Source organism: Elephas maximus, chromosome 21 (genome assembly GCF_024166365.1).
Source record: "Elephas maximus indicus isolate mEleMax1 chromosome 21, mEleMax1 primary haplotype, whole genome shotgun sequence".
Lineage (NCBI taxonomy): Eukaryota > Metazoa > Chordata > Mammalia > Proboscidea > Elephantidae > Elephas > Elephas maximus.
In genome coordinates, this window is record NC_064839.1 from 82,429,808 (window position 1) to 82,573,986 (window position 144,179).

The 144,179-nt window shown below is 41.3% G+C and overlaps 2 protein-coding genes across 57 annotated transcripts; both read left to right on the forward strand.

Annotated features, from left to right (window-relative positions):
- Positions 1-3,341: 3,341 nt before the first annotated feature.
- On the forward strand, positions 3,342-17,282 carry LOC126064888 (loricrin-like). Of its 50 annotated transcripts, none has more exons than XM_049864349.1 (5): positions 3,342-15,559; positions 15,602-16,021; positions 16,148-16,189; positions 16,274-16,357; positions 16,400-17,282. In XM_049864349.1, exons 1-5 carry the CDS (start codon positions 15,294-15,296, stop codon positions 16,671-16,673), a joined length of 1,086 nt encoding a protein of 361 aa, XP_049720306.1. In that variant the 5' UTR covers positions 3,342-15,293; the 3' UTR covers positions 16,674-17,282. The 50 variants fall into 50 exon arrangements, 49 of the variants coding, with proteins under 49 accessions (XP_049720306.1, XP_049720301.1, XP_049720317.1 ...); XM_049864344.1 differs by having other exon boundaries at positions 15,602-15,937; positions 15,980-16,021; positions 16,148-16,357; XM_049864360.1 differs by lacking the exon at positions 16,148-16,189 and having other exon boundaries at positions 15,602-15,937; positions 15,980-16,021.
- An 854-nt stretch (positions 17,283-18,136) lies between these two features.
- Positions 18,137-100,652, forward strand: STOX2 (storkhead box 2). Of its 7 annotated transcripts, none has more exons than XM_049864314.1 (5): positions 18,137-22,160; positions 40,771-40,890; positions 55,077-55,229; positions 84,847-87,097; positions 94,256-100,652. In XM_049864314.1, the coding sequence occupies exons 2-5, from the start codon at positions 40,866-40,868 to the stop codon at positions 94,449-94,451; spliced, it is 2,625 nt and encodes an 874-aa protein (XP_049720271.1). In that variant the 5' UTR covers positions 18,137-22,160; positions 40,771-40,865; the 3' UTR covers positions 94,452-100,652. The 7 variants fall into 7 exon arrangements, with proteins under 7 accessions (XP_049720271.1, XP_049720270.1, XP_049720272.1 ...); XM_049864313.1 differs by lacking the exon at positions 18,137-22,160 and adding an exon at positions 32,516-40,494; XM_049864315.1 differs by lacking the exons at positions 18,137-22,160; positions 40,771-40,890 and adding an exon at positions 43,607-50,600.
- The last annotated feature ends 43,527 nt before the right edge of the window (positions 100,653-144,179 follow it).

The window sequence follows — 144,179 nt, forward strand, 5'->3', positions numbered from 1 at the left end:
GCTCCTTACAAAGTTTCTCAAACAGTGGTCTTGTTTTTAGCTCCATCCTATTCCTTTCAACAATACTTCTGGAGACTTGCCAGAATTTTCTCTCCCCTCCCTATTTTTATTTAATTTTTGTAACAGAAAAGTTAATAATGAATGGAAATATTACAAAATGAATGAAAAGAACACCAGTATACTCTCCATTTAGATCCGCTAATTGTTAACCTTTTGCTATATTTGTTCTAGTTCTATCTATCCATCCATCTTCTACCTATGTATCTATGGTCTATCTTCAGTACCATGTGAGAGTATTTGCAGACATCAGGACACTTCACCCCTAAATGCTTTGGGGTACATTTTCCAAGAACAAGGACGTTTTCTTGAATAACTATAATGACCACAGGCTTGGCATCAGTGGATTCCACCAACCAACGTTCGAAAATATTTCTTGTCATTATTCCCTAAACAATACAGTATAACAACTATTTACATAGCATTTACAGTGTATTAGGTATTATAAGTAATCTAAAGATTTACTGTATACAGGAGGATGTGTGTAGGTTATAAGCAAATACTACGCCATTTTATGTACTGGACTTGAGCATCACAGATTTGGTGTCTGTGGGAGGATCGTGCAACCAGTGCCCCTCAGATACCGAGAGACAACTGTACAGAAGAATGAATATTGGTACAATACTGTTACCTAGCATATAGTTCATATTTATGTCCTTGGTAGCTTTTTTTTTTTTTTTTTTAATATATTTTAATCCCAAGCTCTAATCATTTCATTACATGTCTTCAATCTCCTTTAACTAGAACATTTTCTACTCCCTTTTTTTTTCTTTTGGGGCCCTGCTGGCACAGTGGTTAAACGTTTGGCTGCTAACCAAAAGGTTGACACTTCGAGTCCACCAGCTGCTCCCTGGAAACCCTAAAGGGCAGTTCTGCCCTGTCCTGTAGGATCGCTGGGAGTCCAAATTGACTTGACTGCAACAGGTTTTTTTTTTTTCCTTTGACAACATTGACTGTTTTGAACTTACAGGCCATTTGTTTTGCAGGATGTTCTTCCGTTTGGCTTTGCCTAATTATTTCCTCATGATTAGATTCAGGCTGAACCTTTTTTTGTAAGAATTTTGAGTCTGTTGTGTCGTGTCTTTTTCCGTGTGTGACATCAGGAAGCACGCGGTGGCCGTTTGTCTCTTGGGGATGCGTTGGATCGTTTGGTTTCGGTGCCGTCTGCCCGATTCGTCATCGTCTTTTTCCTTTTAGTTAAAGGTAATCTGTTTAGTGATACTTTGAGGCTGTGGGATTGCTTGTTCTCCAAGCTTCCTTCCACCCAGTGGTTTTAGCTTTCATTGCTGATGCGTGTTTGAATTGGTATCACAACGGTGGTTGCAAAATGTGATTTCTGTTCTTTCATTCTTTCCAAAGTTATGAATTGGTGTTCTTTTATAATTAAAAAAAGAAAAAACTTCTGTTGCGTTCTGTATAATTTTTATTTGCTTTAGAATTACAGTGGACCCATGGATTCTTTCTTACGCTTTTTTTATGCCCAGCTTGTTCCAGATTTGACCAGGAATCCTGTTCGAGCTTGTCCCTGTGCCCTTTTGAAATAGACCTTTCAGCTTTCGAGCCGTCTCTTGCTTTCTGTCACGAAAGATTATCAGGGTTCACTTATGCTTTCCCTGGCTCAGACCCGGAACCCTGGCTGGATCCTGAGTGCTGGATATGCTCCTTGTTATTGGGGCATCATTGCTTCCAGAGATTTCTAGGGCTCTTCCCTTCCTTCCCACAATCTGTAACTTTGTCTTCTTCTCACACAATGTATTTACTAATTTTCTCAATCTCATCATACACACAAAATTGTTTAAGAATTACTACACCCACACCAGTATCTGCGGTTGGCCTTCCTTTTTGTATGTATATTTAAACTTCCTTTGCTGTGTTAATTCAGCTACTGCTTCCATCTGCTTTTCCAGCTCCCAAAATTGTTTGATGTTTCATCTGCTTTTATCCTCCCTCTCGTTCTCTTTTTCCTTTTTTATTCCTCTTACTGTCATTTTAGTGGGAGTTAGCAGGTACTCTTTTCAGCCTACCATGTTTACTAAGAATGTCCTTACAGACATTTCGTCTGTGGTTACTGGAGGTGAGAAGAAAGGGAGGAAGTAAATAATATTTACCTTTAAACCCCAAGTAGCCCTGTCAGTCATCTCTCTACCACATTAGGCCGCCTTCTTCTCCTGTCCCTCATAGACTGATTAGAATTCTATACAGCTCCCTTGACGTTTCTATTTATACTACCTCAGGGGGAGGGACTTCTTTTTAGTGGTACTTGGCCACGTACCTGAAAACTCAGAGACCTGGGCAGTGCTGGGGAGAAGGTGGCCTGCCTGGCCGACTATAGATTGTGTATCATACTTGGAGACTGAATGCTACCATGCAAAACAGACTAGATGACTGCAGAGAGACCAGCCTGGAGGAAGCAGAAGCCAAGTCACCTCTCCAAGCCTGTTTTGATACCTTGCTTTTCCCATTTAATTGAAATCAGTACAGACTTTTTCCGTAAGTTGCACCACTTGGACTTTCTAAACCACTGTGATGTCCATTATCTGCTGATTTCCAATGAACATAGTTTCAGATTTTAATTTTCTTTTTAGTCTGTTCAATATGTTAAGTGGAAAGCTGAAATAGCAAGAGGAATTTCTCCTGTAGAATCCTAAGAATGCCGTGGGTACCAACTGCAGTTAGTGTTCCTGAGCGTCTAAGGAGAGTTTTCAAAAAGGCAGTATACGTGTGGCAGCCATTACCACTGAACAGTCTGGAGGTGGCTTTGGTAAACAAAAGCTGGACTCTTCTTCCTGTGGCTTCCGCCTGCCAGGCTGCTGTGCCAGCAGTGGTACATTTTGGTGGTCGAACCTAGAACATCTGGCAGGTTCACAGGTATGCTTTTTGCTGGGAACCTCTTTCAGACTTGCCACATTGGCAGTTTATACAGGATCTTCTCTCTGTGCTTTATTTATTTATTTGCTCTGCTTGCATTGTGGAATTATGGGTAGAGCTGCTTTAAATCAGAATTATGTTAAATAAGAATATTCGGAGAACATTTTGACCGGAAATAATGTGAACATTTCAGCATAAATAATCTAAGCTGAGTTGGCTCCTATATTTTGAAGTAGGAAGAACATCTTAGAGCGGTGCTCATGGTTCGGTTTGCTTTGCTGCAGATTAGGGTTAGTGACAGATTCCATCTGGCTGGAGCTGCATGCAGTCTCTCTATTGATTGGTTATATTGGGACTTCATGGGAGTGTCCTTCAAATCGCTTTTCCCAGCATTTTTTAAAGCTCCATGAGGGGGGGATTGAAAAAGAAAGAGGAAAAAGAGCCCTGCATTGCTTTAATTTTCGTTCAACATACAAAACATAGTTCTAAATTTTTAATTAGCTAAGTGAGTGGTAAAAAGGAAAAGTCATGTAACAAGCCTCGGTGAGCAGCTGGGACGTGTTGCCATGACGACAAGTTCAGGAGGCTGCCAGCGAGCGTGTCAATGGGTAACGTTGGGAGAGGCTTTGAAACAGCGCCTGCTAGCCACCGTGTGATTGGTCACGCCTCTGCCGTCTTTGTGTGAACCGGTGGATGCTGGGTAAGACCCAGAGCGAACACTCAGCTTGTCTCAAGGCTGCAATGAGGTAATGCTTCTAAATCTTCGGGGATTATGAGCTCCTGCCTCCAAAGACTGCAGTCTAGAGTGTTTTCATTCCTGTTTCAGTTAATTACTGACTATAACATGTTGAGAAATTTTACAGCCGCCTTTATTCATCCTTTTATGTGTGTATGTGTATATTATCGATAACTCACCACATTGCATATAGAATCTCAGGCGTGTTCTAAAAAAAGAGATAACCCTGCATATTAGTCATTCTGTGTAGAATCAACATTTTATTTGCTGACATTTGTGCCAGTATCTATTGGTGGATAACGATGTGATTGATTAAGGTGCATTTATGTTGGGTAAGCAATTTGTTCATTTCTAGAGACTATTTTGGCATTGATTACTTTTTAAAGTCTTTTATCTATGATAGGTCTATAGTAGGCATAGAGGGGGTTGTAAATGGTGTGGGATTTGCTTTGTCAGCATGTTCAGTTCATTACAGACACCTTGAAATTGGACCATTTATATCCTAATATTGATCTCATGTAGTCTTTCATTAATTGAAAATAATGTGGCTGCTCCAAAATTATCTGCTGAGTGATGGTTTGAGAGTTTAAACATAAAGCTTTAAAGGGAAACTGTACTTACAGGTGCAAAGATGCAGCAGTGTTTATGGGTGGTTCGTGAGGATCCATGACCTAACCCTAACCCCAGTTCTGCACGGCACAATGACTTGGATTCTCTCCGGGGAGTGTCAGCAGCTGGAGAACGGTTTATCTCACTAGTGGACAGTAACCTAGTGTCCCGGAAGGGTTAGGACGACATTTGTAATGGCTGTAACCAGGGCAGAAAGCTATGAGTTGGGATAGATGGCTTATGGTGTCACAGATAAAGAGCAGGTAAGCTAGCCTTTGGACTGGGCCAGCCAAGCTATCCTATTGCCACCATGTTGTATTTACCTTGCAAACAGTTCATAAAAATTTATAAGCCTTTACATTTATAAACAAAGAATAAAAGCACCTTCAGCAACAAGTAATGGTTTCTGCTGCTCTCCACAGTACAGTGAACCCTGCCAGCTGCCATGTGTTATTTGAGGTCAGCCACCAGCATGTGCTTGAACCTGGGTGGTTATCCAGCCCAGCCACTGCAGTTCATGAAATACAGGGCCACGTAGCAAGAGTCAGTCTTCAGCCTTGCTGCACACCACGCTTTATTCTCTCAAAGAATCAAAGTCTGGTTTAATTTTACTCATGGATATGGTTTTTGTTTGTAAGCTGGAAGGAAAAACGTTACCTAAATCACCTGAATATGGTCATATATCTAGGTTTTAAAAAAGTGGCTCAAAATACTTGTCGCAAAACAGACTCTTGGATTGTACCTTTCGCCAACATGTTGATTCTGCCTTGTGGCCCCAGTGCCAGAGCCAGCCGGCCTGTGCTTAGTTGGTGAATGGAGAGGCCCCTGAAGTAGGCTGGAGGCCTTTGTCTAAAACAAAGAGGGGTGCAGTGTCCCCATGAAGGATGCAGGAAAAATCCACCTGTTCATAAGACAGGCACTTTTTCTCTATGAAAATTTTTATTTTGTTACCTTCGTTTCTCTCGGAATAGGTTAATTGCATAGTTTCAAATCTCAAGCATGTTTTGCTAATTTAAGCAATTTTTAGGTTCATTAATGATTCAGAGTTTACATAAGATTAGATTTTAGAAAACAGTCCAATTGTTATTGGTAGAATTTGTTACCTTTGTTGTCTTGCAGACTGGAAAATTTCCTTAAAATTTAGAAATTATCATTCTTAATCTCTAGAGAGAGACATCTTTATTTTGTGAGTCAGAATCAACTTGATGGCAACGGGTACATGCTAACTTGTTTTCTTAATTCATTCGCAACATTCTAATCTTTTCTATTTAGGTGGTTAGGCATGTCTCTGTGGATCAGACTATGATATCGTGAAATCTCAATTATTAAGACATTTTTGAGCATTTAACACACGTACACTTAACAAGGTGAAGATTAAGTAAATAAAAAATAAGGAAATTCTCTGTTTAATTTACTATGTTTTACCAACTTTTGACTAATTGGAAAGCCCTCTTGAAGAGGACCAATTGCAAGTTCCAAGTAGCATGAGTCATTACATCTTGTGACAGTTTCCACAATAAAGCCTGAGTGATGCGAGGTCAGGTGCTCTTGGAGATTCATGGAGGACACAGTGTTACAGTCTTTCACGTTCATCACTGATATTATCAAATGAAACTAGTAGTTTAGCAAAAGGACTTTGCTCAAGAATAATGAACAATTGAAATTGATAACAGTGTTGATCTGTAAAGCTTTCAAAGATACGACCCTTTAGGAAAATCTAGAGAAAAAAATACTTTTAGATAATATGAGGGGTTCAAGAAATTAAAAAATACTTTTCTTTACAAATTTACCCTTTAGCAATTGTTGCAGAATGTAATTAATGTAATTTATATCACGTGTCTGTCAGTTTGTCATACTGTGGGGGCTTGTTTGTTGCTGTGATCCTGGAAGCTATGCCACTGGTATTCAGATACCAGCAGGGTCACCCATGGAGGACAGGTTTCAGCTGAGCTTCCAGACTAAGACAGACTAGGAAGAAGGACCCAGCAGTCTACTTCTGAAAAGCATTAGCCAGTGAAAACCTTATGAATAGCAGCGGAACATTGTCTGATATAGTGCTGGAAGATGAGCCCCCCAGGTTGGAAGATGACTGGGGAAGAGCTGCCTCCTCAAAGTAGAGTCAACCTTAATGACATGGAGGGCGTAAAGCTTTTGGGACCTTCATTTGCTGATGTGGCACAATTCAAACAAAATGAGAAGAAACAGCTGCAAACACCCATTAATACTTGGAACCTGGAATGTATGAAGTAGGAATCTAGGAAAATTGGAAATCATCAAAAATGAAATGGAATGCATAAGCATCAATATCCTAGGCATTAGTGAGCTGAAATGGACTGGTATTGGCCATTTTGAATTGGACAGTCATATAGTCTACTATGCTGGGGGAGGAATGGTGTTGCATTCATCGTCAAAAAGAACATTTCAAGATCTATCCTGAAGTACAACACTGTCAGTGATAGGATAATATCCATATGCCTTCAAGGAAGACCAGTTAATACGGCTGTTATTCAAATTTACGCACCAACTACTAGGGCCAAAGATGAAAAAATAAAAGATTTTTATCAGCTGCTACAGTCTGAAATTGATTGAACATGCAACCAAGATGCATTGATAATTACTGATGATTGGAATGCAAAAATTGGAAACAAAGAAGAAGGATCGGTAGTTGGAAAATATGGCCTTGGTGATAGAAACAATGCTGGAGATCGAATGATAGAATTTTGCAGGACTAATGAGTTCTCTGTTGCAAATGCCTTCTTTCACCAATATAAACAGTGACTATACACATGGACCTCGCCAGATGGAACGCACAGAAATCAAATTGGCCACATCTGTGGAGACGATGGAAAAGCTCAATATCATCAGTCTGTGCCAAGAAATATGGAAGACAGCTTCCTGGCCAATTGACTGGAAGAGATCCATATTTATGCCTATTCCCAAGAAAGGTGATCCAACCGAATGTGGAAGTTATAGAACAATATCCTTAATATCACATGCAAGCAAAATTTTGCTGAAGATTATTCAAAAATGGCTGCAGCAGTATATCGACAGGGAACTGCCTGAAATTCAGGCCGGTTTCAGAAGAGGACGTGGAACCAGGAATATCATTGCTGATGTCAGATGGATCCTGGCTGAAAGCAAAGAATACCAGAAGGATGTTTACCTGTGTTTTATTGACTATGCAAAGGCATTCAACTGTGTGGAACCTAACAAACTATGGATGACACTGAGAAGAATGGGAATTCCAGAACACTTAATTGTGCCCATGAGGAACCTTTACATAGATCAAGAGGCAGTTGTCTGGACAGAACAATGGGATACTGATTGGCTTAAAGTCAGAAAAGGTGTGCGTCAGGGTTGTACTCTTTCACCATACCTATTCAATCTGTATGCTGAGCAAATAATCTGAGAAGGTGGACTATATGAAGAAGAACGGGGCATCAGGATTGGAGGAAAACTCATTAACAACTTGCATTATGCAGATAACACAACCTTGCTTGCTAAAAGTGAAAAGGACTTGAAGCGCTTACTAATGAAGATCAAAGACCACAGCCTTCAGTATGGATTACACCTCAACATAAAGAAAACAAAAATCCTCACAACTGGACCATGAACAACATCATGATAAATGGAGAAAAGATGGACGTTTTCAAGGATTTCATTTTACTTGTATCGACAATCAACAGCCATGGAAGCAGCAGTCAAGAAATCAAAAGACACATTGCATTGGGTAAATCTGCTACAAAGGACCTTTTTAAAGTGTCGAAGAGCAAAGATGTCACCTTGAAGATTAAGGTGCGCCTGACTCAAGCCATGGTATTTTCAGTCGCATCATATGCATATGAAAGCTGGACAGTGAATAAGGATGACTGATGAAGCATTGACACCTTTGAATCATGTTGTCGGAGAAGAATATTGAATATACCATGGATTGCCAAAAGAACGAACAAATCTGTCTTGGAAGAAGTGCGGCCAGAATGCTCCTTAGAGGCAAGGATGGTGAGACTGCGTCTTACATACTTTGGACATGTTGTCAGGAGGGATCAGTCCCTGGAGAAGGACATCATGCTTGGCAGAGTACAGGGTCAGTGGAAAAGAGGGAGACCCTCAACGAGGTGGATTGACACAGTGGCTGCAACAATGAGCTCAAGCATAATGATTGTAAGGATGGCGCAGGACCAGGCAGTGTTTCGTTCCGTTGTGTATAGGGTCACTATGAGTTGGAACTGACTTGGTGGGACCTAACAACAGCAACATATCATTAAATTGTATACCTGAAAAATACTGAAATGGCAAGTGTTGTGTTATATATATATTTACAACTGTTTTTCAAAGTTCGGCCTTTACAAACAAATCACCAGCCTCCCATGTTTATAAAACGGGCTTCCAGTGAGCAGTTAGTTAGGTGCCATGGAGTCGGTTCAGCAGTAGAAACAAACATTTTTGTGGGGAAAGCAAAAGTTTAAAAGGAAGAGAATAAAATCAGGGACTGTGGAAGGCAGAATACTAAGAGTATTAGGCTTTGTAGTTGGACAAAATCCTAACTTTTCTTCATTCCCTCTGTGTAGCTTTTGGTCGCTTACTTTCTCTAAGCTGATTCTTTGCCTGTATTCACCAATCAGAAAGGCAGTGCCTTCTCCCAGGGGCCTCAGGGGAGAGGAGGGAGACCATCTGAGAGACCAGGACCTTTAAAGAAGTTCCTCCACACAGAGACAGGAGGAGCAGGGAGGACTTGTACCACCAACTAAGAAAAACATGGCCTCTGTTCTCATGGGCTAGTCTCATGGACTTCATTATGACATCAAAAAAATTGCATTTGTGTGATACACAGTAAATAAAATGCCGTTAAAATAAATGACACAGCTTATTGTAATAAGGAACATAAGTTAAATGCTGATTTCATCCATTTAAAAATGTTGTATCATTTCTAATATGATTAAAATAAAACCTCATGATTTCACAGTACGATAATTCAGAATTTTAAGCATTGAAATGGGGACTAGTCTGAAATGTACTTTTGTTCCATTTATGAAGAAAGAGTTTCTGGTTGAATTAACAGCACTGGAAAGTACGCATAGGCGAGCATCTGCATTAGAGAATAAACTTTGCAAGTCACGTTCGTCAGTCATTTGGTTGGGTTACTAAGGAATACTCAGATGTTAATTTACAAAAGGACTGATTTTCAGGTCTTTACGACATAGAATCACATTTATTATGGTGTAATTTATACATTTGTGTCACTTAACAGGTCAAATCCTTTTGTCTTTAGGAGCTAATTTTTAGATTGAATATATGGTGAGGTTGTGCATAATGCTGTAATGCTGGAATAACTAATACTGTCTTTATGAATGATTATGTTTGTCTTGGAAACCCTGGTGGCGTAGTGGTTAAGTGCTATGGCTGCTGACCAAGAAGTCGGCAGTTTGAATCCGCCAGGCACTCCTTGGAAACTCCATCGGCAGTTCTACCCTATCCTAGAGGGTTGCTATGAGTTGGAATTGACTTGACGACAGTGTGTTTGGTTTGGTTTGGTTATGTTTGTCTTGGCACCCTTGAGTTGGTAGCATGTTATTTGTAGGTAGAGGGAACCATGTCTTAGTCTTTCTTTTGTCTTTGTAGTACCTAACCCAGTGTTATGTATAAAATAGGTACTGATACATATAGTATTTATCTGTTAAAAATTAGAAGGATTTTTATTTGGAAAAGTTACCCCTAACCACAGAAGTAGGAAATGGAAGGTTTCTGTGAGGTCTGATATGTTACATATTGAATTTTCTTATCACCACATAGTGTTTCTCGTCTTTACCCATTTCCTCTTTTAATCAACATAAAAATCTTATATTCATCCCAAGATTTGAAATTGCAATAAAAAGAAATATCGTGGTTTATTTAAGTCAAAGCAATTATGTGGTATGTACGTGCCTCTTATCCACTTTTAACCCACATATTTCTGTATGTTCCTGGTGTGCACAGGGGTGATGAGGAATGGTGACAGTGCATGGGTTGGGGACACTGTACAGAGCCACATTTGAATTCTGGATGTACCATGTACTCGCTGGATGATGTAGAACAAATTTTGTAGCTGTGGCTCTTTAAATGAGGATTATGCCTATATCCCATGGTTGTACTGAACTAGCTAACATACATAAAATGGGGGCATTGGTGGTTCAGTGGTAGAATTCTCATCTTGCATGCAGGAAACGTGGATTCAGTCCCTACCCAGCACACCTCATGCGCAGACACCACCCATCCTCTGTCAGTGGAGGCTTGTGTGTTGCCATGATGCTGAACAGGTTTCAGCAGAGCTTCCAGACTAAGACAGCCTAAAAAGAAGGGCTTGGTGAATGACTTCTGAAAATCTGTCAGTAAAAACTCCATGGATTGTAACGGTCCGACCCCCAACCAATCATCAGGAGCAGGACTGGACAGATTTTGTTTCAGTGTGCGTGGGGTTGCCTTGAGTTGGCCAACTTGACGTTACCTAACAACAACATATGTAAAGTGCCTGACATACACCAAAAAACCAAACCAAACCCATTGTCAGAGAGTTGATTCCAACTCATGACGACCCTATAGGACAGAGTAGAGCTGCCCCATAGAGCTTCCAAGGAGTGACTGGTGTGTTCGAACTGCCGACCTTTTGGTTCACATCTGTACTCTTAACCGCTGTGTTAGTACTCTTTATCTCCTTTTTGCATTTAATTGCTAAAATGACCAAAGTCTTTTAGATCTAATGGAATACCTTTCCTGCTGCAATAGAAGAAAAACGATTGTTTTCTTCAATTCTGACTAATAAATTATTCTAGAAGAATATGTTTCTGATATGATAAAAAATACATTGCTTGTACTTTTCATGGTTTTATCAGTTCAGAAATAGGAATGCAATTAATATCAACATATTGGAATATTAGGGTTCATTACTGGGAAGTCACAGGGGAGAAAAGGAACATCACACAGAAAGTGCTTATTCTGGCAGTCACGGTTAGGGTGGATTGAAGAAACCAGCAGAAGGCTTTCTCAGTAGTCCAGGTGAAAGCCAAAGAGGCTGTGACCTAGCCGGTAGCAACAAAGACAAGGGGCAGATTTAGATACATTCAGAGGTGAATAGACTGGCTTTATTGACTGTTTAGATTATGGGGGAGGGGGCCATCAGTGAATTTTAGCTCAGGTGACCCTCTCAATGGTTGTGGTACAAGCCAAGCTAAGGGATAGAAGAGATAGCAGGATTTATGGGAAAGATGACTATCTTAGTCATGTAGTGCTACTGTAACAGAAATACCACAAGTGGATGGCTCTAACAAACAGAAATTTATTCTCGCACAGTTTAGGAGGCTGCAAGTCTGAATGTAGGGCGCCAGCTCCAGGAGAAGGCTTTTTCTCTCTGTCAGTTCTGGGGGAAGGTCCTTGTCATCAATCTTACCCTGGTCTAGGAGGTTCTCAGTGCAGGATATGCTCTGCTCCTGGCTGCTCTTGCTTGGTGGTAATGAGGTCCTTCTCCTCTCTGCTTGCTTCTCTCTTTTGTACCTCAAAAGGGATTGACTTAAGATATAACATAATCCTGTAGGTTATGTCCTGCCTCATTAATACCATAGAAAACCAAAATCAAACCCAGTGCCGTTGAGTCGATTCCAACTCATAGCGACCCTATACCATAAAACTCAGTAGAGGTTAGGATTTACAACACACAGGAAAATTATATCAATCAAAAAATGAAGGACAGTCACACAATACTGGGAATCCTGGCCTAGCCAAGTTGACACACATTTTGAGGGGGGGGGCACGATTCAATCATAACAATAACAAATTCAGTTTTGGACATGTTGAGTTTGAGTATTAGGGGTTCATTGTTGGAACGCTCGCTAGGTGAAGTTGTCTGGTGAGGAAAAAAAGACAGATGTGGGTTCGGAAGTCAGGGGAGAGCTTTAGGACCCGAGAGGGCACTTTGGTCACCATCAACTACAGGCAGTGATGGTTGCATCCGGGCAGTAGTGGGAATACCTCCATGGGGGATGGAGCTGGAGAAGAGAGGAGGCTGAGGCTGGAGCCCCTTGTGAGTGTTACTTTCTAGGGCAAGCAGAGGAAACATTTAGGGAATGGACGCTAGATATGAATTTAGAATCCATATATATATATATATATATTTTTTTTTTTTTTAACAATTTACACATGACTGGTTTTTCCAGCGGAAGTGATAAGGCAACTGTTTGGAACTGAAAAGCCAAAGCTGGAAAGAACCACAGTCATCTAATGAGTTCCTCTTCATTTGATTGATAAACTCATGGGTCTCCTGAGTCAGTCGGAGGCCCTTCCACTTCATCGTCACACGCCCTTCCAGCGATGCAAAATCTGTGCAGAAGCTGTTCTAGATGGTGGCTACATGCTCAGGCCAAACCTCACAATTCACTTTAGCCTTAATGAAATCAAAGTACTGCAGATGGCTGTGGAAAACAGAAGGCACTAAACACCAAAGCAGAACCATAGAATTAAAAACGGTTTTTATTCAGCTTGGATATGAGTACGTAAACAAGCTTATAATTAAAAGGAATAACCTAAGACTCATGTGGACTTCCTGACCTAATCTTCTAGGTACTTTTGAAAGCTATTAACAGATTGTTTTTAATATTGTCAAACTTAGCTTCAAAATTTTTCTCTTTTCCATAATATAACTCTATCAATTTCACAGCTATTATGATTGCTTATCGTTAAAACCATGGCATCAGGATTGGAGGAGGACTCATTAACAACCTGCGTTATGCAGATGACACAACCTTGCTTGCTGAAAGTGAAGAGGACTTGACACACTTACTAATGAAGATCAAAGACCACAACCTTCAGTATGGATTACACCTCAACATAAAGAAAACAAAAATCCTCACAACTGGACCAATGAGCAACATCATGATAAACAGAGAAAAGATTGAAGTTATCAAGGATTTTATTTTACTTGGATCCACAATCAACAGCCATGGAAGCAGCAGTCAAGAAATCAAAAGACGCATTGCATTGGGCAAATCTGCTGCAAAGGACCTCTTCAAAGTGTTGAAGAGCAAAGATGTCACCCTGAAGACGAAGGTGCGCCTGACCCAAGCCATGGTATTTTCAATCACATCATATGCATGTGAAAGCTGGACAATGAATAAGGAAGACTGAAGAAGAGTTGAGGCCTTTGAATTGTGGTGTTGGCGAAAAATATTGAATATACCATGGACTGGCAAAAGAACGAACAAATCTGTCTTGGAAGAAGTGCGGCCAGAATGCTCCTTAGAGGCAAGGATGGTGAGACTGCGTCTTACATACTTTGGACATGTTGTCAGGAGGGATCAGTCCCTGGAGAAGGACATCATGCTTGGCAGAGTAAAGGGTCAGCGGAAAATTGGAAGACCCTCAACGAGGTGGATTGACGCAGTGACTGCAACAATGAGCTCAAACATAACAATGATTTTAAGGATGGCGCAGGACTGGGCAGTGTTTTGTTCTGTTGTGCATAGGGTTGCTATGAGTCGGAACCGACTTGACGGCACCTAACAACAAGAACAACATCATTAAAACCATTTATTAACTACATGACCTTGGGCAAGTTCTCTGAACCTTCTGGATTTCATCCATAAAATGGGGATAATAGTATGTTTCAGAAATTCTGTGAGAAATAAATGGAATGTCATGTGTAAAGCCCTTTTGATAATGCTTGGCACATATAGGTACTCAGTGAAATGTGGTTACTATTTTTGTTTTGGGGATTCTTAATTGGAGGAAGGAAAGGAGAAAGTACTCTGAGGTACTGGGCAGGCATTAGAAGTGAAAGGAAGTGGTGAAAGCTGCCAGGGGTGTGTGCAAACGAGGGAAAGGGCTTACAGTGGGATTATTGGAAGAGTGAATGGTACGAGAGGAGGAAAGGGGAGCATGGTAGTATTTGGTTCCCTTGAGGATGAGTGAAGCACAGGCAGAAAAGACAGTGAACGTACATGGCCACCCGGGGTGCTGTTCATGCCTGACAGTTGAGTGCTTGGGACTGAAGGATTGCCAGCATTAGGGAATTGGTTGAGTGCCTTATGCTCTAATTGTTGTGTTTTGTTTTGTTTTTTCTTCTTCTGAAATCAGACATAGGTGGATTGTAGGATATGGTGAAAATGGTGATACTAAGGAGAGCAGTTAGAACCCTACATTAGATTAAAAGGATCATCAGCTTCTGCTTATGAAAAATATAGTGGTTAAAATGTATGGAAATGTTAAAACTTATAAACATAAATCAGCAGCTTAGTAATGGTGATCTTGAAAAGTGAAATATGAAAACTCATGTTTTTTAAAGCAAAAGAAGACAAAATGAGAAAGACAAAGATTAAGGAATAACAGAAAAGAAAATGAGGCAACCTGGTTAGAAGTTAGAAAGCACATCTATAAATCAATTGATACACACTAAGGAAATAGCTGAAAGCCAGCATGGTAGTTGAAAAGTAAATGGTTAAAACCTTATATTAATAAAAAAGTTATTGGGGTCAGTATGGGCTGGGGGACAGCTTCAGGATGTGTGTAGGTCTGCAAATACCTGCGCCCCACCCCCTCCTGCCTGTCTGAAACGGAACCCAGTCATTCTCAGACATTTGGACTTCACAGACCAAGAACATTTTGATAAAAATTGTGCGGACCAGCAGAAGAGGGCCTGTTCTTAGTTCACTCAGGTAAGGACATTTTATTATTTTTAACTGCCACCTATTATCGCCATCACTGTGTTAAAACAGAGGACGTTTCACATGCACACGTGTGTGCACACACACGGGAAGGGGCAGTGGTGGTTCAGTGGCAGAATTCTCCTTCCACACAGGAGTCCCAGGTTCGATTCCTGGCTGATGCACCTCATAAGCAGCACCGCTCATCTGTGAGTGCAGGCTTGTGTGGTGCTATCACAGCGACCAGGTCTGTCGGTGGAGGCTCGTGTGGTGTTATCACGGTGACCAGGTCTGCCGGTGGAGGCTCGTGTGGTGTTATCACAGCGACCAGGTCTGTTGGTGGAGGCTCGTGTGGTGTTATGACGGTGACCAGGTCTGTCGGTGGAGGCTCGTGTGGTGTTATGACGGTGACCAGGTCTGTTGGTGGAGGCTCGTGTGATGTTATCACGGTGACCAGGTCTGTGAGTGGAGGCTCGTGTGGTGGTATGACGGTGACCAGGTCTGTCGGTGGAGGCTCGTGTGGTGTTATGACGGTGACCAGGTCTGTCGGTGGAGGCTCGTGTGATGTTATGATGGTGACCAGGTCTGTGAGTGGAGGCTCGTGTGGTGTTGTGACGGTGACCAGGTATGCCGGTGGAGGCTCGTGTGGTGTTATGACGGTGACCAGGTCTGTGAGTGGAGGCTTGTGTGGTGTTATGACGGTGACCAGGTCTGTCGGTGGAGGCTCATCTGGTGGTATGATGGTGACCAGGTCTGCCAGTGGAGGCTCGTGTGGTGTTATGACGGTGACCAGGTCTGCGGGTGGAGGCTCATGTGGTGTTATGACGGTGACCAGGTCTGTCGGTGGAGGCTCGTGTGATGTTATGATGGTGACCAGGTCTGTGAGTGGAGGCTCGTGTGGTGTTATGACGGTGACCAGGTCTGTCGGTGGAGGCTCATGTGGTGGTATGACGGTGACCAGGTCTGTCGGTGGAGGCTCGTGTGGTGTTATGACGGTGACCAGGTCTGTCGGTGGAGGCTCATGTGGTGGTATGACGGTGACCAGGTCTGTTGGTGGAGGTTCATGTGATGTTATGACGGTGACCAGGTCTGTCAGTGGAGGCTCATGTGATGTTATGACGGTGACCAGGTCTGTCAGTGGAGGCTTGCATGAAGTTATGACGGTGACCAGGTCTGTGAGTGGAGGCTCGTGTGATGTTATGACGGTGACCAGGTCTGTCGGTGGAGGCTCATGTGATGTTATGATGGTGACCAGGTCTGTCAGTGGAGGCTTGCGTGAAGTTATGACGGTGACCAGGTCTGTGAGTGGAGGCTCGTGTGATGTTATGACGGTGACCAGGTCTGTCGGTGGAGGCTCATGTGATGTTATGATGGTGACCAGGTCTGTGAGTGGAGGCTCGTGTGGTGTTATGACGGTGACCAGGTCTGTCAGTGGAGGCTCATGTGGTGGTATGACGGTGACCAGGTCTGTCGGTGGAGGCTCATGTGGTGGTATGACGGTGACCAGGTCTGTCGGTGGAGGCTCATGTGGTGGTATGACGGTGACCAGGTCTGTCGGTGGAGGCTCATGTGATGTTATGATGGTGACCAGGTCTGTCAGTGGAGGCTTGCATGAAGTTATGACGGTGACCGGGTCTGTGAGTGGAGGCTCGTGTGATGTTATGACGGTGACCAGGTCTGTCGGTGGAGGCTCTTGTGATGTGATGACAGTGACCAGGTTTCAGTGGAGGCTCTTGTGATGTTATGATGGTGAACAGGTTTCAGTGGAGCTTGCAGACTATGAGAGACTAAGAAGAAAGGCCTGGCAATATATATTTGAAAACCAGCCAGTGAAACCTCTATAGATCACAGTAGTCCAATCTGCAACTGATGATGAGAATGGTGCAGGACTAGGCAAGGCTTTGTTTCATTGTGTATAGGGTTACTGCTAGTTGGGACCGACTTGACAACAGCTAAGAACAATAACATTCTTATGAAAAAAAAGTCTGTATTGTCCTGATTGGTCCTTTTTTTTAAGCACACTAGTGAAGTAGTGTCTCACACAGGCACAGGTCTGTATACCGGAGCGTGGAAAGTGCTGGCCAGCTGGTGTTTTCCCTGCCTGTGGGTGACTGTCCAGGACAGCTTGGGGGACAGAGATCCTACCACTTCCACTGCTGCAAACACAGTGCTGAAGAGGCTGTATCTTTCCAGACCCTTGGGGGTCCCCACCTCAAACTAGTTATCAAAAGGATCTTTGTTACTTGGAGATTCAGGTCTTCTTTTGTTTGAATCTAGGTTGGGTTGGGAGGGGGTGAGGATAGAGGGGATAAAAAATACATGGTAAAACAAAGAAGGTGAAATTTTAAACACAAGTGCATATGACTTGAAGCTATACAGGCAAAAATATTTTAGATTTGCGTAAAGCAATAGTATGTAACATCACAAGGGGAATAATGTTTTTCTTTATCCGTCATTTGTTCTTAAAACAAGCCTTTTATGGGCTGTGGAACCTGAAAGAGGCTAGTTTTGTTATTCCTATGAGAATTGACTCCATTGTAACAAAATATGAATGAGATAGACATGCTGATTTTTAAAAGTTAGAAAAATTTACTAATTTGAACGGATCAGTAGAGTATAATCTCCATCAGCGTATATCTACTTTAAAAAGACAGTAGCAAAAAAAAAGATAATGAAGTTTTAAAACTTAGTATGGCAGTGGTTTATCAGTGAGGAAAGGGGTAAGAAGATAAAGCCTGAGTAAACAAATGTACCATGATTCTTTTATTATAAAGATAACATTATTATTGTTATCGATACCTTTTGTTGAAAACTTTTGCAAATTTAGAATTATTTCTATTAGCAGCTTAATATTTACTTTTTAAAATTAGTCAGATTGTACTTGATCCTGGTATATGAACTCTGGTCTTATAATTGGTAGACTTTGTAGCTTTTAAATGTTAAATTTGCGTATCTGGTTTTCGGGAACTACTGATGTAGGACCACAGATCTGAACAAACCAAAGCAGAGAGGTACTTTTCAGTCTCTGTCGCTCAGTGAGGGGACCCAGGCCACACCACTTTCCCCACCTTCAAGTGTCATGGGGGAATCAAGCAGAACGGAGGTCACCACATGTGCTCAAGGAAGATATTTGGGTGACTCCCTGCTAACAGCAGGGTGCCATCTACATGAAGCAGTTTGAGCTGAGTAGCCTTCTTCTCTCCCTCCAGAGTACTTCTGCCAGGAGCCAGAAATTTATACCCTCATTTGGGTTGATAGAAAAGTTTATCCGTTACACATAAAACTTTTACAGCAAGTCTACTCATGCTGCATGTATGACTTTCAGTTTTCACTCTGTAATGGGGTAGAAAATACATATACCTTACCCATTCATCATGACATCCACTAACGATTCCCATTCAGCAAGAACTTTGCTATCCCATTATGATTAAACTGTGCTAGTTTTGTTTTTTTAGCTCCTGCAAACCAAATGATATAGCTGACATGAGCATTGCCTTCATGGAGCACATCCCTCAGCGAGGAGGCCATTAGAATTCTTGGATCAAGTGTTTATGGATTGGAGCATAATTGTTGAGATGTAATATTTGAGGGTTTTGTTATTGGTGGAATTTTTTGAGCTGAGGGGTAGGGTGCAGAAGCCTGTCCTGGTCACATGACATTTGAGTAACATTTCTCTGGGGACCACAAAGTACCAACAGGTTGAAGTAAAAGTTGAAGGACTGAACACACTTGAGTAAAGGTCTCAGGCAGAGTTGTTCCTCCTTTCAGTAGCAGTGGTCTCAACTACTCAGTACTTGATTTTTCCAGTGCAAAGCTGAGGGAGCCTTTGGAAGCACCCGTTACCCCACTGTGTGTGGTATAGATAAAAGAGAGAGGGTCCAACAGGGAAGCAGTGAACTCGATAATTACACTTGATGCTAACAATCTGGTACGTGGGCGGTGTGGGTGCCTCATTTCCCCTGGCCCGTCTAGAACTGATGACAAAGCTCATTAGGACTTGTGCCAGAGGGTGGACTAGGGGAATGAGAGAATGACACTCATGTTAATCAGTTTAGCTTCTCATTAGTAACTAAAGAAAATATTGTGCCGAAGAGGCCATAACTACAAAAAAAGAAGGCAAGTTCTAGTTAACCATGTCAATCCACCATTATTACAAAGGTGTGAAAAGGGGAAGTGTTTGGTGTGCGGAAAATGGATGAACCAAAATGATATCTTTTTGAGGCTGAATTAAAACTTAAGGGGAAAAAAAAAAAAACTCTCAAATAAGACCTAAAACAAAATTAATTCTTTATCAAAGAAAAACAAAGACCAAAGTTAACATATTTGCTTCTCCTATTATTGACTGTGGAGCCCTGGTGGCACAGTGGTTAAGAGCTGCAGCTGCTAACCAAAAGGTCAGCAGTTCAAATCCACCAGCCACTCCTTGGAAACTCTATGGGGCAGTTCTACTCTGTCTTACAGGGTCACTGTGAGTCGGAATCAACATGATAGCAGTGGGCTTGGTTTTTTAGTTTAAACAATAAAAAATGACTACAAAATCTGCTTCTGAGCAAGATGGGATAAGCATACTTTACCCTGTCTCTCCTTTTGAATGTAGCTATAAACACTGAACACTCTGTGGACTCTGAAAAGTAAATGAGAGCAGACAGATTGGGGCAGGAGACTGGAATTCAAAGTACTACCAAATGGGTGATGCACTTCCTCCCCCCCACCATCCCCAAAACCTGGCATAGACTGAAAGGCAGCCTGAAACTCAGTAGTGCACAGTGATGTGGACAGAAAGATCTTCAAGAGAATTTGTCACTTTCTGGACTGAGGAGCAAAGAAAAATTCTTAAGATTCGGAGAGAGGGAGGATGTTTGTTTCTTCCCCCTTATTTTTTTTCCATTTTTACCCACTCCCAAGCCCCTGTCAGTCCTGTGGAGACACAGTAGCAGTGGAGGATGGACAGTTATCCAGACCTTCGAGGGAAAAGGAGGCCTTCTTTCTGATGAGAGGAGCTGTGGTCCCATAAAAAAAAAAAATTAAGCACGGGCAAATTCCCACTGCTTCTCTCTCTCTCTCTCTGACTTGCCACCACTTGGCACGAGACAGAGACACAGTTGCTGGAAGTATGCAGCTGAGCAGGTAGACAAAAAGCCCACCCTTCTGCCAGAAAGACCGTGAAAAAGGACCCCAGAGAACTGGAAAGTGTTGGAGAGATCACAGAGAGGAGGGAGCTCAAGAGAACTATCCCGTAAAATACTGCGTGGACTTCTTGGTTCACTTCTGAACTGTGCATGTGTGGATCTGACCTTATGTGGCATCCCAAAGGCTCTGAGAACTGAAATACTAACTAGACCACTTCACAGGTCGCAGATTGACCACTGTGTGGTGAACACATGAGACACATCCAAATGATATTGCAAAGGCTCTGAGCACTGAACTGACATTCAATTCATCGTTGACAGAAGGTACTTTGGAAATTGCAGACTTAACTAAGTTAAAAAAAATCAGCATTTTCCTTAGGGCTTAAACAAGACTCAGAGTTCTCATAACATAATAATTAACATTACTCAGCATATGAAGAACCAGGAGATAATCTCAACTCTCATGGGAAAAGACAGTCAACAGTTGCCAGTCCTGAAGTTCACAGATGTTGGAATTATCACATTAAGACTTTAAATCAGCTGTTATAACCATATTCAAAAAAATGTGGCTGAACACTCTTCAAAAGAATGGAAAAAAATAGAGGATATAATATAGAACTAAGTGGGAATTTTAGAACTGAAATATAAACTAACAAAAATTAAAAATGTATGAGTGTGCTCAGTAACAGAATGGAGATAATAGAAGAAAGAGTGAATAGGCTTGAAGAAAGACTAATAGAAATGATTTAGTCTCAACAATAGAGAAAAAATATATAAATAAGGCCCCAGGGATGTGTGAGACCATATAAAAAATGTCTAATATTTGTGTCACCAAAGTTCCAGGAAAAGTGTGGTTTAAAAAGATACTTGAAGAAATAATGGTTGAAAACTTGCCAAATTTGGGAAGAGGCATAAACTTTCAGAAATTAATAAGCTTAACAAACCCTAAACAAGATAAACTGAAAGAAATCTACATGCAGACACATCATAAACTGCTGAAAACTGAAGCAAAGAAAAATCTTGAAAGCAGCTAGAGAGAAATAATGCGTAACGTATAGTAGAACACTGATTTGAATGAATGTGTTTTTTTTTAAATTAGAACTATGAAGGCCAGAAGGAAGCAGAATGCTATTTTAGAAGTATTCAGTGATGCCCTTCAGATATGAAGGTGAAATAATGACATTCTTAGATAAAAGGAAACTAAAAGAATTCACTGCTGGAAAACTTGCTCCAAAAGAAACGGACAGAAAATAATGCCAAAGCAAAACTTAGAACATCAGGAATGAAGGAAGAGCAATACATATTTAGGTCAATATGATAATTCTCTTTTAAGTTCCTTAAAATGTATATGATGGAAAGTAAATATACCATTGATGGAGTTTTCATTGTATGTAGAAGTAGTGTACATGACAACTATAACATAAAGGAAGGTAAAGGGACCTATATGGTGGTAAGGTTTACCACTTGCAGTAGTAAAACATTCATCTAATGATAACATTCTAATTCTAAAACTTAAGTAAAAAAACCAAACCCGTTGCTGTCGAGTCGATTCCAACTTCATAGGGCCCCAATAGAACAAAGTAGAACTGGCCCATTGAGTTTCCAAGGAGCACCTGGTGGATTCGAACTGGCAACCTTTTGGTTAGCAGGTACAGCTCTTAACCACTATGCCACGAGGGTTTCCAAAGTTAAGTATGTATATTGAAATGCCTAGAGCAACAACTATATAAAGAAATATAGGCAGTCCCCAGGTTATGAATGTCTGACTCAAGTACAACCAGTAGTTACAAACCAACCCCCATAAAGCCTAACAAGAAAAAACTGGGCGTGTGGGCGTCTGGGCACCCACATCATGGCTGCATTTCTCCCACAGGCACAGGTGCTCCAGCAGGTCCATGGGTAGCCACTGGCAGCAGGCAGGACCCTGTGACATGGGGCACCCAGCTGCAGCCTGCAGCAGCAAATGGAGAGCCCACCCGCATCCACCCCTCTCAGAGCTTGGAAAGGGCCGGCCCCCTCGTCCATGTGCCCCAAGCACAGCCACTCCGTTCTACATGGCAGGCCTGCAGGTAGTGATGGCCAGTGGCTGAGATGCAGGTGGGTGCCACGCTCTGGGTGTTCTCCAAATACAACTGGTCAGTGCGCCATGCTGGGCACACAGCTATTCCTCCTTCGTGCCCCCTTACCTAGCTCTGCCCTACCCCAACCTGCTGGGCCTTGCGTGCTGTGCAGCTCCAGGCCATTGCAGCACCTCTGAGCTTCTGTTCCCCCTACCTTTCACATGTGGGATTTCACTATTTCAGCATTTCTTGGTCTTTTGGTGGCTGGGGGCGGGGGGGGTGGGTAGACTTAGATTCCTACCTCTATATGTCCATATAGTTTCTGGGAGATCCACAGAGAACTTTGGACTCGGGTTTCCCTAAGCATCCTCTTTCCAACTCTTGGGCCCCTGGCTCGCTCCTAGTGCATCCTGAGCGGCACTTTATCGCTTGCACCCCGAGGCAGGGGCTGCATTGTTGGTGCCTGGTTTTGACAGGTCTGGTTAGGATGTGATGGGGAATGATCCATCTGGCCCCAGTACTGTCCTACCCCCGCCCCTAACCCTCTCTTACCCTGTGGAGGACGTTTGAAGACCCAACAGAAATATGGCCTGGTGGGACCTCACAGATTTTTTAGTTCAGAGCCTACAGTATCTAACTGGTCTCAGATTTTACAGAACAGAATCTGAGTATTTTGGGTAACCTCTGCCCTGTAGGTATCTCTTCAACCATGGAAAAGATACAAAGGTTCATGATAACAAATGGGTGCTACTTTGTAACACTTCAAAACATTATTATTATGTATTAAAGATATTTTAGTGTATCCGAAAGTGTTTCTTTAATGATTTTTATGCATAGAAAAGTACACTATATACTAAGACAAACATTTGACTGACATTAGGTATGAACCGTTCTGACTTACATACAAATTTGACTTAAAGATAGATTTAGGAATGGAATTCGTTCATAATCTGGGGACTGCCTGTATAGTAAAAAACTCAATAGGTTAAAATAGAATGTGGAATTTTTCTAAATAATACAAAAGGAAGACAGAGTAACAAACAACAGTGAGAAAAAATAGAAAACAAATGATAAAATAGTAGACCTGAATTTCAACGTATTAATAATTCCATTAAGTATGAATGCTCTAAACATACTAAATAACAGAGATTGTCAGAATGGATTAAGTGAAAAAAAAAAAAAAAGACCCAAGGATATGTTGTCTACACGTAAATACAATTTAGATATAATGATATCGGTAGGTTAAAGTTAAAAGGCTGGAAAAAAAGATATACCATTCAAACACTAATCAAAAGAAAGCTGGAGTGACCATGTTAATATCGGATAAAGTAGACTTCGGAGCAAGGAAAATTTCCAGGGATGAAGAGAGGCATTATGTAAAGATAAACAAGTAAGTTCACCAAGATGATGTAAGAAACATAAAAGTGTACATACCAAACAACAAAGCTTCAAAGTACATGAAACAAAACTGATAGAACTAAAAGAAGAAATGGAAAAATCTATGATTATAATTGGGGACTTCAACATAGCTCTCTTAGTAATTGACAGAACGAGTAGATAGAAAAACAGCAAGGATATTAAAAACTGAATAATACTATCTTAGTTATCTAGTAGTATAACAGAAGTACCACAGGTGGGTGCCAGGAATTTATTTTCTCAGTTTAGGAGGCTGTTGTTGTTGTTGTTAGGTGCTTTCGAGTCAGTTCTAACTCATTAACGACCCTATGTACAACAGAATGAAACACTGCCTGTTCTTCCACCATCCTCACAGTCATTATGCTTGAGCCCACTGTTGCAGCCAGTGTCAGTCCATCTCATTGAAGGTCTTCCTCTTTTTCCCTGACCTTCTATTTTACCAAGCATGATGTCCTTCTCCTGATAACATGTTCAAAATATGTGAGACGTAGTCTTGCCATCCTTGCTTCTAAAGAGCATTCTGCTGGTACTTCTTCCAAGACAGATTTATTCTTTCTTTTGGCAGTCCATAAAAATATTCAATATTCTTTGCCAACACCACAATTCAAAGGTGTCAGTTCATCTTCGGTCTTCCTCATTCTTCGTCCAGCTTTTGCATGCATATGAGGAGATTGAAAACACTATGGCTTGAGTCAGGCACACTTTAGTCGTCAGGGTGACATCTTTGCTTTTCAACACTTTAAAGAGGTCATTTGCAGATTTGCCCAATGCAGTGTGTCTCTTGATTTCTTGACTGCTGCTTCCATGGGTTGTGGATCCAAGTAAAATGAAATCCTTGACAACTTCAGTCTTTTCTCCCTTTATCGTGATGTCGCTTATTGGTTCAGTCATGAGGATTTTTGGTTTCTTTATTGGAGGTGTAATCCATACTGAAGGCTGTGGTCTTTGATCTTCATCAGTAAGTGCTTCAAGTCCTCTTCACTTTCAGCAAGCAAGATTGTGTCATCTGCATAACACAGGTTGTTAATGAGTCTTCCTCTAATCCTGTTGCCCCATTCTTCATATAGTCCAGTTTCTCAGATTATTTGCTTAGCATACAGATCGAATAGGTATGGTGAAAGGATACAATCCTGACACACATCTTTCCTGACTTTAAACCATGCAGTATCCCCTTGTTCTGTTTGAACAGCTGCCTCTTGATCTATGTACTGGTTCCTCATGAGCATAATTCTGTAATTCCCATTCTTTGAGATATTATCCATAATTTGTTATGACCCACACAGTCAAATGCCTTTGCATTGTCGATAAAACACAGATAAACATCTTTCTTTTAGGAGGATAGAAGTTCGAATCCAGGGCAGCAGCTCTAAGGGAAGGCTTTCTCTCTCTGTAGGCTCTAGGGGGAGGTCCTTGTCTCTTTTCAGCTTCGGTTCCTTGGCGATCTTCCTGTGGACTACCATCTGTCTTCTCCTGTTTCCGTTTGCTTCTATGTGTCTTATCTGCTCATTTTATGTCTCAAAGCTGATTGGCTTAAGGCACATCCTATACTTATGTGGCCTCATTAGCATCACAAAGGCAATCCTATTCTCAAACAGGATTACATCTACAAGTATAACCCGAAACCAATTGCTGTCGCGTTGATTCTGACTCACTGCGACCATATAGAGGATAAGATTTACAGGACATATTCTTCGGGGATACAGCTCAATCTATAACAACCATCAGCCAACTGGATCTACTGACATTATAAAATATCTCTCCTCCAAAATAGAATACACATTCTTTCAAATGCTCAGGGAGTATTCACAAAGATAGATGACACTCAGGACTTATCATCCAAAGAATGTTCTCTGACTGTAATGGAATTTAACTAGAAATCTACAACAGAAATATACCTGATACATCTTCAAACACTTGAAAATTAAACAACATCCTTCTAAATAATCCATGGGTCAAAGAGGAAGTCTCAAGAGAAATTAGAAAATAATTTGAATGAACAAAAATGAAAATACAACATATTAGTTTATTATGAGACAGCTAAAGTAGTGCTCAGAGGGAACTATAAAGATTAAACACTCATATTAGGAAAAAAAAAGAACCTGTACTGAATGATCTAAGCTTCAATCTAAAGGAACTAGAAAATGAAGACAAAATAAGTCCAAAGCAAAGATCCAAAAATAAAGGAAATAATAAAGATAATGAAATTGAAAACAAAAATATTAGAAAAAATCAGTGACATCAAAACCTGGTTCTTTGATAGTATCGGTAAAATTGATAAATCTCTAGTTATATCAATGAAGGAAAAAAGAGAAGACACAAATAACCAATATTCAGAGTGAAAGAGGGGATACCAGTGCAGACCTCAGAGACGTTAAAAGTATAGTAAGCAAGTACCACAAACATCTCTCTCTATATGTAAATTCAACAATTTAGATGAACTGGACAGATTCCTAGAAAGCACAAACCCATTGCTGTCGAGTTGATTCCGACTCATAGCAACCCTATAGTACAGAGTAGAACGCCCCACAGGGTTTCCAAGGAGAGCCTGGTGGATTCGAACTGCTGACCTTTTGGTTAGCAGCCCTAGCACTACGCCACCAGGGTTTCACAAGTTACCAAAAATCACTCAAGCAGAAATAGATTACTTGAATAGGCCTGTATCTTTTAAATAAATTTAATTCACAGTTAAAAGTTTCAAAAAAAGAAAAACACAAAAACTCCAGGTTCAGATGGTTTCACTGGAGAATTTCTTTTTAAAAATATTTTGTGTTTTAGGTAAAAGTTTACATAGCAAATTAGGTTCCTATTTAAAAATTTTTAAATAAATTGTTCCATGACATAGGTTACGTTTTTCACAATGTGTCAGCATTATCATTATTTCCATTCTGTTTGTTTTTTCATTAATCTAGCTTCCCTGTCCCTCCTTAGCTTCTCATCTTGTTTTAGGGTAAATGTTCTCTGTTCTCATATAGTTGGTTATTTAAGGGAGCACAGTATTCATGGGTGATATTGTTTATTATAAGCCAATCTATTACATGGCTGGAAGGTGACCAGGAGTGGCTTCAGTGCCAAGTTCAAAGAGTATCTTAGGGTGATACTCTTGGGGGTTCTTTTAGTCTCTATCAGTCCAGTAAGTATGGTGTTTTTTAGTTTTATTCTACGTTTTTCTCCCTTTCTATCCGGGACCTTCTCTTGCATCCCTGGTCAGAATGGCCGGTAGTAATAGTCAGGTACCACCTAGCTCTTCTGGTCTCAGGCTTCATTAAAAAATTTAAAAGAAGAAATAACACCAGTCCTTTATGATCTCTTCTAGATAATAGAATAGGAGGCAGTACTTCCAAATTCGTTTTATGAAACTAGCATTATCCTGATGGCATAACCAGATTAAGACAGTACAATAGAACTACAGACCAGTGTTCCTTACAAATATAAGTGCAAAAATTCTCCCCAAAATATTGGTAAATTGAATCTAGCAATATATAAAAATGATATTAAACCATGGCCAAACCCTTGAATGCAAAACTAATTTAGCATTTGAAAATCAATCAATGTAATCCACCATATTAACAGACTAAAGGAAAAGAATCACATGACGTCTTAGTTACCTTGTTGTTGTGGCATCGGGTCCCCAGCTCATAGTGACCCCCATGCACAATGGAACGAAATGCTGCCAGGCCCTTCACTGTCCCCATGATCAGCTGGGGATCAGACTGTTGTGATCCACAGGGTTTCCTTTGGCTGATTTTTGGTGCTTCCATAACAAAATATACCATGAGTGGGTGACTTTAAAGAACAGAATTTTATTTTCTCGCAGTTTAGGAGGCTAAAAGCCTGAATTCAGGGTGTGGCTCTTGGAGAGGAGGTCCTTCTCTATTTCAGCTTCTTGTAGCCGACAACTCCTGCAGTTCCTTGGCTTGTAAATGCATCTGTGGTGTGTATCCATCTTCCTGTGGTGTCTTCCCCTGTGTGTGTTTCCCCTGCTTCTTCTGCCCTGGCTGCAACTCAGATGTGATCAGGTTTAGGACCCACCCTACTCTGGTGTGACCTCATTCACATCAAAAAGAAAAACCCGTATTTTTCACACAGTATCACTTCTACAGGTACAGGGGCAAATATAAATCAAATACATATTTTTGGGGTACACAGTTCATAACACATGATAATATCAACTTATGTATAAAAAGCAATTGACAGAATTCAATATACATTCATGATAAAAAATTTTATACTAAGAATAGAAGGCAAGATAAAGAGCATCTGAAAACCAACAAAAACTACAGCTAACATCATTCCTAATGGTGAAAGACTGAATACTCTCCCCTTAAGACTGGGAATAAGGTAAGGATAGCTACTTTCACTGTTCCTGTTCAACATCATACTAAAATTCCTAGCCATTAGAATAAGGCAGCAAAAAAAAAAAAAAAGAGAGAGAGAGGAAGAGAAAAGACAGCTCATAATAAAATTGTTCCTATTCTGAGACAATTTGGTTGATCATGTCGAAAACAGGGTTTTACACTGGTTTGTTCTGGTTCAACCCTACTGAGAGTTTGCATTTCCACCACTGATATACTGAATCAGAATCTATATTTTTAACAAATCCCCAGGTGATTCTTAACTATAATAAATTTTGAGAACCACCGCTCTACTGGTGGTTCTCAGACTTGGTCCCTAACCAGCAGCACTAGTATCAGCTGGGAACTTGTTAGAAATGCGTATTCGCAGCAGGGACTCAAAACTGGAATTTACCAGTTCTAAGCCCTGGCGGAAAATCCCAGTGAATACCAAAAAGCTCCTAGAACTACATTGCTGGGTAAATTGCAAAATTGTAAAGCTAGCCGAAAAAACTTTTTTTAAGCCCTGGTGGAAAATCCCAGTGAATACCAAAAAGCTCCTAGAACTACATTGCTGGGTAAATTGCAAAATTGTAAAGCTAGCCGAAAAAACTTTTTTTAAGCCCTGGTGGAAAATCCCAGTGAATACCAAAAAGCTCCTAGAACTACATTGCTGGGTAAATTGCAAAATTGTAAAGCTAGCCGAAAAAACAGGTAGTTCCTTAAACATAGCATTACATATGACCCAGCAATCCTACTCCTAGGTATTTAACCTAGAAAAATAAAAACTTTTGTTCACACAAAAACTTGTACAGAAACGCTTAGCAGCTCTATTCATAATCGCCAAAAACAGGAGACAACTCAGATGTCCTTTAGGAGTGGATGGCTAAATAAGTTGTGGTATGTCCATACAAAGGCATACTATTTAGCAATAAAGAGGAACAGACTATTACTATAAGTAACCGCGTGAATGAATTTCAGAATCATCATGCTCAGGGGTCAGTCCCAGGATACGCTGAAATGCCAGAGATGGAGAAGACCTCAGGGATCAGTCCCTGGATATACTGAAATGTCAAGAACGCAGCACATTGAAAACAACTGCAAACTCTCATGAAGCAGGTGTTAGATTAGTGGCATACCTTCTCTGTCTTAATTTCATAGCTCTGCCACAACACAAATACCATAAGCAGGTGGCTTTAAAGAACAGAAATTTATTTTCTCACAGTTCTGGAGGTTAAAAGTTCAAATCAGGGTCTCAGCCACGTTGGCATTTCTTGGTTCTTTGGTTGTTTTTCTTTTTTTTTTTTGGTTGTAAATTTATAATGTTTTATTGAAAGTCATCTAGATAAGGCTTGGAGTTTAATTTTCTTAAGCTATTTTACAAAGTGTTGTGGAGTACTGGAGAAATGTCTGCTGTAAAAATGACAGGGCAGAGGCATCTGACCTCTTTTAACTTCGGGATGGGGGCGGTCAAGATCAATAGTCCGAGGCTGATTGCCATGAGGTGGAGGTCAGACGTGTCTCCTCTCTTCAGCCTCTTTACCAGTTCTGACACTGGCTGTCCCTCCCACAGCACTCTCTACTACTCTGCTGCGTTCAGTAATTCATTGCAAAGGACACACAGAACTCACAGATCATGCTAACAGTTAGGGAAGGGTTCTTTAGGGGTGTAACAGGGTACAACTCAGGATGCAGTTCTTTGATCAGGACAGTTTCTTCTTGCCCTCTGCCACCAGGCCCTGCTGAGCCTTGCTGTTGCTGGGCCCTGCTGGGACCTTCTTGGGCAAATGTTACAACTTCTAGCTCCGTGGGTCAGCAAGCCCCACAGCAGCCATCTTGAGCTGCTATAATTCTTGCTACCGCTGTGCCACTGTCCCTCGATGTTTTCCGTGTTACAGCTCCTCTCTTTCTCTCCCTCTCTCCGTATCTCCCTTTAAGCCTATTGTGATGGCAAAACTGACCAATCGTTTCATTAGGGTTCCATATACCTTATTTGCATGGCCCCGCCCCCACAAGAGTGCCATGCATCTTATTTGTATTACTAGCTGTCGAATCCCCTTGTTGGGCCACAAGTACCTTATTTGCACAGTCCCACCCATACATTTGGCGGGAGTTTCAAGACCATGGCAAGAAAGGCTGTATAAAATCGATCCATCACACCGCATCTGCACTGAGTGTTAGGAGACCTGCATGCTAGTTCTGACTTTATTACCTCCCTGTCACCTAGGGCAGGTCACTTCCCCATTTAGACTCTAGAATTATCTTAGGTCAAATGATAATGCCCTAGACGATGGTCAGTATCTCTCCCAGCTCCAAATGCCTTTTTTGTCTGTTCCTAATAGAATTGATCTGGGTCAAAGACTTTTGAGAATTTTAGCAAGTAACACAGGATAGCCATGTTCTGTACTTCATGTTCATGTCGATGTTCCGTAATATTTATAGGGTTACCAAGTCTATTGTTTCTTTAAATATTTAGTTTCCTGCCTATGGTGTGTTTCATCTAATCCAACTGTAGTTGAAATTGCTTCTGCCACCATAACAAAAAATGCACTTAACTTAGTAAACCCTGGCCTATAAAGCCTTGAAAATATTGAAATTTCCTGTTTTTAAAACTACATTGGTTGAATTTTCGATTTTTTTATCTGCTTTTTGTGCAACCAGTAAATCTGATCTGTTATTGGTGCCCAGGGTTTTTTTTTTTTCTTTTTTTTTTAAGAGGGTTTCTCCTCTTCCTTTTATTTCTCATTTTGAACTAATATTTTACCCTGAGCACCACTCTGAATATCTGGCCACCACCATGGCACATACTGTCTTTTGGGTAGATTCTGGGCAGGTAGCGTTGGGCTCATGTGACAGTCCTAGGATTGCACTTCTGAGCTGTCCCAATATTTCAGGCAGTGAATTTTGGGCAGCCCCTTTATGGAATAGCAAAGTATATCCTATCTCTCTACTGTCCGTTCTTTGTTTAAGTACTCTTTTCACCCTTCTCGGTCTCTCACAATAGGCTCTTACATTTTCTCCATAATTAATTTTCTTCTCTCTTTGGATCCATCCTATACCCTGTTCCCAGGGAAATCTAAAATTAAGCACCAATATCGTGGGGAAAAAAAAAAACTCAAACCAAACCTGTCGCCATCACGTTGATTCCGACTCCTAGCGACCCTGTAAAAACTTTTAATGTGTTCCTCCTACAATTTAATGTTCTCCGAAGTCTGATCTCATTCCAAATGGCTCTTTGGCTTTATCTCCACCAAGCCTTTCAGGTATTCCACCATTCTAGCCAAGTGAGGCAGACACCAGTCATGCTTCAAAGCACCCTGTCCTCTTGAACCCACTTTGTCTTTCTTCACACTGCATCATTGCCTGGAAAGACATAACCAACCCTCCTCTTCCTCTACCTTTATTTTCCCATCATATGGGGCTCACCTCGGGTGCCTCTTCCTTCCTGAAGTGCGTCCCAATTCCCACCATGCTTCCTTGGCCTCTTCCTCTCACATCAGAGATAATATCTTTCTTTGTTCTCATGGTACTCTTTCCCTCTTTGCCTTGAATGACTCAGTTGTTGATGCAAAACTCTGAGGACTTTAAATGCTTATCTTTATATTTACCTCAGTAATAAGCATAATGCTGTATTTAATCAACGTTTGTTGACTTGCAATACTTTGAATTAGGATTGTTAGTTGCCTCTGATTTGTGGTGACCCCATGTGCAACAAAACAGAATATTGCCCAGTCCAGCTCCATCTTCACAATTATTGGTATGCTCAAACCCATTATTGTGACCGCTGTGTATTTAGGTGCCTCCCAATCTAGGGGCCTCATCTTCCAGCACTATATTCACTAATTAGGGTAGGATTGGTATGATATTGTTACCAACAATGATTTTTTTCCCTCTTTGTATAGTCTTGCAAGGTGGGTGAGAGTGCTGGTGTCACAGACTTCTGTGTGGTAATGGGAGGCAGAGAAGCAACATCTGACCATTCTATCCAGATACCGTTCCTCTAGCTGCTGACAGCTTACAAATTATTGTTTTTGGAGAACATAGGGTTCATATGTAATGCTTCTTGGGGAGAAGATTTATTAATGGCTATAACAAATTCCAGGTGAAATTCGTTGTCAATACAAGGTAGGTCATTTTCATGGCTATCAAAGATCATTCTTAATCTTCTTGTCTCATTTCCCTTTGCTCCCTCAGCCCACCAGGCCCTCCTCATGATCATCCACCGCTCTCTCACCAACAACTCTAGGCCTTGGTTCATACTTCCTCTCTCCAGGTCACTCATTCATTCATATTTATTGAGTGCCTTCTATAGGCCAGGAACTTATCAGGATTACAACTGTAAACCCAAAATCTCTCTCCTCATGGAGCTTGTATTTTAATATGTGTGCTGCCCCACGTTTCCCTCTTTTCTATCCATGTTCTAAGATAGTTTGCCTTTACCCTGACTGCTGTGGTGCAGGTTCTTCTGAATTCTTGGGAGCATGTTGTCAGACACATTGTCTTGTATTCTTTGCTCCCCTTATGTGTGGGTATTTTATCTCCTCAACTAGACTGTAAGCTTCTTGAGGGTAGCGACCACGTTATGTGTTCACGCAAAGGTTTGTGTGCCAGTGTACATAATCTGTGTTACGTATTCTAGCTTATACTATTTTAAATTCCCACATTTACCGACAGACCTTGCAGTTTAAAATAAACCAAGCCAGTTGCTGTCAAAGTACCTTCTGACTCATGGCGACCTCATGTGTGCAGAGTAGTAAGTAGTAAGTTTTCAAAACTGTGACCTTTCAGAAGCACATTGCCAGGCCTTTCTTACATGGCACCTCTGAATGGGCTCAAACCACCAACCTTTCAGTTAGTAGTTGAGCGTTTAACTGTTTGCACCACCAGATACTCCAGTTTTACAATTAGAAACCCAATAAATATTTTAAATTGATTTAAGGGTATTTACTGCTCTCTGGAAAACCCTGGTGGCATAGTCGTTAAGTGCGACAGCTGCTAACCAAAGGGTTAGCAGTTTGAATCTGCCAGGCACTCCTTGGAAACTCTGTGGGGCAGTTCTGCTCTGTCCTGTAGGGTCGCTGTGAGTTGGAATCGACTCGACAGCACTGGGTTTTTTTGCACTGCTCTCTGGTTTTATCAAGTACCGTAACCCTTAAGACCTTGCTAGGCCATTAGTCATCAAAGCATTTATTAAGATCCTTCATGACTTTATCACTGTGCTGTGCTATTATTTAACCTTCTGCCAAGGAATCAGTCAAGTGCCAAACACAACCCCTGCCCACACCTTTTCAACTGAGCAAATCACCTCTCAGTGATGTTTGCAAATCTTTACTATAGCACTGAAGCTGTTATTAAAAATAGCAAGGCACCAGGGGAAGGAGAAAGACTGCTGATTATGGCTGTACTTGATTCTTGAGCTTATCTCTCCGTCAGAAACTGGTATCTAAATCATCAGAGTGCCTTTCTCACCTTACTTCTGAGTTGGGGCTAATGTGTGCCCATCTTAAACTCATTTTGCCTTCAGTGTTCTTGTGTGCCGTTGAGTCAATCCGACTCATAACGACCCTACATGACAGAGAAAAACTGCCCCATAAGGTTTCCAAGACTGTAAATCTTTAAGAAAGCAGACTGCCACATCTTTCTCTTTCCAAGTGGCTAGTGGGTTTAAACTGCTGACCTTTCAGTTAGTAGCCAAGCACTTAACCACTGCGACACCAGGTTCCTTAATCTCTTTTTAAAGTGGAGATAATAACAGTATAGTATTATAATGAAATGTGCAAAGACCTGGAGCTAGAAAACCAAAAGGGAAGAACATGCTCAGCATTTCTCAAGCTGAAAGAACTGAAGGAAAAATCAAGACTTGAGTTCCAATATTGAAGGAATTCTACAGGCAAAAAATTGAAAGATTCAGGAAGCTTCAAAAGAAGATGGGAAGAATACACAGAGTCACCGTACCAGAAAGATTTCGTCAACTTTCAGCGATTTCAGGAGGCAGCATATGATCAAGAATGGATGGTATTGAAGGAAGAAGTACAAGCTGCAATGAAGGCATTGGCGGAAAACAAGACTCCAGGAATTGACAGAATACAATCGAGATCTTTCAACTCGTCTATGCCAAGAAATGTGGAAGACAGTTACCTGGCCAACCGACTGGGAGAGATCCATATTTGTGCCCATTCCAAAGAAAAGTGATCCAATAGAATGCTGAAATTACCGAACAGTATCATTAAAATCACATGTAATTAAAATTTCGCTGAAGATAATTAAAAACCAGTTGCAGCAGTACATCAACAAGGAATTGCCAGAAATTCAAGCCAGATTCAGAAGAGGATGTGGAATGAGAGGTATCATTGCTGATGTCAGAGCAATCTTGGCTAAAGGCAGAGAATACCAGAAATATGTTTACCTGTGTTTTATTGACTTTGCAAAGGCATTTGACTGTGTGGATCATAACAAATTATGGCTAACATTTGGAAGGATGGGAATTCAAGAACACTTAATTGTGCTCATGAGGAACCTTTACATAGACCAAGAGGCAGATGTTCAAACAGAACAAGGGAATGCTGTGTGGTTTCAAGTCAAGAATGGTGTGTGTCAAGGTTGTATCCTTTCACCATACCTATTCAACCTCTATGCTAAGTAAATAATCCTAGAAACTTGACTATATGAAGAAGAATGGGGCATCAAGACTGGAGGAAGACTCATTAACAACCTGCACTATGCAAATGACACAACCTTGCTTGCTGAAAGTGAAGAGGACTTGAAGCACTTACTGATGAAGATCAAAGACCACAGCCTTCAGTATGGATTATGCTTCAAAATAAAGAAAACAAATCCTCACCACAGGACCAATAAGCAACATCATGATAAATGGAGAAAAGATTGAAGTTGTCAAGGATTTCATTATACTTGGGTCCACAATCAAGACCCATGGAAGCAGCAGTCAAGAAATCAAACCACTTATTCCATTGGGCATATCTGCTGCAATAGACCTCTTCAAAGTGCTAAAAAGCAAAGATGTCACTTTGAGGACTGGTCTGTGTCTGACCCAAGCCATGCTGTTTTCAGTTGCCTCATATGCATGCAAAAGCTGGACAATGAATAAGGAAGACCGAAGAAGAATTGACACCTTTGAATTGTGGTGTTGGCAAAGAATATTGAATGTAGCATGGACTGCTAGAAGAATGAACAAATCTATCTTGGAAGAAGTACAGTCAGGATGTTCCTCAGAAGCAAGGATGGCGAGATTTTATCTCATGTATTTTGCACATGTTACCAGGAGGAACCAGTCCCTGGAGAAGGACATCATGCTTGGTAAAGTAGAGGGTCGGCGAAAAACAGGAAAACCCTCACTGAGGTGGATTGACACAGTGGCTACAACAATGGGCTCAAACATAGCAATGATTGTAACGATGGCGCAGGACCGGGCAGTGTTTTGTTCTGTTGTACGTAGGGTTGCTGTGAGTTGTAATTGACTGGATGGCACCTAACAACAACAACAACAGGGTCCCTGGGTGGCACAAACAATTTGTGCTCAGCTACTAACCTAAACGTTGGAGGTTCTAACCCACCCAGTGGTGCTCTGGAAGAAAGCTGTGGCAGTCTGCTTCCATAAAGATTAGAAAACCCAGTGCTGTCAAGTCCATAAAGGTTACAGCCCAGGAAACCCTTATGGGGCTGCCGTGAGTCACAGTCGACTTAACAGCAGCGAGTTTGGTTTTCTCTGTTAATAACCATGTTTACTTCACAGGTCCTTGTAAGGATTCAATGAATTTCTATATGTGAGCATAGTAGCACTGTAAAAGATTATTGTCAGATATGAATACGCATGTTCAGTCATTAGGAAATTTGAATACATTTTTATTTATAATTTTATATCTCACCCCTTCAAGTAGTCCCCCCCCTTACCCACTTATTTAACCTTTTTTTTTTTATATCATAGAAGAAACTTGAGATTTTAACTGTCAAATTGTGGTTCTGTGACCTGCAGCTTTCCCAGAGGCTCATAAATTGCCAGGGCAAAAAGATCTCTATTTAGAATTTAGATCTTCATTTTGATAAATTTGTTATATGGTTAGATCATTGCATTCTTAAGATATAGATGCTTGTTAGGTACATTTGCTGACCTTATAGAAATCACACTATGCGTGACAGAAATGTGTTTATGATGAATCACATCAACCAACCTCAAAGACAGTTGATTAAAGGTCATTTGCTTTGGTAGAAGGCCCTGGGGCTGGGCTGGAGCTGACTTTTCTGTGGCGTGGATGGTAGCCTGGGTGGCATATCAAATGAGGAGAGGAATAATCCATTGGAAAAGAAAAAAAAACAAAACCCATCAAGACCAAATTATTTCTGAGAAAAAGTGTAAGGTGTAACTGATGAGGGTTAGTGTTTGTTTGTTTTTAAGTATATAAATGAGACCTGGTTTAAATGATTAGGTGCTCAATTACTAACCAAAAGGCTGGTGGCTTGAACTCACCCAGAGGCACCTTGGAAGCCAGGCCTGGCAATCAGCTTCCAAAAGGTCACAGCCTTGAAAACCCTTTGGAGCAGTTCTGCTCTACACACATGGGGTCTCCATGAGTTAGAATTCATTTGACAACAACAACAATGTGGAAAAGTTGACAATGTGACATAATAGCCAAAATCCTATCACAGTCTTAGGCCACATGAATACAGAATTCAGAACAAAGGGGATGATAGTGCCCATGGGAAAACACAGCTGGAGTAGATTCAGTTATTGATACATTTTAAGAGAGACATTGATATACCAGAGCAGGAGTATTTTAGGCTGGATTCTCTAAAGAAGCAAAACCAGTGAAGTGTATACAGAGAAAGAGAGAGAGATTTATATCAAGGAAATGGCTCATATGGTTGTGGAGTCTGGAACATCCTAAGCCTGTGGGTCAGAGGTCAGGCTGGAGGCTGCTCCTGACTCACATAATAACTGTAGGGGCTGACAAACCCAAGATCGATGGGTCAGACAGCAGTCTGCTGGTTCATGCGCCGCAGAGGCTGATGAATCCAAGATCTGCAAGCTGCTGGCTCAAGTCCTAAGAACCAGAGATCAGATGATAATGAGCCAAATGCAGGATCCAGAACAAAGCAAAAGCCAGTAAGCCTTTCCAGAAAGTCCATGTATATTGGAGGCAGGCCACACCACCAAGGAAAATCCCTTTTAACGGATTGGCTGCTCATAGCAGATCTCATCATGGAGATGGTTACATTATATCAGATCTCATCATGGAGATGATTACATCATTACATAGTTGCCAGACCACTGACAATCACGGCCCAGCCAAGTTGACGCACAGCCTCGACCATTACAGAGAGCAAAGGAGGGAAACCATGAGGGCAGAAGATTTGAGAACCATGTCAGAGGGTTGAAGGAGCTGAAGAGGTTTTATTTAGTAACCTTCAAAGTAAAGGTATCGATCAGTCAATAAATGTATATATAGTCTACGTGCTTACTTAAGTGTCCAGAACTGATGTTGTTGTTAGGTGCCATTGGGTCAGTTCTGACTCATAGTGACCCTGTGCGCAACAGAACAAAACACTGCCCGGTCCTGCACCATCCTCACAATCGCTGTTGTTCTTGAGCCTATTGTTGCGGCTACCCTGTCTTTCCATCTTGTTGAGGGTGTTCCTCTTTTTAACTGATCCTCAACTTTACTAAGTATAATGTCCTTTTCCAGGTACTGATCCCTCCTGATAACACATTCAGAGTATGTGAGATGAAGTCTCTCCATCCTTGCTTTTAAGGAGCATTCTGGTTGTACTTTTTCCAAGACAGGTTTGTTCTTTTGTCTGTCCATAGTATATTCAATATTCGTCACCAACACTGTAATTCAATGGCATCAATTCTTCTTTGGTCTTCTTTATTCCTTACCAAGCTTTCACATGCATATGAGGCAATTGAAAACACCATAGCTTGGGTCAGGCACGCCTTAGTCTTCAAAGTGACATCTTTGCTTTTTAACACTTAAAGAGGTCCCCTGCAGCAGATTTGTCCAATGCAATGTGTCGTTTGATTTCTTGACTGGTACTTCCATGGGCATTGATTGTGGATCCAAGTAAAATGAAGTCCTTGGCAACTTCAGTATCCTCCGTTTATCATTATGTTGCCTGTTGGTCCAATTGTGAGGATTTATGTTTTCCTTATGTTGAGGTGTAATCCATACTGAAGGCTGTGGTCTTAGATCTTCATCAGTAAATGCTTCAAGTCCTCTTCACTTTCAGCAAGTAAGGTTGTGTCATTTGCATATTGCAAGTTGTTAATGAGTCTTCCTCCAGTCCTGATGCTGTGTTTTTCTTCATATAGTCCAGAATCTCGGATTATTTGCTCAACATACAGATTGAATAAGTATGGTGAAAGGATACAACTCTGGCACACCTTTCCTGACTTTAAACCATGCACTATCCCTTTGTTCTGTTCAAATGACTGCCTCGTGATCTATGTACAGGTTCCTCATGAGTACAGTTAAGTGTTCTGGAATTCCATTCTTTGCAATGGAGAACTGTAGGCAAGTTGAAAAGAATGATGTGGTATGACGTAGGGACAGAATGATTGTTGGAGATGTTGGATGAGTTACTAGGCAGAAGAGGGGGACACACTTTTTAACTTCCGTAGAGCAAAATGAGAATTACTGTGTGGGGGTTACAGGATGGCTCATCTTGACTCAGCAGGAGGAGGGCCACCAGAAGATGTGGACTCTCTTATGGTGATGGCTGAGCTCTGTGGGAGGGGGTGTTGGAGGACAGGCTGAATGGTGGGTGTTAAGAGAGGGGATGACTCTGGTAGGATTTTAGCCTGAGGGCCACGTGGGGACTCATACCTCAGAGATTTGGTTTAGCCTTTCTAAGAGTTTGATTACGTTTTTGTACACCACAGCTTCATTTGTGCCCAATTTGTGCTACAATTAACTTTGAGTTAATTGTAGCTTAAAAAAAAAGAAAAGTTGCCAAGACATCAGTTCCAATTCATGAGGACCCCATGTGTGTCAAAGTGTAACTGTGCTCCACAGGGTTTTCAATGGCTGTTGAAAGTAGACTACTAGGCAAGTAGACTACTGGGCCTTTCTTCCTAGGTGCCTCTGGGTGGACTGAAAATCCCCAGCCACTAGGTTAGCAGTCAAGTATGTTAAGTTTGCAGCACCCAAGGACTCCTAACTGTAGCTTAGCTGTCATATCCCTGAGGGTATGGGAGAGCTTGCTGTACAAGCAGTCTCTGGTACACCATTCTGTTTAGTTTCTGAATATGGGAAAATTTAGTGATTGTTAGTTGGTTCCTGAGTTAAGATAGTTTAAGAGATGCTTGTTTAAATGTTGTTTTTTGGGAGGGAGTTTTGCAGTGTTACTACTAACAGAACGGAATTCACTCTTTTCTGAATTGTTCTCTTCCTACCTAACTCCATTTTCTCTGGTTTTAATGTGATTGCCGATACTCCTACGTTCTTTCCTCTCTCCCAACTCCCACCCCTTTCTCCTCTTGAGATGTTTGCGTGGTATTTCTTGGACTCTGCACAGAGACTCATAGTTTTCTTTGTGGCTCTCACGGGAGTTCCTGTGTGTGTGTGTGTCTACGTGTGTGTAAATACAGTATGTTCACATATACATGCATGGGTTATTCACTGTTAAGCTAATAATGAGTGTGGCACGGTGCAAGCAGTGCGAAGAAAGGAACATTTTACACAATTACGTAATTGATTTTTTGCCTTACTGATCTTAGACACAGATATTAAAAAAATAAAGCCTCTGAAGAAGCGACATAAAAGTGATAGGAATCATACCACTCCGTGCAGTTTCGGTTGCGGTATAAGCTCAGGAGGACCTGATGCTGAGAATGAGTTTCTGACACAGTGACCTCATTCCCAGCGCTGCCCTGGTGGGGAGTGGCGGCAGAGGCTGCCCCGGCTCACGCTGGGCAAGCGGCAGGGCTGCCTTTGCTGCAAGCCTCGTGGGTGTGTGTCGGGAATGATGAAACCCAGGCTTGCAAGGACTTGTGTGGCAACTGGAATTTATGGCAAACAGCTCACCGCAGCTAAACTTTGATCCAGCACACGATTGAACCGCCTGTTATACACGGGGGATGGGTTCGTCCTTCATCACAGTGGAAAGCCAGCCTTACAAAAACTAAAAAAAAAAAAAAAAAAAGGAAAATGTGTGAGGTCTGTAATTACGACTGGTGAGTATGTGACGACAGCTCAGTTTTAATGTGTGTGTTTTTTCTTAAAGCATCCAGCGGTATGTGCCATTTTGACTGTTTTTATGATTAAAAGATACAAGGTGTAGCTAATGCACGTGAGGGTCTCTGCGCCCTTCGCAGCCCCGCGGCCAGGTACACTCCCACTCCAGAGCCTCTGCGCTGCACAAGCAGGCTGTAGCTTTTCTTGGAGCGATGACTCATTTCAGTTCACAAAGGATTCTGGGCAGGGTAGTGAGAAGTCAGGCTGGCTGATCCGTAGCTATGACTTCACTTTGCAGAGAACCGGGCAGAAGAGGGGTGACACTGCAGATTCCCAACCAAGCACTGCGTGGATGTTGGCTCCGTGAGAGCGCTGTGATACACAGACAGGCGTGGAGCAGCTTCCAGCTGCTCCATGCAAACAGGATAAAAGAATGGTAAAGAGGATTTTTTTCCCCTTAAAACGTTACCAGCAAAGTACATTCACAAAGCCTTTTTAAGGTGCTTTTTGCCTGCTTTTGAACTGAACTCGTACCAGTTTCTCAAGCCCTGAATTTTAAGAAGAGCTGAGAGTTCTGGAACTCATTTTTAAAGTAGATCTACGAAGGTAAAGTACCGGATTGCTGCTGTGTTCCACGTGCCCTCAGTAGCCCACGTGAAATGCTCATGGAGGATATTATGACTGGAAAGTTTACTGTTTCTTCTTATTACAGATTCTAGGACGTCCGTTTCTGTCACTGGCTCCTTTCTGTGCTTGGATGCAACCCCCTAGCATGCACCAGGCTTTAGCGTCAAAGCTACCAGGGGGATGGAGCCAGTCCAGAAAGGGTCAGGTAGGTTTCCCCTGCTTTTACTTAAAGAGTTGTCGTGTGCAAAGAAATGTGGTAAAATGGCTGCAAGACCTTTGCTGAGGGTGCTGTGCTCGGAAAGCGGACTTGCTGTTGTCATGTCAGTCATAGGGTGTCGAGGCACTCAGCTTAGCTGCCCACCAGATGCGGCCTCTTCAGCGTGAGTCATCCAGGGTGTCTGCACTGGAACGGAAAAGTCAGCCAGCTGCAGGATTGCGAATACGAAATAATTAAACTGCTTCAGACCTCCATCAGCTGTATATCTCCTTCACTCTTCTGATGGAGGCATTCAGTAAATATTATTTGAAAAAAAAAATATGTTCCTTAAATTTAGTGTGTTGTTTGGCCTGTTAACCTACACGCAATACACTAAAATCCAAGGAAGCCTGGTTTATATGCTTTGGGACTGTTTCCAACAGCAACAACATACTGAGGCTGCTGTCAGCTACTGAGGAAGTAAGCACGCTTTATCACAGTCCGCTTTAGCATTCAGATCCTTATCGTTATTTTCTTGCAACATCCATGGGCTTTCCACACAAAAACTTTTTTTTTCACTGTAGCAAGACAGTAAAATTTGGTCCTCAAAAGTGCATTACGTGCTACATTTCCAGAGTGAAACTTGGCAAATCTGAAAGCATGGTTTTACCATTTCATCAGCATTTATAATATTTAGCACTGTGTGATTTATTAAAGATAATTGCTGAGAATGCTGGATCCCTTATGTAATTTGTAATAATAGTTAGAACACTTTTGAAATAATGTGAACTGTGTGTGTGGAGTTCTGGGTGGTGGAGAGGGTTAGGCGCTAGGGTACTCTCCAAGAGGTTGGCGGGTTGTGCCCACTGTGTGTGTGGAGTTCTGGGTGGTTGAGAGGGTTAGGCGCTAGGGTACTCTCCAAGAGGTTGGCGGGTTGTGCCCACTGTGTGTGTGGAGTTCTGGGTGGTGGAGAGGGTTAGGCGCTAGGGTACTCTCCAAGAGGTTGGCGGGTTGTGCCCACTGTGTGTGTGGAGTTCTGGGTGGGGGAGAGGGTTAGGCGCTAGGGTACTCTCCAAGAGGTTGGCGGGTTGTGCCCACTGTGTGTGTGGAGTTCTGGGTGGGGGAGAGGGTTAGGCGCTAGGGTACTCTCCAAGAGGTTGGCGGGTTGTGCCCACTGTGTGTGTGGAGTTCTGGGTGGTGGAGAGGGTTAGGCGCTAGGGTACTCTCCAAGAGGTTGGCGGGTTGTGCCCACTGTGTGTGTGGAGTTCTGGGTGGGGGAGAGGGTTAGGCGCTAGGGTACTCTCCAAGAGGTTGGCGGGTTGTGCCCACTGTGTGTGTGGAGTTCTGGGTGGGGGAGAGGGTTAGGCGCTAGGGTACTCTCCAAGAGGTTGGCGGGTTGTGCCCACTGTGTGTGTGGAGTTCTGGGTGGGGGAGAGGGTTAGGCGCTAGGGTACTCTCCAAGAGGTTGGCGGGTTGTGCCCACTGTGTGTGTGGAGTTCTGGGTGGGGGAGAGGGTTAGGCGCTAGGGTACTCTCCAAGAGGTTGGCGGGTTGTGCCCACTGTGTGTGTGGAGTTCTGGGTGGTGGAGAGGGTTAGGCGCTAGGGTACTCTCCAAGAGGTTGGCGGGTTGTGCCCACTGTGTGTGTGGAGTTCTGGGTGGGGGAGAGGGTTAGGCGCTAGGGTACTCTCCAAGAGGTTGGCGGGTTGTGCCCACTGTGTGTGTGGAGTTCTGGGTGGGGGAGAGGGTTAGGCGCTAGGGTACTCTCCAAGAGGTTGGCGGGTTGTGCCCACTGTGTGTGTGGAGTTCTGGGTGGGGGAGAGGGTTAGGCGCTAGGGTACTCTCCAAGAGGTTGGCGGGTTGTGCCCACTGTGTGTGTGGAGTTCTGGGTGGGGGAGAGGGTTAGGCGCTAGGGTACTCTCCAAGAGGTTGGCGGGTTGTGCCCACTGTGTGTGTGGAGTTCTGGGTGGTGGAGAGGGTTAGGCGCTAGGGTACTCTCCAAGAGGTTGGCGGGTTGTGCCCACTGTGTGTGTGGAGTTCTGGGTGGGGGAGAGGGTTAGGCGCTAGGGTACTCTCCAAGAGGTTGGCGGGTTGTGCCCACTGTGTGTGTGGAGTTCTGGGTGGGGGAGAGGGTTAGGCACTAGGGTACTCTCCAAGAGGTTGGCGGGTTGTGCCCACTGTGTGTGTGGAGTTCTGGGTGGTGGAGAGGGTTAGGCGCTAGGGTACTCTCCAAGAGGTTGGCGGGTTGTGCCCACTGTGTGTGTGGAGTTCTGGGGGGGGGAGAGGGTTAGGCGCTAGGGTACTCTCCAAGAGGTTGGCGGGTTGTGCCCACTGTGTGTGTGGAGTTCTGGGTGGGGGAGAGGGTTAGGCGCTAGGGTACTCTCCAAGAGGTTGGCGGGTTGTGCCCACTGTGTGTGTGGAGTTCTGGGTGGGGGAGAGGGTTAGGCGCTAGGGTACTCTCCAAGAGGTTGGCGGGTTGTGCCCACTGTGTGTGTGGAGTTCTGGGTGGGGGAGAGGGTTAGGCGCTAGGGTACTCTCCAAGAGGTTGGCGGGTTGTGCCCACTGTGTGTGTGGAGTTCTGGGTGGGGGAGAGGGTTAGGCGCTAGGGTACTCTCCAAGAGGTTGGCGGGTTGTGCCCACTGTGTGTGTGGAGTTCTGGGTGGTGGAGAGGGTTAGGCGCTAGGGTACTCTCCAAGAGGTTGGCGGGTTGTGCCCACTGTGTGTGTGGAGTTCTGGGTGGGGGAGAGGGTTAGGCGCTAGGGTACTCTCCAAGAGGTTGGCGGGTTGTGCCCACCCAAAGGCGCCTTGGAAGAAAGGTCTGGAGATTTGCTTCTGAAGAGTCACAGCCTTGACAACCCTATGGTTTTCTGCTCTGCACAGTGAGGTGGCCAGGATTTGGAGTCACCTTGCCAGTAACTGTTTTTTGGTTTTTTGGGTTTGTTTTTATATGTCGAATAGGCCCCTTGCTGCCATATCCATCCCCACAGCTCACCCTTCCACTGAGGAAAAGGAAGCATGTTTCCTTTTTTCATGCTAAAGATATCTGTTTGTGCATAGCACTTTGCAAAGATGAGGATGTTAAGTCAGTTTTAAAGGACGTTTAGTCAGGAAAAGTACAAGCATAGTATATTGAGAATATAATTATATAATGTCCCCACACACCCTTTCTACTCTTCTTTAAAGACCCTATTCCCTCCCACATAAAGCTCTCCCTGATTATCCTGACCAGAGGTCATTTCTTAGTTCTTGAAACTCTGTAGCTGTTACAGAACTAATTCGTTAGTTATTCATGTGTTTTCTTGTTGTATCTCTTCTATGGTTGTCTTGAACAGTAATTTGAACAGTCTGTAATTGCTTATATTTTCACATATTTGTATCTGGTTTCCCCACTAGACTGTAAGCACATTGAAGGCAGAGATCAAGATTTATGCCTTTTTCTACAGTTTACATCTGCTAGCACAGCTCCCTACGTGTGGAAGCCACTCAGTAAATAGTTGCCTAGGACAGAGGCAACTGAAAAGAAGTGGTTTGTTGTAGAGGGTGACAGCGATCTGTTTTGTTAATTTAAGAATCTTCACAGGGTGGATTAATGCTAGAGTGGCACGCAGGAGTTAGGCAGGTGGCTCTAGAAATTGTCATTGTTCTCACCAAGAGGTCTGGTCACACACAGGGAGGCCACCTCACACCGCTTGTGAAGGGGTTACCATCACGAACAAATCTGAAGACGATGCCCTTAAATGTGGACATTGATCATGGTTTACTTGATTAGGAAGAATAATTTGATCAGACAAGCCATCCTTAAGTAAGGAGTGTGCAAAGTTCTGGAAGTGTACGAAAGTCACTTTCTTGAGTCCTACAGCACGTTTTCCTTAGAAGAAATAACTGTAAATGGCCGTTAGTACCCCCAGGTGCCCTCAGAAATTACTAACTCCTAGTGTTACTTACCTTTAGTGCAAAGAATACTTGCTTAAGTTCTGAACTTTTATTCCCTCTCCTAGATAAAAGATAGGCCCAGCCACAATTTTAAGTCTCCAGCGTTCTTCGATATCCTAACTCTCTAGTCCATCTCCTAGTGCCCTTCTCTCCGAAGTCCCTAGTGTAATGCATGTTTCCCGTGTGCTTTAAAACCATTCTCTCCCAGCCCACTGCATCCCAAGAGTTGTAGGTCCTGTATCTTAACTATTCTGCCTCTTATTCCAAATATTCCATTCCCTCAGTGTAGGTGCTCGCAGCTAAGCACCAGAAGGAAAGCAGTCTCATTAAATGAATTTGTACAAGCGTCATAAGGACCACTGCACTCTCTATATGGGAACTTAGGGGGCAGTGAGTTTATGCTACTGGAGGAGGAACAATTCGGAAAAGGAGGGTGAGGATGGTTGTACAACTTGAAGAATGTAATCAATGTCACTGAATTGTACATGTGGAAATTGTTGAATGGGTGTATGTTCTGCTGTGTATATTCTCAACAACAACAGAAAATAAAGTAAATTTAGATAGGCTTATTGGGTAAGGTATATTTTAAGACGAACTGCCATTTATTACACATTTATTAGGTCTCAGGGACAGTGGAGCACCCCACATCTATGACCTCGTCTGATCCCCACAATCATTCGATGGGGTAAACATCACTAGGTATACTTTAGGAAAGAAGAAATTGAGCTTCAGTAAAGTAAATAACCTGCCCCAAATCACAGAACTAGTAAGGGGCAGAGTGGGCTATGACCCTAAAGCTTTGAGTACAAAGTCTGTGACCTGACCACTGCCTTGTAGTCTACCAATGGGGAGTGTTCTCTGTGTGTTTGTCTGCTCAGTGTGCTCGCTTTCACGCCTCTAAACTCATATGTGCATGTGTTATAACCGCCTCCTTAGCAGCTGGAGGGGTGGCAGGTGCTGAGTTGTTGAGGTATTAGCACCAGTCATTCAGTAATTTTTATTGTCATATGGGAACTATCAATATATACATATTTGTACTGTGTTTAATTAGGCCTTCCTGTTCTATTGTGTTTTACAGAAATCAGTTACAGTGTAGTTGGGATAGCTAAACTGATGGAGCAAAGAATCCAAAGGCTGAGGGTCAGCTATAGTGATTCCAACTTAGGAAGAAGGGAAAGAGAGGCCCTGGTGATACTAGACTGACACATCAAACAACTACACTTGAGAAATGACACTGATGGGAAGTTTAAGCACCTAATTTAGTGTAGTGCTAGGCTAGGTGCTTCTGTAGAATGGAGAGATAGAGGTACAAGATGGCGTAAAATGCCAACTCAGATTTTGTCCTGTGTAGTGTAGTGTACTTTTTATAAGGAAAGGAAAGCACTATATTACATAAGGACTCTTGTCAGCCAGGTGCCTTACTGAATCATGTGACATCTGAGAGATCTTATTAATTGCTGTCAGCTAGGACTGGTACTTCATCATGAGTTTAGCCTGGGGGGTGAATGGCTTTAACTTGGTCCTAGATGAAGGACTGGAGCAAGGTGGCTGCTGGTGATGAAAAACACCTTAACACCAAGGTCTTGCCTTGTCTTTGTTGGTATGTGTAGAATCTGTTTGACGAACATCTGAGCACCTGCTTTTAAGTAGCACCATGATAGTTGTTATTCTAGAGCCCTGGTGGGGCAGTGGTTAAGAGATCAGTTGCTAACCAAAAGGTCGACAGTTGGAACCCGCCGGCCGCTCCTTGGAAACCCTATGGGGAGGCTCTACTCTGTCCCATAGGGTTGCTATGACTCTAAATCAACTTGATGGCAATGGGTAGTAGTGCTGGGTAGTTTTTTTTTCCATAGGGCCTCACACAGACCACACCAACAGCAGTTGTTGGGCTGAAATGTGGAGTCTTAGCAAAGGTTTGAATTACCAAAGCATATCATTGGTCTGATGGTTCATGTTTCCACCCTAACTTTTTCAGCCACAAATCTCTTGTGAACAGCTGAATGGTCCAAGAGTGTTAGTGGTTACGCTGAAGCCGGCTCCCCAGCCAGGACTTCTCTCTCATTACTTCCCACTGATTGCCATCTCTGTCTGATTCTTCACCTTTTCTGCCTTGTCAATCTCTGCTTATTCTATGACAGTATTTTATCAGTGGCTAAATTCCAGTAACAAGCTCAATAGTTGATATGACTAATTGAAAGTGTATACGCTGGGGAAGATGATGAGTTTCTTCTGTAAACCAGTGAGCTGACTGACTAGTCCTTTCAGCGAGAAGTGTCTCTCTCCATTAGAGATTGATAAACCAGAAGAGTCAAGGGTACGCGGGGGAGTTTGACTCTGTGTTTATGTGCCATCCACCTCCAGGATTAGAAGTTTCTTTGCTAATGAAAGCTAATGGACAGTGCTATCTTCTATATTATTAATTGAAGTCTCCTATTTATGCTCGGAGGAGCCCTGGTGATGCAGTGGTTAAAGCACTCGGCTGATAACTGAAAAGCCAGCGGTTGGAATCCACTCTATCCAGCCACTGTACAGGAGGAGAAAGATGTGGCAGTCTGCTTCTGTAAAGACTTACAGCCTTGGAGACCCTATGGGACAGTTCTACTCTGTTCTGTAGGGTCGCTTTGAGTCAAAATCTATTCGAAGGCAATGGGTTTGATTTTTATTTATGCTTTCTTTTGAATTAAAACAATTTATTTAAATAATAGCTTTGAAGTTGCCCCTTCTTTAGCAGATCCATCAATTGTCGAAGTAAAACATTAGGAAACTTCAGAAAAGTTATTACAGAATTTCTAAAGATTCTAAAATTCCTTTTTTTTAATTGTCGAGTTTCCTTCTGTTGGCTATTACAGTGAGGGGTCAGCTGTAAATTTCTGAAATCAATGGCATTTAAACTAAACATACAGTAAGCTGCTAAAAATGCCTTTTTCAATGCCAGTTTTGTTTTAAATTTCAAATACAAACATTTGAAAGTCAAGTACAGTCATTTGGTTTCAAAGGAAAACTGCTTCAAACGTAGCAGTGTGCTAGTTAACAGGAGCCATATGCTCTGCCCTCCTGTTCGGATGCTGAGTGTACAGGACAGGAATCTGTGGGTTTTTTTAAATAGGTTTTTGAAAACATTGCAGCAGAACTTGTGTTAAAAGAACGGAGCAACACTTCTATGTAGAATTGGTGTTAATAAATTGAATTAAAATATAAACTACAGGATTAGCCTGATGGCATGCATCGGAAACTTGTTCACTTAACTGTAACCACGGAAAGCTTATTATTTTCCTAGGCCCAAGGGTATTTAAGATAAAACTTGGCAAATTAGTCGTTCATAAATAGTTTGTTGAAAGGAATAAAGTTGTCTGGTCTCTGTGCCCGTGCGCATTTTACAGACACGGTTGATCGTTTTTATGAGGAGTCCCAGTATCTGTTGTGACTTTATTGGCACCTATGATTTTAACTTTGGTGTTAATTTTGGTAGTATGGAGAACAAGAAAACCCTGGTGGCTTAGTGGTTAAGTGCTACAGCTGCTAACCAAAGGGCCGGCAGTTCGAATCCGTCAGGCGCTCCTTAGAAACTGTATGGGGCAGTTCTACTCTGTCCTATAGGGTCGCTATGAGTCAGAATCGACTCGACGGCACTAGGTTTGGTTTTTATGGAGAACAAAAAAGGGCACACTTTGGTCCTGAGCAGCAAAGTTGAGAAAGACTTTGAATTAAAAGGAGTAAATTATGAAGCTTTTATTATGAGGAAAAAAGTTAATAGCGAATGTATTTAGCCATTCCTTTTTAAATTAAAGCTTATTTTTTTCAAATTGGATGAGCATTAAGATAGTTTACCCAGCAAGACAGAGAGTTAGACATGAGCACTACCTCACGTGTTCGTGCCAGAGTTTCGATGCAGTGATAATCACAGAATCTCAGAGCCTGGAAGAGCTTTGAAACCATCTCACCCAAACCCTCATTTTACAAATGAGGCTACAGGAGCAGAGTGGGTAAATTGTATTTTATTTGAAAGACTGAGTACCTATCGGAATATTTCCGGAATTTTTTTTTTTTTAATTTTGGGAATTTCCCAATTATAAACTCGTATAGTTTCAGAACTGCATTTATAAGTAGGTTGTGTGGCTCATGACCTTCACTGGGGTCAAAGATACATCTTCAACTCAGAATCCACATCAAGTTAACATTTATTGTGAAAAATAGAACTCAAACAGGCAAACAATAATTAAAATTGAATGCTGGTACCTAGTTTCGAGAAGGCTCAAAGGAGAGGTAGACCCTGGGGTGCTTTGGAAGCTGAAGTTTGTTATGATGAAGTTCACCCGGAAAAACTATGGCTTTCCTTTCCTTTGATACAGTTGTGTGAGGATGGGGACTATAAGGTAGAGTGAAGATTTGTGTTTGCTTTTCCAGTAGTATCTTCTGGAGAGCTCTGGATATCATCAATGTCAGTCAGCTTCGCTGAAGTCACCTGTGTTAAGAGTGGCGTTGTCCTGTGTCATATGCAAAGGTTGGGGAGTACAGAGAACCCGAACTGATGACTGAAAAAAAGTGAAAATGACTTTTGAAAAGACGAGGGCTTTGTTAAGGCCCCCCCTTTTTTGTCCCGCCAATAGAACAGGTAGAAATGATTCCTTGTCCCACTTAATTTTGGAATTGGAGTGCCTAAAGGTTTTCAATACATGTAATAAACACAAACCAGCACTCAAATATTTCCTGAAAGGATGAATTATGTGAGAGGGAATTTGGAATACTTCCAACTAAAGTAACTGGCCAAAAGCTAGAAAGGAAGATAGGTAGAGAGGTTTGAATAGTAAAAATACATGTGCATGATAAAGGTATTCCCTGCAGTGGAGGTAACTAGCTGTAGGCAGTAAGACAGAGAAAGCCATTGTAGCACATGCAGGATCCTTGTCAGGTGCCTGGACTATTGCAGTAGTTTCCAGTCTGTCCTTCACGGCACCAGGAGAGTAATTTTCTAACACAAATCTGTTATGTAATTTCTCCATGCAAAACATTCAGTGCTTCCCCATCATCGTCAAGAATAAGGCCTAAGCCTTCTAGTAAAGTGTGAGAACGCCGTGCTTCCCTCTTCATCTCACCACCGGCCTGCTCCTGCTGTGCCAAAATAGGCACGGCTCCCCCCAAAACAGGCACAGCGTGCCGCTTCATGCTCTTGGACATGCTCCTCGCTTCCCGTGGCCAGTATCCATCCTTCACTCCCCTCCTCATCTGCTGGGAAGATTTATCTTTTTCCTCATGCTTATCAACTGACAAGCACCTTAAATAAAAGCAATGTCCACATTTTCTTTGGGGTATTTTAAATTTAATGTTAAATGCTCTTAAAAATCAAAGAAGTTTATTTTGCAATCATCATTTTTTCATGTCTTCTCACATTTTAAATTCACTTAATGGAAATTTATTGAATGCTTACCCTTTCCAAGGCACTGTGCTTGGTTTTATCTGACTTATCCTGGATTTGACAAATGTCCCTGAGGACTGTATTTAAATGGATGTTTGTAAGAAAATAAAGCTGAAATGAAACCTATTTGCCCCTTCTTTTTCAGAACCACAAGACGGTTCTCAGAGCAGTTTAGAAAGACTTTGTTAACCCACAAAGTACCTATGAGCTTTCAGATGCATTGTCTTTATGAAGGTGATAAGAACTAATTCTACCCACTGCCGTCGAGTCGATTCCGACTCATAGCGACCCTATAGGACAGAGTGGAGCTGTCCCATAGAGTTTCCAAGGAACTAATTCCGATGATAGAAAAATCATCCTATAAATTATAGACAAGTAAGTTATAATTTATAGTTTTATGCAAATTGTGGTAATTTCTATAGATTATGTAGGAAATGATGAGCAACAATATTTTAGCAGTATTTGCATTCTCTTGTTTTCTTCTTTGACCATACACATGGTCCAGTTGGAAGAATTTTCTAGTAACATATTTTAAAAATGACTAGTTGGTTCATTAAGCAGGCCTGACATAAGACCCATAGAAAATCACAGTAAACCTGAATAATACTGAGTTGTATTATGTTGAGAGACACCTATGCTACCTATAATATAGATTTTAAATGCATGTTCTAAACTTCACTTTAATATATAGTTATCTCGCTGTGGTAACTGCTGTGCTTTGGGACCTATTGTTCATGAAATTAACGGAGAGAGAGTTGTAGAAATTGCATGGTTAAGTATGCTTGGTGTGTCTTGTTGTTTTTTGTTTGTTTTCCAATTATTTAGCAAAAATATGAATAAAATCACAATCCTTTAAAATACCCTGAGAAATTCCTTGGATTATAATGTTATACCTGGATATCCATCCATTCAGCAAACACTGATCAGGTGTCCAGTACAAGCGCTGCAGGATTCTAGGCTCTGGAAGCATGGAGAGGAACGTGGCTCCTTCTGTTGTGGAGCTTGTATGCTAGTGGGCGAGACAGACGGTAAACCAGCGGACACAGACATGCGTGTGCACAAACTGAGAGCCTGGTTAGGAGCTCTGAAGACAGTAGCTTGGGGGAAGAGCCTTAGATTGGTGGTCAGAGGAGGACTCTGAGGAGGCAGCGTTTAAACTGAGACACAAAGGATGAGAAGAAGCCAGCCCAGCAAAGGTCTGTGCCAAGAGCATGCCAGGCAAAGGGCACAAGAAAGACAAAGGTCCTGAGCTGGGAAAAGCCTGGTGTGTACAAACAGCAGGAGGCAGACTGTGAGCATGGAGCAGGGAGGGGTGAGTGGAAGGGAGGGAGGAGGCAGATGGGGTGGGCGACAGGCTGAGACCCTACGGCCCTCGTCAGCCAGAAAGGAGTTCAGATTCCGTTCAGAGTGCAGTAGGCCGTAGCTGTGGAGTTTTTGCAGGAAGCGGCAGATTTTATGTTTTTCTGAGAAAACCCTGACTGCCTGGTAGTGCTAATGGTTAATGTGCTTGGCTGCTAACTAAAGGGTTGGAAGTTTAAGTCCACCCAGGGGTGACTCAGAAGAAAGGCCTGGAAGCCTACTTCCGAAAAACCCCAGCGGAGCACGGCTCTGCTCTGCCACACGTGGGTCACCGTGACGTGGGTCACCGTGAGTCAGAGGTGACTCGACAGCAGCTGGTTGGCTGGTTACGAAGAGCTTGGCTACACTGTGGAGAAGGGATTACGGGGGCAAGAGCGCAAACTGGGGGTGATGGGCCAGGCAAGAGGTGACGTGGCTGGAGTAGGGGCCGCAGTGGAGAGGGAGTCAAGGGAAGACCCGGGAGACATCTGGATGCAGAGCAGACAGGGCTGCTGATGGGGCTGGGATGACAGCCGAGGAGAACATCCGTCTCAGGGCACTGTTAAGATGCGATGACGTGTGGAAGTAGTTACTTGGAGCAGCAAAGTTCCGTTTTGTTCTGTATCCTGAGTTAGAAGACATCACACATGTTCGTGACTGTAGTGGAGCTGAGCTTTTTAAAAATAAATGTATGTCAGACATACTTAAAGCATGCTGCCTCGTTACAATGAGTGAAAACGTTAAGAAGATGGCAGTTCAACTAAACAAATAATTTCAGCTAAAAGTGTAAAGAGCAGCATGACTTAAACTAATTAATTTTGCTAATAGTCGTTTCTTTTTTACAGAGTACTCAAGACCTCTCTTGTGTACAAAATTGGAAGTTAGACCCACATGTTTTAAACTGTATTTAGTATTTTCATGTCTTTATTCTTCTGAAAAGTCCGTAGTTAAAATAGGCAGATTCTGAAAGGTGAGTGTTAGTTGCCAACCTCTCCAGTGATACACAAGTTGAAGAGTTCTGGAATCTCCTTTGTTGCCCCCTTTGCCAGCCAACCCCCATGTTCCGCTTTATCTGGCTTTTAAAGACATTCCAGGTGACTCTGAGGTCCATGTGACGAACCTAGCAACTCCTCAGACACTCTGGCCACAACAACCCTCATTCTCTACTGCCCGAAGCAGAGTGAGAGAGAAGGAACAGCAGATGAGACCCTCAGAGTGTCTACGGCTGAGCAGCAGCCCAGGTGGGGAGGGGCGCCGTGAAGGGTGTGGCTCCAGACCCCACCTTTACTGCAGCTCGCCACCACCACTTTGTTGTGCACATTAGGCTTTAGAGTAGACCTCTTTGAACAAAGGGTGCAGCAGTTAATAAAAGGCAAGCTTGCCCACTGAGATGGTCCTACACCACTCTCACTGTCATTCTTGAGTCTCCAATAGGGATTCAGGCTTCACCAGCTGAGTGAATCTTACATACACAATAACAGCCCAAAATGTAGCATTGTAGATTTCACCTGCTGCGACCCCACCACGTCATTCCAGGAATCCCTCTGAGGGTTTCTCTTTATGTTCGTGTCCCAGAGGCCCAAGAAGTTTGTGAGTTCTGAGTCAGGGCAGTTCATGGTCTCTGCTGACTCCCATCCCTGCTGGCCTTCTCCTTTTCTGGATTTGGGTCCTCCCTTCTCTGTGGCCATTAAAAAAATGTCTCACTCCTCTCATGTCCATCTCTCAGAGAGCGGGCCCACAACAGGACCCATTGGAGCCCTCAGGGTTGCAGGGCGAGGGAGCAGGTGAACAGAGTTGGGGTTGGTGTGGGAGGTTAGGCCTCGTCCTGGACAGGAGCCACTAAGTCTTTTGCACTCAGGCCCTGCTGCCTTGTCCAGCTGGCCGTGCTGGACTTTATCCTCACACGTGGGGGTTTTCACTCCCAGGCCATGCTGCTGGTTTTATCTATCGAATCCTTTCCCATTTAGTTTGTCAAAAATGGGTTCAAGTTCTTTCCCAAAGGGCTTCTGAGCTCTCCTGTAAGTTAGGAGATGTGGCTGGACAGAGCTTTACATTCCCTGGTGGTGAGAAGGCTGGACCACCCCAGAGCACCCAGAAATCTTCTAGGGAAGGGGTTGCTTAATGCCACAGGCTGTTCCGAGTCTTGGTTACGTCCAGCCGTGGTAGCTTGTTACAAGAGAGAAATCATTCCTAGGAAACAGGAAAAGAGAAATTATGTAAGGGTATGTGAGAAATGTAGTGCTTACAAATACAGAATATCTATCTCTGACATTAGTTTTCACCCTCTTTTTGTAGAAAAATTTTTTAAGTGCAATCTTAGAGATCTCCAAAGTATAAAACAGGTGACGCTCAGTTGTTAGGAGCAAACCCTCCTGTTCACCCAGTCTCTCCCTCTGCTGGGCCTTCCTCCATCCCAGAAGTCTCTAGGAACTCTAGGGATCCTTGGAGCATAACTTGAAAATCACCACACTGAATCTTCAGATGGCAGAAATGAAGACTGGGTCTTCAGCCTCTCTTGCTTTTCCCCATAATGTGCAAACATATGCAGGAGGCCACAGCCTCCTAGGGAACTGTCACCTGCCCCTCCCTCCCCAGAGTCATCTTTCAGAAGTTTGCATCTGATTTTGTCAGTCATTAGATTCCTTCCATGGCTCGCCATCCCCACGGGATGAAAACTTTGGGCACACAGCTCTTTCCTTATGGTTGTTCCTGCCTGTCCCCTCCTCCTGTACCTGCACTGCTAGAGAAGTACCTGCATGCAGGCCCTGCCACCCCCTCAGCCCTGCAGCCCCCCTCCCTCAGCCACTAGGCACATGCATGTTCCTAGTGCTGCAGTCGGGATATGCGTCCTAGGTAAAACCTTCTGTAACTTTCTGCTTCTAAGCACCCCCATGCCCGCAGGTGGTGGCGTACTGCTGTTTCCCCTCCATTCCAGGGATTATCATGCAGTCCTCTCTGGGGGCATCATCACACAGCATCGTGCACACTGACCAGCTTGTCTGTCTCCTCCACTTCAATGCAAACTCTTTAGGGCAGAGATATTAGTGGGCTGGTTCTCTCGTCTGTCTCCAGCTCATAAGCCCCCAGCAGATGCTTGGCATTAGAGGTCATCTGACAGTTGAATGAATGAATCATCTGGTTACAAAGGCATTTGTCAAGATGTGAATGGCAGTTACTAAATAAATCAGCTCCAAGTTAATAAAAACGTAAATCAGTTTCAAAACCTCATTGTTGCTCAACTTTCAGTACTATGTTTATTTAAATGAGACCTCAGATTTTAAAGGAAAGTTTTATTCGTCAAGGCAATAGAAGCCTTAACTGTGCTGTGGAAGTCTTTCTGCCTGAGTGGAATTGGCTGTGGCTATAACAAATTTAAGTTTTCGGAGTTTATTGCATTCATAACACAAGGAATAGGTGATGGTCATGGGAGGTGTGTGCATGTGTGAAGGTGTGTGCGGGACAGATGAATGAGGCTTTTAATGAACCACTCACTTAGAAATTGTCTTTCTGCAGGTGATGTATCACCAATCAGTATGTCTCCTATCAGTCAATCTCAGTTTATTCCACTCGGGGAAATCCTTTGCTTGGCCATCTCAGCAATGAACTCAGCAAGAAAACCTGTTACCCAAGAAGCACTGATGGAACACCTGACCACGTGTTTCCCAGGTAATGGGAAAAGAATGCGGCACCTTTCAGATGGATGTGTACTTGGCTGATCTAGCACTTCACGTGGACTGCTCCTCCCCTGTTTAAATATAATGGGTAACCATCTTGGTCAGAGAGACCAGAAACTTTTCTTAATTCTGTAATTCTTGTATTATTTAAAAAATATTTACTTGTCTCAGCTGTAGTACTTTTTAAATTGGGACTGCATCAAAGACATTAAGTCAGAATCCACAAAGAATTCTGGAAAAACTACCAAGATTTCCTTGGCAGTCCAACCTTGTTTAAATACCTGAGCTTAGTGGTTCTAGATGCTGGTTGTAAACAGCTAAAACTTCCAGCCCTGAAGGTGAAGCCACAGAAAGAGTAATGTCAGAAATAAATAAAGCTGGCATGCTCATATCATGGTTTGATGAGTTTTAAGACTACAACATTTGATAAACTAGTTAAGATCTAATTTTAAAAGAAAAGCTGAAATATCTACTTTTCCCTTAAATACTATTCAAAAGGACAATAGTCCACCTGCTGTCATGAACGGCAGGTGGGTGTACTCTCCAGGCTGGAAAGTGTTAGAGGTAGAGTGTGCGTGTCCTTCTCAGGAGGGACCTCCAACGACTCAGATTCGGCTTTCTGTTGCCTGCTTCCCTCAAAAATGTAGATCCCTGCCAGAGTGGCCCAATCTTCTAACTTTTAAGAGAATCTAGAACTTTAGAGTTTTGCATGAAATCTCTAGGTTTCCTGCATGTTGGCGTGTGTGTGTGTGTATGCGTGTATGTGTGTGTCTATCTATATTTAACATATGCTGGCAACGTGTAAGTCAAGTAACACAGTATCAGACTACCAGTTTGCCACCTTGGTTTTGGACTCAGCCTGTTCTTAGACTGAAATACAGCCCACATTAAAAACTAACTCGGCATGTTTTTCACTCAGCTTAGAAGAGACCTTGGTAAATGTCATCTGTTGGCTGTATCAGTTCACTTTTGCTGCAGAAATGCTGGAAAACAACCAACCATCCAACATGAGTGGTATACGACAATAAACATTTGTTTAGTTCGTGTGTCTGGGGGTTCCCCAGGAGTCAGCTGGCCTAGCTGGGTGGCTCTGCTCCCCTGAACATCATCTTTGGAAAGGGGCCTCATTTTCTCAGGATGACGGCAGAGGCACAAGAGAGCATGTCCTTCTGCACAGGGGCTTTTCAAGCCTTTACTCACACCAAGGCCTGTTTCACTGGCCAAAGCAAAGATGGACAACTCGAAAGGTAAGGCATTGGGAAGTATACTCCACCCCTGGGAGAGCAGGGCAAGAGGAGGGAGGGACTGCTTTTAAATGGAACAATAATCTCATCTACCATACGAGGTCTCCCCTTTTCCTCTTGCCCCAGAGAAATTTTATATTTTTTTCCCTAGAGATTTTCCTCTTTTTTAGATTTTCTAATTGATATGTTTTGAAATGACATGGACTGTTTAAAAACTCTTAACATGAGAGGTGGAGCCAAGATGGCAGAATAGACAGATGATTCCGGCAAGCCCTCTTACAAGAAAGACCTGAAAAAACAAGTGAAATGAGTATATTTATGACAAGCTAGGAGCTCTGAACATCAAAGGCAAGCTTACAAAACAAACTGAGGGGCAGGGGGAAGAAGAGATGGTTCAGAAGCAGAGAGGAGTTACCGGACCTGAACCGTGGGGAGCCCACAGGCACCATTCCCGGAGCGGCGGTGGCAGGCTGGTACTAGCGTTCAGCAGCAGTTTCCTCAGGGGGAAGCAGGCATCCACACAACCTACTTATACCTCCAGAACCAGAGAAGAACGGCGCTCTCAGCAAAAGCTAAGTACTTGAGTATATTTCACCATGCCCCTTGCCTCCAAGCCAGCTTCAGTGGCTGTTGATTTCACTGGGCCTGAGATACTCCCTGGTGGACACCTAGAGCCATTCTCCAGGCCCTGGAGAAGAAATAAATTTGCAATTGGGGAAAAAGATAATTTGCCAGCTCCACTAACTGGGGGAGCTCAGGACAGAAGCAGCTCCTGTCCATGTATAAACAGTCCGTGGACTTTGAGTACCGTTCCCCTCAGCATGGACCTGTGTGGGACTGTTTCAGGAGAATACGCCCTTGTTGGCAGACTACAACCATTTCAGCTGTGCGGTGGAGAGGTGGGTGTTTGATATTTGACATGGCTTTGCCTATTAAACAGGGTCCTCACCTACCCATATCAGGGGCATAAGGACTGGTGGCTCCACTCAGGCTACCCAGCCACTCACTACAGGCCTCCAAGGATAACTGGTACCCCCAAGTCCTTACAACCAAAAACATTGGGTGCCCATGGTCCATCTGCAAAACGCACCCACCTGTATGCTTTAGGGAACAGGAACACGCTTTCCTCAGAGACACATAGGGGACAATTCTCAGCCCCCTCCCTTGTTCAGAGTGTGACCCCCTGCTCTAGCCAGATACAGGTACCTACACCAATCACCCCTGCCCTTTTAAGACTGTAGGACAGAGCCTGTACCACACACTTGATGTTCAGCTACCTGGACACCAGAGCTGAATTCGTACAAGAAAAGTGAATGGACTCCTAGATTGATATACCTGATAACAGCTCTAGCCATCTGGGGACAGGACGTCAGAGTTCCAAAGGCGAAAATAATGAAGCTAGCTCAGTCAGCCCATTTGGGCACATCAAAACAAAACAAAGCAAGAAGCTATGACACAGTAAACAAACATAAAATTAATAAAATAACTTATAGATGGCTCGGAGGCAACAGTCAGTATCAAGTCACATAAAGACACAGGCCATGATCATCTCAACAACCTCTCAAAAAAAAAAAAAATCAAGGTATCATTTAGATGAGAGTGCCTTCCTTGGAATTACCAGAGGCAGAATACAAAAGATTAATATACAGAACCCTTCAAGGCATCAGGAAGGAAATGAGGCAATACGCAGAACAAGCCAAGGAACACACAGATAAAGCAATTGAAGAAATTAAGAAGATAATTCAGGAACAGTGAAAAATTTAATAAGCTGGAAAAATCCATAGACAGCAATCAAAAATTCAGAAGATTAATAATAAAATTACAGAAGTACACAACTCAGTAGAAAGTCAGAGGAGCAGAACTGAGCAAGTGGAAGGCAAAATTTCTGAACTTGAAGATAAAGCACTTAGTACCAATATACTTGAAAAAAAAATCAGATAAAAGAATTTTAAAAAATGAAGAAAACTTAAGAATCATGTGGGACTCTATCAAGAGAAATAGCCTACGAGTGATTGGAGTACCAGAACAGGAAGGGATAACAGAAAATACAGAGAGAATTGTTGAAGATTTGTTGGCAGAAAACTTCCCTGATATCGTGAAACATGAGAAGATATCCAAGATGCTCATCGAACTCCACATAAGGTAGATTTTAAAAGAAAGTCACCAAGACATATTATAATCAAACTTGCCAAAACCAAAGATAAAGAGAATTTTAAGAGCAGCTAGGGATAAACAAAAAGTCACCTACAAAGGAGAGTCAATAAGAATAAGTTCGGACTACTCGGTAGAAACGAGGCAGGCAAGAAGGCAATGGGATGACTTCTATAAAAAATTGAAGGAAAACAATTGCCAGCCAAGAATCTTATATCCATCAAAACTGTCTCTTAAATATGGAGATGAAATTAGGACATTTCCAGATAAACAGAAGTTTAGGGAATTCGTAAAAACTGAGCCAAAACTACAAGAAATAAGGGAGTTCTTTGTTTAGAAAATCAATAATGTCAGGTATCACTCAAGACTAGAACACTGAGCAGAGCAATCAGAAATCAACCCAGGCAAAGAAATCACAAAAATAAATCAAGATAAAAAATGCTCAAAATGGAAACAGCGATGTTATTGCTATAAAAGAAGACAACATGAAAACAATAAAGAGGGACAAATGTAGTCATAGATCTACAATGTGGAGAGGAAGACAAGGTGATACAAGGAAATAAAAGTTAGGTTTAAACTTAGAAAAATAGCGGTAAATAATAAGGTAACCACAAAGGAGACAAACTATCCTACTCATCAAATTAAAATACAAGAAAAAAAGAGAGACTCAGCAGAAGCAAAATCAACAACAATGAATATGAGGAAAGGATAATATTTGCAGATAATCTACTCAGCACATAAAATTAAGTGGGAAAAAGAAACTGTCAACAACACACAAAAAAAGACATCAAAATGATAGCACTAAATTCATACCTATCCATAATTATGATGAATGTAAATGAACTAAATGCACCAATAAAGAGACAGAGAGTGGCAGAATGGATTAAAAAACACAATTGGTCTATATGCTACCTACAAGAGACACACCTTAGACTCAGACACAAACAAACTAAAATTCAAAGGATGGAAAAAGATCTCAAGCAAACAACAATCAGAAAACAGCAGAACTGGCAATATTAATTTCTGAAAAGTAGACTTTAAAGTTAAATCCATCATAAAGGATAATGAGGGATACTATATAATGATTAAAGGGGCAATATACCAAGAAGATATAACCATACTAAATATTTATGCATCCAATGACAGGGATGCAAGATACATAAAACAAACTCTATGGGCATTAAAAAGTGAGATAGACAGCTCCACAATAATGGTAGGAGACTTCAATACACCACTATCGGTGAAGGACAGGACATCCAGAAAGAAGCTCAGTAAAGACACGGAATATCTAAATGCCACAATCAACCAACTTGAACTCATAGACATGTACAGAACACTCCACCCACAACAACCAAGTATACTTTCTTTTCTAGTGCACATGGAACATTCTCTAGAATAGACCACATATTAGGTCATAAAGCAAGCCTTAGCAGAATCCAAAACACTGAAATGTTACAAAGCATCTTCTCTGACCATAAGGCCATAAAAGTGGAAATCAATAACAGAAAAATCGTGGAAAAGAAATCCAACACTTGGATATTGAACAATACCCTGCTCAAAAAAAGACTGCATTATAGAAGACATTCAGGATGGAATAAAGAAATTCCTAGAATCGAATGAGAATAAAAACACTTCCTATCAGAACATTTGGGACACAGCGAAAGCAGTGCTCAGAAGTCAATTTATATCAATAAATGCACACATCCAAAAAGAAGAAAGGGCAAAAATCAAAGAATTATCCCTACAACTTGAACAAATACAAAGACAGCAACAAAAGAAACCCTCAGGCACTAGAAAAAAACAAGTAATAAAATTTAGAACAGGATTAATGAAATAGAAAACAGGAAAACAATCGAAAGAATTAAGAAAACCTAAAGCTGGTTCTTTGAAAAAATCAACAAAATTGATAAAGCATTGGCAAACTGACAAAAGGAAAACAGCAGAGGAATGAAATAAGCTGAATAAGAATAAGTTGGGCAATATAACAACAGATCCAACTGAAATTAAAAGAATCATATCTGAATTCTATGAAAAATTGTACTCTAACAAATTTGAAAACCTAGAAGAAATGGGTGAATTCCTAAAAACACACTATGTACCTAAACTAACACAAACAGGTAGAAAAACTAAATAGACCCATAAGAAAAGAAGAGATTGAAAAGGTAATCAAAAAACTCCCAACAAAAAAAAAAAAAGCCCTGGCCCAGACGGCTTCACTGCCAAGTTCTACCAAACTTTCAGAGAAGAGTTAACACCACTACTACTAAATGTATTTCAGAGCATAGAAAAGGGCAGAATACTCCCAACCTCATTCTATGAAGCCAGCATATCCCTGATACCAAAACCAGGTAAAGACACCACAAAAAAAGAAAATTACAGACCTGTATCGCTCAAGAACTTAGATGTAAAAATCTCAACAAAATTCTAGCCAATAGAATTCAACAACATATCAAAAAAATAATTCACCATGACCAAGTGGGATTCATACCAGGTATGCAGGGATGGTTCAACATTAGAAAAACAATTAATGTAATCTACCACATAAATGAAACAAAAGACAAGAATCACATGATTTTATCAATTGATGCAGAAAAGGCATTTGACAAAGTTCAACACTCATTCATGATAAAAGCTCTCAGCAAAAAAGGAATAGAACGAAAATTCCTCAACATCATAAAGGGCATTTATACAAAGCCAATAGCCAACATCATCCTAAATGGAGAGAGCCTTAAAGCATTCCCCTTTAGATCGGGAACCAGACAAGGATGCCCTTTATCACTACTCTTACTCAACATTGTGCTGGAGGTCCTAGCCAGAGCAATTAGGCTAGATAAAGAAATGAAGGGAATCCAGATTGGCAAACCCAAAAAACCCATAAGGAATAAGTAAAAGTATCTGTGTTTGTAGACGACGTAATCTTATACACAGAAAACCCTAAGGAATCCCCAAGAAAACTACTGAAACTGATAGAAGAGTTCAGCAGAGTATCGAGATACAAGATAAACATACAAAAATCAGTTGGATTACTCTACACCAACAAAAAGAAAATCAAAGAGGAAATCACCAAATTAATACCATTTACAGTAGCCCCCAAGAAGATAAAATACTTAGGAATAAATTTTACCAGAGATATAAAGACTTATACAAAGAAAACTACAAAACACTACTGCATGAAACCAAAAGAGACCTACACAAGTGGAAAAACATACCTTGCTCATGAATAGGAAGACTTAACGTTATAAAAATATCTGTTCTACCAAAAACGATCTATACATTTAATGCAATTCTGATCCAAATTCCAATGACATTTTTTCATGAGATGGAAAAGCAAATCACCAACTTCATATGGAAGGGAAGGAGGCCCCGGATAAGTAAAGCATTACTGAAAAATAAGAACAAAGAGGGAGGCCTTACTCTACCTGATTTGAGAACCTATTATACCGCTACTTTAGTCAAAACATCGTGGTACTGGTATAACAACAGATACATAGACCAGTGGAACAAAATTGAGAATCCGGACATAAATCCATCCACATATGAGCAGTTGATATTAGACAAAAGCCCCAAAGCAGTTAAATGGGAAAAAGACAGTCTTTTTAATAAATGGTGCTGGCATAACTGGATATCCATCTGCAAAAAGATGAAACAAGACCCATACCTCACACCATGCACAAAAATGAGTTCAAAATGGATCAAAAAGATAAATTAACATCTAAAACAACAAAGATCATGGAAGAAAAAATAGGGACAACATTAGGAGCCCTAATACATGGCATAAACATTATACAAAACATTACTAACAATGCAGAAGAAAAACTAGATAACTGGGAGCTCCTAAAAATCAAACACCTATGCTTATCCAAAGACTTCACCAAAAGAGTAAAAAGATTACCTACAGACTGGGAAAAAGTTTTTAGCTATGAGCGCCTGATCCCTCAAATCTACATGATACTGCAAAAACTCAACTATAAAAATAAAAATTACCCAATTGAAAAATGGGCAAAAGTTATGAACAGACACTTCACTAAAGAAGACATTCAGGTAGCTAACAGATATATGAGGAAATGCTCACGATCGTTAGCCATTAGAGAAATGCAAATCAAAACTACAATGAGATTCCATCTCACTCCAACAAGGCAGGCATTAATCCAAAAACACAAAACAAATGTTGAAGAGGCTGTGTAGAGATTGGAACACTTATACACTGCTGGTGGGAATGTAAAATGGTACAACCACTTTGGAAATCCATTTGGCACTTCCTTCAAAAGCTAGATATAGAAGTATCATAAGATCTAGCAATCCTACTCCTTGGAATAGATCCTAGAGAAATAAGAGCCTTTACACGAACAGATATATGCACACTCATGTTCACTACAGCCCTATTTACAATATTAAAAAGTTGGAGGAAACCAAGGTGCCCATCAACGGATGAATGGATAAAGTATGGTATATTCTCACAATTGAATACTACGCATCCATAAAGAACAGTGATGAACCTGTGAAACATTTCATAACATGGAGGAATCTGGAAGACATTATGGCAAGTGAAATTAGTGAGTTGCAAAAGGACAAATATTGTATAAGACCACTATTATAAGAACTCAAGAAATAGTTTAAACAGAGAAGAAAATATTCTGTGATGATTAGGAGAGGGGGGAGGGAGGGATGATGGCAGAGGGGTATTCACTAATTAGTAGATAAGAACTGCTTTAGGAGATGGGAAAGACAACACACAATATAGGCAAGGTCAGCAGAATTGGACTAAACCAAAAGCAAAGAAGTTTCCTGAATAAACTGAATGCTTCGAAGGCCAGAGTAGCAGGGACGAAGGTTTGGGGACCATGGTTTCAGGGCACATCTAAGTCAATTGGCATAATAAAATCTATTAAGAAAACATTCGGCATCCCACTTTGGAGAGTGGCTTCTGGGGTCTTAAACCCTAGCAAGCGGCCATCTAAGATGCATCAATTGGTCTCAACCCATCTGGATCAAAGGAGAATGAAGAACAACAGGGACACAATGTAATTACGAGCCCAAGAGATGGAAGGGCCATATAAACCAGAGACTACATTGGACTGAGATCAGAGGAACTAGATGATTCCCAGCTACGACCAATGGCTGTCCTGACAGGGAATACAATAGAGAACTCCTGAGGGAGCAGGTGAGCAGTGGGATGCAGACCCCAAAGTCTTGTGAAAAGAGCAGACTTACTGGTCTGACTGAGACTAGAAGGACCCTGGTGGTCATGGCCTCCAGACCTTCTGTTGGCCCAGAACAGGAATCATTCCCAAAGCCAACTCTTCAGACAGGTATTGGACTGGACAGTGGGATGGAGAGGGATCCTGGTGAGGAGTGAGCTTCTTGGATCAGGTGGACACTTGAGACTATGTTGTCATCTCCTGCCTGGAGGGGAGATGAGAGGGTAGAGGGGGTTAGAAGCTGAGGAAATAGAGAGGAAAAGAGAAAGTGGAGGAAGGGAGCGGGCTGTCTCATTAGGGGGAGAGCAACTGGGAGTATGTAGCAAGGTGTATATAAGTTTTTGTGTGACAGACTGACTTGATTTAAAAACTTTCACTTAAAAGTACAATTAAAAAAGAAAAACTCTAATATGAATCCAGCTAATGAAATATTTTTGTGGCTGATAAATTATCTCAAATTTGTAACATTTCATTAGCTCTGGGTCTAGTTCACTGTCTGGTGATTTTTATTAACTTTCAGGAAGTCCCCTTCCTTTCAGTAGTAAATAAGTTGAATCCTGAGTGAGAGTAAGGTGGAAGAGTCTGTTCACTGTTCACAGAGTGCTCTTGTGAAGGAAGGTCCTTCCTTTAGCCTTACACCTGGAAAACCACTCTTGATTTTAGACTTTTGAATTCCTTATAGGTTTATGTAGCTTCATGAGAAATTACAAACCTTTATTGAACTTGGTTATACATCTTCTCTTTTGGGCCTATAAAATAGAGAATGGAAGGAAGACAGTGCCTATGTAGTAGGAAATTTTTCATCACTGCTAACAGCTAATAAGCATATCACTAAGTTGGACTACTTTATGGAGAAAGCCATAGGTCATTTGTAGTTAAAAGACAAACTGTATTCTTAACTTTTATGATGAGTGAACTTAAATCCCAAGGCCATGATCTTCAGATGGACTGAGAGGTGTAAACCTTTTTTTATCTGTGCGACACTAATGACTCCTTGGTCACCCCCAAATGTTGCAGAGACCCTATGCAAGCCAGAGTCTAGGGCAGATATTGGCAAACTATGGCCTGCAGGCTACTTGTGACCCACCACCTGTTTTTGTCTGCCATCTGTCAGTCCATTTCTCATAGTGAGGGTGCTTGTGTGTTGCTGTGATGCTGGAATCTTTGCCACTGGTATTTCAAATACCAGCAGGGTCACCCTGGGTGGACAGATTTCAGGGGAGCTTCCAGACTAAGACAGAATAGGAAGAAGGACCTGGCAGTCTACTTCTGAGAAAAATTGGCCTGTGAAAACCTTAGGAATAGCCGTGATACACTGTCTGATACAGTGTCAGAAGATGAGCCTCTCAGGTTGGAAGGCACTCAAGATACAACTGGGGAAGAGCTGCATCCTCAAAGTAGAGTCAACCTTACTGATGTGAATGGAGTTAGGTTTTTGGGACCTTCATTTCTGATGTGGCATGACTCAAAATGAGAAACAGCTGAAAACATCCACTAATAATCAGAATATGGAATGTACAAAGTATATATCTCGGAAAATTGGAATTCATCAGAATGAAATGGAATGTATAAAGATCAATATTCTAAGCATTAGTGAGCTGAAATGGACTGGTACTGGCCATCCTGATTCAGACAATTATATGGTTTACTGTGCTGGGAATGACAAATTGAAGAGGAATGGTATCGCGGTCATCATCATAAAGAACATTTCAAGATCTATCCTGAAGTACAGTGCTGTCAATGACAGGATAATATCCACACGCCTACAAGAAGACCAGTTAATACAACTATTATTCAAATTTACACACCAACCACTAATGCCAAAAATCAGGAAACTGAAGATTTGTTCGAACACCTTCACTGAAATTGATCAAACGTGTAGTCAAGATGCATTGGTAATTACTAGTGATTGGAATTTGAAAGTTGGAAACGAAGAAGAAAGATTGGTAGTTGAAAAATATGGCCTTGGTGATAGAAACAATGGTGGAGATTGCATGATAGAATTTTGCAAGACCAATGACTGCTTCATTGCAAACACCTTTTCCAACACCAGTAATGGTGACTATACACGTGGATATCACTAGGTGGAATATACAAGAATCAAATCCACTACATCTGTGGAAAGAGACAATGGAGAAACTCAATATCATCAGTCAGAACAAGGCCAGGGGCTAATTGTAGAAGAGACCATTGATTGCTCATATGCAAGTTCAAACTAAAGCTGAAGAAAATTAAAACAAGCCCAAAATATATCCTTGAGTATACCCCATTTGAATTTGGAGACCATCTCATGAATAGATTTGACACATTGGACACTAATGACCGAAGACCAGATGTGTTGTGAGATGAGATCAAGTATATCATACATGAAGAAAACAAAAGGTCGTTAAAAAGACAGGAAAGAAAGAAAAGCCCAAAATGGATGTCAGAAGAGACTCTGAGCGTGGGAGGCAGAACCAAGATGGCAGAATAGACAGACACTTCCGGCGAGCCCTCTTTACAACAAAGACCCGAAAAAACAAGTGAAATGAGTATATTTATGACAAGCTAGGAGCCCTGAGCATCAAAGGCAAGCTTAGAAAATGAACAGAGGGGCCGGGGGAGGAAGAGACGGTTTAGAAGCAGAGAGGAGTTACTGGTCCTGAATCGCGGGGAGCCCTCAGGCACCATTCCCAGCGCCACAGCGGCAGGGTGATACTAGCGTTCAGTTGCAGTTTCATCAGGGAGAAGGAGCCAGCCACACAGACTACTCACACCTCCGGAACCAGAGAAGAACGGCGCTCTCGGCGAAAGCTAAGTACTTGCATATATTTTAATGCACGCCCCTCCACATGCAAGCCGGCTTCAGTGGCTGAATTCCCTGGGCCTGAAATATGCACTGTTGAGTGCCTAGAGACATCCTCCTGGCCTTGGAGAAGGGGAAAAAAATGTATTTGCGGGCCAGTCTCTGGACTTTGAGCACTTTTCCCCTCTGCATGGACCTGTGTGGGCCTATTTCAGAAGAATAGGCCCTTGTTGGCAGACTTCAACCGTTTCAGCTGTGTGGTAGAGAGGTAGGTGTTTGATGTTTGACATTGCTTTGCCTATTAAACTGGGTCCTCACCTACCCACATCATGGGCCTATGGACTGGTAACTCCACTCAGGTCACCCAGCCACCCGTGACACGGGTCCAAGGATAACTGGTAGCTCCCAGTCCTTACCACCAAAAACATTGGGTGCCCATGGTCCGTCTGCAGAACTCACCCACCTGCACACTCTAGGGAACAGGGACACGCTTTCCTCAGAGACACCTGGGTCGGTTCTCGACCCCCTGCTGCAACAAGATACCAGTACCTACACCAATCACCCCTGCCTCTCTAAGACTGTAAGACAGAGCCTGTACCACTCAATTGATGATCAGCTACCTGGACACCTGAGCTGAATTCATACAAAAAAAGGGAATGGACTCCTAGACTGATATACCTGATAACAGCTCTAGCCAGCTGGGGACAGGACATCAGAGTTCCAAAGGCGAAAGTAATCAAGCTAGCTCACTCAAGCAACGCATTTGGGCATATCAAAACAAAACAAAGCAAGAAGTTATGACACAGTAAGCAAACATAAACTAATACAATAACTTATACATGGCTCAGAGACAACAGTCAATATTAAGTCATATAAATGAACAGGCCATGATCGCCTCAACAAGCTCTCAAAACAAAGAATCCAGGGATGTTCTAGGTGAAAGTATATTCCTGGAGTTACCAGAGGCAGAATACAAAAGTTTAATATACAGAACCCTTCAAGACATCAGGAAGGAAATGAGGCAATACACAGAACAAGCCAAGGAACACACAGATAAAGCAATTGAAGAACTTAGAAAGATTATTCAGGAACATAATGAAAAATTTAATAAGCTGCAAAAATCCATAGACATCAATCAGAAATTCAGAAGATTAACAATAAAATTACAGAAGTAGACAATAGAAAGTCAGAGGAACACAGTTGAGAAAGTAGAAGCCAGAATTTCTGAACTTGAAGATAAATCACTTGGCACTAATACATGTGAAGAAAAATGAGATAAATGAATTAAAAAAAAATGAAGAAACCTTAAGAATCATGTGGGACTCTATCAAGAGATAACCTACAAGTGATTGGAGTACCAGAACAGGGAGGGATAACAGAAAATACAGGGACAATTGTCGAAGATTTGCTGGCAGAAAACTTCCCTGATATCATGAAAAATGAGAAGATACCTATCCAAGATGGTCATTGAACTCCACATAAGTTAGTTGTTAAAGAAAGTCACCAAGACGTGTTATAATCAAACTTGCCAAAACCAAAGATAAGAGAGAATTTTAAGAGCAGCTAGGGATAAACGAAAAGTCAGCTCTAAAGGAGAGCCAATAAGAATAAGCTCGGACTACTTGGCAGAAACCATGCAGGCAAGAAGGCAATGGGATGACGTATATAAAGCAATGAAGGAAAAAAATTGCCAGCCAAGAATCATATATCCAGAAAAACTGTCTCTGAAATATGAAGGTGAAATTAGGACATTTCCAGATAAACAGAAGTTTAGGGAATTCATAAAAACCAAATTAAAACTGCAAGAAATACTAAAGGGAGTTCTTTGGTTTGAAAATCAATAATATCAGGTATCGACCCAAGACTGGAACACTGGGCAGAGCAATCAGAAGTCAACCCAGACAGCGAAATCAAAAAAGCAAAGCAAGATTAAAAAAATAAAGTTCAGAACAGGGTAACAATGATGTTATTATATAAGAAAAGACAACATTAAAACAATAAAGATAGACTAAGAAATGTAATCATACACCTTCCATATGGAGAGGAAGATACGGCGATACAAAGAAATAAAAGTTAGGTTTAAATATAGAAAAATAATGGTAAATAATAAGGTAACCACAAAGGAGACAAACTATCCTACTCATCAAATTAAAATACAAGAAAAAAAGAGAGACTCAGCAGAAACAAAATCAACAACAACGAATATGAGGAAAGAACAAAATTTGAAGATAATCTACTCAGCACATAAAATTAAGTGGGAAAAAGGAACTGTCAACAACACACAAAAAAAGACATCAAAATGATAGCACTAAATTCATACCTATCCATAATTATGATGAATGTAAATGGACTAAGTACACCAATAAAGAGACAGAGAGTGGCAGATTGGATTAAAAAACAATCCATCTATATGCTACCTACAAGAGACACAGCTTAGACTTAGAGACACAAACAAACTAAAACTCAAAGGATGGAAAAAAATATATATCAAGCAAACAACAATCAAAAAAACAGCAGGACTGGCAATATTAATATCTGACAAAATAGACTTTAAAGTTAAATCCATCATAAGGGATAATGAAGGGCACTATATATAATGATTAAAAGGACAATAAACCAAGAAGATATAATCATATTAAATATATATGCACCCAATGACAGGGCTGCAAGATACATAAAACAAACCGTCAGCATTGAAAAGTGAGATAGATAGCTTCACAATAATAGTAGGATACTTCAACACACCACTTTTGGTGAAGGGCAGAACATCCAGAAAGAAGTTCAATAAAGGCACAGAAGATCTAAATGCCACAATCAACCAACTTGACCTTGTATACATATACAGAACACTCCACCCAGAGCAACCACGTATATTTTCTTTTCTAGTGTACACAGAACATACTCTAGAATAGGGCACATATTAGGTCATGAAGCAAGCCTTAGCAGAATGCAAAAAATTGAAATATTACAAAGTATCTTCTCTGGCCATACAGCCATAAAAGTGGAAATCAATAACAGAAAAAGCATGGAAAAGAAATCAAACACTTGGAAACTGAACAATACCCTGCTCAAGAAAGACTGCATTATATAAGACATTAAGGATGGAATGAATAATGAAAACATTTCCTATCAGAACCTTTGGGACACAGCGAAAGCAGTCCTCAGAGGTCAATTTATATCGATAAATGCACACATCCAAAAAAAGAAAGGGCCAAAATCAGAGAATTATCTCTACAACTTGAACTAATAGAAAGAGAGCAACAAAAGAAACTCTCAGGCACCAGAAGAAAACAAATAATAAAAATTAGAGCAGAACTAAATGAAATAGAAAACAGAAAAACAATGGAAAGAATTAACAAGACTAAAAGCTGGTTCTTTGAAAAAATCAACAAAATTGATAAAGCACTGGCCAAACTGACAAAAGAAAAACAGGAGAGGAAGCAAATATCCCAAATAAGAAATGAGATGGGTGATATTACAACAGACCCAACTGAAATTAAATGAATTATATCAGATTACTCTGAAAAACTGTACTCTAACAAATTTGAAAATCTGAAAGAAATGGATGATTTTCTAGAAACACACTACCTACCTAAACTAATACAAACAGAGGTAGAACAGCTAAATAGACCCATAACAAAAGAAGTGATTGGAAAGGTAATTGAAAAACTCCCAACAAAAAAAATCCTTGGTCCAGACAGCTTCACTGCAGAGTACTACCAAACTTTCAGAAAGAAGAGTTAACACCACTACTACTAAATGTATTTCAGAGCATAGAAAAGGACGGAATATTCCCAAACTCATTCTATGAAGCCAACCTATCCCTGATACCAAAACCAGGTAAAGACACCACAAAAAAAGAAAATTACAGACCTATATCCCTCATGAACTTAGATGTAAAAATCCTCAACAAAATTCTAGCCAATAGAATTCCACAACATATCAAAAAAAAAAAAAAAATTCACCATGACCATGTGGGATTCGTACCAGGTATGCACGGATGGTTCAAAATTAGAAAAGCAACGTAATCCATCACATAAGTAAAACAAAAGACAAGAATCACATGATTTTATCAATTGATGCAGAAAAGGCATTTGACAAAGTCCAACACCTCAACATAATAAAGTGCATTTATACAAAGCCAGCAGCCGACATATCCTAAATGGAGAAAGCCTGAATGCAATTCCCTTTAGAACGGGAACCAGACAAGGATGCCGTTTATCACTGCTCTTATTCAACATTGTGCTAGAGGTCCTAGCCAGAGCAGTTAGGCTAGACAAAGAAATAAAGGGCATCCAAATTGGCAAGAAAGAAGTAAAATTATCTCTATTTGCAGACGACATGATCTTATACACAGAAAACCCTAAGGAATCCCCAAGAAAACTACTGAAACTAATAGAAGAGTTCAACAGAGTATCGAGATACAAGATAAACATACAAAAATCAGTTGGATCCCTCTACACCAACAAAAAGAATATCGAAGAGGAAATCACCAAATCAATACCATTTACAGTAGCCCCCAAGAAGATAAAATAGGAATAAATCTTACCAGAGATGTAAGACTTATACAAAGAAAACTACGATACACTTCTGCAAGAAACCAAAAGAGACTTACGTAAGTGGAAGAACATACCTTGCTCATGGATAGGAAGACTTAACATTATAAAAATGTCTATTCTACCAAATGCGATCTATACATTTAATGGAATTCTGATCCAAATTCCATCGACATTCTTTAATGAGATGGAGAATCAAATCACCCACTTCATATGGAAGGGAAAGAGGCCCTTGATAAGTAAAGCATTACTGAAAAAGAAGAACAAAGTGGGAGGCCTTACTCTACCTGATTTTAGAACCTATTATACTGTACAGTAGTCAAAACAGCTTGGTGCTGGTACAACAGCAGACACATAGACCAATGGAACTGAATTGAGAAGCCAGACATAAATCCATCCACATATGAGCAGTTGATATTTGACAAAGGCCTTAAAACACTTAAATGGCAAAACGACTGTCTTTTTAATAAATGGTGCTGGCATAACTGGATATCCATCTGCAAAAATATGAAACAAGACCCTTACCTCACTCCAGGCACACAAATGAGCTCAAAATGGATCAAAGACCTAAATATAAAATTTGAAATGATAAAGATCATGAAAGAAAAAATAGGGACAATGTTAGGAGCCCTAATACATGGCATAAACAGTATACAAATCATTACAATGCAGAAGAAAAACTAGATAACTGGGAGCTCCTAAAAATCAAACACGTATGCTCATCCAAAGCCTTTGCCAGAAGAGTAAAAAGATTACCTACAGACTGGGAAAAAGGTTTTTGCTATAACATTTCCGATCAGTGCCTGACCCCTAAAATCTACATAATACTGCAAAAACTTAACTATAAAAAGACAAATAACCCAATTAAAAAATGGGCAAAATATGTGAACACACACTTCACTAAAGAAGACATTCAGAGTTAGCTAACAGATACATGAGGAAATGCTCACGATCATTAGCCGTAAGAGAAATGCAAATCAAAACTACAATGAGATTCCATCTCACTCCAACAAGGCTGGCATTAATCCAAAAAACACAAAACAATAAATGTTGGAGAGGCTGTGGAGAGATTGCAACATTTATACACTGCTGGTGGGAATGTCAAATGGTACAACCACTTTGGAAATCGATTTGGCGCTTCCTTTAAAAGCTAGATATAGAACTACCATGCGATCCAGCAATCCCACTCCTTGGAATATATCCTAGAGAAATAAGAGCCTTTACACGAACAGATATATGCACACCTGTGTTCATTGCAGCCCTATTTACAATAGCAAAAAGGTGGAAGCAGCCAAGGTGCCCATCAACAGATGAATGGATAAATAAATTATGGTATATTCACACAATGTAATACTACACATCGATAACGAACAGTGATGAATCTGTGAAACATTTCATAACATGGAGGAATCTGGAAGGCATTATGCTGAGTGAAATTAGTCAGTTGTGAAAAGACAAATATTCTATGAGACCACTATTATAAGAACTCCAGAAATAGTTAAAACACAGAAGAAAATTTTTGATGGTTACGAGAGGGGGGAGGGAAGGTGGGAAAGAAGTATTCACTAATTAGTAGATACGAACTGCTTTAGGTGACGAGAAAGACAACATACGATACAGGTGAGGTCAGCACAACTGGACTAAACGAAAAGCAGAGAAGTTTCCAGAATAAGCCGAATGCTTCGAAGGCCAGCATAATAGAGGCAGGGGTTTGGGGACCATGGTTTCAGGGGACATCTAAGTGAATTGGCATAATAAAACCTATTAAGAAAACATTCTGCATCCTACCTTGGAGAGAGGAGTCTGGGGTCTTAAATTCTAGCAAGCAGCCATCTAAGATGCATCAATTGGTCTCAACCCACCTGGATCAAAGGAGAATGAAGAACACCAAGGACACAAGGTAATTACGAGCCCAAGAGATAGAAAAGGCCACATAAACCAGAGACTACATCAGCCTTAGACCAGAAGAGCTAGATGGTGCCTTGGGTACAACGCCTGAGGGAGCAGGAGAGCAGTGGGATGCAGACTCCAAATTCTCATAAAAAGGCCAGACTTAGTGGTCTGACTGAGACTAGAAGGACCCCGATGGTCATGGCCCCCAAACCTTCTATTGGCCCAGGACAGGAACCATTCCCAAAGCCAACTCTTCAGACAGGGATTGGACTGGACAATAGGATGGAGAGGGATGCTGGTGAGGAGTGAACTTCTTGGATCAGGTGAACACTTGAGACTATGTTGGCATCTCCTCCCTAGAGGGGAGATGAGAGGGTAGAGGGGGTTAGAAGCTGGTAAAATGGACACGAAAAGAGAGAGTGAAGGGAGAGAGTGGGCTGTCTCATTAGGAGGAGAGCAATTGGGAGTGTGTAGCAAGGTGTATATAAGTTTTTGTGTGAGAGACTGACTTGATTTGTGAACTTTCACTTAAAGCACAATTAAAAAAAAAAAACCCAAAGCCAAAAAAAGAAGAGGCTCTGCAACTTGCTCCTGAACATCAAGTAGTTAAAGAAAAGGAAGAAATTATGAAGTAAATGTGCTGAAGAGAAGATTTCAAAGTACAACTCAAGGAAACAAAGTAAATATTTTAATGAAATGTGCAAAGACCTGGAGTTAGAAAACCAAAAGAGAAGAACACTCTCAGCACCTTTCAAGCTGAGAGAACTGAAGAAAGAATTCAAGCCTCGAGTTGCAGTTTTGAAGGATTCCGTGGGGAAAATATTGAATGACTTGAATGACGAAGGAAGCATCAAAATTAGTTGGAAAGAACACACAGAGCCACTGTACTAAAAAAAGTTGGTTGATTTTCAGCCATTTCAGGATGTAGCATATGATCAAGAACTAATGGTACCAAAGGGAGAAGTCCAAGCTGCAGTGAAGGCATTGGCAAAAACCAGGCTGCAGGAATGGACGGAATACCAATTCAGATGTTTCAACAAAGGGATGCAGCGCTGGAAGTGTTCACTAATCCTATGCCAAGAATTTGGAAGACAGTGTCCTGGACAACTGACTGGAAGAGATCCATGTCTGTGCCCATTCCAAAAGAAAGGTGATCCAACAGAATGTGGAAATTATCAAACAATGTCATTAATATCACTTGGAAGTAAAATTTTGCTCAAGATCATTCAAAAGTGGTTGCAGCAGTACATTGACAGGAAACTGCTAGGAATTCAAGCCAGATTCAGAAGAGGACATGGAACGAGGGATATCATGGCTGATGTCAGATGGATCTTGGCTGAAAGCAGAGAATATCAGAAAGGTATTTACATGTGTTTTATTGACTATGCAAAGGCATTCAACTGTGTAAATCATAACAAATTATGGATAACATAGCAAAGAATGGGAATTCCAGAACACTTAATTGTGCTCATGTGGAACCTGTACGTAGACCAAGAGGCAGTCGTTTGAACAGAGCAAGGGAATACTGCAGAGTTTAAACTCAAGAAATGTGTGCATCGGGATTGTATCTTTTCGTCATACTTCCTCAGTCTGTATGCTGACAAATAAACAGAGACGTGAACTATATGAAGAAGAACGGCGCAACAACCTTACTTGCTGAAAGCGAAGAGGACTTGAAGCACTTATGATGAAGATCAAGGATTATAGCCTTCAGTATGGATTACACCTCAACATAAAGAAGACAAAAATCTTTACAAGTGAATCAATAAGCAGCATCGTGATAAATGGAGAAAAGATTGAAGTTGTCAAGGATTTCATTTTGCTTGGATCCAAAATCAACACCCATGGAAGCAGCAGTCAGGAAATCAAACAATGTATTACATTGGACACATCTGCTGCAAAAGAGCTTTTTAAAGTGATCAAAAGAAAGATGTCACTTTGGGGACTAAGGTTCGCCTGACCCAAGCATTGATATTTTCAGTCACCTCACATGCATGTGAAAGCTGGTCAGTGAATAAGGAAGACTAAAGAAGCATTGATGCCTTTGAATTATGGTGTTTGTGAAGAATATTGAACATACCATGGACTGCCAGAAGAATGAACAAACCTGTTTTGGAAGAAATACAGCGAGAGTGCTCCTTGGAAGTGAGGATAGTGAGGTTTTGTTTCATGTACTTTGGGCATGTTATCAGGAAGGACCAGTCCTGGAGAAGGACATCATGCTTGGCAAAGTAGAGAGTCAGCAAAAAAAGAGGAAGACCCTCGATGAAATGGGTTGACACAGTGGCTGCAACGATGGGCTCAAACATAGCAATGATTGTGAGGATGGCACAGTGTTGCCTTCTGTTGTACATAGGGTTACTTATAAGTCTGAATCAACTCAATGGCACCTAACAACAACACCTGTTTCTGTAAGTAAAATTTTTGGGGGACAGAGCCACACCTAATTGTTCTGTTGTCTTTGGCAAATTTTGTACTACAATGGCAGACTTGAGTAGTTGCAACAGTGATTATCTGTCTCACAAAGCCTGAAATATTTACTATCTGGCCCTTTACTGAAGAAGTTTGATAAGCCCTGGTCTAGGGCATGACTAGTATCCAGTCGCTGTCAAGCTCATCCCACCTCATGGTGACCGTGTGTGTGTCAGAGCAGAACTGTGCTTCACAGGGTTTTCAATAGCTAATTGTTTGCAAGTAGATCACCAGGTCTTTCTTATAAGGCACCTCTGAGTGGACTCAAACCGCCAACCTTTTGGGCAGTAGCTCAGCATGTTCACCATGCACCACCCAGTGACTCCTGTCTAGGGCATAGTGCTAATAATTTAAAACATTTTTAAGTCACTCGAGACCTTAAACTAGTATTTCATAAACATATGAGATTTTCCCTCTCTGCTTCTTTCCTTCTTTTGTATCTCCCTGTCTCCCTGTTTCCTTTCTTTGTATCTCTTTCTTCTCTTCTTTGTATCCCCTTCCTAATCTCCCTCCTTCCTTCTTTCCTTCCTGTCTCCCTCTCTCCTTCTTTAGTTACTTTGTATCTCCCTCTTTCCTACTTCTTTTCTGTCTCCCCCTCCTTTAGTTACTTTGTATCTCCCTCCTTCCTACTTCTTTTCTGTCTCTGCCCTTTAGTTACTTTGTATCTCCCTCCTTCCTACTTTCCTTTCTTTCAATATCCCTGTCTGCTTTCTTTCCTTCCTTTGTTTTTCTGCCTTTCTTTTGCTATTAAGATACATCAGAGCAGTATAGTTTAGAAAAATTAATATTGTTTAAATTCCCTTTGAAAAATGTATTTCCTAGACATTTTAAGTGACAATACCAAAGCCCTGGAGGTGTTTGAATATGTTTATATTTTGGATTTTTTTTTCTTAATAAGAAGAAGGTACTTACATTTTCTCTATACTACTTGAAAATAAAGTTTTGAAGTCTGACTGAATATTATTAAACTCTCTGAAATTTTATATTTAATGCACGTGTTTTAAATAAAAATAATACCCTCTATCCGTTTAACGGGTTATCCCTCGTTTGGACATTCATATTCTAAAGACAGTTTTTAGTGAAAAGTCTTCCACTAAAAATGTCTGGTATACTGAGACTTAAACCTTTTCATTACCTTTTTATATATGTTTAACATATCAAAACCAACTTAACAACTCATGTATTAGTTTGTATTACAGAAACAAGAATTTTTTCTTAATTTTTATTGTGCTTTTTTTTTTGAGTGAAAGTTTACAAATCAAGTCAGTCTTTTATACAAAAACTTATATACACCTTGCTACATACTCCCAATTGCTCTCCCCCAATGAGACAGCCCACTCCCTCCCTCTACTCTCTTTTTTCATGTCCATTTCACCAGCTTCTAACCCCCTCTACCCTCTCATCTCCCCTCCAGGGAGGCGATGCCAACATAGTCTCAAGGGTCAAACTGATCCAAGAAGCTCACTCCTCACCAGCATCCCTCTCCAACCCATTGTCCAGTCCAATCCCTGTCTGAAGAGTTGGCTTTGGGAATGGTTCCTGTCCTGGGCCAACAGAAGGTTTGGGGGCCATGACCATCAGCGTCCTTCTAGTCTCAGTCAGACCACTAAGCCTGGTCCTTTTATGAGAATTTGGAGTCTGCATCCCACTGCTCTCCTGCTCCCTCAGGGGTTCTCTGTTGTGGTCCCTGTCAGGGCAGTCATCGGTTGTAGCCGGGCACCATCTAGTTCTTCTGGTCTCAAGCTAATGTGGTCTCTGGTTTATGTGGCCCTTTCTGTCTCTTGTGCTCGTAATTACCTTGTGTCCCTGGTGTTCTTCATTCTCCTTTGATCCAGGTGGGTTGAGACCGATTGATGCATCTTAGATGGCCGCTTGCTAGCGTTTAAGACCCAGACACCTCTCTCCAAGGTGGGATGCAGAATGTTAGAAACAAGAATATTTTCAAAAGACTTGAAAACAGTATATATTTGCTTACCAACTTTCTAAGTAACTGTTTATCCATTTGTCCAGAATGAATGGTAATTTAAATTGGGCTAGTACTTTTGAATTTATTACAGTTGGATTTTCCTAGGGAGAAAGCTGACCCTCAGGGAAATAGTGCTCATCCTACAAGGTTGCTTATGGGGTTGAAGTGGACTTTACACTTGGCTTGAGAGTGATAACATTATATAAACTGTATCCTATCTCCAAATCTTCCCCTTACATAGGGCTTTACTGAATTCATCCTCAGTTAGTGTTTTTCACAAACAAGAAGAAATAATCTAAAGAAATCCATTAAAAATATTCAATCTAAAATGTTTAACATAAGCAATATGTACATTTGCTCTCTGTTTTTGAAAATTTGCCAGTATTGAAGAATCACAGCAGTGTCTAAGTCTAAGTAACATCACATTATCATGCAGAATTTTTAAATATTTATTTTTGCTTTGGAAGATGTAAAGTTGTGAGAAAGGAGAGGTCAGGTTTCAGTCCTCTTAGGATGTAAAACTTACCTTTTTCCATTAAGTCCTCAAAATTCGTATTCATGATGAACTTTGGGAGCAGAATTTGGTGGTAATGGAATTGCTGTTGTTGTTATCTGCCATCAAGTCAGCTCCGATTCATTGTGACCCCATGTATGATAGAAGGAAACAGTGCCCGGTCCTGCACCATCCTAAAAGTCATTGCCGTGTTTGAGCCCGTTGTTGCAGACACTGTGTCAACCCATTTTGTTGAGGGTTTTTCTTTCTTTTGCTGACCCCTTACTTTACCGAGCATGCTGTTCTTTTTCAGGGACTGGTACCTCCTGATGACATGTCCAAAGTACATAAGACGAAGTCTTACCATGTTCCCTTCTAAGGCGCATTCTAGTCTGTACTTCTTTCAAGACAGACTTGTTCATTCTTCTGGCAGTCCATGGTATAGTCAATATTCTTTGCCAACACCATATTTCAAGTACATCAATTCTTCTTTGGTCTTCTTTATTTGCTGTCCAGCTTTCACATGCATATGAGGCAATTGAAAATATCATGGCTTATGTCAGGCAAACCTAAGTCCTCAAAGTGACATCTTTGCTTGTTAAACTTTAGAGAGGTCTTTTGCAGCAGATTTGCCCAGTGCGATACTTTATTTGATTTCTTGAGTGTTGCTTCCCATGGGTGTTGATTGTGCCTCCAAGTAAAATGAAATCCTTGACAACCTCAGTCTTTTCTTTGTTTATCATGGCATTGCTTATTGGTCCAGTTGTGAGGAATTTTGTTTTCTTTATATTGAGGTTCAATTCTTTGTGAAGGCTGTAGTCTTTGAACCTCATCAGTAAGTGTTTCAAATTCTCTTTACTTTAACCAAGCAAGGTTGTATCATCTGCATATCTCAAGCTGTTACTCTCCCTCCAATTCTGAAGGTGCACTCTGCTTCATATAGTCCAGCTTCTTGGATTATTTGCTCAGTATACAGATTGTATAAGTATGATGAAAGGTACAACCCTGATGCACACTTTTCTTAATTTTAAACCACACAATATCCCTTTGTTTTGTTTAAATGACTGCTTCTTAGTCTATGTACAGGTTCCACATGCATACAATTAAGTGTTCTGGAATTCCTATTCTTCGAAATGTTATCCATAATTTGTTATGATCCATGCAGTCGAATGCCTTAGCATTGTCAATAAAATGCATGTAAATATCTTTTTGGTATTCTCTGCTTTCAGCCAGGATCCATCTGACATTAGCAATAATATCCCTCATTTCACATCTTCTTGAATTTCTGAAAATTCCCTGTGGATGTACTGCTGCAACGGGTTTTGAATGATCTTCAACAAAATTTTACTTCCATGTGATATTTTTCCATATTTCCACATTCTGTTGGATCACCTTTCTTTGGAATGGGCACAAATATCAATCTCTTCCAGTTGGTTCACCAGGTAGCTGTCTGCCAGATTTCTTGGCATAGACAAGCAAGTGCTTCCAGTGCTGCATCTGTTTGTTAAAACATTTCAGTTGGTATTCTGTCAATTCCTGGAGCCTTGTTTTTTTCCCAGTGCCTTCAGTGCAGCTTGGACTTCTTCCCTCAGTACCATCAGTTCTTGATCATATGCTACCTCTTGAAATGGCTGAATGTCAACCAATTCTTTTTGGTACAGTGACTCTGTATTCCCTCCATCTTCTTTTGTTGTTTCCTGCATCATTTAATATTTTTTCTGTAGAATCCTTCAATATTGTAACTCGAGGCTTGAATTTTGATCTCTAGGGCCATGAAAATGTTGTTTGGAAGTTCTGTGGGAGGTGAGGTTTGTCCACGGCTGGGGATTCCATCTTCTTTTTTTTTTTTAATTGTCCAGCTTCTTTTAATGCTTCCAGTGTCATTCAGTGTTTTGCCCAAGAATACTTCAGTATTGCAACTTGAGGCTTGAATTTTTTCTTCAGTTCTTTCAGCTTGAGAAATGCCGAGCATGTTTTTCCCTTTCAGTTTTCTATCTCCAAGTCTGTGCACATTTCATTATAATACTTTACTTTGTCATCTCAAGTTGCCCTTTGAAACCTTCTGTTCAGCTCTTTTACTTCATTATTTCTTCCTTTTGCTTTAGGTACTCTCGTTCAAGAGCAAGTTTCAGAGCCTCTTCTGACATCCATTTTGGTCTTTTCTTTCTTTCCTGTCTTTTTGATGACCTTTTGCTCTCTTCATATATGATTTCCTTGATTGTATCTCACAACTCATCTCATCTTCGGTTATTGGTGTTCAGTATGTCAAATCTGTTCTTGAGATGATATCTAAATTCAGGTGGGATATGCTCAAGGTTGTACTTTGGCTCTCATGGAGTTGTTTTAATTTTCTTCAGCTTCATCTTGAACTTGCATATGAACAATTGATGATCTGTTCTACAGTCAGCGTCTGACTTCCTTCTAACTGATGATATTGAGCTCCATCATCTCTTTCCATGGATGTAGTCCATCTGGTGAGGTTCATGTATAAAGTCTTTGTTCATGTTTTTGAAAAAAGGTATTTCAATGACTAGGTTGTTTGTCTTGCAAAATTCTGTTATGCCATCCCTGGCATTGTTTCTGTCACCAGTGCCATATTTTCCAGCTATTGATTCTTTTTCTCTTTCCAGCATTCTCATTCCAATCACCAGTAGTTATCAATGCATCTTGATTGCATATTTCATCAATTTCGGACTGCATAAGTTGGTAAAAATCTTCAGTTTTTTCATCCTTGATGTTAGTGGTTGGTGCATATATTTGAATAATAATCCTATTAAGTGCTTCTCCTTGTAGGCTTATGGATAGTATCCTGTCACTGACAGCATTCTACTTCATGATAGATCTCAAAAGCTTCTTTTTATGATGAATATGATGCCATTCCTCTTCAATTTGTCATTCCTGACACAGTAGACCATATGATCGTCTGATGCAGAATGGCCAATACCAGTACATTTAAGCTCACTAATGCCTAGGACATTGATCTTTATGAGTTCCATTTCATTTTTGACAGTTTCCTATTTTCCTAGATTCATACTTTGTACATTTCACTTCTGATTACTAATGAACGTTTGCAGCTGTTTCTTCTCATTTTGAGTCTTGTCCTGTCAGCAGATGAAGGCCTTAAAAGATTTACTCCATCCACATCATTAACGTCACCTCTACTTAGAAGAGGTAGCCTTCCAACCTTCACATTCCAACCTGAGGGGCTTATCTTCTGACACTATATCAGACAATGTTCTGCTGCTATTCATAAGGTTTTCACTCTCCAGTTTTTTCAGAAGTAGACTGCTGGGTCCTTCTTTCTTGTCTGTCTTAGTCTAAAAGTTCTGAAGAAACCTGTCCACCAAGAGTGATCCTGCTGGTATTTGAAATACCAGTAGCATAGCTTCCAGCATCATACCCTGTGATGCTGGATGGAATTACAAAATTAAACATATCCATCACACTTGTACTTCTTCAGACCAACCGTACAGATTTCTTCTGGAACCCTGGATTTCACAGTTAAAAACATCAGTCACTATACTAGGACCTAATAATAAAATAAAGAATTTTGTTGGTGGCCCAGTCAAAAAGTCAACAGCTCAAAACCACCAACTGCTCCATGGGTAAAAGATGTGGCAGTCTGCTTCCATAAAGGTTACAGCTAGGAAACCCTACGGGGAAGTTCTACTCTGTCCTATACCTGCAGGGTCACTATGAATCCGAATTGACTCGACAGTACGCAACAACAATAAAAATAATAAAATAATAATTATAAATGTCTGTGATTTTCAGTTATATCTTTGAAAACTCACAGGTAGAAGTATTTAAATTGGGTTGGTCATGGAGCAAAGAATGTTTTTATTTCATTTTTCAAGTTAAACGTTATTTGATTGATATACCTGAAAATCCAAGACATAATAAGTTTAGATGAAAATTTTCTATGTAAACTCTTTTTTATCCCTTGGTTTGGGAACAACCAGAGAGCTCGTTCTTAACGGCATTTAAAAATAATTACATTTGAGTCACGATTCTGTATAGTTTCATAAGTTTTCTATGATCATCATTTGAAAGGCCTAAGGTTAGCAAATTTTATAATAGTTATATTTTTGTTTTATCAAAATAGCTATTTCTATGCATTGAGCCTCAGATTTCCTTTATTAACAGCCATAATAAACCAGTCTACCAAGAATTCTGATAAGTGAACCTTACCGTTTTGGGTAAAACTTCGTTCTGTTACAGTTTTACTGATGGGATGCCTCTGTTTAAGATACAGTCCATTTAAAATACGGATTTGTAATCTTGGTTGCTGTGCTGCATAACTCCAGTGGGAATCATCTCCAAGACTACACTGTGAATAGTGAATCCTCATCTCAGAAGTTGTATTCTGTGTGAATGGTGCCTTCTTTAGTGTTCAGCATAGAGGCTCTGCCTGTTAATATGGTGTGTTGTTGTTGTTAGGTGCGATTGAGTTGGTTCTCATAGCAACCCTGTGCACAACAGAATGAAACGCTGCCCAGTCCTGTGCCATCCTCACAGTCGTTGTTACGCGTGAGCCCATTGTTACAGCCACTGTATGAGTCCATCTCACTGAGGGTCTTCCTCTTTTTCACGGACCCTCTACTTTACCAAGCATGATATCCTTCTCCAGGGACTGATCCTTTCTGATAACATGTCCAAAGTATGTGAGACACAGTCTCACCATCCTTGCCTCTTAGGAGCACTCTGGCTGTACTTGTTCCAAAGCGTAGATGCCCTTTGATGTTGTTTATCTTATGTGCAAGCATTTTATGTTTTATTATGGCCCTCAAGGCTTGCATATTTATAGCCTGGGTTATATCACAAATTTAATTGAAATTCATTTCTATTTTGTGATGAAAATATGATAAAATAAATAAATTTTGTTATTAAATATATGTTCTACTAGCATTGAATTCGTTTATGTTAAAACCAGTGTATTTTATGAAGAGTTAGAGGACTACCCTAAAAGGAAGTCATGCAATTCAAAAATTTAGGAATTATATCAAACAACACACTGTCCACCACCACTAGCTGCTCCCGAGTTCGTCCCGCTGTGGTGCCTCCAAGTGCGTCAGAGCAGAGCTGCGCTCCACAGGGTTTTCAGTGGCTCAGGTTTCAGAAGTAGATCGCCAGGCCTTTCTTCCAAGACACCCCTGGGTGGACTTGAACCTCCAACTTTTAGATTAGTAACCAAATGTGTTAACTGTTTGCACCACCCAGGGACTGTACATTATCCATAAACAGTGTCATCTTCTCTACTTCAGTCTCTGAGGAAATCTTCTGTGCCTGTGTTACTTCATATTTATGGATTCTCTCTCCTTGAGAACTCTAAGCCATTTCTAATACCTTCATACCCCATTATTATTAAGATTATTAAATCTTTGGAAGTTTTGGAGGGGTTGGGGGAGCCTAAACTGCTCAGCTTACCCAGCTGTTTTAGGTTGCTACATAGTGTTGTGTGAAGGTGATCTGGGTTTCCATCGACCCTGACCCAGAATTGAGACTATTAATAGGTAAGATTTATTGAGGACTCACTATGTGTCTGGCACTGTTCTACACACATTACACTCAGAGGTCCATGAAGGTAGGTACTACTGTTATCCACACTTGATGACAGTGTATAGAGGCTCAGAGCTAACAGTGAGGGAGCTGGGATTTGAATCCAGGTGGTCTGGCCCCAAAGCCCAATTTCTCCGTCTCCCTATTACACTGCCGTAACCACATTATGTTGAACCACATAAAATTGTCATTTTGTGGGTCATACACAGTTGGCAATTTTGTATGATTCAACCTCGGCTGTTTGCAAATTCTATCCTTCAGGTCCTTCTCCTAAGTGTTATTTATCACCCTCTATGTACTTTATGTACCTGGCATAGGAGTGGGGAATAACCAAGAAACAAAGTAAATGGACTATGCCCTGGAGGACTTTATACTGAACATTTTGAAACTGCATTGTACGAAGAAGCATCTATGATTTTCTTCTGGAGTTTCTATTTTATACAATATGGTACTTTGGACTCTGGGGGGCAGTTCTACTCTGTCCTGTAGGGTCACTAGGAGTCAGAATCTACTCTAAGACAGCAATTTTTTTTTTTTTTTTTAAGACTCAGTGGTTAGAGAGATACAGAGTGTCTAAGCTTTCACCAGTGTATTCCTTAGGGCTGTCTGGTTGCAAATTCGAGAAACCACCTCCATCCTGCTGACTTATGCCAAGTTCACACCTGAAGCTCTCCAGTGCAGTATCCACTTTCCAAACTGAAGGGGGTAATTTTGAAATCGGAGGGTGCATCGTAAGCAGTGGTCAAGTCGGCTAGCCTGTTTATGTAATTTATAAAATTCAGTTTATTAAGTAAACTTAATCTTAAAAAATGAAGTGTTACAGAATAGTTCTAATATGATGGCCAGCACATAAGTAAGATTTGATTTTCAATACTAAGGTAACTATTTAGCCCTACTAGTTGCTTTTACTGAGAAAGCCTTTTCCATCAGTTTATATATTAGAATGCTTATACTATTTCTCATTTTTCCCTCACTTAAAAAATTGCGTATTTCATGATTCAAGTCAATAAAGGCTTTGTAACAAGAGTGGCACTTTAACTCCGTCTAACTTGAGTTTCTCTTTTTCCTGACTTTTTAGTATTTTCTCATTCTGTAGGTAGTAATAGTCGTAAGGTCTATCAGAGAAAACAAAAATTCACGCTGAACGTAATGAACATCTTTATTTGAATCCTGCTCAGTTGCCATGTGATAAGACTTTGAAGCTTGACAAAATCAATAGGATTCTGAAAGTCACGAATCAGTCACATGTTGCCTGTTCATTTTCACGAGTGTTTTTGTTTTGCGTGTTTTAGGTGTTCCAACTCCAAGCCAAGAAATCCTACGGCACACCCTGAACACGCTGGTACGGGAGAGGAAAATCTACCCAACTCCAGATGGCTATTTCATTGTGACCCCACAGACGTATTTCATAACTCCTTCCCTCATAAGAACTAACAGTAAATGGTACCATTTGGATGAGAGGATACCTGACAGGTCTCAGTGTACCTCTCCACAAGCCGGAACCCTAACGCCCTCTGCCTCAGGCTGTGTCAGGGAAAGAACCTTGCCCAGAAACCACTGCGACTCTTGCCATTGCTGTAGAGAAGACATGCACAGCATGCAGGCGTCCACTCTGCAGAGGAAGCCCGCCAAGGACTGCAAAGACCCCTACTGCCCTCCTTCGCTATGTCAGGTGCCACCCACTGAAAAGAGCAAAAGTACTGTAAATTTTTCTTACAAGACAGAAACTCTCTCAAAGCCTAAAGATACCGAAAAACAGTCAAAGAAATTTGGCTTGAAGTTATTCCGGCTAAGTTTTAAAAAGGACAAGACCAAACAGCTGGCCAATTTTTCTGCCCAGTTTCCTCCTGAAGAGTGGCCCTTAAGAGATGAGGACATGCCGACGACCATCCCGAGGGAGGTGGAAATGGAGATTATCAGACGCATTAACCCAGACTTGACTGTGGAGAATGTCATGAGGCACACTGCACTAATGAAGAAACTTGAAGAAGAAAAAGCACACAGGAGTAAAGCTGGGTCCTCTGCCCACCACAGCGGGCGAAGTAAAAAGAGTAGGACTCATCGGAAGTCCCACGGAAAATCTCGGTCACACAGCAAGACACGCGTGTCTAAAGGAGACCCTTCAGATGGCTCTCGTCTGGATATCCCAGGAGAAAGAGAGTATGAGTTTTGTGACCCTCTTGCCAGGGCACCCAGGGAGGGCTGCTTCGTCATTGAACACAAAGGAGATAACTTTATCATGCACAGCAGCACAAACATGATTGAGTCCCATTTTCCCATGACGCCAGAATGGGATGTATCCGGTGAACTGGCCAAAAGGAGGACTGAGATGCCTTTTCCTGAACCTTCCAGGGGAAGCTCCCACTCTAAAGTACATCGAAGCCACAGCCATACCCAGGACCGAAGGTCCAGGAATGAGAGATCCAGCAAAGCCAAGGAGAGGTCCAGATCAATGGAAAACTCCAAAGGCCCTCTGGGGACACCTGAAGACGCGGCTGAAGGCTGCAGCCAAGACAACCAAATGCCCAGCCAATCCTACGCGGACGACAGTACCTTAAGGCCTGCACAGACTGCCACTCATCAAAGGGCTCACCTTCCATCCACAAGCTATAAAGAGGTGTGTATTCCAGAAATAGTCAGTGGCAGCAAGGAACCTTCCAGTGCTTGTAGCCTTTTGGAGCAAGGCAAACCACTAGAGAGTTTTCCATCCTATGGTGAACTCAACTCTTGTCCGACAAAGGCGGCCACAGACGACTATTTCCAGTGCAACACCTCAAGCGAGACCGTGCTCACGGCACCATCACCCCTGGGGAAGAATAAGGAAGACCATGACACACTGACCCTGGCGGAAGGGGTGAAGAAGCTGCCTCTGTCTGATCGGCAGGCCCCCCATTCCTCTAGGGAGCCTGTGGGGCACAAGGAGGAGTCACCAAAGGGGCCAGGTGGAGGCCCAGCAGCTTCAGGCTCAGTGGCTGAAGGGATTGCCAATGGGCGCCTCATCCAGCACCACAGTGCGGAGCTCAGCAGCCTGGACAAGAGGAAAGAGATATTCAGCAAAGACACACTGTTCAAACCTCTTCACAGCACCCTTTCTGTAAACAGCTATCACAAATCCAGCCTGTCCCTCCTCAAATCTCACCCGAAGACACCTGCTGACACACTGCCAGGCCGATGTGAGAAACCCGAGCCGTCCCTGGGGCCCTCAGCCGCACAGGCCCTGCCGGCCTCCCAGCGCCAGCAGGAGTCAGCAGGCAACCAGGAAGCCTCTTTTGACTACTACAATGTCTCTGATGACGACGACTCTGAGGATGGGGCAAACAAAAACACCGAGGAGGAGAAGAACAGAGATGACGTGGGCACCATGCAGTGGCTCCTGGAACGGGAGAAGGAAAGGGACTTGCAGAGGAAATTTGAGAAAAACCTCACCCTCCTGGCCCCGAAAGAAACCGACAGCAGCAGCAGCCAGAGAGCCACTCACTCAGCACGGCTGGACAGCATGGACAGCAGCAGCATCACTGTGGACAGCGGGTTCAACTCCCCACGGTAGGGACCTGTCTCTGCAGCCCACACACTGGGCCGGGCCTCTGCGCGCCCCCCCCACACACACAGGACACACACACAGGGATGAGCCTTTGCACACGTGCGCACACACACGGCCAGGCCTCTGCGCGCCCACACACACACAGGGATGAGCCTGTGCACACCCACACACACACACGGCCGGGCCTCTGCGCGCCCACGCACACACGCACACGCAGGGATGAGCCTATGCGCGCCCCCCACACACACACAGGACACACAGGACACACACACAGGGATGAGCCTTTGCACGCGTGCGCACACACACAGCCAGGCCTCTGCGCGCCCACACACACACAGGGATGAGCCTCTGCACACCCACACACACACACACAGCCGGGCCTCTGCGCACCCACGCACACACGCACACACAGGGATGAGCCTATGCACGCCCCCCCACACACACACAGGGATGAGCCTCTGTGCCCACACACACGCGTGCACACACGGCCAGGCCTCTGTGCACCCACACACACACATACAGGGATGAGCCTCTGCACACACACACATACACAGCTGGGCCTCTGAGTGCCCACACACACAGACACGCACACACACACGGCCGGGCCTCTGCACGCCCTTGCCACACACACACAGGGATGAGCCTCTGCGCGCGTGCACACACACGCACACACACACACAGGGCCAGGCCTCTGCACGCCCACACACACGGGGATGAGCCTCTGCACACCCCCCCACACACACAGGGATGAGCCTCTGCACGCCCACACACACACACGGCCGGGCCTCTGCACACCCACACACACACATACAGGGATGAGCCTCTGAGTGCCCACACACACAGACACACACACACACAAAGGGCTGGGTCTCTGTGCACCTGCACACACAGACGCACAGGGCCAGGCCTTTCCATGGCCACACACACACAGGGCTGAGCCTCTGAGTGCCCATACACACATATAGGGCCAGGCCTCTGTGCACCAAAACACCTATATAGGGCTGGGCCTCTGCATGCCCACACATACACACATACACATAGGGCCAGGCCTCTGCATGCCCAGACACGTACACACACACACACATACATAAGGCTGGGCCCTTGTGGGCCCACACGCACACACAGGGCCGGGCCTCTGCGCACCCACACACACCATACACACACAGGGCTGGGCCTCTGCTCACCCACACGCACCACGCACACACAGGACTGGGCCTCTGCATGCCCATGCACACACATACACACGCACGGGGCGGGGCCTCTGCGCACGCCCCCCCGCCCCCACACACACACAGGGCCAGGCCTCTGCATGTCCCCCCCACACACACACAGGGCCAGGCCTCTGCATGCCCCCCCCACACACGCACAGGGCCGGGCCTCTGCATGCCCACACACACACACAGGGCCGGGCTTCTGCGCGCCCACACACACCAGACACACATACACAGGGCCAGGTCTCTGCATGCTCCCCCCCACACACACGCGCGCGCGCGCACACACACACACACACACACACACTAGGCCAGGCCTGGAAAGATCACCAGGGAAGGTCCAGGCATCACAGCCTCAGTGCTGCGAGTGAGGGTTACACACTGTGCAAGCTGCGTTGTTAACAACCTGTTTCTGACTTCTTTTTCAGGAATTGAAAAAAATGTTTCTGCAGCTGTAGAGATCACCAATCTGGACTGGTGGGTTGGCTCCTTCCCTCACGCTCACATCAGTCCTAAGACCAGTTGTTTCCCAGTATCTGCCCCACGTTCCCATTGGCACCATGCTCATGTGAACCCCAAACCAGTTTCTGTGGACCGACCCCAGCTCACGGCCACCCCGTGTGTCACAGTAGAGCTGTGCTCCCTCAGGTCTTCAGTGGGTCGTGTTTTGGACGTAGATCACCAGTCCTTTCTTCTAAGGCTTCTCTGGGTGGCCTCGAACCACCAACCTCTCCGTTAGCAGCTGAGCACAATAACCGTTTACCTCACCCAGGACTTCATGCTCGTGTGGAAAGGGGTGTTTAAGTCCTTCAAAAATAGTAACTTTTTGAGTAGAATGAGTAGTAGTCAGTGGCGGATAGGGGACTGGAAGCAGATGGATTGACTCTAGCTAGGGTGGTGGTCCCTCTAGCCAGAATACAATAACAGATCTCAAAACCTTTTCAGCGGGTCTGGAAGTTTGCTGCTAATTTAATCTCTGCTTTTGGTGTGGCCAGCCCTCTTGCGTACCTTCCTCTCACTGCTTGCATGTCTGTGGAGACATGGAACCTTGTTCCCTCACAGAAAGTCTAGGGGGCTGTGCCCTTTTTCTTCTCCTCCTGCAGAACTGATACGATCCACCTAAGTGCTATAATCCCTCCAATTGAAGTCCCTTCTTTTTAGTAAAATAAAAATAATTCCTGTTGAGTCAACACCGATTCATGGCAACCCCATGTGTGTCAGAGTACAACTGAGCCCCATAGGGTTTTCAATGGCTGATTTTCTGGAAGTAGACTAGCCAGGCCTTTCTTCCGAGGTGCCTTTGAGTGGACCTCTAACCTATTGGTTAGCAGCCACGTGCGTTAACCATTTTCACCACCCAGAACTCCTTTTTGGTAAAAAAGACCAAAACCAGACCTATTGCCGTTAAGTCGATTTCTACTGATAGTGACCTCATAGGACAGAGTAGAACCGCCCCATAGGGTTTCTAAGGAGCACCTCGTGGATCTGAACTGCCGGCCTTTTGGTTAGCAGCCGAACTCCTAATCACTAAGCCACCAGGGCTTCCAAAGCGTAAAAAAAGATGGTGGTAATTCAGTAAAGGGTTGACAGCTGAGAGTATGTAACGGCCAGTGTTCATGTCCAAAGCACTGAAGTCGTTCAGGGCTTAAGAAAGCAAACGAGTCTGTGCCGCTTCCTCTTCTCTACCTAACTCTTTCTTCACCTCAGTGAGCAACTTGGGACCTAATTCTCCTTTTAAATTCTACTCCAGATTGGTGACTCTGGGATGCAGAAATAACTGTTCACATTTTTCTTCAGCTGTGATTCCCAACTTCACAATACTTATAATTTTAACAACTCCTCAAATAGAACTGTGTATTTGATATATTTTTTAATTATTAAGAATTAAAATTAATTCTATCACGATCATTTTACTATGTCTCTAGATAATTTTGGAAAAGAGAATCACAAAAATCAGGACTGGGAATCACTATCCTGTTTGTCCAATATTACCCATTACGGTCGAGTCGACTCTGACTCATAGTGACCCTGTAGGACAGAGTAGAACTGTCCCGTAGGGTTTCCAAGGCTGTAACCTTTACAGAAGCAGATTGCCAGATCTGTCCCCCATGGAGCAGCTGGTGGGTTTGAACCACCAACCTTTTGGTTAGCAGACAATCGCCTAACTGTTAACAGGGCTCCTGTTGTCCAATATCAGGCCTTTGTTATTTCTTAGAGAACTAGTTCTTGATCAGCAGCACTGTTTTTTTGGCCATATTTTTCATTTTGCAAAGTTAATGCTTGTGTGGAAGTGTGATGTCTAAGACAGACCTCAGAGATGGTACTGATTAAAGTGGCTGGGAGACCAGGAGCACCAGGTCTCCTCTGCCTGTCCCTCAAGGAGCCCTGTGAGACCTCAGGGAACCATGGCACTCAGTTGGAAAGCTACTGCCCTGTTAGTGACTTTTCTAAGAAATAATTTTGGGCTGAATTTTTATCCTAAATCAAATCTTAATTTATTTTCTGTATCTTTTCTCTTTCCCTGCTCTAATATTACCTTCCTCTTCAATTCCTAGTAGTGGATACCAGATGAGTATAACTGAAGATCTGTAATGCATGCTTACATTTCAGAACCCTAACTTATGAAGGGTATAGTTTACCTGTACCTTTGTGTTCTCCTGTTTCTTAATTACAGACTCCACCTGCCTAATGCTAATACCACAGTTTCAAGCCCTTCACATTGCCCTCTGGGCCCATGGATTTCCACTGGGGGAAAGCTGCAGTACCCCAGAGGTTGTTGCTAAGATGGTGGGAGTAGTTGAATGGGTTCTAACTCAAAAACCTACCCACCTCATAATATTGAAAGTTTTTTTTTGTCTGTTTTTGGTAAATCAGGAGAGCTATTCATGAAGGAGTTGAACCAGTATCTCCAAGGAATATATTTTATTATCTCTAAATTTGGGGTGTTGGATAAAGAATTTATGATTGGAATTAATTCTTGAAGTGGCAGTGAGTTTATTTTTATTTCCTTAATACTGTTAAGTTAAATGTCTTGTCATGGTAGTAGGTAAGATCATTCTCAGGAGGCAGGCTTTGCATGACAGCCAAGCCTCTGTCCCCTAATTAGGTAGGATTTTTTTCCTACAGAAAGATAGAGATCACCTGTAAATTTTATGCAGCTGGAGAATCTACAGAACAAGCCCTAATTTTACTCCTTTCTCATGGTAGTATCCGTTAGTTAGAAGCCAGGTGATGAGCTTATTTTCTATAAAAACAAACCCAGTGCCGTAGAGTCGATTCCGACTCATAGCGACCCTATAGGACAGAGTAGAGCTGCCCTATAGAGTTTCCAAGGAGCACCTGGCAGATTCAAACTGCCGACCCTTTGGTTAGGAGCTGTAGCGCTTAACCACTACGCCACCAGGGTTTCCTTATTTTCTACACATCTCAATAAATAAGTTGCCTTTGTGATGCAGGAGAATGGTCTGTGAAGGGGGCTTTTATTCCCCAGCCTGGGGAGCATTCAAGCCAGATAGCACTCTCGTGCCAGTGCCTCTCCATTGCTGTGAGCTGGAAATCTTATGCGGGCCATTTATTCAGATCTTACCATAAATATTCACTGAGCTACCAACCCAGCTAAAACAAAAGACCAAAAAAGTGATCCTTGCACTCCAAGGTTTCAGTGTTGGCTCAGAAGGCATGTTCAGCTACATCTCCAAAATCCCTTAGTCCCTTCTGTAGAGGATTAAATGTTACTGAGAAGGGAAAGAGGTAGGAGCTTGAACTATTCTGTAAGACCTAACGTTAAGAAGAGAGTGAAAAATCTTGTTATGCAAAGCCTGCATTCCAAACCTCAGGCCCCAAACTGGCTGATAAAGCCAGTGTGCAGACCCAGGGGCAGAGGCTGCAAGGGCTGTGCAGCACGTGGTGAGCGTGTGCCCCAGAAGTGTGGGCCAGGGAACACGTGTGTGCGGAAGGATGGACAGCTGAGCTGCTGGCTCGCTCTTCTATCAATAAAGTCCTGAAACCATTAGCTCGCTTTTAAAATATAAAGTAACAACTTTTAAATTTGAGAAATATTTCTACTGCTGACATTCCCATCTCCGTTAACCTTTCCATCATCGTATCCAGAGCCCTTGATATTAACGTCACTGACTTTACTCATTATTACAACAATAATGAGATACATGTTACAGGAGAAACTGGGGTACTGTGCATATTTATCACTATGGATTTGTCTGTCCAAGGTGGCCAAGGACTCCTACAGCCCAGACAGCTCCCTACTTAGATGGTCTGTTGTAATATGTGTTTACGGTACCTGGCACAGTACCTGGCATACAGCAGGTACTCAATAAATGTTAATCCCATGCCTCAAAAGCTGATTTAAAAGTGGGTCCTTTGGAACTTAAAATGCATTTTCTCATGGAAAAGATGTGAAGCCAACTTACAGTGGCCACTCAATTCCCTGTGTACCAGATACATAGAGGAAACAATTGCAGTTCTCTAGGCAATACAGATTCTCCATCTGTGCTTGTTTATTCTTTACAGTCACTCTGTGAGCAGGTAAATAATCATAATTATCCCATTTTAGAGATGAGAAAGTCAAGTACTGTGAGACCATGATTACCAGTGAAACTGAAGGCGTGCGTCATGAAATCGCATTGCCCTTCCTCCTCTGTCCACTCACCTCATGCTCACGTGTAGCCCTGGCAGGCCACTGATGGGTTTTCCTGGGGAAGGTGGTAAGGCAGGTAAGTAGTAAAGTCTAGCGGTTTTCATCATTCTTGAGATGACGTTCTGGAGATTCTTTAGGTATGCTATATGTAGCGTGCGCATAAACAGAGGGGAGCATTGACTGTCTCTACAGATGGAAAGGGGCCCTACTTCTGGAGGTACCCTCTGCCTTCAAGAAATGATCACTTGTCTTTAGTCAGAGTGAAATGCCCTCTTAGGAAGGGCTGCCCAAGGTTTCACCTTAGGATGGGAGGAGAGGAAGCAAGGTTGCCTTTGACCTATTGACCGGCTTTAGCAGGTTTAAATTGGTTATGGGGACTGACTCTCATAGAATACTTTATAAACCCTGGATGTTTTGAGCATGGGTGTGGCTTCTTCAATCTCTGTGTAAGCTAATAAATGAGTTATTACCATTTTGGGGACCTTGAACATGAAATTCATTCAGTTTCCCTCAATCAGCCCAAGTAATCTTATTTCTGCTATTGTCCTGTACATTTGAAATGTTAAATGTTTTAAATCTCTTGGAACAATAAAATCAGATATTTCTAGCTTAGAGAAATTGAGATAATAAAGCTTTCTAATCACCTCTAGTCCATAAGAATCCTTTAAGGAAACTATTTTCTACCAACAGGGGAAATGAATGGAGAAAAGCTAAAGTTCTTTATCTGCTATATACTTTAACTAAAGTATTATAATTCAAAACAGAGGATGAAGTGTTTCAAAAGAATGTTATTTCCATGAGTGCTGCAAATTAGCTAGGGGCATTCTTGAAGACCGCCAGAGTCAAAATCTGCTAATCAAGGATGAAAACAGAATAATTGGAATAAGATTATTGAGCTTATTCAGGAACAGCTTTGCCAATGAATTTCCAGGCTGAAATGAAGCCATTACATATATACATTTCTGAGTATCTGTTTTTAAAACTAATATATTAGCTATCTATCACATAAAATTTTGTAGTAGTTTCCATGAATGTGAAGAGAGGGGGGAACGTTGCAAAGTGCGTTTAGCCGTCCATAAACTCTTTCTTCACTGAGGGTAAGGTGTTGGTGTCTGTGAGAGCTTCTGGAGCCCGTGTTGGAGGAATGTATGTGAATAATCAGGTCGAGATGGTATACTGATAGGATGTTATGAACCAACAGAGGAAATCCGTTAGCTACATCATTGGCTCGTCCTTTGTGCTCCGTATATAACTATTTATGTTAAAAACAAAACAAACCCTTTTTACTCTTTTAGTACTCGAGAGAGCCTGGCTTCCAACACTTCCAGCATTGTTGAAAGTAACCGACGGCAGAATCCTGCTTTGAGTCCGGCCCATGGTGGAGCTGGCCCAGCCTTCAACTTCCGAGCAAGTACGGACCCCCCAACAAATGAAGCTGAGAAATTACAGAAACCTTCCAACTGCTTGCAAGCTTCTGTTACTAGTGTGTGATAGTCCTTCTGCCTCAGACCTTCTGTCTCGTTCGATACAGCCAAGTTTACGTCACTGGGACTGATGTTTACATCTTTGGAAAGACAAGCATCTCAACCACAGTTTTTGTGTTTACTTAAACTGTGCTGCTAAGTAGGCTAGAGCAAAAAAAAAAAAAAATCCAACAAAAATATTTCAGAGTATTGCTTTTCACATTTATGGCTCTGTAGCAGCAGATAGCAGTAGGGTGATCTGTACACTCGGTGTCACTAATGGTAACCGAGCACACACAGGAAGTCTAGACACTGTAAGTGTACCAAGCATTTCAATGTCACGCAGTTACCAGCTCCATTTTAAAATGTCACAGATATGTGTTGCTCCCAGTCTGTGGTTAAATGGTGCCACAGAACTGATCCTTGACACTTTCAAAAACAAACAAAAAACTAAGCCGCCATAAAACGTAAAATGCAAGTGTCCACCTGGAAGGAAACCGATGCCAAACTGCCCAGAAGGGACCTGCCCTTTGTGTGTGAGTCGTTGATGCAGCAGTCATTTTCACTGTGAGTTTCGTGACACTGGTTTGCAGGAGCCCACAGAAGCGTGTCAGAAGGGGTCGTGATAGAAATACTGGGCGTGTTTATTCTTGGGGTTTGTTTTCAAGTGTATCAGATGCTTGTCTGATTTTTACCTTCCATAGTCACAGACAGGAATAAAGGCCTTTGAATCTGAAGTGGATAAAGGAAGGGAGTTCCCAACCGGGCTGGGTCGCAGTACAAGGGATGGGAGAGGTAATGTGGACTTTTAAAAGGTATTCATCAATATTTAAGGAAGATAATTTCCTCCTTGTGACACTTACGATGATCCTAACTTGCTATCATAGATACAGTAATTAGTTTGTTTAAAAGCAAAATGTTCTTTGTGATACAAACGAAGAGTATGGCCTGAGGATGTTATTCTTTCTAATGGAAGGATGTAAATCTATTTTATGTAGTTTTAAATAGAGTGCCTAAATTAGGCTGTGGGAGATCATTTTTAGCGGTTATAGGAAAGAGCAAATTTAGGGAGAGTTGCACTTCAGGCCTTTTATTCCTGGGAAGATATCTACAGAGAAAAGTTGAAAATACTTTTTGATTAGAAATATCCATGTGCCCATGTAATTCACAACAGAACGCGCCCATTCTGCAAGTGTGGAACAGTCATAATTTGTACTCCCCTAAAATTTACCAGAGTGACAATTACGCATACATGAACTGTGCCAGAGTAATGTTTGCAGATATTTTGTACCAAGTTCAAGAGGCATTTCTAGGTGGAAGTACCTTTGTTAGCCCAGCTTATTTCAAGGTGGTTGGTTAACATTTTGCTTTGGTTTACAACGTCATGTTGAATACAGAGACGACTCTCAGCAGAAAAGGGGTTACAAATAATCAGTTTTACACCTTATAGGAAAGAAGATATTTCCAAGTTCCTATGTTTTATTAAAAAAAAAAAAATCAACTCTACGGCAGTGGGTGGGTTATGTTTTATTTTGCGAGCGCAATGGAATAAATCTGTAGGGAATGTAAAAGTTTTTGCAGAAGGGTTAGATATGACACAAGTGAATGGACTGACGTAAAGTTTTACTTAGTTTAGAGTCATGTGATATTTGGAGCCATAAACCATAAAATATATATCCAAAAATAAATATAAAATATTTTCAACCCAAATTTCAGTAATTGGCATAGAATTTGTGAAACACTTCCGCTTCGTTATTAGGTTTAATCACTAGAAATCTGTTGAAGAATGCAGTCATATATGTAGTTGGATATAATTTTTGGATTTAAAAAATAGAGGGACTTCTCGAAACGTTCGGATGCTCCCTCGTGCTTTTTCAGATATTTGGAAGTTGTCCTTCAAATTGGACTCCTCAATTTTAGCATATTTCTGTTTGTTTTGCTTTTCTTGCACTTGTGTGCTTGAAGGAAACTTAAGCCCTTTTCTGAGTAAGCTCCCACACCATTTAAATGCTAAATCAGTTGGGTTTCAATCTCATGTCTTATTTCCTCCAAGGCATGCCTTGATTGCTCAGAAATGCATTGTCTGTCTCGTGGCTTAAATCCATCCAGAAGGAACGATGATGATCCAATAAACTCCAGAATCTCTTTCTTTGGGGAGCTGTATACCATACGGTTACTAAATTTTTCAGTCCAAATTCATTTTCCCAAAAACCTACTCTCAAGTTTTTATCATACTATCAGTTCATAAACAATATAACCATTGAAACAATCCATCAGCCTCTAGTTGATCCTCTGAAAGTAGCCATGATAATAAAAAGCTGTATGAACAGGAAAGCATTTCCCTTAAGAGAAGCTTTAAAATATAAATTTACCAATATTTCAGAAGAAACAGGTTTACAGAAGACATTATTCAAATTAAATATGTATACTATTTGCCTGATGCGGTAGAGTACCTGAATTTTTTTTTTTAATCTCCCTTAGACCAGCAGCCTTTGTCCTGGACATGATGGATTTTAAAGATGATACAGTGTAAGCAGACGTTTCATGTAAAAACATTCTGGTCTGAGTCTAATGGGGACTTTTGAATGGGGAAGGAGTGGTGGCGGGAAGCGCATTCTAAATGCAATCCACGCTGGTCTGCCTCAGGCCCTCTTCCAGAGCGCTGCTCCGACATCCTCCTCCCACGTGTGAATTCAGCTGCTCATCTAGTCTCCGCTTAGAGTTTACCAACGGAAAGGTTTACAAATCTGAGTTGGGTTGAATCTCTGCATAGTGTTCAACTTTAAAGGGTCAACACATCTGTCGGCATTTTGCACACCTATGTATTATTATGATACAGCATATTACTTTATGGTAATTTTTATTTTTACATATAACTACCTCCATAAATTTAATGAAATGGCAGCAGTGCGTTAAAGTGTATTGTTAAGAAAAGCAAAGTTTAAAACTTGCTTAAACATTAGGCCATGGTGTTCTGTGTGTGTTGGATTGCAGTGTGGTCTCGTGACTTTCCTCGCTGTGGTTTGCCTTCACAGCATCATTTGGCTTCAGATGTAATCCTGTCTCTCCTCCCTTCCTGATAAAAGCGCCCTTGATTCTGTGAATGAAAGGAAGTCTGAAATTCTTGTCTTTTTCCCCCCCATCCCTGCCAAAAGTTCTCTCTGGGAGAGTAAATTGGTAAACGTAACTCAGCAAGCTATTTACTCCTATAAAAATCTGATTCAATTTCTAGTTTTTCAGTAACAGGAGACACACAAGAAATTTGGATTGCCAACTTTGAAGCACTTTGGACCTCTCTGCCTTCACTTGCATGCTACCATATTGAGCCCAAACTTCATTTTAATTAAAAGAGCTATGCCGTGTTTTCCACGACCTCTGTTAAATACCTTGTATTCCATTTTATATATTTTGCACATCTCAGGGGACCTTAATGAGCATATGATGGGGGAGGGTGGCATCAAACAGAGAAAACAAGGAGACGTGCTGAGAGGGGACTGCCTGGATGGAAGTACCTGCTTCTCTGATGATGTGAGACTCAAGCTCAGGAAGCCTAAACCGAAAGTTAATCTGCAGTAACAATGATCTGAACACCGGCTGTTCCCAAATATCTTTTTTCACATCCCAGCCAGCATTTCTAAAATGTAAATTATATTGTAGTCGCCACGGGGAGAAGAAACCTGTTCAATGAAAACAGAAGTGTTCCTTGGTAAGGTTGGCACAGCTCTGCAAAATTCTACCTGGGTAAACCACTTATCACCACAAAGTGTACTTGAAAATAAGGTTTTTAAATTATAGGCATATCACTCAGTAAAATAGTGACCATTTTTTGAAAAGTCTCACCATTTTTAACATGATCAGTATTTGGAGTTTGATTAAAAACCAACAACAACCAGGAATGACTTTGCACAGCTCATTTTGGGATCTCAAAGCGCTTCCAAAGCATTCAGATTCACAAATAATGAACAAAGCAGATCACGTTTGTAATACCCGTACTTGAATAATCAGAAGGACTGACTTACCGTTACCTAGAAACACAGTGGCAGCTATCAATGATCTATTTTCTATCTGTTTGATAGACCATCATGACAAATCACTAAATACAATGCTATTTTTCTGATGTGTGCTAATAAAGTCAAAGAAAACAAATACAACCTTACACTTTGTCCATCTTCATTCAAAACTTTCAGGGTGTTTGGAATTTCACGCCTCAGCACACCTTACAGGTACCAGCTGATCGGGGGGAGATGAACACACCCACCCAAATGCCATTGCAGTCAGAGGTAGAACTAGACCAGCACCCTTGTTTTCAGGTTCATATTGTGCTTCTGTAATTCTTGTGCTAAAACATGACTGCTACTGGCAGTGGAAGGTGCTGAAACAAATTTTAATTAAAAACTTTATCAAGTACTCTTCACAGTGCTCTTTGGCACAACAGAAAGTATAATATATTGCACCCTTCTATGGAGCCCTGGTGGCACAGTGGTTTAGAGCTCAGCTGCTAACCAAAAGGTCGCAGTTTGAATCCACCGGCCGCTCCTTGGAAACCCTATGGGGCAGTTCTACCCTGTCCTGTAGGGTTGCTATGAGTTGGAATTGACAGCATGGGTTTGAGTTTTCTGGTGGTTGGTTTTGGAGGATTTCTGAGGGAGATGATCTAGTCGAAGTGTTTTCTCAAATTATGGAGATCTAAGTTCCTTGCCAACCTCTGTTACCACAGGCCAGCCACATGGCCAGCTAACTGTGTCACACCACAGAGGACCCAAGCAGGAGTGTTCCCTCTCCCCTTTTGCCCCCCCAGCACAGTCCTGCCCACTGGCAAGGGCAACCAGCACTCTCTGTACGTGCTTTGGGCTTGGGGAAACTAGAACACACTAAAAATGAACACCACAGCCGTCAAAAACATTGTCTTGCTTTGGATTAGGAAAATACAGGCAGGAAAGAGATTACTGTTGGTCCTGTCTTTGCCAAGTAAAAGAATCAGCTGTCACTCCATCCCTCTCCCAGAGGTATTATTAGATTAAGAATGCATTCAACATTTTCCTATGGATTTTTATTTAAAAGACTTATATATACGAAAAAAATCCATTATTGAATTTCTTGGGGCATTTGACACAGATGTTGGTATGCGCCCTGTTGACTTTGTGTGTTAGCAGCAGCACCCCAGAGAGAAGGTCTCCCCCAATTGCGCTCTAACATAGACTCCGTGTTTTTACAGTTGTTCTGTGACTCACGGTTGATGGTTTGCAAGATTCAGAATTCTAGAAGGCTCCAAAGAGACTAAACCTCCTTATGATTGTATACTATCAGTTATAGGGCTTTAATTGCTAACGTTGGCTTCAAATGTGAACACCATGCCAACAGAGGGAAGGGGGTCTTTCCCCAGAGAGGTAGCAATGATTCTGGAAGCAAATGTAAGGCTCGAAGCTTGGCCAGTCCATGTACAGCTGCCAACCTCCCTGTCCAAAGGCTGACCTTGGCACCCCTGCTCCCTTGCTGCACCAAAAAGAGGTACCAAATCTGAGATCTGAGATCTCCCATATAAATCTTCTGCAGCTATAGGAAGTTGATCACGAGGTCCACACTCAGCAGCTCCTCACCTTTCTTTCCTCTGAGCTCCGAGCTCCCTGCCTCCTTCCTCTCCCCCTGCCTGGATGCTGACACACCACCACGGTTTCCACATTGGAAGGGCAGAACACTGTGCAGTATTGTGCACACACGCTGGCTTAGGAGTAGAGCCGCCCTAGGGTCACCTCCATGTAAGTATTGACAGCTACAAATGTGGGTCCGTAGAGTAGTGGACATAGATACGACTTTCTAGAGCAGAATTAAATTTAAACGTTAAGTTTCAAGGGGTGGTCGTTCTGCAGGTGTCTTTTCTCTGAGTGACTGAATGTGACTATTGCATTCGGGTAAATGAATTAAGAAGTGCAAGTGGGATTTACTGTATGTTAGAAAGGAGCTTTGCAGCCAAGACTGCCTTGAATAAAATGTGTTTGCACTGAAAAAAAAAATTACTTGGTCTCTGGTTGCTGTAAAGGTCATCCAAGATGGATGTTCTGTTTATATTGTATAGTATTTCATATGAAATAATTACAGTTCATGAAATGTCTTCCCTGATGTTACTGATTTATAACAGCACATTTGTAACATGGTTTTTATCGTGTCGGTGTACCATATTGTAAATGATGATCACTTGTCGTGCTTAGTATAATAACTTAAAAAGAAAAAGGACAGGGATTTTTGTAAGTCTATATTTGAAAGTCCCTCCATATGATAATATTGTGTTCATGTTGTTTATGTAGTGTTCTGTGAAATATCCATTTTGGATTGTGTTACTTTTTAAGATATTAAATAACATTTGGTTATATGTCTAAGTGGATTTTTTTTAAAACTTGAGAGAAAACATTTTAGATGAGATCAATTTATTTCTCTCTGTATATAATTTTACCAACAAATTTTTGTTGCAAAATCTTTATTATGACAGCTTTTTAGTTAAAAAAATCTCTTATCAAAATTCTGTTTTTCTAGAATGTTGAAAAGTAACATTCAGATAGCTAATTGAATTTAAAGCAGCTTGAGGTTTTGAGATGCATATTATTAAGGTTCCCACATGAAATGTAATGTATTTGGTTTTTGTTTTCTTTGTTGTTGTTTGTTTTGTTTTGTTTTCCTTTAACACTCATATCACAACTTCTGCCCCAGAATGAATGCGTCCTTTTCCCAGTAAACACTAGCAGGTTATCCACATATTCCAGGTGCACTTGCCCAAGACAGGCGTGGAAGGCCTCCCTGTTTCATTGCTTTCAGAATCTATTGCACATTCTTTTGATTATCTTTGATGGTAGAAAATCTTTTTTTTTTTTTTTTAATTGTCGAGTGAGTGATTAAAAATGGTATTTTTAGTCAAAAACATTATACTGTTCTAAAGTAGAGCCTGATTTTCTTGTAATGGCCATACCCAAAGCAGAGTTCCCAAAACTATTTTGAATAGTGACAGTAACGTTTGGGTAAGTGTGGGACACCAAGGTGACCACTCTGAAGGACAAGTCTTATTTTGTTTGTATAAGTTTGTCTATAAATTGTCTTAATACAGACACTTAATTTTCAGGCATGAAAGGTGGTATTTTGATTTCTACTCTAGGACCGAAAGCTGCTGGGCTCAAGGAAAGGGAGTTGTATGTTCTTTCAGAACAATCCAGTGGAGAAAATGCGGTGACTTAACGCGAAGATGGAGAGCAGAATTCAGACTCCTTTGAGGGAATGCTCACAGTTCATAAAATCTTTTCTTTCCAAAGGAAATGGTATGCTTTGAACTTGTTTTGAAGTGTTTTAGAGTGGTGGGTTTTTTCCCCTCCATAAAGAAAAAAATCCCAAACAGTACCCAGTGATTATTTCCTACCCCACTGGCAGCTGTGGAATTGACAGCCACTTAAAAAGAAACAATTCACCTGACTTTAATAATAATTTATTTAACTGTAAGATCTTATGGCTGCTGTGGGAATACTTGGATTTAATGATTCTCCTTTATTTGGGCTCAGTGGCTCCAGGCCTTTCCTGTAAAACAAATCATCATGGAACACGTTGCACCATAGAGGAGTTTCAAGAAAAATCAAGGCACCTGCACTCAAGATAGGCTGGGTAGGTTTATTTGAGTGAATCTTATGAAAAGAATTGTATTTGGAAATATGATGTTAAGAGTGAGAGGGAGACTCAGTATGGTAGGTAAGTGAGGCTAAGGAAGTTTATTTGGAATCCAAAGGGTGAAACTGAATTATTGAATGAATGGCAACTTTTTTCCTTCTCAGGTCCTATCTAGGACTTTGGGGCCAGTCTCTGTGCCTCGGACGAAATGAACATACTACACTTTGAGCCACCGTGAGCGTGTCTGGGTGACCATTTAGATGAGTTATATAAGCAGCCCTCAAATTCCTCTGAGGTCACCTTCCTTCCTTCTTCCTTGTTTTCCTTGCTTTGGTGTTGGGTTTCATGGATTATTATTTTTATCTTGGGGTATTTTGCAGCCCTGGGGGCAGAGTGATTAAGAGCTCGGGCTGCTAACCAAAAGGTCAGCAGTTCAAATCCACCAACCACTCCTTGGAAACTGTATAGGGTAGTTCTGCTCTGTCCTATACAGTCGCTATGAGTTGGAATCCACTTGATGGCAATGGCTTTGGTTTTTGGTTGAGTCACTTTATTTTATTACTCTTTACATAAAACCAAGGTTTTTTTATTTGTTTTTATGGTTTCTTGTCTACTAATGTTTTCACTCATTCCTGGTCTCAATTATTGGTAACTTCAATTATTTTGTATTTCATGTTAATATTGCCTTACCCACCTTGGAAACAGGCCAGTATCTTCCCTTAATCTCACTTCCACTCACCTTTGCCTTGTGAGACTTTTTCTCCAACACTGGGATGAGAATCTGCCACCAGCTGATTCATCGAAGGCCTGATGAATCGCGTGCAGCTACTATATCTCTTTTATATGTGTAATACACTCATTTTAGATATATAATATATGCATATATATACATAGAAATATTAAAGATCTCTGTGTTCTTGTAGTCCACATGTGGCAATGAAACAAAAGGAGATATCATACAAGAGGATAGTGTTTGACTCCCAGGTGGCTGGCTCCCTTTTAATAATGTATTCATTGGAAATTCAAATTTAACTAGGAATTGTGTATTTCATCTTTTTGATAGTTGCTGTCAAGTTGATTCTGACTCATGGTGACCCCATGTATTACAGAGTAGAACTGCTCTGTAGGGTTTTCTTGGCTGTAATCTTAACAGAAGCAGATTGCTGGGCCTTTTCTTTCATTGTGCCTCTTGGGTGTTAAGGGCCAGCCTTTAGGTTAGCAGTCAAATGCAAACCATTTGAGGGACCTCAGAACCTTTAATGATGTGTTAGGAATGTGTTATCTAAAGAGAATGCTGAAGAAGAAATCACCAAATCAATACCATTTACAATAGCCCCCAAGAAGATAAAATACTTAGGAATAAATCTAACCAGAGACATAAAAGACCTATACAAAGAAAACTACAAGACATTACTGCAAGAAACCAAAAGAGACCTACATAAGTAGAAAAACATACCTTGCTCGTGGATAGGAAAACTCAACATTGGAAAAATATCTATTTTACCAAAACTGATCTATAGATACAATGCAATTCTGATCCAAATTCCAATGACATCTTTTAATGAGATGGAGAAGCAAATCACCAACTTCATATGGAAGGGAAAGAGGCCCCGGATAAGTAAAGCATTACTGAAAAAGAAGAACAAAGTGGGAGGCCTCATACTACCTGATTTTAGAACCTATTATATTGCCACTGTAGTCAAAACAGCCTGGTACTGGTACAACACACACATAGACCAATGGAACAGAATTGAGAATCCAGACATAAATCCATCCACATATCAGCAGTTGATATTTGACAAAGACCCAAAGTCAGTTAAATGAGGAAAAGACAATCTGTTCAACAAATGGTGCGGGCATAACTGGATATCCATCTGCAAAAAAGTGAAAGAAGACCCATACCTCACACCATGCACAAAAACTAACTCGAAGTGGATCAAAGACCTAAATATAAAATATAAAATGATAAAGATCATGGAAAAAAAAAATAGGGACAATGTTAGGAGCCCTAATACATGGCATAAACAGTATACCAAATGTTACCAACAATGTATAAACGCCAGAAGAGAAACTAGATAACTAGGGAGCTCCTAAAAATTAACCACCTATGCTCATCCACAGACTTCACCAAAAGAGTAAAAAGATTACCTACAGACTGGGAAAAAGTTTTCAGCTATGACATCTCCGATCAGCATCTGATCTCTAAAATCTACATGATACTGTAAAAACTCAATTACAAAAAATGGGCACTTCACCGAAGAAGACATTCAGGCAGCTAACAGATATGTGAGGAAATGCTCATGATCCTTAGGCTTTAGAGAAATGCAAATCAAAACTACACTGAGATACTATCTCACTCCAACAAGGCTGGTATTAATCCAAAGAACACAATAAATGTTGGAGAGGTTGTGGAGAGACTGGAACAATTATACACTGCTGGTGGGAATGTAAAATGGTACAACCACTTTGGAAATCGATTTGGTGCTTCCTGAAAAAGCTAGAAATAGAACTACCATATGATCCAGCAATCCCACTCCTTGGAATATATCCTAAAGAAATAAGAGCCTTTACTGGAACAGATATATGCACACCCATGTTTATTGCAGCACTGTTTACAATAGCAAAAAGATGAAAGCAGCCAAGGTGCCCATTCATAGGTGAATGGATAAATTATGGTATATTCACACAGTGGAATACTAGGCATCAATAAAGAACAATGATGCATCCGTGAAACATTTCATAACATGGAGGAATCTGGAAGGCATTATGCTGAAATTAGTCAGTTGCAAAATGACAAATATTGTATGCCCAGACCCAGTGCCGTCAAGTCGATGCCGACTCACAGCAACCCTACAGGACAGAGTAGAACTGCCCCATAGAGCTTCTAAGGAGCGCCTGGTGGATTCAAACTGCGTATGAGACCACTATTATAAGAACTTAAGAAGTAGTTTAAACAGAGAAGAAAATATTCTTTGATGGTTAGGAGGGAAGGGACGGAGAGAGAGGGGTATTTACTAATCAGATAGTAGACAAAAACTATTTTAGGTGAAGGGCAAGACAACACACAATACAGGAGAGGTCAGTACAACTGGACTAAACCAAAAGCAAAGAAGGTTCTTGAATAAAATGAATGCTTCAAAGGCCAGAATAGCAGGGGTAGGGGTCTGGGGACCATGGTTTCAGGGCATATCTAGGTCAATTGGCATAATAAAACCTATTAAGGAAACATTCTGCATCCCACTTTGGGGAGTGGCATCTGGTGTCTTAAACACTAGCAAGATGCATCAATTGGTGTCAGCCCACCTGGAGCAAAGGAGAATGAAGAACACCAAAGACACAAGATAATTATGAGCCCAAGAGACCGAAAGGGCCACATAAATCAGAGACTACATCAGCCTAAGACCAGAAGAGCTAGATGGTGCCTGGCTACAACTGATGACTGCCCTGACAGGGAACACAACTAAGAATCCCTGATGAAGCAGGAGAGCAGTGGCATGCAGATCTAAAATTCTCATTAAAAGACCAGACTTAATGGTTTGACTGAGACTGGAGGGACCCCGGAGGTCATGGTCCCCAGACTTTAGGTTGGCCCAAGACTGGAACCATTCCCAAAGCCAACTCTTCAGACAGGGATTGGACTGGACTATGGGATAGAAAATGATACTGGTGAGGAGTGAGCTTCTTGGCTCAAGTAGACACATGAGACTATGTGGGCAGCTTTTGTCTGGAGGAGAGATAAGAAGGCAGAGGGGAACAGAAGCTCACTGAATGGACATGGGGAATACAGGGTGGAGAGAAGGAGTGTGCTGTCTCATTAGGGGGACAGCAACTAGGAGTACATATCAAAGTGTATACAAATTTTTTTTTATGAGAGACTGACCTGGTTTGTAAACTTTCACTTAAAGCACAAAAAAAAAAGAATGTGTTATCCTGGGAATTATTTGAAGATTTTTGTATCTGTGCTTCAAGCCAGCACCTGCCATTCCTTAATATTTACTGTTTTTCTAGGTGCCATTGAGTCAATTCTGACTCATGGTAACCCAATGTGACAGAGTCAAACTGGCCCGTAGGGCTTCCGGTAATCTTTACAGAAAGCACTGGTTGTGCAGTAGTTAAACACGTAGCTGCTAACAAAAGGTCAAGGGAGAAAGATGCGACAGTCTGCGTTCATATACATTACAGCCTCGGAAACCCTTTGGGGCAGCTCTTCTCTGTCCTAAAGTGTCTCTGTGAGTCAAAATCAACTTGACGGCAGTGGTTTGGTTTGGTTAATCTTTGTGGAAGCAGACCACCACGTTGTTTCTCCCATGGAGCCAGTGGGTAGGTTTGAACCACACATCTTTTGGTTAGCAGTCAAGCGCTTAACAATTGCACCACCAGAGCTCCTTTAATATGCGTTATGGGAACACACCGGAATCAAATTGACTACATCTGTGGAAAGAGATGATGGAAAAGCTCAATATCATCAGTCAGAATAAGACCGGGGCTGACTGTGGAACAGACCGTCAACTGCTCATATGCAAGTTGAAGAAAATCAGAGCAAGTCCACGAGAGCCAAAATATGACCTTGAGTATATCCCACCTGAATTTAGAGACCATCCAAAGACTAGATTTGATGCGTTGAACACTAGTGACCGAAGACCAGACAAGTTGTGGAATGACATCAAGGACATCATACATGAAGAAAGCAAGAGGTCATTGAAAAGACAGGAAAGAAAGAAAAGACCAAGATGGATGTCAGAGGAGACTCTGAAACGTGCTCACGAACATTGAGCAGCTGAAGCAAAAGGAAGAAATGATGCAGTGAAAGAACTGAAGATTTCAAAGGGCCTCTCGAGAAGACAAAGTAAAGTATTATAATGACGTGCAAAGAGCTGGAGATAGAAAACCAAAAGGGAAGAACACGTTCAGCATTTCTCAAGCTGAAAGAACTGGAGAAAAAATTCAAGCCTCGAGTTGCAATAGTGAAAGATTCTATGGGGAAAATATTAAACAACACAGGAAGCATCAAAAGAAGATGGAAGGAATACATGGAGTCATTATACCAAAAAGAATTTGTTGGTGTTCAGCCATTTCAAGAGGTAGCATATGATTAGGAACTGATGGTACTGAAGGAAGAAGTTTAAGCTGCTCTGAAGGCATTGGAGAAAAACAAGGCTTCAGGAATTGACGGAATATCAATTGAGATGTTTCAACAAACAGATGCAGCTCTGGAGGTGCTCACTTGTCCGTGCCAAGAAATATAGAAGACAGCTTCCTGGCCAACTGACTGGAAAAGATCCATATTTATGCCTATTCCCAGGAAAGGTGATCCAACCAAATGTGGAACTTTTAGCACAATATCATTAATATCACACGCAAGCAAAATTTTGCTGAAGATCATTCAAAAACGGCTGCATCAGTATATTGACAGGGAACTGCCAGAAATTTAGGCCGGTTTCAGAAGAGGACATGGAACCAGGGATATCATTGCTGATGTCAGATAGATCCTGGCTGAAAGCAGAGAATACCAGAAGGATGTTTACCTGTGTTTTATTGACTATGCAAAGGCATTCGACTGTGTGGATCACAACAAATTATGGATAATGTTGCAAAGAATGGGAATTCCAGAACACTTAATTGTGCTCATGAGGAACCTTTACAGAGATCAAGAGGCAGTTGTTCGGACAGAACAAGGGGTTGCTGATTGGTTTAAAGTCAGGAAAGGTGTGCGTCAGGGTTGTATCCTTTCACCATACTTATTCAATCAGTATGCTGAGCAAATAATCTGAGAAGCTGGACTATATGAAGAAGAACAGGGCATCAGGATTGGAGGATGACTCACTACCAGCCTGCATTATGCAGATGACACAACCTTGCTTGCTGAAAGTGAAAAGGACTTGAAGCACTTACTGATGAAGATCAGAAACCACAGCCTTCGATATGGATTGTATCTCAACATAAAAAATAAATAAATAAATAAGGAAAACAAAAATCCTCACAGCTGCACCAATGAGCAGCATCATGATAAATGGTGAAAAGATTGAAGTTTTCAAGGATTTCATTTTACTTGGATCCACAATCAACAGCCATGGAAGTAGTCAAGAAATCAAAAGATGCATTGCATTGGGTGAATCTGCTGCAAAGGACCTCTTTAAAGTGTTGAAAAGCAGGGATGTCACTTTGAAGACTAAGGTGCGCCTTACCAAGCCATGATATTTTCAGTCACATCATATGCGTGTGAAAGCTGGACAATGAATAAGGAAGACCGAAGAAGAATTGATGTCTTTGAATTGTGGTGTTGGTGAAGAATATTGAATATACCTTGGACTGCCAAAAGAATGAAGAAATCTGTCTTAGAAGAAGTAGAACCAGAATGCTCCTTAGAAGCAAGGATGGCGAGACTGCGTCTTATGTATTTTGGACATGTTGTCAGAAGGGATCAGTCCCTGCAGGAGGACATCATGCTTGGCAAAGTACAGGGTCAGCAGAAAACAGGAAGGCCCTCAAAGAGGTGGATTGACACAGTGGCAGCAACAATGAGCTCAAGCATAACAACGATTGTAAGGATGGCGCAGGACCAGGCAATGTTTCGTTCTGTTGTGCATAGGGTCGATATGAGTCAGAACTGACTCAATGGCACCTAAGAACAACCACAACATATTATGGGTGACACCCCACTCCCTGGAAAGACACCTCCTTTAAAACTAAGTACAGATCAATGGCTTTATGGTTCTAGTATTTCAGCTTTAATTCTTACAGTATCTTCTGTAAACTTATCGTGTCCCCACTTTCCATCCCACTAAATTGCAAAAGAATTGTTAGATCTCTCCTATGCAGTGCAGCTTTATCTTGTTTGTCATTACTGATAAGTGTGACAGACAAGTAACAAACGATCGTATGTCATTTGATGGGAGTTCATTGTAGTGAGCTCTGTGAGAAGACATATATGTGGATTATAAAAGGATCAATATTCAGACTGAGAAAGCTTCAGGATTCTCTGGGTTAGAGCAATGACCTTGAAAACAGAAGATGCCATCTCCACGATTTTTTCCCCTCCATGTCTTGTTCTAGCTATAAAATGGGTCTAATTAGACAAATGTCAACCCTGACGCACACCTTTCCTGACTTTAAACCACACAGTATATCCCCTTGCTCTGTTCAAATGACTGCCTTTTGATTTATGTACAGGTTCTGCATGAGCACAATTAGCTGTTCTGAAACTCCCATTCTTCACAGTGTTATCCGTAATTTGTTATGATCCACACAATTGAATGCCTTCGCGTAGTTAATTAAACACATTTTTAAACGTCTTTCTGGTATTCTCTGCTTTCAGCCAATATATCCCTCATTCCACGTCCTCTTCTGAATCTGGCTTGAATTTCTGGCAGTTCTCTGTCCATGTACTTACTGCTGCAACCTTTCTTGAATTATCTTCAGCAAAATTTTTACTTGTGTGTGATGTGAGTCGGAATTGACTCGATGGCTCTGGGTTTCTGGGTCTGGGTGTGATATCAATGATATTGTTTGATAATTTCCACATTCTGTTGGATTACCTTTTTTTGGAATGGGCACAAACATGGATCTCTTCCAGTTGGTTGGCCAGGTAGCTGTCTTCAAAATTTCTTGGCATAGATGTGTGTGTGCTTCCAGCATTGTATCCATTTATTGAAACATCTCAATTGGTATTTTGTCAATTCCTGGAGCCTTGTTTTTTGCCAATGCCTTCCATGTAGCTTGGACTTCTTCCTTCAATACCATCGGTTCTTAATCATATGCTACCTTCTGAAATGTTTGAACATCAACCAGTTCTTTTTAGTACAGTGATACTTATTCAACTAATTCGAGCAAACAATCTGAGAAGCTGAACTGTATGAAGAACGGTGCATAAGGATTGGAGGAAGACTCATTAACAACCTGTGATATACAGATGACACAACCTTGCTTGCTGAAAGTGAAGACAACTTGATCTTACCGATGAAGATCAACAACTACAGCCTTCAGTATGAATTACACCTCAACATAAAGAAAAAATCCTCACAACTGGACTAATAAGCAGCATCATGATAAACAGAAAATATTGAAGTTGCCAAGGGTTTCATTCTACTTGGATCAACAATGAATGTCCATGGAAGCAGCAGTCAAGAAATCAAGCGAAGTATTGCACTGGGCAAATCTGCTGCAAAAGACCTCTTTAAAGTGTTCACAAGCAAATATGTCACTTTAAGAACTAAGATGAGCCATGGTATTTTTGATTGCTTCGTATGCTTTCAGTTGGACAATGAATAAGGAAGACTGAAGAAGAATTGATGCATTTGAATTATGATGTTGGTGAAGAATATTAATTATACCATGGACTGCCAGAAGAATGAACAAATATTTCTTGGAAGGAGTACAGCCATAATGCTCCTTAGATGCGAGGATGGTGAGACTTCGTCTCATGTTCTTTGGACGTGTTATCAGGAGGGACCAGTCCCTGGAGAAGGACATCATGCTTGGTAAATTAAAGGGTCAACAAGAAAGAAGGAGACTCTCAACAAGATGGATTGACACAGTGGCTGCACCAGTGGGCTGAAACAAAGCAAGGATTGTGGTGCAGGGCCAGGCACTGTTTCATTCCATTGCTCATAGACTCACTATGAGTCAGAACTGACTCAACAGCATCTAACGACAGCAATTAGACAGATTCGGGGCTGCAGCTTACCCTAGAAGAAGTCAGGAAAATAGGCAGAATAGAGCTTGTCTTTTCCAATTGACTTGCTCTAGCCAATTGGTAGAACTACCAGTACATAGACTTCCATAAGAATTTCAGTAGTCAGTGTATTTTGTAAAGAGTTTATTGAGAGTAAAGCACTTCCATTTCATTTTTTAAATAAACAGTTTAGGACTGTTATAGATTTACAGAATTATTGTGAAGATAGTAAAGAGTGTTCCCGTATACTCCATGCCCTGATTCCCCTATTATTAACAACTTTCATTCGTGTTACATTTGTGACAACTAATGAGCCCATACTGATTCATTATTATTAACTGAAGTCCATACTTTATTCAGATTTCTTCGGTTTGTCCCTAATACCCTTTTTCCGTTCCAGGATTCCATTCAGTACTCCATATTACATTGAGTCATCATGTCTCCTTAGTCTCCTCTGGCCTGAAACAGTTTCTCAGAGTTTCTTTGTTTATGATGACTGTGACAATTTTGAGAAGTACTGGTCAAGTATTTTGTAAAATGTACCTAGTTTGGGTATGTCTTGTTTATCTCATAACTAGACTGTGTTTTGGAGAGGAAGACCAACAGAGGTCAAGTGTCATTCTCATCAGATCGTATCAAGGGCGCATACTCTCAGTGAGTTATAACAGTTGATGATAATCTTGGTTACCTGGACTGAGGTAGTGTTTGTCAGGTTTTTTCACTGTAACGTTACTTTATCTCCCTCATACTGTACTCTATGGATGAAATCACTATGTACAGTTCACACTTCACTGTGGGAGTTATGGTCCACCTCTTTAAGGGTGGAGTATTGACATTAATTCCTTGGAATTATCCTCCATGGAACATTTGTCTAAAGGATTTTAAGGAAGAGGAGCACTATTGACATTTTTTGGTGTGACTCTTCCCTTATGCTACACTCTCAGTATTTGGAAAGAAAGCAATGTATTGACTCAATAGCAATATGCCATATGTTTGCTAAGCCCCTACTTTCTTTTGCCCACTTTCAATCTCTGCAATGTCTAAATTTTTACCATATTTAAAAGTCCAGATCAAATGCCATCTCTTTCACTAGGGCTCCTCTGACCACCCTTCTCCACTTCCATCGCTGACAGAAGCATGGTTTCTTGCCCTCTTTTCCAGCACATTTAGCATTTTCAATCCTGTGTTCTCATTTTTTGTCTTAAAGTCGGAATTTCAGACCCTGTCCAAGAGCATGTTCTCAGCTAAACAGTTTATTCTATTTTTATACTACTTTCTGGATTTCCTGGGGGCACTTCCTTTTCATGGTCTCTCAGTGGCCCTCATGAGTTCTGAAATCTTCAGTAGGTGCAGCTGTGGGCTCAGTGTGATGGCTTCAAGAGTATCTCAAAAATGTTGAGAGTATTTAGGTCTGCTTCTCACTTCAGCCACTTGGAGATGTACTCCCTAGCTGCTGCTTCCATCTTACCTCAGTGCATCTTCCTTCTTACAAATGAAAACCAGTAACGGCGATATGGTTCTTGAAACATCAAAAAGTTATTAAAAGATTAGGCTGAACAAGAAGTTTTAGGCCCTTGCTGCAAGTGCTCACGCTACAGAATCCCCATGCCTCCTGTCGCTCTCCTGGGCTGTGACTCCAGGAGGACTTGTGTTTCTACACAGCCTCTCTTTCAACATGGGCAGCACCAAAAGGTGGTAGAGGAGTGAAAACAGATGGTGGAAAGCTATTGAGTTAGCAGGTCAGGAGAACCCACTGCCGTGGGGGTGTGGGATGTGCAGAGTTCATGGGGGGTCGGGCATTAAGGGCTGGGTATTCTGCAGGGCCGCAGAGGAAGGAGGGGCCTCCCCAAAGTGATTGGAGTATTTATGACCATGGTCACAATGTGTTTCCTTTTAACCATATCTTAAATCTAAAGACTGCTGACTATTGTTTATGCAAACTTTCCATAAAAGTATAACAAAAAATTTACTTTCTCTCTCCTAATTTAGATTTTTTTTCCTGTCTTAGCCACATGTTTCTCTCTCTTTTTTTTTTTTTTTTTTTTTTTTGTCTTCCTCCAGCCTCCTGCTCTTGCTCTTTTTGCATCTGTGGGATTTTGCCTACAGCTAATTTTTCATTTTAATATTCTCATTTCTCCCTCTGCACTGTACACTTTTAAAATAAGTCCTTGAATTTGATTTCTTCATAACCTTTTTCATACTTACCTACAACAGTTTCCATAACTATTACTGACTCACTTTATAGCTGTAATGTGGCTATTTTAAAAGCTTAATCATAGAGTTCTGCTGCTAACAAATGACTTGTAATCATTCCCAAATACTCAGGTTAGCTAGAAAAGCTAACAAAAAACAGCGTCTCTGCTTAAGCCTTAATACCAGAAACCTCCTAAAGTCCTACTTTATCTGAGGTACTGACAACTCCTGCGTATGCCTGAATTGCCAAGTTCAGACACAGTGATGGCAGTCTTGCCCTGGATGACTGCAACATGAAGTGCCCACTGGGAGATGTGACCTTACTGGTAAGCTGAATTAACCATCCCCACCCCCCCCCCCCGCCAAAAAAAAGTTACTATAGAGTTGATTCTGACTCATGGTGACACCATGTGTTGCAGAGTACAACTGTACTCCATATGGTTTTCAAGGCTGTGACCTTTTAGAAGTAGATCACCAGGCCTGTCTTCTCTGGAGCCCGTAGGTGGGTTTGAACTGCCAGTCTTTTCAGTTACTAGTCAAGTGCTTAACCGTTTGAGCTAGCCAGGGATTTGGTAAACTGAATAGGGCTTTCAAATCTACGCTTCTTGAAAGTCTTGCCTCTATGAAGATACATCTTTTTTTTTTTTTTTTTAGTTTTCTGTATGTTCCAGTTTTTCTACAAGAAACCTATATTGCTTCAAAGTCAGAACACTTTTTGGAAAAATAGAATATTTAAGAATACAAAAAACAGAAGAAAGGCCATACACTGTGATTTACATATGCCCTCTGTCTTTTTCTGTCTTAATCCTCTCAAGCTCCGCAGTCTTCTGGTTAGCTAAATTCTTTCTTCCTCCACAGCACATTCTGGCTACTTCATCTCTGATTTGGGGTAAACTTTGAAGCTTCCAGATTTTTCTTAAGTATAAAAACACTTTATTAATTTTTTCATGTTACAGGTCAATGTGTTTCCTGCTTTCCAGAGCAAAAACATTCTCCTGACCCCTGTAAAGTGCAATACAGAATTTTTTAATGTGAGGTAGGGTTAAGAGGACAAAAACAGGACTAAAGATAAGATTTGTTCCTTCCTTTAGGCAAAGACCAAAGCCCATCATGTCGGGAGACGGACAAATCATTCATAGTCAGTATAAGCTAGTGTTTAGTTTGTTTTGCTTTTGTTGAGAATATACGTAGAACATACACCAATTCAAGAATTTCTACATGTGCAAATCAGTGGCATTGATTATATTCTTCGAGCTGTGCAACCATTCTCACCCTCCTTTTCCGAGTTGTTCCTCCCCCATTAACATAAACTCACTGCCCCCTGAGTTTCCTGTCTAATCTTTCAAGTTGCTATTAATTTGACCCCATATAGATAGTTCTTAAACAGAGCACAATGCTCAAGGCAGACATACTTTCCTAATTAAGCTAAACTATTGTTTCAGGAGGCCTTGTGGCACAGTGGGTAAAGCACTCAGCTGCTAATCAAAAGGTTGGCGGTTCAGACCCATCAACTACTCCACAGGAGAAAGATGTGGCAGTCTACTTCCATAAAGATTACAGCCTTGGAAACCCTATGGGGAAGTTCCATCCTGTCCTGTAGGTTTGCTAGGAGTTGGAATCTATTTGATGGCAATGAGTTTTTGGTTTATTGTTTGATTTAAAGAAGACTTTGGGAGATATTTTTAGTGTAAGGCTTAAAGATTATCTCAGGATAGTAGTTTAGGGAGTTAATCCAGGCTCAATGGCTCCAGAAAGTCTGGATTCCCTGAGAATTTGAAATTATATTCTGCATTTTCCCTCTTTGATCAGGATTCCTCCTTTGATCAAAAGGTTCAGTAATGGTAGCCGGGCACCATCCAGTTCTTCTGGTCTCTGGACAAAGGTACCTTTTTCTTATTCTCTAGTACTTAAAACATTCTTCCCAAATGATTCGTCACGACTAACTCCTTCCCCCTCAGAATCTAAGTGAGAATTGTCAATTAATGCTGTGCTTAATTAATCCTTATCATAATTCATAATAAATATATCTAAATCACAGACTTTAAAAATATTACCCCCAAAAGGTAGTCTATTAAGGAAGATGCATTTTCAAAGTTAAAATTTTAGAATTTAGGGTCCTGTTGTTATAGACTAGGATTTTGCAACATTAGATAGATCAGTGAGGTTCAAACTGGATAGTACTCTGAATACTCCTTTTTCTAAATTCAGGAATTAATATGCTGTTTGAGGAATATGGAACCTATGCCAATAGAAAGATTATACACAAGTATACCTGTGTGTATTGTACTATTTTGACACAACAAATATTTCAAGGAAGAAATATCCAGTACTTTCCTCCTGGTTGCTAGGCATCCTGGTAGCTTCTAGGGATACAAAGAAAAGACGTGGCCATTGTCTTTTAGGGGATTTGAATTTAGAAGGGACGGTCACCCCTACACATGGAAAATGCAGCCTGGGTGCAGAATGCTCAAGCTGCCATGGAAAGTGCACTGCCTGGAGCAGACCCAGGCTCTCGAACTGCCCCGCCTGCTTGCCAACTGTGGGGTTGGGCAGCCAGATCACTTGTCTGACCTCTGAGGCTCAGCGTTGTGGTCTGTTACAAAAATGGGGGTGGGTTCTTCCCCCCCCCCCATCTCACGATGATTCCTGTGAGGATTAAATGAGATCCGTGAAAACTACACATCCGGCATTGTGCTACTGTGCTACAGTTTGAGGAAGACACTTGGGATTTAAGCTGGGTCTTTAAAGAAAGGTGAGATACTGCTAAGTACAGATGGATTTGAAGAGTATTCCAGGCATGAATAACAAAGGCTTAAAAGCAGGAGAGGCAAAGATACATTTGGAAGACAGAGTATACATAATTTTCCTCTACGATGAGGAAGATGAGCCTCATAGATTGGAAAGCATTCAAAATACAAAGTGGCTACAATCTTGGAATCAAACATACCAACGATGCTGAAGATGGCACAAGACTGTACAGCATTTCTCTCTACTATAAGTGGGGTCGACACGTGTCGGAGCCGACTTGACAGTAACTAATAAGAACAGACTTAACTTTTATCATCATAAATATTGTGTGCGTATTGTAGGAGGGGCATTAGAATGTAAGGCTTCCAACATAATTTTGCTACAGGATATTAAAAATGATCATTGGAAGTTTGTCACCTATTGTTGGTTTGTGCCTGTGTCTGCAGATGGAGGCACTCTCCCCGACTTTCAAGTACTGTCTTAAACCTGACTTTCAGTAAGAAGCCCTGCCTGTCCTGGCCACACCCTCCAATCATTTTAACACTGTGTTCCTTGCTTTTCTTCCTTTTTACATGTCCATATTGTGTGCCTATATTTGAATTATAAAGTCATTGAAGTCTGGAACATTTTCCTTGCTTTTCTTCCTTTTTACATGTCCATATTGTGTGCCTATATTTGAATTATAAAGTCACTGAAGTCGGGGACATTTTCTAAGCATGTCATCTCATAGAGCCTGGCAGGGTAGTTGGCTCAAATGTGGGGTTGCTTGAGTTGGCTGACCAACTCTTCTCAGTGTTAACATGGTCACTAGTACTGACAGTCATAGTCTTGAACCTCTCCAGCTCCACCATCATTACAATGCTCGTTCAAATCGCCATTAGATTTCTTCTAAATTATTTCAATAGTCTCTTAATTGATTCCCTGCCTGTTTTTATCACACTGTAGCTGGAGGCAGCTTTCTAAAATGTAAGTCTGATACTGTTACTGTGATCCGTCATCAAGTTGGCCCCTAACTCCTGGTGATTCCACGCACCATGGAATGAAACGCTACCTGGTCCTGCATTTTGCCCTGTGATCAGTTGCAGATCAGACCACTGTAATCCATAGGATTTTCATTGGCTTAGTTTCGGAAGTAGATTGCCAAGGCTTTCTTCCTAGTCTGTCTTAGTCCAGAACCACCACCAAAATCTATTCAACATCATAGCAACATGAAAGTCTCCACTGACAGACAGGTGGTGGCTGCACATTAGGTGCTTTGGCTGGGAATGGAACCCAGGTCTCCCACAAGTAAGGTGCGAATTCTACTGCTGAACCACCAATGCCCCCTAATGATGTTACTTCCCAGTTTAAAGCCTTTTGATGGTCAAAATTAGATCTGACTCTTTATTAGGGCTCTCCAGGTCCCTCCTGATTTGGTGGCTGACTTTATCTCTCTACCCTCACCTCCCATCTCTGACCTCCCAGTGCTCCAGCCAGGGCCATGACTCGAGCTCTTTGCTGCCTTAGATCATTTCAAAGACTGGAACACTCTTTCTGCTCCTCTCCAATGACAGCACTCATTCACTGTCATGGATTGAGTTGTGTCCCCAAAACATACCTGTCAACTTGGCTAGGTTACGTTTCCCAGTATTGTATGATTGTCCACCATTTTGTCATCTGATGTGATTTCTCTGTGTGTCGTAAGTCCTAACACTATGATTTTAATGAGATGAATTAGTGGCAATTATATTGACATACAAGATTAGATAGTATCTTATGCCAATCTCTTTTGAGATATAAAGAGAGAAGCAAGCAGAGAGACATGGGGACCTCATGTCACCAAGGAAACAGTGCCGAGAGGAGAGTGTGTCCTTTGGACCTGGGGTTCCTGCACTGAGATGTTCCCAGACCAAGGGAGGACTGATGACAAGGACCTTCCTCCAGAGCTGACAGAGAGAAAGCCTTCACTTGGAGCTGGCACCCTGAATTCGAACTTCTGGGCTACTGGACTGTGAGAGAATAAACCGTCCTTTGTTAAAGCTATCCATTTGGCAGTATTTGTGTTATAGCAGTACTAGATGACCAAGACATTCACTATTCAGTCTTTAGGTTTCTCTGAGCTGGGCTGCAGGAAGCTTGTCCTGGCCTGCAGTCTGGAGAAAGTACTCTTCTATGGGTTCCCTTAGCCCTTGCACTTACTACTCACTAGTGGAGTCATCTCTTGTCCTAGCCTAGCCTCGCCTCCCCAGCATGCAGACTCAGGAGTTAAAATTTGTGCAGGAGCTTTTTTGGGAGTGCTCTTGAGATCAACTCTCATTGGGGGAAAGAGAAGGGAAGGAAGCAGGATGGGGCCAAGGAGAGGTTGGGTTGTGTCAGCACCCTTCAGCTAAAGACAGCAGGGATACACACGTAGTTAAACAAGTTGAGCTTATTACTCAGTGCAGCAAGGGAGAACGCACACCATGGGGAAACTTGGGGCCTCTCAGTAAAAGAGTTTTAGAAAGAGCCTTGGGAGAGGGTCTAATATTCACTCTAGATTGGATGCTGCCAGAAATTGGGAGCCTGTCTATGATTGGGTATCTCAATAAACCTTCTCTATAGGATTAAGTTGTAACAACTGGTAAAGGTGTTACTCATTTTAACCAGAGAAGAGGGGCATTTGTTATTTTGTGGGTGGCGCAGTCACCTCATTTTTATCTGTTCTTAGACAAAATTATGCAGTGGTCTTTGTCTCATTTCATCATGGTCTAAGCATGACCTTATTTGAGGATGGTATTCTATGAGGTTGTTTAGGCCTAATAGGAAAGCAACATGGCCTAGCAGTGAATACCAGACCAGCTTCTCAATATCAGGAATTGCTCTTTTTTCTTTCTCAGCTGCCATGCAGGCTCATCAAAACCCTCAACTAACCCCCAGAGGGAGCTCCAAAACTTAGGAATGGTCCTGCAGAGTTGGAGTGAAGGGTCAAGCCTTTATACCCTTACATCAATCAGCCTTTGTATGCAGGCTGCCCCTGGGAAGGAAGGATACTTTTGGGCCAAAAACCAAACCAAGCCTTGAGTCATCTCTTGGCTGGAGATCCCCTGTGTGTCGGAGCAGAACTGTGCTGTAATCTTATGGAAGCAGATCACTGGGCCTTTCTTCCGTGGTGCCACTGAATGGATTCAAACTGTCAGCCTTTCAGTTAGTAGTCGTGTGCAAACAGCCTGGGCAATTCCTAAAGAGGGCTAAACTGAGCACTGACAACAACACTCCCCACAGTGGAATCCATTCCAGAGGGAGAGCTGGGCGGGGGGTTGCATCGGGGCAGCCATTACATCTCTTGGCTTTTCTCTGCTCTGTAGGGACAGTAAACTCTGTGAGAACTGGGACTGAGCTCTCCATTCATCATTGTACCCTCAAAACCCTACACAGCGCCTGACACATAGTAGGTTCTCCAGAAATATTTACTAAATGAATCAACAAGTTCTTGATATTCTGCTTGACTGGATGTTTTACTCCTGGTCTTTAAGTGACAGCTTTTATCCCCTGTGGACTGTTAGTGCACGTCCAGAAGGCCTCAAGCAGTAGCTGTCAGTGGTTGGGGATGGCATTAATTAGGTACTGGAGAAGCTTTTTGAAACTATACGTGCTTGGCTCCCAAGGAGGCTCTTGTTCCCTCAAGATCCTGATTCAGTAAATCTAGAATGTGACCCAGGAGTGCATATTTTGAAAAAGCTCCCCAAGATGGATTCTGTTTTCTTTGCCACTCCCTGAACTAACCACTCCCTGCCCCCCCAAAAGAAGTAGCTTGAAGTTTGGTGGTGATTTCTTAAAATAGCCTTCAGGAATCAGGGAACAATTCCTTTTTTTTTTTTCCTGCCTCCTATGACATAATTCTAAAATGCCTAACATGAAGTTGTGTCACTGCCAAGCTGGGAAGTCTTGGACAGAAGAGAATTCAACTGAAATGTACAACCACTTACATTTTCCAAAGGCGTGAAACACTAAAAAATTACTTCCTAGAATTCCAGGAATCCTTGGTAATTTCTGTGACTATCCAGGGATGTTATGATTTCCACCACACATGTAACGTGCCAGCCCATGGCTCCCCCTGTCCACACATGTAACGTGCCAGCCCATGGCGCCCCCTGTCCACACATGTAACGTGCCAGCCCATGGCGCCCCCTGTCCACACATGTAACGTGCCAGCCCATGGCACCCCTCTCTACAACCACAACCCCTGGAACTGTTATTTCTAGATTCAGTGCCACACTGACCTTTTATACATGCCTTTTCTGTATAAGGAGAGAAAGCTGTGTCCAAGGCTGCCCTTCAGCAAGTATGGGAAGCAGCCGAATTTGTCTTCAGCCACTTTTCCACTTTCTGTCCATCAGTTCATCTCTCATGTGCAGAAGGAAAGCCAATAATTGCCTAGGAAAATTACTCTTTCCAAAGGTATTTGAATGTCAAAAGAATCTGCAATAGTAGGATGCCAGTGAACCTGAGCCCCCCACACTTTCCTAATCGCCTCTTTCTGCCCCACTGAGGGGAGGGACTGTGCCTTGGTCACCTTTGATTTTCTTCTTTACACAGGAATAGATGTTGACTGACTGACTGAGTGGATGAGTGAATGAATGCCGAAGGCTGGCAGAGGTGTGCAGGCATTTGGGGTAGGGGGACCTTTGACAGAGTCACAAATCAGTAATGGTGGCTCTGGCCCCATTTTGTTTTGTTTTAAAATTCAAATGACTAAATGAAGAGCCTATGAAATAAGGCATATTGTTTCAAGAAGCTTCTAAGCAGAAGCTCATGGCTATGGTATTGATATATTCTGAGGAGGCGTTATTTTCTTTATTTTTTTAAAAAAGAAAGCATCTGATAGTTGAAATGTATTTGAAATAAAACATCTGTGTATTTGAAAAATGAGTAAAATTAGAATTATGATAATATGCTAGGCTTATAGTACAAATTTATCCTAAATTGTCTCTAGCCTTATCTTTGAAATACTGACCCCTTGTACCACCTGATCCCTGAATTCTGCCTGACCTGAGAGATTCCAGCACACCTACAGATATACATATATGCAAACACTACAGGAGCAGATTAGACAAAAAGGGTAAAGAATTGGAGAGCTATTAATAAGTGGAGAACAAGAACAGATAAACATTTGGAATGTCTTGTCTGTTTACTATGCCTCACTGATATTAACATTTTTTTTATTAAAAACTAATTATTACAGGGAAGCTGAAAATTATAGGAAAGCAGAAAAGAAGCAAACAAAAACTAACCATCATTATATTACCCAAAGATGATCACTAGTAATATTTTGATACACTCTATTTCAAGATTTTTATATTTTTAAACAAAATTGGAACCATACAGCCCAAACTGCTTTGCCACCTGCCTTTCCCCACTGTCCTCCTGGACCTTTCTCATGTTTTTAAACACTGTTCTGCCACAGTACTCTAAATGGCTGCATCGTTCCTTGGACCATTTTTCCTGTTTCTTTATTGTTGAACGTTTCTTTAAATATTTTCCTGATGTTGAATTTTTAGGCTGCAGTGAACATACTTGAAAAACTATGAGTGTTTCATGGAACTGTATTTGCTAGGTCAAAAGCTATAGGAATATTTAAGTCTTTTTACCTGTATTGTCACATTACCCTTCGTGATTCCCTTTGTCTAGGTATATGCCCACCAGCAGTTATAACATGTATATATGTGGACACACATGAATATAATACATATATATATACGAATACATATATATACATGTGTTCTCTACATGTATATACCTGAATATAATACATACATATACATGTGTTCCCTAACACATGTAAATGTCACTTTTGTTTTGGTACTTTTGAAACTATCTATTTCTCTACTGTTTGCATTCAAGGGTTGAATTCTGGTGTATAATCCCTGCAAAACTATTCTGCCTGTTGATCGAGTCTTTAGCACCTATGATATCACATCTTCTAATTACGTTTTATAAAACAGCATTATGATAAAGGAACCCCGGTGGCACAGTGTTAGTGCTCGGCTGCTAACTGAAGGGTCGGCAGCTTGAACCCCCTTGCCACTCCACGGGAGAAAGACGTGACAGTCTGCTTCCATAAAGATTTACAGCTTTGGAAGCCCTATGGGGCAGTTCTGCTCTGTCCTGTAGGGTCGCTTGCTATGAGTCGGAATCCACTTGATGGCAATGATTTTTTTTTTTAAAGTATGATAAAGATTTTTTTTGTTTTTACTTTCACACTTCTAAAATGTGTTGGGAAACCAAAGTAGTCATTTCTAATCATAAATATTTTGAGAGAAGGCAACTGTTTTACTTGTATGCCTTTTCATCTGGATAGCCAGGAGCAGCACAGTCCAGTCCAAAATTGTTTCTGCTTTCTCATTCTCGAGTACCTAAGCACAGTGCGCGTGTGCTTTGGTCTTGGCTTGGCAGGGAAGCATTTACAGTACACTCCAGGTGTTTTCACCTTGTTTGTATGGCTTGAATGAAAGCAGTTCTAGTTCCCATGAGGATGCAGCCTCTTAAGTTTTTCATTTGAGCCCAGAGTTAAAGCTACATAAAAACCACTGAAGGTATTCTTCTCCTTTGGTAACTTCGGATTCCCAAGATGCAACGGATTTTCAGGTTTATTATTCTCCCATAATGAAGGAACTCAAGGATACTTAAGTTTGGGAAGAGTTTTTTATTTGACATCTTTCTTTCAAGGCAGTGGTTCTGCTGCAGTGGGTTTGATGTGCACCAGCTTGTTAGCGGTAGCTTTTTTGTGAAATTGTGGTTGTCAGAAAAGAATGATGTATAGTAAAGAGCAGCTGCTCCAAATCACAAAATATTCATAAACAACTTTTTCCCCCCAGAGTGAGGACCTCTATTCTCTGGTTTTAACAGTCAGCAGAACATTAAAACCCTATAGGATGATAAATAGTTTTAAAAAATATTTCTCCCCAGTGTTTTGAATGTTGTCCTATGATGCTCTGCACTTTCACTGAACCAGAAATTGCTGTAATGAAAGACTATTGGGGGAAATGTTTAGATTCCCGCTGAATTCTAGAACTTAGAAGGAATGTCCTGGTTTCACTGTTAGAGGTTAATAGTTAGGTACATGTCATAAGCTGCAATAAAATGAGAGTTTTTGGTCTCTTGCCCCCAATAAACAGTTAAACAATTTTTAACACATGAAGCTGGAGACCTTTTTTCCTAATTTAAAATAACAGTCAAATGAATTTCTTGGCAATAATCAAATGACTGCTTTTAAAAAATCCTATAAATATTTCATTTTTTTAAGTCATAAAAAAGATCACTTTTTCCAGCTGCCTTTTAACAAAAAAATCTCTTCTGTATACATAGGGAACAAATATTATTGTTCCTAGTAATTATGCTGATGTCTTTTCTGTTTATTAATCATCTTTTTATACATTGTATTGACCATTCCCCTCAAGGCACCCTGGAACTTGCAGCTCCCATTCCTTAGGAAAGGAAATCAAGGCAACATAGAAACAGTCTAGGAATTTTGCCAAGACCCATTGTGACTAAGGTGAATTCCAAACGATCAGACCGAGAGAGTAAATTCATTGTCAGTTCTAGGCTGCAGTTTTCCACTTGAATGTCGGTCTTCCCTACAGGTGACTCTTTTCAAACTCTTAGTGACCATAAATATCACAGAAGAGAGTCACAGTTGTGAAAGACCAAGTCTAGAAAATAGAACTTTGTTTCTACCCTTGCTGATTAATGTCTAAAAAGACCTTGAAATTTTATCTATTCTTTTCAAGTGTGATACAAAATAAAGCATATGAGCTTGTTTTCCTCAGTCTGCATCTTCCCCAAAACAGATGGGGCTTGTGCTTATCTGGATGGGAAGAGCCCTAAGGACGCCCACCTTGACATTGGAATGAAAACTTTCCCTCAAATCCTTAAATTCTGTCATCTGGCACAATAAATTAGAAAAGCCTGCTGTTCCCGTTGGTAGGCTTATAGAATGCCCCCATGTTAGATTAATATCCAAAAATCATCTCTTCTCTGGTGTAGCAGAAGGCATGTGATGAGTCCCAGATGTTTCTGCAAAGCCAGCATTCCCAGGCATAATAGATTACATCAGGGAAACTGACAATGAAGAATGAAGCACTCTTTCTTTCTTCTGATTTTCCTTCTTTTTCTCTCTTCTTTCTTTCTTGTTATTTTCTCTCTCCTCCTTCCCTTTTTCTCCTTCTTCCCTTCCTCCTTTTCTTCCTTCCCTTATTCACTCTTTTTTTTTTTTTTTAATTTGTCTTCTAAATGATACAGAGGGTTTTAAGGTTGACTATTAACCATTTTTGGTCTTTGCTTTATGGAATAACTTGTCCCACATTTTAGTAACACAGCTGGCACTGAGGGCTTTTGGTTGGAGATACTACACCCAAAAAAAAAAAAAAAAAACTGTAGAAATATTTCAGATTAAAGAACTCTTAAGAGACATGAGAACTAAACACAATAAACCCTAGACTGGATATTGTGCTGAGGGGAAAAAAATGCTATGAAGGACATTATTGGGTCACTATGAAAAAATTGGAATATGGATGATAGGTCAGATTAAAAAATAGTTTATCAGTCTTAAATATACTGAAGTTGACAATTAACTAGCCCTACTCTTAGGAAATACACGTTGAAGTGTTTAGGGTTAAAGAGCCATGATGTATATAATTTACCCTTTTTTTTTATGATTCAGGAAAATGTAGTGTGTGATAAACATGATAAACCTGACATCACTGAACCATGCGGTTGGGAAGAAATGCACACAATCTGAGCTGGGAGTGGTGAGGGCCAGCTGCAGCACTCACTGCCCCATGCTTTCCCGAGCACCAAACTGCCTCTAACCCTGGAACATCGGATTCCACAAGACTCCTCATGAGAGGAAGGGAGAGCAAGGATGAGGGAGCAAAAGAAGCTATAGAACTTTCCTGTGGCCTTGAAGTTTATGAAAAGCTCATCTAACTGCAAGGCTCTCTCTTCTATTTCTCTCAAGCCTCAATCTGCCAGGGACACATTGGAGTTTCATCTTTCTCAAATGACATCATTTCCCAAGTGGAAGTAGAGAGCAAAGGGGAAAGCAAGTGCCTTGCTAGCACTCTTCCTTTGTTGTTTTCATGCGAGTAGGCTTGCCTCGTAATCTTACAAATCTACAAACACTGCTTTCCAATCTGTGGTTTCCCATCTAACTGCAGGGATATTAAAGGCAGGTGGAGATCCTTGTCCAAATGTGGGTGTAACCTTCTGAGGAGTAGGGACTCTGAGGGGAAAGGAAGAGCTCCCAAGGGCTTCCCATACTGCTGTCTTTCAGGTGGCCATCCTTTGACTGGTCTATTGGGGAAGAAAGTAAATTAACACTTTTGACTCTCTTTCTTGCTGATCAAGCTAAGCAGCCTTTCAGAATTTGGAAAGAATTGAGTCAGCTCCTCGTTCTAGCCCCATCATCCACTCTCCCTTACTAGGCGTGAGCTCCTGCCACGAACACAGTACTGGTAGGTATTTTACATAACTCTCACCACTTCCAATCATTTTTACCACACTGTAAAAACACTGTAAGGTCACTGACATTCTTCCCATTTCAAGAAGACAAAATTGGAATTTGGAGGTCAGTTGTGTTATCCAAGGTCATATGGCTAGTTAACAGCAGAGCCAGGAATTATCACCAGCCAGTCTCACCCCAAAGTCTTTATCTCTCAGTGTCGCCATGCTGCCTCATGCACTTTTGAAGAAACAGAAAGCCTCTCATTTTGCATTCTATTTATATGACCGAATCAGTTATAGATATGATACCGTGGCCCTTGGTGTGCGGCATGCCAACCAAGCTCACAGAGGGTCATAATGGAATGTGTCCATGTTGCTTATGAAAGACAGAATTCAGAGCAAAATAAACTCTGAAGAGTATGCTGCAGATGTTTCTATGATGCCAAGCTGTAATTAAGTTTCTTTTAAAGATAATGTTTACCAGTTTTTTCTTCTGTTTATAAAAATAATATGCAATCATTGGTAAGATTCTAGGAAAATATAAGAAAATTAAAGCACCCCATAGTATGTACGTAGTTCAGATTTTTAATTGTACGTGTATCCGTTTTAATATAATTAGACTAATATTTACAATTGTGTTTTTTCTTAGCCATGACATCGTTTCTGACCATCTGGTCAACGGCTAGCACTCCATGGATTAACGTCAGGCCGTACTTCAGGCCATCTCTTCTTACAAGCAAAATGCTGCTCACTGGGAGGATTTCTTTTCCCCAGTGTTCAGAGCTACCCCTAAGTGGGGCCATAATGATTGCAGTAGTCACTTTGGGCTGGTGTTGGCATATGGTAGAGAGCTATCTATAAATCTGGCTTGGATTGCTTCCCTCGTTAGTCACTTGGTCCTAGGGAATTTGCCACAGGGCTATGAGTATAGGCTGAAGGCAGGTTGGGACATGGCCAGGGTAAGCATGCTGAAAGTGTGAGCATCGAGTTTATTCAACTTATTTATGCCTTTAGGAACTGTTAGACACCAGCCTATGTATATCATCTTTCCATAACGGTTGAATGCTTCTTGAAATTTCCAGTTTTATGGCCAAGCGAATCAGATAACACTCAGTTCATGAATGGCCAGTATCAGGTGTCTGGTCATCTGGTGGCCTATGGGTCTGCCAGGGTCCAGCTGTTACCCTGAAAAAAAGAATAGTTATTTTCTGAAGGAGGCATAGCTTTACTCATAAATCTGAAGGTGCTTCGTTTTTGATGATGCTATCAGAGCTTGTCATAGACTTCGAACAGCATCTTGGTGTGCCCCAGATTTTTAGTCAAGCACTATTGCATCTCTGGAATCATGAGGTTATAACAACAGTGCTTACTACCTTACTAAAAAAAAAAAAAAAAAAAAAAAACTTTTCCTGGCTCTAAGTCTCACTCAGTAGCCCTGGTGGCGCAACGGTTAAATGCTCAGCTGCTAACTGAAACACCAGAGGTTCAAATCCACCAGCCGTTCCATGGGAGAACAGACTTGGTGATCTGCTCCTGTAAATATTACAGCCTAGGAAATCCTATAGAGGCAGTTACATTCAGTCCTGCAGGGTCACTATGAGTCAGAATTGACTGGATAGCACACAACAACAATAACAAGTCTTACTCAGGGCTAGCAGCAGTTCATATGATCAGAAATTTTTTCTTTTTGTTACAAACAACTGTAAGTTGTCCAATATTATTCAACTTACTTTTCACCAATTATCACTCAAGATTATGCATATTCTCTATCTTCCCCAATATAAAATGAGAAGTTTAGCTTGCTTATATTTCTTCTGCCATTCCCTCCCTCACTGATTTTGCAGACTTTGCTAATAAAAGTCCAGTTTGTGGTTCCTTACGTTGCTTTACATTGTATATCTTCTCTGTCTATGAAAACGTCTTTTTATTCCCATTTACCTATTTGCAGTAATTGTTGAGATTTAAAATTATGTTCATTGGTTTTAATGACAATGGCCAGTTTTTGCTCAGTAACTCACTGTTGCCACAGCTGAATTCTAATTATCTTTCCGTCTATTCAAATGCATCTTCAGAAAAATTTTTAAAGAAGGTCAAATAGATGATATAGTTTCTGAACCCATGACTGTATGAGACAGTTTTTCTGATGCCTTCACAAAAGATAAATAACTTTGACTGAAGGTAAAAATTACTGTGTCACAAGTGTATTATTTCAAAATTCTGTAATTATTGCTTCATTTTTTCTGGGACATAGTGTAGGAAAAAAGTCTAAGTCCAGTTTGATTTTCATTCTATTTTGAGGACATGTCTATTTTGTAATGAGATACTTTTAGGTTCATTTTATTGTTTGTTGGATAACTTTTTTAAATATTCTTTACTTTTTTTTGGAAATAATTTCAAACTTACAAAAAGTTGTAAGAATAAGATAGTACAAAGAACACTCATGTATACTTTACCCAGATTTACCTATAGCTGACATTTTACCCAATTTGCCTTATCATTTGTTCTCTTTCTGTCCTCTCTGCTCTCTTTCCATACACCATACACACACATACAACTTTTTCCTGAATCATCCTGTTGCCATTGAGTCAATTCCAACTCATAGCAACCCTACAGGAGGAAGTAGAACTGCCGTATGGGGTTTCCATGGAGCGCCTGGTGGATTCATTCTGCCAACCTTCTGGTTAATGGCTGAGCTCTTAACCACTGCATCACCAGGGCTCCGCCTGAATCATATAAGGGTAGATTACATACATCATGGCTCTTCAATTGTAAATACTTCATTGTGTGTTTCCTGAGAATAGGGGTAGTCTATTTTTAACTTCAGTGTACTTAACATTGATAAAATAACTTTATCAAACCTGCCATCTGTCTTAGGCTGGATTCTCTAGAGAAACAACCAGTGAAGCATGTGTATATGTGTACATATTTATATCAAGGAAATGGCTCAGACTATTGTGGAGGCTGGAAATTCCCAAGTCCATGGGTCAAGCTGAAGTCTTCTGACTCACATAGCTGCAGGGGCTGAGGAACCCAGGATTGGCAGGTAAGCTGTCAGGCTGCTTGATCACAGGTTGTGGAGGCTGGTAAATCCCAAGACTGGCAGGTTAGCTGCTACCTCAAGTCCCAAGAACTGGAGGTCAGATTAACAGGTGCCAGATGCAGGATCCAGAGTGAGTAAAAGCCCACGAGCTTTGCCAGAAAGTCCACACATATTGGATGCAGGCCACACTCCCAAGGAATCTCCCTTTGAACTAATTTGTTGCTCATAACAAATCTCATTATAGAAATGAATGCATTATGTCAGATCTCATCATGGAGGTGATTACATCATTATATAGTTGCCAAACTATATCATAACTGCCAAACCACTGAGAATCATGGCCCAGCCAAATTGACACATATTTACCATGACAGTCCACCTCTTATCAACTTGGTGCCTGTACACATCTCCCTAAATCATACACAACCTCTAAATAAAGACAATTATAAAGTCATAATTGCAGCTACCACGATGCAGCTAACACATGTACAAATGAAAATGCACTAGCCCTGTTTACAAATCTTATATTTTATAAGTGAAGAAAACAAAAATATTTGATGCACACACAAGAAAGAAATATAACAGTTGCAGTCCTCATTTCAGCAACTGGTCATGTGGTCACAGCTGGTATTTAGAATTACTTTCTTCCACCACCCATTCCATATTCCCTTTACCCTCAGCATGCACCTCAGCTGGTCATGGTTCTTAGCCTGGTGAAGTGATTCTAACCTTCATTCCTGAAGGATCTGGACCATTAGCAGTCATGTCAGAATTAGGTTGCTGTAGTTTTCCATTGACTTTATTCACAGTGCATGGTAGTACTAAGAGACACCCTAAGGGATCTCCTGCATTCCAGGCATACTCTTCTTTACCTCCATTATGTAATATCAATCCAATTTTCTCTGGGTAATCAGGATCAATCACATTAGCCAATATGGTAAGTCCCTTCTTAGCCTGTTGATCCAGAGGCATAAGAAGCCCAAAGTAGCCCAGTGGCATTCTTAGCTTACAGTTCAATGGAATCAGCGATGTGTCTGCAGGTGGGAGCATTCCTCCCTCTGGAATTAAGACCTCTAGACCCAGAAAGCATAGGGTCACGGGGACAGGAAGCAAAAATTTTGCAAGTGGATGACTAGGGGTAATAGTGAGTAGTGCCACTCCCATTTCCGCCCCTTATTTCTGGATCCATGACTCCTGGCTATGGAAAAAAAGCACTATATATTGGATGCTGGGTTTAGAGCATATACAGTCTCCTGGAGAACATTGCACCAACCCTGCAAGGTATTGCCACCTAGCTGGCACCATAATTGCGTCTTTAGAAGAGCATTCAATCATTCTATCAACCCAGTTGCTTCAGGATGATGGAAACCTAGTAAAATCAGTGAATTCCATAAGCCTGAGCACATTTTCACATTTCATTTGCTGTGAAGTCAGTCCCTTGATCTGAGGCAATGTCGTGTGGGTTATCATGATGGTGGATAAGGCATTCTGTAAGTCCATGGATGGTAATTTTGGCAGAAGCATTGTGTGCAGGGAAGGTAAACCCATATCCAGAGTAAGTGTCTATTCCAGTAAGGACAAAACACTGCTCTTTCCATGATGGGAGCTGTCCAATGTAATCAAACTGCCACCAGGTTGCTGGCTGGTCACATAGAGATGGTGCCATACTGGGAACTCAGTGTTGGTTTCTGCTGCTGTCAGATTGGGCACTCAACAGTGGCTGTAGCCAAGTCAGCCTTGGTGAGGGGAAGTCCATGTTCCTGAGCCCATGCATAACCTCCATCCCTGCCACCATGGCCACTTTGTTCATGATCCCATTGAGCAGTGATTGGAGTGACTAGGGAAAGAGGACTGGTTTCCACAGAACTCATCATCCTAGTCACTTGATTGTTAAAATCCTCTTCTGCCAAAGTCATCCTTTGGTGAGCATTCACATGAGACGCAAATATCTTCACTTCTTTGGCCAATTCAGAGAGGTCTATCCCCCTGTCTTTTCCCCATACATCCTTGTTATCGATTTTCAAATCACGTTCCTTCCAAGTCCCTGACCATCCAGCCAAATCATTGGCCACAGTCCATGAAGCAGTGTACAATTGCACATCTGGCCATTTCTCCTTCCAAGCAAAGTGAACAACCAGGTTCACTGCTCAAAGTTCTGCTCATTGGAAGGATTTCCCTTCACCACTGACCTTCAGGAAGGTCCCTAATGGGGCTGTAGTGCTGCTGCTGTTCACTTCTAAGTGGTACCTGCATTTCATGCAGAACCATCTGTAAACCAGGCACGAGTTTTCTCTTACTCAGTCAACTGATAATAAGGAACTCCTCATGAGGCCATATGTGCAGACTCGGAGAGGGCAGGTAATGTGACAGGAGTGGAAACCATGGGCATTTGGGCCACTTCCTCATTCAACTTGTGCTTTCAGGCCCTGCTTGGGCCCAATCTCGTATATACCACTTCCATTTAATGATGTAGTGCTGCTGTGTATTTTTGATTCTATGACTCTGTGGGTCAGACAACACCCAGTATGTGCTGGGCAGCTCAGGCTGAATGGTGACTTGATGTCCCATGGTTAAGCTTTAAGCCTCTACTAAGGCCCAGTAACAAGCCAAAAGCTGTTTCTCAAAAGGAGAGTAGTTATCTGCAGAGGATGGCAAGGCTTTGCTCCAAAATCCTAAGGGTCTGTGCTGTGATTCATCAATATGTGCTTGCCAGAGACTCCAAACAGCATCTTTATCTGCCACTGACATTTCAAGCATCATTGAATCAGCTAGATCATATGGCCCAAGTGGCAGAGCAGCTTGCATGGCAGCCTGAACCTATTGCAGAGCCTTCTTTTGTGCTGCGGCCCACTCAAAATGAGCACTCTTTGAGTCACTTGATAAATAGGCCAGAGTAGCACAATCAAATGAGGGATATGTTGTCTTTGAAACTCAAAGAGGCCAACCAGGCATTGTGCCTCCTTTTTAGTTATGCACAGGGCCAGATGCAATAACTTATCCTTCACTTTAGAGGGACTATTTTGACATGCCCCACACCACTGGACCCCTAGAAATTTCACTGAGGTGGAAGATGCCTGAATTTTTGTCATATTAATTTCCCACCCTCTAGCATGTAAATGTTTTACCAATAAGTCCAGAGTCATTGACACTTCTTCCTTAATAGAGCCAATCAGCATAATGTCATCAACGTAATGGACCAGTATGATGTCTTGTGGAAAGGAAAGGTGATCCCTTTCACTGTGGACTAAATTATGACATAGGGCTGGAGAGTTGATATACTTCTGAGGTCAGACACTGAAGGTGTATTGTTGGCCTTGCCAGCTGAAGGCAAACTGCTTCTGGTGGTTCTTCGGAGAAAAAGGCATTAGCCAGATCAATAGCTGCATACATACCAGGTACCAGAATATGAATTAATTTGCTCAAGCAATGAAACCACAACGGGAATGGCAGCTGCAATTGCAGTCACCACCTGGTTAAGTTTTCAATAACCCACTTCCATTCTCCAAGATCCATCTTTTTTTTTGCACAGACCAAATAGGTAAGTTGAATGGGGATGTAGTGGGAATCACCACTGCTGCATCCTTCAAGTCCTTAATGGTGGCAGTAATCTCTGCATTCCCTCCAGGAATACAGTATTGCTTTTGGTTTACTATATTACTAGGTAGGGGCAGTTCTAATGACTTCTACGTGGGTCTTCCTACCATAATAGCCATTACTCTACTTGTCAGGGATCCTGTGTCGGGGTTCTGTCAGTTGCTGAGTGTATCTAGTCCAACTATTCATTCTGGAACTGGAGAAATCACTACAGGATGAGTTCAGGGACCCACTGGACCCACTGTGAGCTGAACCCAAGCTAAGACTCCATTAATAACTTGACCTCCATATGCCCCTACTCTGACTGGTGGGCCACAGTGATGTTTTCGGTCTCCTGGAATTACTGTCAGTTCAGAGCCATTACCAGTAATCACTGAAAAACCTGATTAATTGGTTTTCTCCAGTGAATAGTCAATGCCATAAAAGGTCATAGACTCCTTTGGGCAAGACTGGGAGAAAGATTAACAGTATAAATTTTTGGCAATGTAATGACATCCTTCCTCAAGGGGACCTGACCTCCCCTTTATTCAATGGGTTGTGGGTCTGTAAACTGGCTCAAGTCTGGAATTTGATTGAGAGGTTGTGTCTCTCTATTCTGGCTACTCAAGTTAAGTTGCTGTTCACTTGACCTAGAATTCATCCACTTGTACAGATCAAGTAAATATTTAGTAGGTTTCCAATCTGTTTCACTCCTAGGGACACCATGACTAGGTAGCCAACACCATAATCCATGAGCCAGACTATTCTGATTACTGCTTTGACTCTGTTCTCTTATGGTAACCACACCCACCTTGACTTTGTTGATTGAGTACCACCACTTGGCCCTACCACCACGGGCTCCAGTCAGCCCCATTGTAGTTAGGTGTCTTAATTCAGTTAAAGCAGTTCCACTGTCAAATTTGACTTACATAAAATAGCAATTACAGTAGTTTTCAAGGATGCTGGAGCTCCCTTCACAAATTTGTTCCTCACAGTCGTGGTAAAAGGGGTGCCCTCTGGGCACTCCACTTGTGGGTCTGTGGGTCTAACCTGATAAATCCACTGTAGCAGGCCAATTTCCCTAAGTCTTTGGATTCCTTCTTCTACAGTATACCAAGACAGGTCTGGTACGTCAACTTGATTTAGTGCATAGGCCACTTCATAATCCATGTTTCAGCAACTCAACCAAATAAACTATTAGATCCTTTCCTAACCTTTTGAGCTGAAACATTGAATGAAGGATTTCTGCTTAGTGTACCCATGTCAGTAAACTCGGACTGATTCAGTTTTATGTTCCTCATACCATTATCCCACATCCTTAATAGCCATTCCCACACATATTCCCCAGGTTTCTGTTTGTACATATTAGAAAAGGCAAGCAGTTCTTTTGGAGTGTAGCGTACCTCCTCCTGGTTCATGCTTTGTACTTCACCTTTTGGGGCTTGCTGGGAATTAAGTCTAGTTATAGGTCTAGAGGCAAAAATGTGTGGCGAGGATGTATTCCGAGAACATTCAGCATTGTCTTGTAAAGCATCTTCCTCAGGTGATGCCCCAGGCAATGACTCAGAGAAAGGCTCTTTAGAGATAGCTGGGTTAATCTCAGATAGGGGTGGAGGGTTAATGGTTTTATTAACAGACAAAGATGGAGAAATCTCTTCAGATGGAAGTGAGAGGGCTGGTTCTGTTGGTAGGAGTGATTCAATAGAATCTAGGGGCTCAGTGTCCCCAGCTTCCTGGTTATCTGCCTATATGTCCCCATCCTAAGTTTCAGGATCCCATTTCTCCCTAATCAATGTCCTCACTTTAACTTGAGATACCATTTGAGGTTGGGAATTCAATTGGCATTGTAATTCAGCAACTTATGATAAGACTCTGGATTTGGTTTTCAGCAGTATAAGCTCTGTTACTACAAGAAATAAGGGTTTTTTTTCAAGGCAGAAGTACCAGCTTTGGGGTTGTTTATGTGGCACTTGAGCTGTGGCTCTGAAAACCTTGCCTCATCTCTTTCTTTCACCACTTTGTCTAGTGAAAGTATAACCAACTAACCAGCTTCCATTTACTTCCCATTCTGACAAAATTGTGGAAAGGTATCACATATGTAATCACCCAGAGCCTCACACCTCACTAATACCTGATCTATTGGTGGTGATATCTTGTGTATTTCTATTGCCACCTCACCTCATGCCATGGATCAGCAGTGCTGTCTTTACTAATGGAAACAGTCATCAATATCTTTAAGACTAACCAGACTTGAGAACCAATTTGGAAAACTTATCCTTACAGTTTTGTTTCTCTAGAACCACTTTCAGTACAAATGTCTTAGGTTGGGTTCTCTAGAAAAGTAAAACCAGTGTAGGGTGTGTGTGTGTGTGTGTGTGTGTGTGTGTGTGTGTGTGTGTGTGTGTGGAGACAGAGAGAGAGATTTTATATCAAGGAGATGTGTCACACTGTTGTAGATGCTGGAAAGTCCCAAGTCTGTGGGTTAGGGTGAAGGCTCCTCCTGGCCCCCAAGGAAACTCCCTTTCAACTGACTGGCTCACCCTAAAGTAATCACCTCATCACGGAGGTGATTACTTTATATCAGATCTCATTGTGGAGGTGATTAAATCATCACCTAACTGCCAAAAAAAATCATAACTGCCAAAAACATCATAACTGCCAAACCACTGAGAATCATGGCCCAGCCAAGCTGACACACAGCCTTAACCGTGACACCAACTGTGATGGTTAAGATCGTGTGTCAACTTGGCTGGGCCATGATTCTCAGTGTTTGGGCAATTGTATAATGTTGTGATCACTTTCATGTTGGAATTTGATATGTTATCACACCACATGATGGAATCTGCTGAGTAGTACCAGCGGTGTTTGGGCCTGTGGCCTATCACTGCTGCCTCAGCCTTCATCTCTCAGCCCTCTGCTGCCTACTTCCTTTCTGCTTGCCTTGCAAAGGTTGTTGGCTTGTTCTGGATCCAGCAGCTGTCTTCTGTCTGACCTCTGGTTCTTGGGACTTGAGCTAGCAGCTTACCTATCCGTCTGGGATTGAATGATCTTCACAGCCTGAAAGCAAGAGCCCTGATCCCCGACTGGCCTATCTTGCGTTTGCCAGCCCCTGCAGCTGACTCAGGAGAAACCTTCAGGTTTTTCTTGCCGACTTCAAGGGTTCCTCAACCATCACAGCCTGTGAGCAGGAACCCTACTCTCTGACCTGTTCACCTTGGGTTCACCAGCTTCTGCTGCTCCATGAATTGGGAAGGGCCTCTATCTTGATCCAAGGACTTGGGACATTCAAACCCCTACAGTTGTGTGAGCTGTTTCCTTGATATAAATCTCTCTGTATATATTTATACACTTTACTGGTTTTGCTTCTCTGGAGAACCCAGCCTGAGACACCATCCATATTCCAATTTTGTCAACTGATCCAATAATGTCCTTTATAGCATGTTTTTCTCCCTCCAGCAGAGTATTCAATCTATAGTTTACTGTGTTTAGTTGCCATGTCTCTTTAGCCTCCTTTAATCTGGAACATTTCTATAGATTTTGTCTTTTACAACATTTACATGTTTTGAAAAATGCAGTCCCTTGCTCCCTTTTTAATGTCAGATGGATCATGGCTGAAAGTAAGGAATACCAGAAAAATATTTACCTGTGTTCTGTTGGCTATGCAAAGGCATTTGACTGTGTGGATCATAAGAAATTATGGATAACATTGCAAAGAATGAGAATTCCAGAACACTTAATTGTGCTCACGTGGAGCCTGACAGTCGTTTGAACAGAGCAAGGGGATACTGTGTGGTTTAAAGTCAAGAAAGGTGTGTGTCAGGGTTGTATCATTTCATCATACTTACTCAAACTGTATGCTGAGCAATAATCTCAGAAGGGGACTATATGAAGAAGAATGTGGCATCAGGATTTATGGAAGACTAACAATCAGCGATATATAGATGACACAATCTTGCTTGCTGAAAGTGAAGAGCACTTGAAGAACTTATTGATGAAGATCAAAGGCTACAGCCTGCAGTATGGCTTACACCTCAACATAAAGAAAGCAAAAATCCTCAAAACTGGACCAATAAGCAACATCACGATAGGCCGAGAAAAGATTGAAGTTGTCAAGGATTTCATTTTACTCAGATGCACAATCAATGTACATGGAAGCAGCAGTCAAGAAATCGAATGACTTATTGCATTGGGCAAATCTACTGCAAAAGACCTCTTTAAAGTGTTAAAAAGCAATGGTGTCACTTTGAGGACTAAGGTGAGCCTGACCGAAGCCATGGTATTTTCAGTCACCTCATATGCGTGGGAAAGCTGGACAATGAATAAGGATGACTGAAGAAAAATTGATGACTTTGAATTATGGTGTTGATAAAGAATATTGAATATACCATGGACTGCCAGAAGAATGAACAAATCTGTCTTGGAAGAAGTGCAGTCAGAATGCTCCTTAGAAGTGAGGATAACAAAACTTTGTCTCATGTACTTTGGACATGTTATCAGGAGGAATCAGATCCTGGAGAAGGACATCATGTTTGGTGAAATGGAGGGTCATCAAAAAAGAGGAAGACCCTCAATGAGATGGATTGACACCTTGGCGCCACCCATAAAAAAAAAAAAAAACCTACAAAAAAGAGTCTAGAATTTGTTTGTAGTTCTTCACTATTACTAACTGTTTGGGATTGAATTGTACCCCTCCAAAAAAAAAATGTGTTGGAATCCTAACCCTTATATCTGTGGATGTAGTCCTATTTGGCTATAGGGTTTTCTTTGTTATGTGAGTCCCTAACAGCATAGGGTGTGTCCTAAACCTCATCACTCCTGATTAATATGGAGCAGCATAGACACAGTGACAAGCAGGCACAAACTGGGGAAGGCAGAAGCTATCTGATGACAAGGGAGACAGAAGAATCTACATGCCCAGGACCTCCAAAGATTGCCAGCTCCTAGAAGCTAAACTGGGCAAAGAAAGGGCCTCCTTCTGGAACCACATGCTGAATTCAAACTTCTAGCTTCCTGAACTGTGAAGAAATAAATTTTTGTTTTTTAAAGCCACTCATCTGTGATATTTCTGTTACAGCAGCACTAGGAAACTAAGACATCAACCTTGCCCAAGACTGAGGGTTTATTATAGTCATATGCTGTGTTCCTAAGTTTCTAGGATCAATTTTCTTTTTTTCCAATTCGAATACAGTTGTCATTGTGGTATTCATTTGAAAAAAATTAGATTTGTTTCTGTTTGATTTCAGTTTTAACTTCCCTCCTTCCCCTGGTGGTGCAGTGGTTAAGAGGTCAGCTGCTAGCCAAAAGGTCTGCAGTTTGAATCCACCAGCCACTTCTTGGAAACCCTATAGGGTAGTTCTACTCTGTCCTATAGCATTGCTATGAGTCAGAATTGACTCAAAGGCAGTGGATTTGGTTTGGTTTTTATATTATTAATTTAATTTGATTTTTTGAATACATAGAACATTATATTTTTCCAAAAGTCAAAATTATATGTACAAAAACGTGTATTCAGAGAAGGGTTACTCCCTCCCATATGCCCTCTGTCCTATTCCTTGGCTTTCAACCCCTTGTAGACAACCAACTTTATTTGGCTTATGAAAACTTCTTTTGGTTTATCTCTTGTGTTTCTTTTTATCTTTAAAAATAAGCAGATATATTTATGTAGCCTTATTTCCCCTTCTTACACAATGCATAGCATACTATATGTTTGTTTTTGTTTTTTGCACTTTTCTGTTGTCATCTAACAATATCTCCTGGAAGTTACTTGATATTATTTCATAAAGATTTGCACAGTACTCCATTGTGCTTATGAAGTATAATTTATTCAACTGATCTCCTATGCTTGGATATTTAGTTTCCAATGTTTTAAAAATTATAAATAATACCTCAGTGAATAACTCTGTGCATATATATTTTCATATCGTTGGAGGTATATCATCGGGGTAAAATCCTAGAAGTGAGATCGCTGTGTCAAAGGTTAAATAAATATGTAGTTTAGTTAGACATTGACAACTCTCCCTATTCCTTCCACAGGGCCTGAACAATTTTGGATTCCCAAAAGTATTGATGGCACTGGGTGTTTTTTTTTTTTTTTTAAAGTATTGAGAGTGCTTGTGTCTCCACAGACTTGCCAGCAGGGCCATTTTTCATCTCTTTTTTGTCTTTTTTTTATGTCATGCCTTTTGCCTCTTTTTCTGTTTGATTTTGATTTTTCTTTTCCTCCTCAATTTAAAGAGTTCTTTTTTAGTAACATTAACACTTAATCTGTGATATATATTGAAAATATTTCTCCCAGTTTGACATTTGTATTTGCTTATGCTTCTTTTGTAAAATTTTTATGGACTGAATTTATCAAAAGTTTCTTTTATTGTATCTGGATGTTTAGTTATGGTTAGAAAGTTTTTTCCTATAACCAGGTTATAGAAAAATTTACCCATATTTTCCTCAGGTACATGCAGTTTCATATTTATTTTGCATTTAGATCCCTGTTCTGTTTAGATTTTATTTTTATTTATGATGTGAGGAATGGATCTCTTTATTCTTAGCCTTTTTGAATCATTATGTTTTAGGTTAGCAGCTTAGTGCAGTAACTATTTGCACCACTCAGGGATTCCTTCCTTGCCTCATGTGCTATGTTTTGGAAGTCTGATGCTAGCCTACTTCTCTTGCATTTTAAATTATTTCATCTTTTTGCCTCCAAGCTCTGAGGACTTTAAAAAAAAAATCTTTTCATCTTTTATATTTAAATTTTTATTAGAATATAACTTGGAGTTGATAATTCTTGGTCAAATTTCCCTAGCACCAAATGAGCTCTTTTAATGTGTAGATTCCATTTTTTATTTCTGGGAAATTCTTTGGATTATCATTTTAAATGTTATTTCTATTCCATTGTTTTTATTTTCTTCTAAAGGGATACCAATTATACATATGTTCTACCTCCTGTGCCTGCTTTCCATTTTAGTCACTTTTTCTCAGACCCTTTTTCATTTATTCCTTACTGCATTTCATTCTATTGGTTCTTTTCTTGCTCTTCCTCAATACCTTTATTAAGTTTTTGTTTGTATCTATTCTCATCTGGATACTTTGAAATTTAATGTTCAATTTTGATATTTTATCTTTTTCTGAGTTCAATCAATCCACATTTCATTTCTTTAAGTTTTTGTCATTTATCTCCTTAGTTTTTATATTTCTTAATCAAGATTTTTTTAATACCACAAATGCTTGTTTGAGGGCCTTTGATTCAATATGAAGTGTGTGTTATCATTTTATTCAGCCTCATATTTGGATTTTTGGAAAATATTTTTTATCAGAAGAATTTTAACATTTTCTGCTTTTTACATTAGTTTTGTATGAGTGTGATCTGCTTTTTTCTATTCTTGTTTATTTCATGGACAGTTTCTAATTCACAATCACTGTCTTCTGTCAGTTCTTTTCTTTGCTGTGCAGTTACTTTTATAGTGGGGTTGGTGGTGGGTCAGGGAGGGGAAGTATTGGTTCGTCTCATTTCTCTTTTGTTGCTGCAAGATACCTTATTACCTTCTTTCCCTTTACTTCCCCATGTATCTAATTCTCCCCCCAAAACAGTCCTTCTCTGATAGCACCACTTCAGCTTCTGCCCTTTTCAAGTTCCCTCCCTGTAGCTAGAGCTGTGAACTACCAAGTTGTGACCTGTGCTTCGTATATTGGCATTTTTTTTGTTCTACTTTATTTTTCTGGAACTGATTTTGTCTGTTATTCCCTACATTTTTTACGATCATATACTATTTTCACAGTATCTCATAAATCTCTTTTCTCATGCTCTCCACACCAGTTTGCAGTGGCAGTGGGATCTCTGTTGAAATTTTAAATCTACTTACAGGTAGTATGAAGATTTTGAGATTCTCTACCCCCTTGTAAAGCTGAAAGTGTGAGTCCTCTGTTGTTTTATTTTCTTACTTTATTTTTTGTGAGCATGTGGAGGGAAACTTGGAATTAGTTGACTGCCATTTTTCTCAAAACCTAGACGTTTCCATAGATGTATGTATCTTTTTGTTAATTACACCTGAAATATAGTGCATTTTTAAAAATTTTATGCCCAGATTATTTTTTGCTCCAGAAATTGTTATTTTTGCCTTTGATAATTGATTCTGTTCTAGCATTTAAAAAAAATCTTTCAAACAAATAAAGAACTAGAATATTTGATCTTTGTTCTTTATATACATCATCTTCTTTAATACATACACATGGTGTTTTTTTCTGTAGTGCAAAGGAATGCCTCATGTTTGTCTTCCATGTTACTGCTCTGGCTTTCCACAATGTGAGTTTATATTATTAATATAATGATACCAAAATCTCAGAGGTTTAACCTAGTAGACACTTATTTCTCACTTAATTAAAGTAAAACCAGTGTTACTGATTGGTGAGCAACTTTTTCACAAGGAGTGATATAGGAATATAGACATATAAACATATACCAGTGTCAGCCAAATATCTTTATTGCCTCCAATTCAGATTTAATTCTACTATTGTAATTATAATTACCATTATAATTATAATTTTGAAATAATGACTGTACTTTATTCCCTTCCATTTATCCGTCTTGCTGCCTTTGCAAATTATCGTGTTATCTTGTCAACTCTTTCTCTTGTCTTTCCAATTCACCCTGTTAGCTTTTTGATTTCTATTGTGAATGACAATTATTTTTTTCTAGTTCCTTGATAAATTATTTCTCCTATGTCTTTCAAATAGCGTTCCATTTCTTGTGTTTCATAGCTATTTTTCATAGGAGTGGTGTTAGTTACTTTCTGTTTTTTTAAGAAACCAAACCTGTTGCCATAGTGTCAATTCTGACTCATAGCGACCCTGTAGGACAGAGTGGAATTGCCCACAATGCTTCCAAGGAGCAACTGGTGGATTTGAACTACTGACCTTTTGGTTAAAAGCCAAATTCTTAACCAGTGCACCACCAGGACTCCATTTTCTGCTTACTCATCCTCAAACAGAGAGCTATGCAGTTTTGAGTTTTGGGTGAGTGGGCTTCTCTTGTCTCTACTCACTGTACACTTGAATGTTGATCTAGTTTCCTTCCAATAGCTACAGCTGGAGGGCATTTTGAAATGTATAATTCCCAACTCTATTTCTGGTGTCCTTTATTTATTCCTCTAGTGTAACTTTGCTTCCCTGAATGGTGGTCATTTTCAATCCCTGCTACCTGGCTCTATTAAAATTTTCCAGTAAGAATTCTCTAGTAGGCTTAGGCTTTGGGCTTGTCTGGAGTTCATCTATGCAGGTATTTTTATTGTTATGAATATGTAATTATCTACAACAAAGTCATATAATCACCTGACAATGCTGTAAACCAACTAGACCTCACAGAAATATACAGAACACTCAATCCAACAAAAAGAGAATACACATTCTTCTCAAGGACACATGGAATAATATCAAGGATAAATCAAATGTTAGGCCATAAAACAAATCTCAGTAAAAATGTGCAATGTATCTTCTCTTACCACAATGGAATAAACCAGAAATCAATAAAAGAAGAAAAACTGGAAAGTTCACAAATATGTGGAAATTAAACAACACGCTCTTATTCAAATGGGTTAAATAAAAAAACACAAGTGAAATTAGAAAATACTGGAGGTGGGACAAAGATAACAGAGTAGTCAGATGCTTCCAGTGAGCCCTCTTACAACAACCCCCCACCCCAAAACAAGTGAAATGATTACATTTATGACAAGCTAGAAGCCCTGAACATCAAAGACAAAGTTAGAAAAGAGACCGAGTGGCAGGGGGAGGGAGAGATGGTTCAGATGTGGAGAGGAGTTGACGGACCTAAATTGCTGGGAACCCTCAGGCTGCTGTGGACTGGTGGTAATGTTTGGCCCAGTTTTCTCAGGGAGAAACAGCTAGCCATACAACCTACTCACACCTCGGGAACTAGAGAATGGCATTCTCAGTAAAAGCTAAGTACTTGCATATATTTTACCACACCCCCAGCCCCCAAGCCAGCTTCAATGGCTGTCAATTTCCCTGGGCCTGAGATAGGTCCTGCTGTTGTGCCCTGAGCCATTCTCCTGGCCTTGGAGAAGGAATAAATTCACAATTGGGGAAAAGATAATCTGCCAGCTCCACTAACCTGGGGAGCTCAGGACAAAAGCAGCTTCTGTCCAGGCATAAATGGTCCATGGACTTAGAATACCTCTCACCCCTGCATGGACCTGTGTGGGCCTATTTCAAGAAAACAGGCCCTTGTTGGCAGACTGCAACTGTTTCAGATATGCGGTGGAGAGGTGGGTGTTTGATATTTGACACCTTTTTGCCTATTAAACAGGGTCCTCACCTACCCACATCAGGGGCCTAAGGACTGGTGGCTCCATTCAGGTCACCCAGCCACCCCTGACAAGGGTATAAGGATAACTGGTACCACCCAGTCCTTGGGTATCCAAGGTCCATTTGCAGAACCCACCCATCCGTGCACTCTAGGAAACAGGGACATGGTTTCCTCACAGACACTTGGGAGATGGTCGTCTGCCCCCTGACTTGTTCAGAGCATGACCCCCTGCTGCAACCACATACTGGTTCCTACACCAATCACCCCTGCCCCTCTAAGACTGTAGGACAGAGCCTATACCACACACTTGATGACCAACTACCTGGACACCTGAGCTGAATCCATACAAGAAAAGTGAATGGACTCCTAGGCACATATACTTGGTAACAGCTTTAGCCATCTGGTGACAGGACGTTAGAGCTTCAAAGGCAAAAATAATCAAGCTAGCTCATCCAAGCAACCTATCTGGGCATATCAAAACAAAACAAAGCAAGAAGCTAGGATATAGTAAGCAAACAAAATAAAATAATACAATAACTTATAGATGGCTCGGAGACAACAGTTAATATCAAATCACATAAAGAAGCAGACCATGATCACTTCAACAAGCTCTCAGAACAAAGAATTAAGGGATCTTCTGGGTGAAGATATCTTCCTGGAATTACTCAATGCAGATTACAAAAGATTAATATACAAAACTCTTCAAGACATCAGGAAGGAGATCAGGCAATGCGTAGAACAAGCCAAGGAACACACAGATAAAGCAGCTGAAGAAATTAAAAAGGTTATTCAAGAACAAAAGAAAAATTTAATAAGTTACAAGAACCTGTAGAGAGACAACAATCAGAAATTCAGAAGGTTAACAATAAAATTACAGAATTAGACAATAGAAAGTCAGAGGAGCAGACTCCAACAAGTGGAAGGCAGGATTGGTGAGACTGAAGAAATTAGAAAATACTTGAGAGGAAAGAAAATGAAACAGAACACACCAAAACCGATAAGGTGCAGTGAAAGCAGTGCTCAAAGGAAAAATTATAACTAAACATCTACATTAAAAAAGAAGGATCTCAGATAGCCTAACTTTTCATCCTAAGGAACTAGGGGGAAAAAAGCCAAATTGACCCAAAACTAGCAGGAAGAAGGAAACAATAAGGATAAAGATGGTTATATATGAAATAGATAATAGTCAAACAATAAAAAGCGTCAACCAAATTAAATGTGATTCTTTCAAAATCTCAACAAAATTGAGAAACCTTTATATAGACTAAGAAACAAAAGAGAGAGGATTCAAATTTCTAAAATTGGAAATAAGAGTGTGGAAATTACTACTGACATTACACATATTTAAAAAAATCATGAGAAAATACTATGAAGAATTGTATGCCAATTAACCTTTACGAAATGGAAAAAGCCCTGGAAACACACAAACTGCTAAAGCTGACTCAAGAAGAAATAAAAATCTGAGCAGACCTATACAAGTAAAGAAACTGAATCAGTAATCAAAACCCTCCCAGTAAGGAAAAGTGTAGTACTAAATGGCTTCATTGGTGAATTTCCTCAAACATTTAAAGCAGAATTAACACCAATCCTTCTCAATCCCTTCCAAAAAATAGAAGAGGAGAGAACACTTCCTAACTCGTTTTCTAAGGCCAGCTTTACCCTGATACTGAAGCCAGAGAAAGTCATTAAAAGAAAAGAAAATTGCAGGTTGATATCCCTTATAAATACAGATGCAAATATCTTCAACAAAATACCAGCAATCAAATTCAGCAGCATATTAAAAGGATTATACACCTTGACCAAATAAGCTTTATCCCAGGAATGCAAGGGTGGTGCAATGTAAAAAAAAAAAAATCAGTTGATGTGATATGTAATATTAATAGAATGAAAGGAAAACTCCCACATGAGCATCTCGATGCAGAAAAAGCATTTGACAAAATCCAACGCCCTTACATAATAAAAACAGCCAACTAGGAATAGAAGAAAAGTTTCTCAACATGATCAAGATCATTTATGAAAAACCCACAGCTAACATTATACTCAATGGTGAAAGACAGAACACTTTGCTCCTAAAATAAGCAAAAGGACAAGGATCTCTGCTTTTGCCACTTCTATT

Bases quoted from the DNA above. Each gene is read 5' to 3' on its own strand.
- LOC126064888 (XM_049864318.1), top strand. From the start codon at position 15,294: ATGACGGTGACCAGGTCTGTCGGTGGAGGCTCGTGTGGTGTTATGACG. The intron at 15,560-15,601 runs GTATGCCGGTGG...GACGGTGACCAG, and splicing joins GGTGTTGTGACGGTGACCAG to GTCTGTGAGTGGAGGCTTGT. The intron at 16,358-16,399 runs GTCTGTCAGTGG...GACGGTGACCAG, and splicing joins GGTGTTATGACGGTGACCAG to GTCTGTCGGTGGAGGCTCAT.
- STOX2 (XM_049864310.1), top strand. From the start codon at position 55,031: ATGAGGCTTTTAATGAACCACTCACTTAGAAATTGTCTTTCTGCAGGT. The intron at 55,230-84,846 runs GTAATGGGAAAA...TGCGTGTTTTAG, and splicing joins CCTGACCACGTGTTTCCCAG to GTGTTCCAACTCCAAGCCAA. The intron at 87,098-94,255 runs GTAGGGACCTGT...TTACTCTTTTAG, and splicing joins AGCGGGTTCAACTCCCCACG to TACTCGAGAGAGCCTGGCTT.